This window comes from Oculina patagonica, chromosome 5 (assembly GCF_052425735.1).
Source record: "Oculina patagonica isolate OP01 chromosome 5, crgOcupat, whole genome shotgun sequence".
Classification (NCBI taxonomy): domain Eukaryota; kingdom Metazoa; phylum Cnidaria; class Anthozoa; order Scleractinia; family Oculinidae; genus Oculina; species Oculina patagonica.
In genome coordinates, this window is record NC_135762.1 from 13,522,859 (window position 1) to 13,636,821 (window position 113,963).

At 37.9% G+C, this 113,963-nt stretch overlaps 7 protein-coding genes, 1 long non-coding RNA gene and 1 other non-coding gene across 16 annotated transcripts; 5 read left to right on the plus strand and 4 right to left on the minus strand.

The window, feature by feature from the left end:
* The first annotated feature begins 10,187 nt into the window (after nt 1-10,187).
* On the plus strand, nt 10,188-12,121 carry LOC144655608 (uncharacterized). The gene is made up of 3 exons (XR_013571156.1): nt 10,188-10,382; nt 11,075-11,141; nt 11,930-12,121. It is a non-coding gene; the product is annotated as an uncharacterized LOC144655608 (long non-coding RNA).
* Nucleotides 12,122-19,947: 7,826 nt separating this feature from the next.
* LOC144655582 (uncharacterized) lies at nt 19,948-76,399 on the plus strand. 6 transcript variants are annotated; one of them, XM_078515858.1, is made up of 20 exons: nt 19,948-20,082; nt 21,672-21,750; nt 22,701-22,988; nt 23,946-24,233; nt 24,453-24,740; nt 24,958-25,245; nt 25,470-25,757; nt 25,978-26,265; nt 26,490-26,777; nt 27,263-27,550; nt 63,340-63,540; nt 64,113-64,310; nt 64,677-64,928; nt 65,546-65,797; nt 68,031-68,282; nt 68,731-69,049; nt 69,963-70,144; nt 72,478-72,639; nt 73,470-73,649; nt 76,230-76,399. In XM_078515858.1, exons 2-19 carry the CDS (start codon nt 21,690-21,692, stop codon nt 73,640-73,642), a joined length of 4,356 nt encoding a protein of 1,451 aa, XP_078371984.1. In that variant the 5' UTR covers nt 19,948-20,082; nt 21,672-21,689; the 3' UTR covers nt 73,643-73,649; nt 76,230-76,399. The 6 variants fall into 6 exon arrangements, with proteins under 6 accessions (XP_078371984.1, XP_078371987.1, XP_078371986.1 ...); XM_078515861.1 differs by having other exon boundaries at nt 22,701-22,919; XM_078515860.1 differs by lacking the exon at nt 76,230-76,399 and adding an exon at nt 74,510-74,679.
* LOC144654061 (uncharacterized) lies at nt 28,455-43,153 on the minus strand. The gene is made up of 2 exons (XM_078514171.1): nt 42,945-43,153; nt 28,455-28,648 (listed from the first exon to the last, which is right to left on the minus strand). The coding sequence occupies exons 1-2, from the start codon at nt 43,090-43,092 to the stop codon at nt 28,455-28,457; spliced, it is 342 nt and encodes a 113-aa protein (XP_078370297.1). The 5' UTR covers nt 43,093-43,153.
* LOC144654062 (uncharacterized) lies at nt 38,658-39,497 on the minus strand. Its single transcript, XM_078514172.1, has one exon. It carries the CDS (start codon nt 39,495-39,497, stop codon nt 38,658-38,660), a length of 840 nt encoding a protein of 279 aa, XP_078370298.1.
* LOC144654063 (uncharacterized) lies at nt 39,513-41,046 on the plus strand (the record flags this gene model as incomplete). The annotated part of the gene is made up of 2 exons (XM_078514173.1): nt 39,513-40,898; nt 41,008-41,046. Coding segments are annotated over 2 exons (1,425 nt in total), but the record flags the coding sequence as incomplete, so codon positions are not given.
* Nucleotides 75,396-84,599, plus strand: LOC144655595 (uncharacterized). Of its 3 annotated transcripts, none has more exons than XM_078515884.1 (3): nt 75,396-75,513; nt 81,093-81,280; nt 83,275-84,599. In XM_078515884.1, exons 2-3 carry the CDS (start codon nt 81,126-81,128, stop codon nt 83,534-83,536), a joined length of 417 nt encoding a protein of 138 aa, XP_078372010.1. In that variant the 5' UTR covers nt 75,396-75,513; nt 81,093-81,125; the 3' UTR covers nt 83,537-84,599. The 3 variants fall into 3 exon arrangements, with proteins under 3 accessions (XP_078372010.1, XP_078372009.1, XP_078372011.1); XM_078515883.1 differs by lacking the exon at nt 75,396-75,513 and adding an exon at nt 77,101-77,223 and having other exon boundaries at nt 83,275-84,598; XM_078515885.1 differs by lacking the exon at nt 75,396-75,513 and adding an exon at nt 79,680-79,809.
* On the minus strand, nt 78,385-78,457 carry Trnas-gcu (transfer RNA serine (anticodon GCU)). The gene has a single exon. It is a non-coding gene; the product is annotated as a tRNA-Ser (tRNA).
* A 2,838-nt stretch (nt 84,600-87,437) lies between the features above and the next one.
* Nucleotides 87,438-106,652, plus strand: LOC144655590 (maternal embryonic leucine zipper kinase-like). The gene is made up of 23 exons (XM_078515878.1): nt 87,438-87,752; nt 91,268-91,317; nt 91,783-91,818; nt 92,731-92,847; nt 93,126-93,179; nt 93,303-93,392; nt 93,688-93,714; nt 94,625-94,724; nt 95,194-95,228; nt 95,340-95,438; nt 95,657-95,693; nt 95,887-95,918; nt 96,186-96,284; nt 97,918-98,004; nt 98,735-98,826; nt 99,333-99,372; nt 99,873-100,122; nt 100,217-100,298; nt 100,682-100,817; nt 103,257-103,349; nt 104,016-104,119; nt 104,533-104,627; nt 105,278-106,652. The coding sequence occupies exons 1-23, from the start codon at nt 87,686-87,688 to the stop codon at nt 105,358-105,360; spliced, it is 1,905 nt and encodes a 634-aa protein (XP_078372004.1). The 5' UTR covers nt 87,438-87,685; the 3' UTR covers nt 105,361-106,652.
* Nucleotides 106,653-109,169: 2,517 nt separating this feature from the next.
* Nucleotides 109,170-111,345, minus strand: LOC144655705 (uncharacterized). The gene has a single exon (XM_078516005.1). It carries the CDS (start codon nt 110,971-110,973, stop codon nt 110,452-110,454), a length of 522 nt encoding a protein of 173 aa, XP_078372131.1. The 5' UTR covers nt 110,974-111,345; the 3' UTR covers nt 109,170-110,451.
* Nucleotides 111,346-113,963: the final 2,618 nt, after the last annotated feature.

Sequence of the window (113,963 nt, forward strand, 5' to 3'; positions counted from 1 at the left end):
TCAAGATTTGCTCGTTTCGCAAGCCAAATTAAGCTTCGCGCAGTACATAAGTTATTGTTAGCATCGACAATTTTCAGAAATTTTTCCCTCTTTGTCATAAACAGGTAATCACATATTTCTTCGTAAAATTGTGTTGGCAATTTCTACAACTTCTGAAAACACGCGTGATATTAATCCTTAATTTTACTTGGCCCCATGCGATTACCTATACTAATAGGTAATTCAGGCCACTGTGTAAAAGAACAAAAGAGGATACGAAGGCACCACTTCCACACCCCCCTACCCCCCCCCCCCGAGCCCCCTAAAAAAAACAACACCAAAAAACACCCCAAACTCCCAGCTATTTTAAAATGCAGATTTACCGCTCAAAAATAAACCGGTATTTCTATGCATAAATGCTTCTGAAACAAACTTCCGTGTCTCTCGTGCTTAGAAATGGACTTTAATAACTCTGATAATTTATTGATTTTTATCTGATCGCCAAATGAATAAACTTAATTAACGGAGCTCGAGCGCAATCTATAAATACACGTCAAGCTCAAACGATGTTCATTTCACAGCAGTTAGAATTTTACTCGAGCTTCTGTATTTCTTCGACTTTCATTGCTGATAACGAGCATTCTGCCTGGAGACACAAAACTTCGTTTGGCCAAAAGGTAGGCGGAATCTTTAAGCGTGAAATAGTTAAGATAGGCACTTTAAGAATTCCTTAATTTGCATATTTGTGAAAACAGCCAGATAACACAAACAGTTGAAGTTATGTTTGACAGGTATTTTCACTAGTATAAAACCGTTCTATGACATTCTTGCTTTCCTAGTAATTTTTAAAGAAAAAGTAAGAATGACCCTGTTACGGAATGGGCAATTTCTTAAACAGTGATTTGGGAAATGCGAGCAACGAATATTGAATAACAACAGCGTATAATCTCGACAACAAATAAAATAAAGTTGCCGACATAAAAATTTGGAGAAACGATCGTACGCTCAAAAATCGCCATATCTTTGGCAAAGATCATGTATTTGTTTAAGATAAGCAAAGAATACATGGAAACTGCTTATTATAAACGACTGTAACCCTTTCATGTTTCTCCCGATTATTTGCTGTTAAATGAGCTGATCCGCTGAAATGGCGCTGAAATGGCCAATTTACTAGAGGTTCGATAATTTTTTATTCTTAACGGTTACTTTTCCCCATTTTTTTATTAATGGAATCAATTCACCAATGAACAAGCTTTGTTCATGGTAGATGGCTAGTTCTAAATCGAGATAACAGTGGAGTTATTAGCCTTTCATTTTGTAGTAAATTTGAGACTGTTCAAAACATCGTTAACATACCTTCGAACTTCTTGGCCGTTGATCATCCAAACTCAACATTTGCCGAATCTATTTTGATATATAGAAAGTAGAAAGATAGTTCTTTATAACTATGCCAAGTATGATCGAGAAACTGTGACGGCAGGTTCAGTGTCGAAGTAACAAGAACACCTTCGATCCGCCATGTTGGCGAGCCGTCACGGACGCTTCAAATCGGCCTTCTCGATATTTTCCAAAATAAAAAGAATTGAAACTTTTTAATATACATTTGGTAGTAAGGACCCTAAAACAAGACTGCATGCCAAATTTCAGCGAAATCGGTGAGGTACGGTGTCCGGCCAAAGTTCGAATCTTGTAGACTATGACAATTAAGACATGTTTTCTGGTATAAGGCACGTTTGGTATTATTTTGAAGCAGTTAACTTCACTGAATCAGTGTTTGTCTTATTGTCTATTCGCAATTGTATCAATTTTTTGGAAATGAATGAAATGATCCTCGCGGTATTTAACAATTATTCGCCGAAGGCGAAGTGATTATTGTTGATAATCCCCGAGAAAGCGGGAATAATAAAAAAAAAAGGCGAATAATTTTTTTAGTATAATTTTAAGAGGTGATCATCAAGAACTTAAAAAAAATAACGATAGCAAACAATAAAACAGCAAACACAATTGTTCGCTTGCATACGGTGTAAACCAGTGATTTATCGATTACAATCAGAATTTATTTAGTTAAAGCAACAAAACGGAACAAAACAAACACTATGAGAAAGATAGATGTCCGGTACCTTTGTATGATTGTTGATGACTTCTAAGCGAATGTGGGAATCCTCTCGAAAATGAGTAGCTCGGGTGAGAAGAGAACTAAATAATGTTTGCTCAATCGATCTGACTTTGTTTCTCATCGATCGCAAAACCGCCGTGTTTACGATCATTTCTAATGCCTTGAGAACCATCTCTTGAAAATATTTTTTGGTCCAAAAGCCTTGGTAGTTAAATCGAAAAATTCCCAGTGTTTAAAATATCCAGGACTTGGACTGGTTTCTTTCAAATCAAAGAAATTTTCATTCAGCAAAAGCGCCCATGTTTACTTGCCTGGATGTCAAAGGTGGCGTGGCTAAGTAACCAAGCCTTCAAAGCTATAATCACCTCGCGCGGGGTGACTATAACCTCATAAGCCGAGCTTTTCGACCAATCAGAATGCTTCAATTCTTATAATCACCTCTGAAATTATACTAATGCGAAATACTACCTATACTACCAGAAAATGTACTATAAAGCCTGCAATGTTGCTGAATTTGTGTCGAAATTGGAACAAAAACTATTCATTGTGAGTCGTCTAAAAAGAAAACTTCTTGTGTAAAAATGCTAAGAACTGCCGCTTTAACACGTTTTCCAAGTACTTTCGCTTCTGTAATAACGTACAAAATTTTATATATTATGGTTTGCTGTTCGACTAGTGTACACTATTTTTTGTATGATCTTAATTTTACCTTAATTTAATTCTTTTTTCATTGTGATTTCCTTTTTTCTGACATATTGTTGGGCAATATTTTGGGAAATTTTAAATGTTCTATGGGGAAATTTTAATATTAACTTTCTGTCGAGTTTTTCAATATTTTGGGGATATTTTATTAGCCTTGGGATATTTAAGGTGAAACTTTTGTTAATTCTATATTAGGGTATTTTGGGGACTATTTATCTTGGGTAAACAACGGCAAACCACACGGCTAGCCGACACAAGCTATCAAAGAACTAATACTAAAATTTACGGCCAATGAAGTGACTTAATACACGTCAACTCAAATTCCAAATCACATCTCTAGACTTAACATCGAACGAACTTGTATTTAAAGATATCTTCCTTTCAGAAACGAATATTACAAACAAATGAATTAATTCTTTGATAGCTGTCCAAACATATTTAAACATATCTATTCATATTTATCTAAGACTCGTGCGTGGCTACTAGTTAGTCAATTATATTTATCGCTGTTTATACTTTCGCTTTAACTTTCAATTTTATTCTCGGGTATTCAGTATATTTTTTTCTCGGCAGAATTGCTTTACTGATCTATTTTATTGCGCTCGTTATTTGTGTTCACTGTAATTGTTATGTCAAAAACAACTAGCTCAATCTCAATGTTGATTCATACGACCGGATTTCGTAAACAGGAAATATTACTTTTAGTGCGATCTATTATGAAACTGTAAATCAGGACAAACAACTAGAAACTTGGAAATAACTTCCTAAGCTGTATTTACGTTACTTCCATTCACTAGATTAAGAATATTTCCTAAGAGTAATCTCAGCTGTCATAGTTTCCGATGAGGCAATTTCTTGCAATGATTAGTTTGTTTTTCAGTGTAAAACGCTCGCACGTTTTGGTTCAGATTCGCATAATAATGAGTTTCCTTAGAACTCATTATTATCTAGTTTTCTTACTCACTCCTAACACCTTAAGAATCCTTTGTTCCCTTCTCGAAGAGAAAAGCTTAGAATTCCGATACTTTTGCGAACGGAAACTTAACTTTCTTTACGCGTACACTTAGTTCACTGGAATAACTTTCCTCTTGTTCGATTACTATTCTCTTTTTAGCCGTTCTTGACATAGTTATTCCTTAAAATACAGATTTTTACTTGAGTAAACAAATCGGACTAGGTTTACGATTCGTTTGTTCTTGCCGTCCTGAACAGCTGAGGTAACTCAATTTATCCATAAAAAAGAAGTTTACTTTTGTCCTTTAATTGAATTTATTGACTTTAGGCACAAGGAGGCTCGGTGTAGTTTTTTTAGCCGAAGGGTGGTTCTTTTGAAAATTAAAATTATCTAGGAAGCCAATGTTCGATTTTTGCCAAAATACACCATAATGATCAAATATGACCAAATTTAAATTAAATTTGTGTACAGGTAGTCAATCTACTATACTTGAACATATCAAAAAATAAATACCAAGAGTCAATCTAGATTTTGAGAAAATCAAGCTTGTTTGAAAACAAAAAAAAAAACGTCAGTGGTTGCTATGGTAACATGTGTGATTAAGTGACGGGTAGAAAATTAATATTTGGTCATATTTGATCATTATGGTGTATTTGAGCAAAAATCAAACGTTGGCTTCCTAGATAATTTTAATTTTCAAAGCTACCACCCTTCGGCTAAAAAACTACATCGAGCCTCCTTAAATAGAGCACGCATTACACAGTAGACTTCACTTGTAATTCTACGAGCACTCTAGAATTATTAAACTTATTGCCGAGAAGCTTTGGTCTTCCTTCGTTGCTGTTTTTCCTAAATCTGCTTCGCAACAATATTATCTTGTGTTATTTCCTTTTCAAAATATAAGTTTTTATTGTAATTAGCTAAAGAAATGTAAATGTTTAGAATGTATGTAATGTTGTGTCAATAAAGATTATTAAAAAAAAATTCTCGCGGTGTGAAAGCAATTAATTAAGTACTTTCTTTTTTAGCCTTAAAAAAAGTTAAGGCTTCAACAGGATTTGAACCCATGACCTTTGCGCTACTGGTACGTTGCTTAACCAACTGAGCTTTGAAACCTTGACACGTTGGAGTAGGTCAATATAATATATACTGTTCTAATATAATATGGGAGAGTAAAATGCGGTTTCAAATACTTTTTTGCGATTTATTCAAAATGCAGCACAGATAATTTTCTTATTATTTTCACTTTTCAAGGATAACATAGAATCTTCATGTATAACAGCTGTGTAAATTCATTAAAATATCCATTAACCTCAATTACGTTTCAGCCGTCATTCAAGCCAAAACACAACTGAAAAGAAGTAAGCTAAGGTGGTCATTCGCAAAGACATTGATCCCGAGTTCCTCAAACACCAGAACGCCATTCTCTTGACAACATGACGCTTGCACGTGTCTTAACGGTCCTAGTTCTGGCTAACGCCTTTAACGTCGTGTCATCTTGTGGAGGAGGCGGTGGACCGTGTACTTGGACAACGTGTAGACACGAATGGAGAAACGACTGGAGTCCCGGCATTTCACAGGGTCGGTGCGTTCAGCAGCGACGAAATGCACACCATATAACTACTACTCATGGTGGCTCGGAACCGTGCCCACCACCAACACACTGCAGCCCGCGGACACAGCACAGAACAATGTGTGAGTATGAAAGCATGAACGTTTTATCGTAGCATGGGTTGATATTTGTTGAAACTTTCGAAAGATATAGAAAACCTCTAGGCAAAACTTTTGCGCTCGACATGGTGTTTAATCTTTAGGGTTTCATGTTTATAATTACGATTTCACGGTATCTTGAGTACGTCTATCCATTTGTTGGTTAACTCTTCCTATTACCAATAGAACAATATATTTGCGTGAACAATTTTTTGAACAAGTCGAAATAACGGACTCGTATATAACGAACGAAAGGACTATACGTCTCACAGTGGCTCGGGATCGTGCCCAGTGCCAACTTCTCGCAGTATTTTAAACAGTATAGGATAATGTGTGAGTATGACAGCAGCAACATTTTATCGAAGCACGCGTTGATGTTAACAATTGTAACTTTTAGAAGATCCAGACAAATTTTTTTTGCGCTCAACGTAAAGAAAAAAAGTTTTAGAAAGGATATAATTCTGAAGTTTTATTGAATTGTATGAAAATTGAAATGTGATGATTGTGAAAGAGTGGCGTGGTGGTTAGGGACGGACCATTATTTTCTTGGAGGGGGGGATGGAAAATTTTTCTCTGCAAACGTTTTTTTTTTTTTAGTTTATGCACCTCTGCAAACATTTTTTTCGAAATTCTTACTATTTTTTGTTATACATATCGTGTCTGCAAACAATTTATTTTGTCTTTCCAGGCCCTGCAAACAATTTCTTTTCGATATTTTTCATCCCCCCGCCCCTCCAAAAAAATAATGGTCCGTCCCTTAATCAGTGATTTTCTGCACGATTTTATTTTCTGTGAGAAAGTGAACTGCCTATAAAAGAAAAAAAAACACAGCGAAAAAAGGTAATAGTTCGGCACCACGTAATCAGACCGTTCAGCATAGCAATTTTTGATTTTCACCATTTAATTAAAACGTATAAAAAAAGATTTGATTTAACTGAGGAGTTTTAATGTAATATAATAACTGGCACCAACCTAAACAAAAAATATATTTTGGAGGAAAAAAATTTGCTCATTATGGTGTCATTTTGCTTATGATATTATAACGAAGTAAAGCTGAATTTATTCAGCTGCCTTTTTGTACTTGGTAATGACTTCAGCAAACTTATCGATCAACGAAATCATCCACTTAAACGCGCACGGAAGAAAAGTTATCCCCTTGTAAAATATTTTCATCATAATTTTATCTAATTATTACTACATGTAAACTGACATTCTCTAGAATTTCGATTCCGTTTTAGTCATTATGGCGTGGACCGCCATTTGGAGAAATTGCATCCGTCCAAATGACGTTATCAATGAAAAGACATCGGAAATAAAGTCATGAATAAATGCCGGTTTTGGCAAATCTTTGTCGAAGCATTTGAATAATTTTCGAATTATTTCATCCTTAAAAAAACTAGCGCGAGAGATCACGAGTACTCCGAAAGCAATCGCGCGTACGAATACGTCACGTTGTTTAGCAACTTCTGGGGTATTAGTCGTTCTCAGATAACCGTGCGCGTGTGAGGAAAAATTTCGATGCAAATTTTAGCTCGTTTGTACTTTTATATACCAAAGCAAACACAACTGTTACAGTATAAGAAACTTGTGATATTGATACATACAGGAATACAAATACAATATATACTAGTTATGCAACGCTTTCGAGTGGTATACTGTGGAATATCCCACGAGTCACTTGTATTTTCTCGGTATACACACGAGCCTTTAGGCGAGTGTGCATACGAAGAAAATACAAGTGACAAGTGGGATATTCCATAGTATACCACGAGAAAGTGTTGTGTAACTATTTTATACCATGCCATAGAAAATACGCTCACTAAATTTCATCGAGAATAAGATCGCAGCGCACGATGGGAAGGTTGGGTTGAATACCGTCGAATATATATATCTGATTGGCTGTATTTTCTATGGCATGGTATAAACAATATTCCTGTATTTTCAAAAACGTGCATCATTCATTTCATTTCAGATCCACTATATTTAAAATTGGGTAATTTTCAAATTAGAAAGCGCAAGAAAACAGAATTTTTTCAATGATAGCGACCATTTTCGCATTAATCATTTATTTTTTATGTTGTTCCGAATGAAACTGTAAAATTGTCTTAAAAGCAAAGCGAAATATATTTGTGTTAATTGCGAGTGGTTTAAGTTTTACTTACTTTGAAGTCAAATATAAGGAAATAAACCCAACTAGCAGGAGGCAGGCCAGTTGGCTATAAACAGAGCGTGACCGATCGAGGATTTGACATCGGAAAGACCGAGAATAAGTCCAGTTAGTGGCAGGGTAGAGGGTTTGAATCCGGAATCTCCAGATTACAACACCAGCCTTATACCACTCGGTCACGTTGCCATCTTGCAATCCAAAGCCTCAAATTTTACTTACTTTGAAGACAAAATAAAGAAAAAGTTACCTTTCTTCAGAGCAACGCCTGCGCGATCGTGTCCTATCAGCAATTATAGTTCACCACTAAATTTTCTCCGATCCTGATTGGTTTAAATTGAACACGTGACGCGATAGTGCCCGTCCGCCGGAGGGCACTATCAGCCCATAGTGCCCTCCCGTGAAATATGCCCGGATCGATAGTGCCCGCCCGTGACTGTTTTTTGTAAACAAGCTGCCTGCAGACAAAAAACCAAACCAAATTTCGGCTTTCAATTGAGTTTTTTATCCTCCAAAGTAAAAATAATTCACGATGCTTGTTTTTGCATGTGCGCGCGGAAGAAAATTTAGTGGTGAACAATAAAGACAATAGAGTGTTTTTGTCTCGGAACAATCGGTCTGATGGTTGCCCCTTGGAAATTTGATGTTCTTAAAACTAGCATATTTGCCCTCGAAGCTTCGCTTCTCGGGCTAATAATTTATTTGTTTTAAGAACATCAAATTTCCGCGGGGCAACTATCAGCCGAAAGTTCCTCGACAGAAACACTCTATTGTTAAATTAGTAGAAACTCAGTCGTGTTCTATTGGAAATCCGCGAATCTGATTAGTTCTCCCATTGTTTTCTATTCGCCGTTATAGTTCACCACTAAATTTTCTCCGATTCTGATTGGTTTAAATTGAACACGTGACGCGATAATGCCCGTCCGCCGGAGGGCACTATCAGCCCATGGTGCCCTCCCGTGAAAAATGCCCGGATCGATAGTGCCCGCCCGTGACTGTTTTTTTGTAAACAAGCTGCCTGCAGACAAAAAAACCCAACCAAATTCACTGCATTTAGTGGGTTTCTCGTCTGGTTTTGTTTCGTTTGTTAAATTTTGGCTTTCAATTGAGTTTTTTATCCTCAAAAGTAAAAATAATTCACGATGCTTGTTTTTGTATGTGCGCGCGGAAGAAAGGAATTTGATGTTCTTAAAACTAGCATATTTGCCCTCGAAGCTTCGCTTCGCGGGCTAATATTTGCTTTAAGAACATCAAATTTCCGCGGGGCAACTATCAGCCGATAGTTCCTCAACAGAAACACTCTATTGTTAAAATAGAAAACAATTGCGCGCGCGTTGCCCTTTAAAGGGCGAGTTTTTCTTGATTTTTGGCTTAAAAGTACATAGAAATGTAGGTTTTGGACTGCAATTCTTTAGAGTTTTTACTAAAACAATTAGACTACTCGCCCTCGTTATACTATCGCCCGCGATAGTCAACTCGGCTGCGCCTCGTTGACTATTTTAACAATAGAGTGTTTCTGTCGAGGAACTATCGGCTGATAGTTGCCCCGCGGAAATTTGATGTTCTTAAAACAAATATTAGCCCGAGAAGCGAAGCTTCGAGGGCAAATATGCTAGTTTTAAGAACATCAAATTTCCAAGGGGCAACTATCAGAACGATAGTTCCGAGACAGAAACACTTTATTGTTTTTATTGTTCACCACTAAATTTTCTTCCGCGCGCACATACAAAAACGAGCATCGTGAATTATTTTTTACTTTTCAGGATAAAAAACTCAATTGAAAGCCGAAATTTATCAAGCGAAACAAAACCAGACAAGAAACCCACTAAATGCAGTGAATTTGGTTGGGTTTTTTTGTCTGCAAGCAGCTTGTTTACAAAAAACAGTCACGGGCGGGCACTATCGATCCGGGCATTTTTCACGGGAGGGCACTATGGGCTGTTAGCATAACCACACTGACCTACTATTGGTAATCGTGCAATCTGATTGGCTAAACAGGTGCCTACTATCGATCCGTAGAAGGCTCCCGGAGCGCGCACTTAGTCTTCGCTGAATTTTATCAATAAAAACCTTCAATAAATCAACTCTAGCTATATTTTGTGTTTAATAGATCGGTCAGTGGGTTATGCTAACACAATTAGACGGCTGACGCTCTCGTTTTCTACCGGCTTTTGATAGTTGACTCGGGACTTTGCCCCTCGCCAACTATCAGCCGATAGAAACCTCGAGCTCGCCGTCTAATTGTTAAATAGTGCCCTCCGGCGGGCGGGCACTATCGCGTCACGTGTTCAATTTAAACCAACCGGAATCGGAGAAAATTTAGTGGTGAACTATAATTGCTCATAGAAAACTCGGGCTCGTAGTCTAATTGTTAAATAGAAAGAAAATGAATTCGTGGATTTCCAATAAAACACGATTGAATTTCTATTTAACCAGAATAGCTTAATTTCTGGTTCTGTATAAGAGGCCAAACAGTTTTTGTGACATTGTTAAAACCAAACAATAGTTAAATTGCAGGTACATAACTGGAAAGATTGTTTTTTAATCCAACACAGGCTCGTGCAAGTACGCGTTATGCTACCTCGGGTCGTGGAGTTCGTGGGCGGACATGGCATCACCTGTCAATAACCACTGCGCCTCTCAGCAGCGGACCAGGAGCTATGCACTGTTCTGGTTATATAGGCAAAGGGAGAACAACTGTGACGGCATAGGACCACAGTCATGCCCATCACCTCAAAGCGAAACCAGAGAAAAGGGTAAGAAAAGAGGCTGAAAGACATGGTATAGACTTTAGAACAGGATGATTTCTTATCAGCTTAAAACTGTGCTTAATAAATTCAAAGCATACAGCCTAAAATTTCATCTGTTCGAAACATTTTAATTAAAGGCCCTTATAAATAAGTAAATAAAAGATTCTCCTACCCTTTCATATACCTAAACTTGTGAAATCCCTTCCCTTCTAAGCCTGAAAAAGGTACCCCTTTAGGGATGAGCCTTGCCGTATAGTCCATTACAGGGAGTACCCCTCCCCACCTGGCCCGTTGCGCACCCTTCCCCGTTTTTTTATGGGTTTTTAGCTAAACAAATCCCTTTTTAAAAACCCTTAATACGGACTGTATTCACTGTTCCGACTGTTGTTGTTGTTGTTGCTGCTGCTGTTGCTGAAGGCGCTGCAAATCTCTTTTATTACAGTTGTTGCTGTTGCTTTTGTTGTTGTTCTTCTTCTTCTTTTTCTTCTTTTTCCTCTTCTTCTTCTTCTTCTTCTTCTTCTACTTCCGATGTTACTTTTAAGCTATTAATTTGTATATCGTCAGGACAGCTTTCAAACTAGCCCAACCCTGAACTTTCCTTTCCGAGTCAAGAAAATGCACAAAGAATATGGCGGACAAATGTTTTGTCATTAGTACAGACATCCGATCCTTAGTTTCTCTTTTTATTTTACACGCAGACTGTGAGGGATCTAGATCGGGAAACGGGAAATAAAAGGTCGCGGCAACATGGTGATATGGTTACAGGTAAACATGTAATATATTCGCTTTAATTAAGATTTGATACAGTCAGAAACAGTAAAGCCTCTTTTCAAATTTGAGCTTAAAATGTATCTTCTCTTGTGTCTTCCTTTTATATATCATCTCAGTATAGCTAGTTTATTTCATTTTGTCACAATACAGGAGCTTATGGCCACCTTAATGCTGCATGCTCTGCTCAATTGAACTTGAAAAAAATGTTTACTAAGCCTTAACCCAATTCAGACCGGGCTTTTTTTGGACCTTCTCTGACCCGGGGGGAGCTTCGGAAGCCCCCCCCCCCCCCCTCTATGTAACTTACAGAATATTTAAGCAATCACAATGAAACTTATAGGATGCATTGTATGTCGAAACATCTTTCTTTTGGTATACGTCACGTATGATGATGACGTCACATCACGTGACAATTGCATCAAGATGTCAAAACAGCCGCCATCTTGAATCCGCCATCTTGGATTTCAATTTTTTTCCAAAATGCCAGAAAACCACCCAAAATTACTGCAAAGTACTCAAAATAAAAAAAGGACTTTAACACCGTTAAAATGTAAAAATAATTCCATTAAAGTTAATTTATTATAATAGAAATACGCAAAATTACAAATTTGGGAAAACATGCCTGGCAAAATGCCGTTGCCATGGTGTTGTCGAGTTCATGACAGCAACATCCAATCCCACCGAATTATTGCCAGAAAAAATTTAGGAAAACTCAGGAAGTTTGGCAGTGTTTGGTTTGGTCGTATTCTGAGTGATGTTTATTTACTCTTCTATTTCTCCAGGCCCGATCAGTTGTAGTGAAGAGAGCATTTTCCATTATCCAGTGGATAAGCTGTCATCCAACAGATCCTTTTCATTTATAAAAATCAATCATTAGGGTTCATGTTTTTTGTTTGCGCCAAGTTAATATTAAGTTCACAGTGGCTCATTGTAATTTGCTTTTAACATAACTATACGGTGGGTGTAGATACCAGAAAAATTGGTAATGAGTAAAGTAAAATTGATAACAATAATTGATCACTTGTTGGATTATTGGAATAAATATTGTGTCTTTAGTCACACAGTAGACTGTTGTTTTGATCGTTTATAAATAAAACTTGACAAAATGATCTAAAATTTGTAACGGCACTCATAGTTGCTTCTTTACACATTGACACCTGAACCTCCCCTTCCCACCCTCCACCTCCCATCGGCGCCTCTCGTGACACTCCAGAAGTTATTGCCTTCAAAGAGACAGTGTTGCGAGAAGTCTTCGATTTTTTTTGTGTGTGTTTAAAGTATGCTAAAACAGCGAGGGTGCATTCAGCATTCATCGATGGACAAAATAAGCTTTAAAAATAGAAAAAAGGCGTAAATTCATTCTCCAAAATCTGAATGAACGTTATCAATTATTTTATATGATTTTCTTCCAAAAGTCACTTACACATCAAACGTACTTAAAAACGTCGGCCTGACATTTTCAAGTTTTAGCCACACCACTATTTTACCATTGTCATGCCAAGCTAGGAAAGTACGTTTTGGCAAGACCAGGCTACCAGAACAGACGCGAAGAAAAGAACACATCGGAAGCGTAGAATTTTGCAACAAAGGATCAAACGTCTCAATCCATGCATGGATGAACGACCACCAAAGTGACTTCAAAAATGCAACAGTTATTGACAACGGCGACCATCGGGTGAGAAAAACTCTCGAGTCATCGTACATTGCCATGACAACTATAGCGGACAACAATGTTAAGTCATTACCCAGACAGTTCATTCTTTTAAAATAGCTTCCTTTGGTTAATCTCATTCTTACTCGTAATTTGTCACCTTATTTACGCATTTTTTAATCTGTATTTTTCACATATTTTCACTATATTCATTCATTTGCGCCATTTTTTATCATTCGTTAAAGGCTGTAGTTTGGCAGCCGAAAGCTTATATTTTTAAACAAATTTTTATGCAAGCTCGAGCTAAATGGTGAGAACGATTTCGCAACTTAAAAAAATTCTTCGTTTCAGAAAAATCAGTTATTTTGCAATTTAGCAGCTTAAAACACCCCTAGCGAAAAGCAAAAAGGTTTTATAATAGAGAACAGATTTTGGCGACAATAAACATTCTTTCTGAAGTGTTCGTGTTTTCTAAAGCCGGTGTCCTAGCCGATTTGGACCACCTGGATTTGGACCCCCTGTTCCGGAATTGAACCCCCCTTCGCGAATTTGGACCCCCCGTAAAAAGTGATCATACTTTACTTTCGTTTTCCTGGAGTCGTAAACGAAGAAAGAAAAGATGATTAAATTAGAACGGAGATCGCGATTTTCTAATACTTTAAGTACCGTTAGTTTTTTTTAGCTACCATAAGTTTATAGTTTCTGATTGAAATTGTTTTTATCTAAATTAAGGCGTTAAATAAGAATAGATCGAAGTTCATGGAGTGTTTTTCTAAGTCTTAAAGTTACGTTTAGAATTGTTTCTATCGTCGTTTTCCAAAGAAGGAAACAAAACTTAAATAAGCTAACGGATACCAAATCGGCGGGGGTTCCAAATCCGCAGTGACACCAGCCAAAACGAGTATGAGAGTTGATGAGAGTTCAACTCTTAGTCTCGTTTGGCCTGGAACTCTCATACACTCTCATCGACTCTCGTGCGCTCTCATGCGCTCTCGTCGACTTTGAACGTGTTCAAATCAGTTTTCATGAGAGTCAATGAGAGTTCCTCTCGTTTGGCCCGAGTTGATGAGAATCGGTCGATGAGACTTGACGAAAGCTGTCATGAGAGCCAACCCTCATCAACTTTTATCCTCGTTTGGCCACCAGAGCTTTAAAGGAACCGTGTCACGGATTTTAGCCAACCTTAGGCATGGAAAATAACCACCAAATTCGTTTAAATATACAAAATAACTTCTTATAACAGCAAAGGAATATTTTAATAACACACCAAATGCAAAAGAAGGTACGGATGGCCAAGAGTGCCGAAGATTGAAACGGATTGCGATTTTGGTTTTTGAAATATGGTCCGGCGGAACAGTTTTCAAAGTTAATCTTGTCTGCTTGTAACTTTAAGTTAAAACGCCCGGGAGACACATTTGGCTGCAATGAAGCTATGGTTTTGTCATTTAGAATCATATAATTAAATTCTTTGCAAACATTTAGTTTGGTAGCGAATGTTTGACAAAATTTAATAACATAAAATTAACTTAGCAGTGACACAGTCCCTTTAAGTTACAAAGTTTACAACAGCAGCTAACCGAAAGTATATAAAAGTTAAAAATAAAATAGGGTCGAAACAAGGATTTCTTCGGACAGCTAAATATGAGAACTTGATCAGTCGCTTCGGAAAGAACCGACAGGTTATTTCGGAGTAAATTACAACGCGAGCTTTCACTTAGTTGTAACGCGAAATCACACCTGGCCTATAAACGAAATCCTTGTTTTCCGCAGATGAATAAATAATCTGAACGCTCGAACGCGTACTAAAAAATATATTTTTAAAATTATCCCATAATATGCTTCTACACGACAAAACTTTTAAGTTTACAAAACATTTTTCAACAAAAGCCTCTCACCTTCAAGAGAATAATATACAAAACATCGAAAGTTGAATAACAACTGAAGTAAACATGTAAAATGCTAATTGCAATAAATAGCGACAACTTGACAATACAAAAATTAAAATAATAATTTTAGATTAACATGGTGTTTTGTTCAGACAAGGTTGTTCTCTTTGAATATGAAAAGCCTCCTTTATCCTGAGTTGAAAACTGGTAGAGGCTTGATCTAAAATATGGAAGCAATCTATTGAACACAATTAGCATATTGCTACAAGTCTACTTATTATTCAACTTTCAACGGTTTGCATATATTGTATCCAACTGAAGATGAGTCAGGTTTCTGTTGAAACATGTTTTGTAAACTTAAATGTTATAAAGGAAAAGCCTCCTCCTTCATCTTAAATTGAAAGCTGCTAGAGCTTTGATCTAAAATATGGAAGCAATCTATTGTTTATTCTCACTTCCTTGGCTGGTGAGTTCCTTGTGGAACTCATGTTTTATGAGGGCAGCATATTCTGTCTTTCTTGATTGGTGAGTTCCTCATGGAATTCACTTTATTTGAGTGCACCATACTGACTGCGAGCTGGATTATTCTGTCCTACTGGGGTGCTGTGTTTCTTATGGAACTCATGTTATCTAAGGCCAGGATATTGACCTCGTACTAGATTATTCTGTCTAACTTACTTTAGAGGTGAGTTCCTTATGGAACTCATGTTAACCGAGGACAGGATATTGACCTCCTGCTAGATTATTCTGCCTTACTTGGGTGGTGAGTTCCTTAAGGAACTCATGTTATCTGAGGGAAGAATATTGACCTCCTAATAGATTATTCCGTCTCACTTCGGTGGTGAGTTCATTAATTATATAGAACTCAAGTTAGCTGAGGGAAGCATATTAACCTCATGGTGGATCATAAAGTCCTTCTTGGGTGGTGAGTTCCTTATGGAACTGATGTTATCTGAGATCAGCATAATGAACTCGTGCTAGAATACGAGTTCCTTATGAAACTCGTATAATCTTAGGGCAGCATACTGTCCTCGTGCTAGATTATTAATTCTTACTTGTCTGGTGAGTTCCATATGAAACTCCGTTATCTTAGGGCAGAATATTGACCTTGTGCTAGATTATTCTCCATTCCTTCGCTGGTAAATTTTTTATGAAACTCATCTTATCTCAGGACAACATATTGACCTCGTGCTAGATTATTAATTCTTACTTGTGTTGTGAGTTCCTTATGGAACTCACGTTATCTGAAGGCAGCATATTGACTGAAGGCAGCATGTTGAACTTGTGCTGAACTAGTCGGTCTAACTAGTTTGCCGACTTCCTTATGGAACTCATGTTATCTGAGGGCAGCATATTTCTCCTCCTGCTAGATTGTTACGTCTTACGTGGGTGGTGAGTTCCTTATGGAACTCATATTTTCTGGGGGTAGAATCTTCACCTATTGCTAGCTCATTATGTATTACTTGGGTGGTGAGTCCCTATGGAACTTACGTTATCTGAGGGCAGCATATTGACGTTGTGCAAGATTATTCAGTTTTTCTTGGTTGGTGAGTTCATTATCAAACTCACTTTATTTGAGTGCACCATATTGACTGCGAGCTGGATTATTGTGCTAGATTATGCACTCTTCCTTCGCTGGCGAGTTCCTTATGGAACTCATCTTATCTCAGGACAACATATTGACCTCGTGCTAGATTATTAATTCTTACTTGTGTTGTGATTTCCTTATGGAACTCACGTTATCTGAAGGCAGCATATTGCCCTTGTGCTGTATTATTCTGTCTCACCTGAGTGGTGAGTTCCACACGGAACTCACGTTATCTGAAAACAGCATGTTGAACTTGTGCTGGATTATTCGGTCTTACTAGGGTGGCGAGTTCCTTATGGAACTCATGTTATCTGAGGGCCGCATATTCACCTAGTGCTAGCTCATTATGTCTTATTTGGGTGGTGAGTTCCTTATGGAGCTCATATTTTCTGAGTGCAGCATATTGACGTTGTGCTGGATTATTTCGTCTAACTTGGTTGGTGAGTTCCTTATGGAACTCATGTTATCTGAGAGCAGCAAATTGACGTCGTGCTAGACTGTGAATTCTGAACTGGGTGGAGATTTGAGAGAGACATCAAAATAAACGAATAATAAATAGATAAGTATGGGCTGTATGAGAAATTGTACGCAAATACATTTAGTTGAACACGTAGCTTTAATTTTCACGTGAAAATTAAAGGAATTTTAATTATGTTAATCAAATTGACAGTTGCTGAATATTGTAAAAGTTTGGAGCGTTCTCTGGTTAAAAAAAAATTGTTTAAAAACTATAACTATAAGCTACTGCCCTTAACGAGTAATAAAAAAAATGGGTGCAAATGAATAGATATATAGAGTAAAAATGCGTAAAAAAATACAGATAAAAAAATACAAATTACGAGTAAGAATTAGATTAAGAAAAGGAAGCTACAGTACTTACCCGCTTATAAGAACCTGCAATTTAAGAACCTGTTAGCCTAAAAATATCAATTTAGACCCCATTTACATAAGAACCTATTTAGCCTAAAATTTGAAACAGGTTCTTATAGAAATTAACCTACAAAAATTGTTTTCGGACTCCCAAATTTTTTCGGACTCCAAATTTTCTTGTTTATTAAACAAGTAAGGCGTCTTTTTAAAAAAGACCCTGTTTTGGCCTTAAATTAATATACATGCCACCTTTCTATCATTCGCAGGTGTATAACATATTTCTCATTAAATAAGAACCTATTTAAGAACCTGTGTAGCCTAAAATCCCACTAAGCACCATTTACATAAGAACCTGTTTAGGCTAAATTTGAAAAAATGGGTTCCTATAAGCGGGTAAGTACTGTATTTTAAAAGAACGAAATTTTGTCTGGGAAACGACTAAGCATTGTTGTCCGCTTCAGTTCAGATGGCAGTGTGCCATGACTCGAGAGTTTTTCGCACCCGATCGACACCTTTGTCAATAACTCTTGCATTTTTGAAGTCAACTTGGTGGTGGTTCATCCATGCAAGGTTTGAAACGTTTGACCCTTTTCTTACAATATTTTACGTTTTTGATGTGTTTTTATCTTTGCGTCTGTAGACATCTGCCGGTTTATCCAATGTAGCTCCAATTGCAGTCACTGCAGGGAATCTTGTAGATGACATTTGTATGGAGATGGCTGGGTGGTCTGAATTTTGGCGAAGGGAATTCCTGGTGTAGGGTATGTTGTGACGACTCAAATTCCAGAGGGGTTTAATATAGCTTCGTGGATCGAGGGATTTGGCCTTAAAACGCACCCGGATTGTAGATGTTTTGTGATACATGAAGCGGATTCGCCGACTTAGATAGTACAGCGAATCGCGGATTAAAGGAAAATTTTCGTCGCTTCAGAACAAAGCTCTGATTGTGGATACTGTAACGAAGTTCAGATTACTTTGGTCGGTCTTTGTTGTTTAATTTTTTTTGGCGAAATTGTCGCAAAAACAAGCAATAAAACGAAACTTATAAACTTGGCGTACATAACAGAATCTACCGTCAGTTGCAGTGAAACTACACTACACCATACCATGACCACTCAAAGTTTTCAAGTAATGCAGATTCGGATTTGAACGAAAATAGCGGAGGTTATGGATTTAGCCACAATATGTGCATTGATTGGTGGATTTGTATACCCTTTTAAGGTGGTCTTCTACCCTGAAACATCACGTTTATTATAGAAAGACCATTTTTTGAAACATGGACGGTTACAATCTCTAAATATTTGCGAAACGTATTTGCAAAGAATTTTGCTTTAATTTCGCATTGATGTGTGTTTAAATTAAGAAATCTACTCCGCTGGTAGTGATATTTTAACATAGCAACGTCCATAGCAACCGTTGTTTACAATCAAAAAGGTGCTTACAAATTAGACACTATTCAACATATTTCAATTATACTTTGCAGGAAAGCTTTGAAGTGATGCGCAATAGGAAAACAGCAATCATTGTCCTGAAGATCGTTACAATTTCCATTTTAAGCCCATATTTCCAAGCTGCCACCATTTGCATGACTGGTGTGTAATTAGGTGTTGAAGGCAGCATTTATGTTATTTCTCTTAATACACCCCCTTGCTTTCAACCCCCCCCCCCCCCTTTGCTACCCCTCTACCCCACGGTTAAAAGGGCCTACTTTGGTCTCTTAAACACTTAAGGAAAATTTTCTAAAATTTTCAGCATTGGAAAACACACCATTTTCTATGTAATAAACCTGCTGACTCGATCGCCAGCAGTCTTTCCTATGTTTATTTCTCGTTCTGCTCGGCTACAATATTGGTATATTTGCTCTTGTTTCACAACGAACTATTGTGTTGCAATATCATCAATTACTCCTGTACATGTGCAGCGAGTTTACTTTTTACCTGAAGTGAATGTAATGTCACCATATTGTTGACGGGAATGACTACCACATGGTTGTAAATTGCTAAAAAAAGAAGTGTTATACAGTATACTCGCCAAATTTCTAGTGGCTAATCGACTGGAATGAAAAAACAATTAATTTAGAATATGTTTGCCAAGTTTCATGCCTGTATCACTAATTGACCAATTTTGCCTAAAGAGTGATGTTGGCCGCTACACTATATAAAGACCAATGTGCTCGTCGCCCGAAATGTTTATTTAGCTGTTACCATTATGAGAAACAAAATGAACTTTGATACGCCAACTCAAGCCGTCCTTAGCTGTCAACAGCAAAGCAAATTTATATAAAAGTTTCACTCTTTTATGTTAAGTTAACTGCAGTTATAGATATCTTGATAATAGCAGGCAAGTAAACATGCAAAATGCTAATTGTGTTCAATAGATTTCTTCCAGTTTAATCAAGCCTCTACCAGTTTTCAACTAAGATAAAGGAGGCTTTTCATATTCAGCGAGAACAACCTTATCTTGATCAACAATTGCACCATGTAAATCTAAAATTATCCTTTTAATTCTCACGTTGTCACGTTGTCACTATTTATCGTAATTAGCATTTTGCAGTTCCACTTATTATTCAACTTTCAACGCTTTGTATATTATTCAACAAAAGATGACAGAAGTTTCTGTTGAAACATGTTTTGTAAACTTAAAAGTTATAAATATCTTCTTGTTTCTAAATAATTGTTCACTGCATACTCTGCATACTTCTGATAAAGAGCAGGAAACCATAAATTAATGTGCCATTTATTATTCAAAATCAAAGGCGTAAAATTTGTTCAGCTGATAATTTGAATCACGCAATAATTCACTTTGTTTAAAAAAACGTCACGTAAACACTTCGGACGGATCGGAAGATTGTCATGAGTGTTCTTCACTTTTATCGAGACAGGATACAGTCATCAGTTTTCAGTTAAAAACCAGATTATTCAACCGATTGGAATATCAAAGGTACGCTTTCTTTTCCTTTCTTCCTTCGTGTGTTTTTAAGCTGTGTTCACACTAGGCCGAAACATGATTAGTCTGATCACGATTCAAACATGTTTTGTTATGAAAAGTGTTCACAACAGGCAATCCATGGCGTGAGGCATGATCGAAACATAATTATTCTAATTATGATTGGAACTACCTCACGAGGTAGTTTCAATCACGATCAGACTAAACACGTTAAAAATGGCGGACATCAGAAGAGGAGACGAGTGCCGAAAATCTCGAAACTGAATTGGACCATATATGAGACCAAATGTTTATTTAAAATATAGGCTGATGAAGCGATACACTATGAATTATCGGCGATGGGTAGAAAGCAGAATGTTTAGAAGAACATCGCCACGAAAGTTAACGACGGCGGATGCAAGCACACAGCATCGCGATGCAAAACAAAAATTCACAACTGAATTTTTCTTGAACCCAAGATAGCGCAAATTCTGAAAATACTGTCTCCTTGCTTAACGCTTGACAGCCCTTATCCTAAAAAGGGGTTGAAAATTGACCCAAAACCGAAAAGTTAATGGAAATTTTATAATAATTTCGTGCTGTATTTTTCGGTTAAAGTGTGTACTTGATTTATGCAAGTACCGTTAACCCGCATAAATTATACACCGGTCATGAAACGTGCTTGAAACTGACACCTCATATGAACAATGCAATAACAAGCATGTTTAAGTGAAACATGTTTCTTTGAAAAATTAAATGTTTATTCTAAACATGTTTCGAATTTAGTTTGACACAGCTTTAGGTTAACAAAGATGAGACATTTTAATATCATGTACAATACAGCTTCAGTGGCTTCTCGCGGCATCTTGAATTTAATCTGGGAGTTATGAGAGAATGACGACATTCCTGCCCTCGCGAGCACAGTGTCAAAAGTTTCCAAAACAGTTTAATCCCGGGCAAAACGAAAGCAGATTTTTAACTTCTTTCAAATCAAGGAACAGTTAAAGAGAAGGCCTTTCGCGTTCGTAGCAAGGATTAATGGGACATGAGTGGAGATACTTAGAGATTTCTGAAGTGCAATAAAATTGTGTGAAATGATTTAGTCAATCCTTAAAGCGGAGCTCCCCGGTTATTAACTTTTCTCTTAATGTAAATCTTAATTGACTGACCATAAACAGGTAAAAAAAATTGGACTTGAGCCCACATTCCAATGGCAAAGCCATTACCTTGTCAGCGGTCAATTTCAAAAAACACGCGACCGCGATGAGTTCTACACCTGTGCTCACGATATGTCACGTGATACTGGTCAGTTGATACTTCGTTTGACAGCTGTCAATTGACCATAATAGCGGAGCCGCATAAACATAGAAAAGGGACAATCATGCATGAATAGAAATAGGAAAACCGTGCATTTAATTTTTTAACGCCATCGTGGCTAGCGGCAAGGATCGCGCGCGCAAACGGTCTACGTAAGACGAATAACGAACAACGAACAACGAACATATATCTGCCATACTCCAGAAATAGGTTACCATCCGCTTACATCTTTGATACGTGACATCCATGTTATGATCAACTGACAGCTGTCTAGTTGTCCTATACAGGTTGGCTCTTGTTCAGTCATGAAACTCCTCGTATTCTTCTTGATTGTTGTGCTGATGGAGAAAAAGGTGAAGGGAGCAGGTGAGAAGAGTGGATAATCTAAGGAAACAATTGTGCAAGAGTAAACAGAAATGAAGAATAAGCATTGACATATAGGCGAAAGGAAGTCTTAGCTAATACAACTGAAGTTTTGTAACCCCTAAATAACTACGAGGACCTTTTTTACATTTATTTCTTCATTTCACAGTTCAAATATATAAATTTCGTATTTTCAAAACTTCATCTTCATATTTCCCGGGTAAATTACGAACCAATTTAATGACCAGCTCCCAGTTGGCTTGTTAGCTCAAATGGTTAGAGCACTGCACCGATATCGCAGAGGTCAGGGTTCAAATCCCGGCAAGCCTGATTTTTTCAGGCTTTCTTTCGCAACTGCATTAAAGTTGTTAAAATATTTTCGTCTACTTGCTTTTGTTACTCATTCTGTTTAACTAACAAAGTGAAGAACGCGCAACGCTTTTACCGTCAAGAAAACCCTCCTTGACCCTGTTGGGTTGCCTTGACACTCCTCCCCCCCCCCCCTCCACCCCCTCTCCCAGAGTCCGTACGGACGGTGGCTCGTTCGTACGGTCACCAAGTGCCAACCACGTTCACTCAGCTTCGTGGGTTTACCAAAAGTTCTTACCCGTGGTGCCCGGCGCGCGGTCTTCGCTACAAAGTCAAAAGACCTTAACTCTGTCAGTCATCTTGAGCATTTGCATGGGTTATCCAAAATGAAAATCTCTCACAGTATCTTAAACATGTTAAAACTAAAAAAAATGTAAAAAACAGATCGTGGTTTTAGTTAATTTTTATAACACTGTATGAAGTGTTACGGAATGATGAAAATATAACAGCAAGAATTATAAAAGGAAAACATCTACTCTAAAATGAAAGCCAATCAGCAAGTACACTTTTATGGACCCTATATATCTTGTTTGGTCACATATGTAATGCATTTTAAACTTCAAATGACATGTTTTATTCCACAGCATACGAGACACTCGGTTGCTTTAAAGACACCTCAAACCGTGCAATTCCAACATTAGAAGGAAAGGATAATCTTTTGAATGGACAATACCAATCAAGAAGCGATGCAATTAAAAAATGCTACAATGCAGCCAAAAAAAGAGGATTTAAAATTTTTGCACTCCAGAATGGAGGATGGTGTGCTTCAAGTGACGAGGCTGAAAAGACATTCAACAAATATGGTAAATCTGGAAACTGTCACAAGAATGGCAAGGGTGGTCCATGGGCTAATCAAGTCTATTACATCGAAGGTAATAGCAATAGAGCCCCTTTTTGCCGGCCGGCAAAAGAGAGGCAAGATGCTTCTGTAGTGCCGCCGGGCCTGGCCAGTACTTGCAAGTACTTGAGTTTATTTGTAATAAATTGCTTTCACTTTGGTTGGAATTAAATTTGCACACACGTTTGCACAAATATTTACCATCTGGCCTGATCCAGTGCAAAGCAAGTTGTTTGCGTGCCTTTTGTTACATTTTGTTTGTGCTTAGTCCAGTCCCTGAACTCTCTCTTCCGCGCGCTCTTTATAGGGGCTGAACCCAGGCGCGCGAAGAGAGAGTCCAGAATAACTTGCATGCGCATGCGCCAGTTTTTCCGCCAAAACTGGGGGAAAACCATATTTGGCAGCACTTTTGAAAACGCGCGCGCACAGATGACGAGTTCAACTACGCGACCGTGTACTAAAGCTGGATCACCGGAATAACTTTAAAAAGCCTAGTTTTTCAGTCAGTGTCTTCTAAAAGCTAACGGCCAAAACACAAATCGCTATCCGTCAACTATTCCTAGTTTTGTGGTAGCTGTTTATTGAATCGGTTTTTTAGCACAGTTTTTTCTTGCATTTATTCACGCGCTTGGTCGCGTAGTTGAATTTGTCATTTGAGCGAGCATTTTTAACCAAGCGCGCGCGTCCCAAGCAAGTGACGCCACACTCCTCGCTTCTGATTGGTTTTTTTCTGAGCATGCGCATGCAAGTTATCCTGGACTCTCTCTTCGCGCGCCTGGGTTCAACCCTTATATAGGGCGAGTGGAAGAGAGAGTTCAGGGACTGGACTAGTCTGTGCTGTGTGGGACTCAATTCTTAACTCTTAAATGCCTTTTTTGCAACTTGTGCGCGGGGACATGCAAGTTGACTTGCAAGTCTGTTTCGCATATGTTTATGATGTTTAATAACTTCATATATAAAATTATTAAAGTAACAACCTGGTTTTTTATAGACTACAAAAGCATAGGATGTTATAAAGACACCGGAAATCGTGCGATTCCGACAATTGAAGGGAAAGATTCTATCTTGGATGGATCTTACGGGAGCCGTCAGAACGCAATTGCTAAATGCGCTGTTGCTGCTCGCAAGAGGGGTTTCCAAATGTTTGCAGTTCAGAATGGAGGATGGTGTGCGACCAGTGCCACGGCAGAAAAGACATTCGACAAATATGGCAAGAGCAATGCTTGCAAGGTTGATGGTGAAGGAGGTCCCTGGGCAAATGAAGTTTACATCATTCAAGGTTAGTAGATTGGTTGGTGTTTGTTTTCTCAAAACGTTTTGGTCCATAGCCCTGAAATCAATCGTTTACAAATAGTTCAACAAAGGGGTATGGCGGCTAAACGTGATTTACAAATCTCTAGCTTCATAGCGTTGGCATGAAAGATTTAGGCTAATTTCTTTGAAGCATGCTTACTTATTTCATATTTTAATTTATGGACAACCTGCTCTCCTTAAACAGACTATAAAAGTGTGGGATGCTATAAAGACACCGGAAATCGGGCGATTCCGACAATTGAAGGAAAAGATTCTATCTTGGATGGACCTTACAGAAATCGTCAGAACGCAATTACTAAGTGCGCTGTCGCTGCTCGCAAAATGGGCTTCCACATGTTTGCAGTTCAGCATGGAGGATGGTGTGCAACCAGTGCTACAGCAGAAAAGACATTCGACAAATATGGCAAGAGCAATGATTGCAAGGATGATGGTGAAGGAGGTCCTTGGGCAAATGATGTTTACGTCATTCAAGGCTAGTAGAACGTTTAGGTGTTGTTCTCGCAAAACCATAGGGTCTATCGCCCCGAAATCAATCGTTTACAAATAGTTCAACAAAGGAGTATGGTGGTTTAAAGGGATTTGCAAATCTCTAGCTTGATAGTGTTTTATTAAAGATTTAAACTAATTTCTTTGTAGCATGCTAACTTATTCATATTTTAATTTATGGACAACACGCTTTTCCTAAACAGACTATAAAAGTGTGGGATGCTATAAAGACACCGGAAATCGTGCAATTCCGACAATTGAAGGAAAAGATTCCATTTTGGATGGACCTTACAGAAATCGTCAGAACGCAGTTGCTAAGTGCGCTGTAGCTGCTCGCAAAATGGGTTTCCACATGTTTGCAATTCAGCATGGAGGATGGTGTGCAACCAGTGCAACAGCAGAAAAGACATTCGACAAATATGGCAAGAGCAATGATTGCAAGGATGATGGTGAAGGAGGTCCTTGGGCAAATGATGTTTACGTCATTCAAGGCTAGTAGATCGGTTGGGTGTTTGTTTTCTCAAAACATTTGGTCCCAAGCTCGGAACTCTATCGTTTACAAAATAGTTAAACAAAGGGGTATGGTGGTTAAAAGGCTGTTGTTAGGATTTACAAATCTCTAACTTGTTATAATGTTGGTATAAAGCTAATTTGTTTGCCGCACGCTTACGTATTTCATGTTTTAATTTATGGACAACCTGCTTTCCTTACATAGACTATAAAAGTGTGGGATGCTACAAAGACACCGGAAATCGTGCGATTCCGACAATTGAAGGAAAAGATTCCATCTTGGATGGATCTTACGGAAGCCGTCAGAACGCAATTGCTAAGTGCGCTGTCGCTGCTCGCAAGAGGGGTTTCCACATGTTTGCAGTTCAGAATGGAGGATGGTGTGCAACCAGTGCTACAGCAGAAATGACGTTCGACAAATATGGCAAGAGCAATGATTGCAAGGATGATGGTGAAGGAGGTCCTTGGGCAAATGAAGTTTACGTCATTCAAGGCTAGTAGAACGTTTAGGTGTTTGTTTTCGCAACACGTTTTGGTCCGTAGCCCTGAAATCAACCGTTTACAGATAGTTTAACCTGAAGGAGTTGGGTGGTTTAAAGGGATTTGCAAATCTCTAGCTTGATAGTGTTTTATTAAAGATTTAAACTAATTTCTTTGTAGCATGCTAACTTATTCATATTTTAATTTATGGACAACCCGCTTTTCTAAAACAGACTATAAAAGTGTGGGATGCTATAAAGACACCGGAAATCGTGCAATTCCGACAATTGAAGGAAAAGATTCTATTTTGGATGGACCTTATAGAAATCGTCAGAACGCAGTTGCTAAGTGCGCTGTCGCTGCTCGCAAAATGGGTTTCCACATGTTTGCAATTCAGCATGGAGGATGGTGTGCAACCAGTGCAACAGCAGAAAAGACATTCGACAAATATGGCAAGAGCAATGATTGCAAGGATGATGGTGAAGGAGGTCCTTGGGCAAATGATGTTTACGTCATTCAAGGCTAGTAGATCGGTTGGGTGTTTGTTTTCTCAAAACATTTGGTCCCAAGCTCGGAACTCTATCGTTTACAAAATAGTTAAACAAAGGGGTATGGTGGTTAAAAGGCTGTTGTTAGGATTTACAAATCTCTAACTTGTTATAATGTTGGTATAAAGCTAATTTGTTTGCCGCACGCTTACGTATTTCATGTTTTAATTTATGGACAACCTGCTTTCCTTACATAGACTATAAAAGTGTGGGATGCTACAAAGACACCGGAAATCGTGCGATTCCGACAATTGAAGGAAAAGATTCCATCTTGGATGGATCTTACGGAAGCCGTCAGAACGCAATTGCTAAGTGCGCTGTCGCTGCTCGCGAGAGGGGTTTCCACATGTTTGCAGTTCAGAATGGAGGATGGTGTGCAACCAGTGCAACAGCAGAAAAAACATTCGACAAATATGGCAAGAGCAATAATTGCAAGGATGATGGTGAAGGAGGTCCTTGGGGAAATGACGTTTACGTCATTCAAGGTTAGTTGATTGGTTGGTTGTTTGTTTTCTCAAAACGTTTTGTCCCATAGTTTCTAAGTCAATCGTTTGCAAAGAGATTAAAAAAATGGGTATGTTGGTTAAAAGGCTGTTTTTAGGATTTACAAATCTCTTTCACGATAGTGTTGGTATTAAAGATTTACACCCGCTTTCATTGTACGTGCAGAGCGGCTTTCTATCGACATCAATCCTTCGACGTGCTATGCAAACAAGACAGATCGAAATCCGCCAATCACAGCCCACTGGCATGACCTTCTGGCCTTGTGGGTTCATTTGCATGAAACCAACACTGGTATGAATCTGTTTTGATTGGCTCATTTCAAGCAGCACGTCGAAAGACAATGTCGAAAAATGGATGTACAAAGAAAGCTATGCACGAAACACTGAAAGCAGGTGTTAGTTACTTTCTTTGCAGCGCTTACTTATTTCATGTTTTTATTTATGGACAACCTGCTCTCCTTAAATAGACTATAAAAGTTTGGGATGCTATAAAGACACCGGGAATCGTGCAATTCCGACAATTGAAGGAAAAGATTCCATCCTGGATGGATCTTACGGGAGCCGTCAGAACGCAATTGCTAAGTGCGCTGTCGCTGCTCGCAGGAGGGGTTTCCACACGTTTGCAGTTCAGAATGGAGGATGGTGTGCGACCAGTGCTACAGCAGATAATACATTCGACAAATATGGCAAGAGCAATAATTGCAAGGATGATGGTGAAGGAGGTCCTTGGGCAAATGAAGTTTACACTTTTGAAGGTCGGCAGTAATGTCTCTGCTTGAAAATGTACATGTTCAAAATGTCTTTGATCGTTAAAGGGCTATGTCACGGAGATTTCGCGGATTTTTGGTCTAAACTGTTCTGAAATTAGTGGAAGGCAACTGAACCAATAAAAAAATATCTTTGAACATCTAAAGGAAGATATAACCATAATTTGCGGATAGAAATCAAGCTACGGCTAAAAATATCGCCCGCAACAATTTGAAAATTGTTTTACCTATCATTTTCAAATTGCAATCCGTTTCCATCCGCGCCATTCGCAGCCAATAATTAACAATTATTCTGCAAAATCGCGCGGAATATCGCCTGATACTTAGCCGACGAGGCCGTAGGCCGAGTTGGCTCGCCAGTTAACAGTCTCAGTGTTTTAATATAGCAATTTTTAATAAAAATGGACGATTATTGTCACATTTTTTGCGACACAAATATAAATTGTGGTGGTTCAAAAATCTGGTAAAATTCGTGACATATTCCCTTTAATGCAAGTGCGTATTTAAAAAGGGTAAGTTCTGATTATAAGTAATGGAATATCTGAAAGAAAGTGTGTAGTCGATACGCACGTATTGTCCTTATATGATGAGGGAAGATAGTAAGAAGAATAGAACAAATTCTCATTAATTGTAGAAGGTCAGAAAGACATCAAGTTGCCAACGGTCTGTCACTAGAAAGACAAAAAAGTGACACCAGGTAAGGATTTTGTTTTGTTATATCTCTTCAATTGTAGTAAAAGATATTTTTCAACTTTATTTTAATTCCATCTAAGCTCTTATAGTACGCTTTGGTCACCTGTAGTTCATATAGATGAAAGAGAGAAAAAGCGCGATGAATTGGGAACAGTTCAACCTGGTTTCCTATTAGTTTAAGATACAAAATGAACTTTCGTCAGTCTCTAGAAATGTACTGCCACGCTCCACACGAGCTTGGTATGTCATTACAGTTATGCTTCTGTATATCGTACCAAATGTGTTGATTGTAGTCACGGTAACGACTTTGACGTTCGCATGTCCCCTGGGATACGGCATTTGACCAACCAGTCCACCCTTGGAACGGACAGTAGTATGCATTCGTACAAGAACCTGCAATACGAGGTAAGTTATTAAGAGGAGCTTAAAAAATAGACCTCTTTTACAATTACAGCAGCTATTTTTATTTCTATGGTTTTGAATGACATTATGGGATGCTCAGCGGGACAGAGGGGTTAACGGGGAGTAAATTGATTTGTATTTGCATTCTGGGCATCCCATAATGGTTTAACTTTCAGTTTATTTGGCGAAAGAATGATGAATGTTTCAGGTAAACTTTTTGAGTCAAATTTATTTTTTACCAATTGAATTCAATCATGAAAAAGTAAACACCCCTGTGAATTTACAGAGTTTATTTTTGTTTTAGGCTATTACATTACTTGGACGAATTTTGTACTCTGACAGACTGACGTCACACACCTTAACAAATTAAAATCTGAATGTGACAAGGGCTTGCAATTCAAAATTTTTACTAAAATCAGCGGTCATTGAGGAATAATTGATAAGTCAAATACGAAAATAGTCGGACTGGACGAATGTAAGTTTACATGTATTAATGGTTAACACACTTCTACTGTGCAGCTCCATTTTTTTAGAATGCAAATGAGGCTCGTGTAGTTTGCTGACATAAAACAGACAAGTGGTGAATATTCTTTTAGTATGGCTGCCCGTTAGAAGTGTCAGTTTTTCCAAGTCGATCACAGAGACGTCTTTACTCGTTCACTTGACCTTTTTTCTAAAATAATTTGTTTCACTCGCAACTAACAAGTGCTACAACGTACACGCCACTGGATTATGCATTGCTTTCGTCGACCACGTGACCAACGAGGTGGCTTCAGGCTGCAGCCTGCAGCTTTCATCAAAAAGTTTTGGAACCAAAAGAGCATTTGTATCTAAAAAGTAGCTATGTTTGATATTATAAACAGTATATCTAGAAAATGTGTGTGTCCTATGATAGGACACATAACTATTTTTTTTTTATTTTTTCACGTTTTATATATTCTTGTTTTATTACTATTCTAATAACGGAGGCTTTCGTTATACAATTTAGAATAAAAATTAGCGAAAAGAAATGACGTTTCGATGAATCGCGGTTCATCATTATCAAATTATCAAATTTGATAATGATGAACCGCGATTCATCGAAACGTCATTTCTTTTCGCTAATTTTTATTCTAAATTTTATTACTATTACCTTTTTGACTTGATAATGGCGTGGAGTAGCGCCGAAACGTCGTCTGCTTTTTAAAAGTTTTTAAAATGAGTTTTAAAACTTTTTTAGCGTTTAATTTTAAGATAAAATAATAATAATAATAATTATATTTAAAATTTGTATGGCGAAAAATTCACATATAAATATGATCAAATGCGCCTCACAATAATCATTAATTATAGCCCCAAAATGCGGATTTTATAAAACGTAGCTGTCGAAGTTGGTAGTCACGTGGTCCTTGCTATAAATTTTAAAATAGAGCCGCTAAGTAGGTTGGTTATTGCTTTCACATTTTTTAAGCTACACATCTTTAAATTTGGCGTGGAACTCAACAGCCCCCACCCAGTTTGAGACAGGGTTAACAATTATCAACAATTATGGGGATCCTGTTGTTCGTAATACAAACTAGAACAAATGCCCATTCTTTGGAAAGTTATCAATATTGAAATCTATACTTCTCCACGGTCATTCTTAAACAAACAAAAATGTACTTACACATATTTCTAGTCTGCATATTAAAAGGACATGGGAAAGTTGGAGGACACCTTTAATTCGCTGTGAGCTGTGATACAATATATAAGTACTTTGGGTATTTTACAACGTGCAATGAAATGCAACGCAAGTATGCTTTTCTGTACTGTGTAGTAGGTTAAATGGCGCGAACAGATATGGAAATTTGTAACAATTTGCCCAGCTGTCGTAAAAAACGTTCGCTAAATCACGAAAATGGCTTCTATTCACTATTCATGACCCACAATTGACCTTCTCCCAACGTATCAGTTGGTAGAGCAACTAGAGGCTAGGTGTACCCATACCAAAGAGAGCTTTTTTTCTAAACGAGAGCAGAGCTTTTTTCTAAACGAAAATGGCGCTTCTACAATTGTTAAGCTTCCTCGTTCTCGCCAACGCCACCTTTGGACCAGATTTGTACCCAAGGAGAGCGCCCTGTTTTTGGAGAACATGGGAGAAATGTATCGGATTGGAATGGAGAAACGATTGGGCTCCAGGCATTACACAGGGACAGTGTGTGAATCAAATTCGCAATGCACATCACTTATATGCATCTTTCACCAACAGTTACAACGAGTGTAATGGACCGGTTCCATGTGTCCCCCAAACACAGCAAAGGACAATGTGTAAGTATGATATCTTCTTATTCGGGCTTATTGTTCAATTGAGCATGGGGTGTCGGAAAACGGCGGTTGTTTTAGTATCGCAAACAAAATAGGAAATATTTGCATACCGACTAGAACTTACCTTATAACATGAAATTTTCGCGACACTTCAATTTTGCGTTATAAAAAAACATCGCGAAATTAAAGTGACAAGTGACAATAAGTGTCGCGAACATAACATGACACGAAAATTAAGTGACTTATATATGTCAATAATCAACAAAGAATTAGTTTAATACCACGAAAGGAAGGCTCAAGAACAATTACCCATGCACGTTGAATCATTACCTACTTGTAGACATTGTGAGAACTGCTCTGTTGATGCTATTGCCGAGATTTAGTCCCGCCCTTGCGTATTTGTTGATTTTGATGTTATTGTTCCTTTGATGAAGTCGTTTTATTTAATTCAAAGGTACGTTAAATAACATTGCCAAGGAAATGTAAATCTTGTTTACTAAAAACGCGAAATTAAAGTGATTAAAAATACTAAATTACCGCAAAATCGTGTCGCGAAACATGCGCACCTCAAAACCGCGATAAGGGCGTCGCGAAAATTTCATGTAATAAGGTACGTCGTAAAGGAGAGAAATTGTATTGCTTGGAGACACCAATGAACATAACATCTTAAGAAAACAATCATTTTTATAGTCTAATTCTCACAGCCTCGTCAACAGTAAACATGCCTGTTAATAATTTGTAACAATTACCAGATTTCGTTAATTTTGGGTTTTACAGAGATTTCCCTTTAGAATACTGGTGGACATTCTACTCGTCAATAATCAAATATATTTTCATTTTTTATGCAACTCACTTTCGAGCGTTATTTTTAAACAATTAAATTTTGGGGAACATATTTAGTACATAAGTAACCATACAATCCAACAAAATCAAGGCAGAGTACAATTATAATATCAATTTATAGTTTGCACCAAAGATATCTCGAATTTTCGGAAAACTTTTGATGACTACTGACTCGAAAGTGTTTCACAACAGCTACGAAAATTTCCATATTTGTGCAAAATAATAATCGTGATAAAGAACACGTTTCACATTTTTATGATATTTTTTAACCAATCCGAGCACGCACAAAATCTGTATGTATTCGATGAAAGGACACTAGAATATAATTAGCACAACTCCCAAAGAAATTCGCACTGCGCGAAGATGAAAACAGTGATACAATGATCTCTCTCTAAGACAGACATTGTCGGGACCGGCTCCAACCTACCGCCTTAGAGGGGTGTCGGGCTTATAGAGAGTCGAGGTAACGTGACACCAATAATTCTGAGAAAATAAAGTTGAACATGTGAACAATGAATATATGTCTGGTTTAAGTCTGGTTTACTAAGTTGTTTATCACAATCAATAGTTAACTCCTTTTTAAAAACGACTAGCAGTTCATGTCTGATACGAAAACTTGTCTATACGTATTCGCCTTTTCAGAAAAACATTCACGGCTTCTACTAAAAAAAACTATTTTTTGCAAACTGGAAGAAAAATAAAATAGTTAAAAACGTTTTACCTTGTTCAAGCAAAAGTTGAGTGCTTATACAAACTGCAATACTGTAAGTAGAAAAATGCGGCATCTTTGGTGCCAATGCACGTAAGGAACGAAATGTTGAAGTTTCGAAGCATTATACACTAAAAGAAAACACTTCTCAAGTGCCCGTTGACGGTTTCAAAGTGATCGAGTTTATTTACAGTAAAATGAATGAAAAACTGCAAGAGATTCTAACCGAGTTCGTACAACAACTTAACTGACGCTATCACACGTTTCTTCGAATAGTAATTACCTAGAACCTGCATATATTACATGAAAGCGTGAACTCGCAGGAATTTAACACATTATGACAGGGACCAACACCAAGTATCCGTTAGTCTTATAGAGGTGTCCACCAAGAGGGAGTTGACTGTATTCTAATTTTCTTCCAAAGCATCCAAGAGCGAAACCGTTAAAAATACATTACTTATTCGTTATCTTAGTTTTATGTCGCTGTTACTTATTGTTTAATTCGTTTATTCAGAAATGCAATTGCTTAAATTGCTTAAATTGCTTACACACTGCGAGGATCATTTCATTTACTTCATCATTTATCCGCAGTTCACATATATGTCTTTCATATATTCATTTTGTCATCTAATCCATGTGCTTGACATAAGGACCAGAGTTGACAAGCTCCCAACGTATCAAGACTTCATAGCTCAGTTGGTAGAGCAACGCACCGGTATCGCGGAGGTCATGGCTTCAAATCCCGTTGTAGCCTTGAAATTTTTTAAGGCTAAAATATCGCTGTGTAAAACAGCCAGCCATTGCATGCATGAGTGTGACTGGGAGAGTGTCTGCGTGGATAATTGCTAGCCGTGTAAAGGGGCGGGGTGGCGTGTGCTATAGAGTAACAAACACTTTTAAACTACTTTTCCGGGTTGCTAAAGCTGAATGGCAAGTGTTTGGTCAAGCTCTCTGCAAATCCACACAGAAAGAGTAATTTTGTAATGTTTCTGCAGTGTCAATTATATAATTAAGTCGATTCCAGAGACCATTATTATATTGGACAAGTTGTCAAGAACAAAACACTCTTGTACAACAGCTGCGTAAATTCCTCAAAATCTCCATATCTTACCATTTAACCCAGAACTTAACTGACAACACATTTAAACGTGTCTCTGAACAAAACGTTTGACCCAGCCAGAGGTGTACCGCTAGAGCTTTTTTCTAAACGAAAATGGCGCTTCTGCAGTTGTTAAGTCTCCTCGTTCTCGGCAACGTCGCCTTTGGAACAGTTTTGTACCCAATGTCGAAGCCGTGTTACTGGAGTATATGTCGCGGATCGGAATGGAGAAACGATTGGGCTCCAGACATTTCACAGGGATATTGTGTGAATCAAATCCGCAATGCACATCACTTATATTCATATTTCAGCAGCAAGTATATATTAGAATGCAAAGCACCGGTTCCATGTACTCCCCAAACAGAGCAAAGGACAATGTGTAAGTACGATATCTTCTTATTCAGGCATTTTATTCAAGTGGGCGTCGGCTCACGGCGGTTATTTTGGTGTCCCAAACAATAGGAAATGTTTGTATGCCGAATAGTACTTATCTCGTACGCGTATAGGAGAGAAATCTCATTGTTTGGGAACACCAATATGGGCACCGTGATATCTTGAGGAAACAATTAATTTTAGATTCTTTTTACGGTCCAGTTCTCAGAGCCATGTAAACAGTGTACTTGCCTGTTAAGATTTGGGTTTACAGAGATTTCTTTAGAATAAGGGTGAAAATTTTACTCGAAAATTATCAAATATTATCTGGGTATGCAGCTCGCCATTCGAGCGTTGTATTCCAACTAGTTAAAATTAGGAGTATTATATTTAATGCGTAAGAAAAAATATAACAAACCATGCAATACTATCAATTTATTGTTCGGTAAATGTCTATGATCATCAGCTGCTCGAAAGTCGTTTCGATGTTTCAGATCACCTACTTAAATTTCCATATTTGTGCGAAAACAATAAAAAACACGTTTCGCATTTTTAAAAGACAGCTTTTTAGCCAATCCACGCACGCGCAGAATCCAATTCGTATCATGGTTAAATTAGCATATGTATATCATGGAAGCACAATTGAATACCTCCCTGTATAAATTATAAATTCTGACTGGTTGTTTTTTAGTATAAAAAATAACTTTCAAAATTGACACATTTTTAATTCATCATCATAACATGTCACTGTCAATGGGAGTGCATGGAAGTTGATTATGTAAAGTTGATGCGACATTTTGTGAGAAGTAATCATGCGAATTGAAAACCCACAATACTATCCCAACGGATCTCTTTAAAGAATGCGTCAGTCTCGATTCGTTGTTATCTCTACGATATCGTTCCATTGGCATGTTTTCAGCATTGCTGTAATGTAGTTAGTGAAGGCATGTTCTCAGCGATGTTATAATAAGCGCAACTCCCAAAGAAATTCGCACTGCGCCAAAACGTAAACGTCTTCCTCTATTGTTCCTCTTTCGTTAATCGTTCTTTTCAGTTTTAACCCCACACACCTTCCACAGCGAAGCCAGCTTCCAGTACAATCTTGTGCATCTCGCGTTGTTGCCATGCTGGTTATTCTAACGTCATGTGGAAGAGGCCATGGTTGTCACCACCATGCTTGCGTACAACAAACAGAAAATGGCTTATTACTTTTCTCTCTCACAAACTGCTTTAAAAAAAAGCTCTAAAAACTTCAAACCCACACAGCATGAACAATTTTGTTAGTACAGAGACGAATTCCGTTAAAAAACATTACTTTCTATGCGCCATAATCGCTGTGTAACGCTTCTAAGGTGTTGTGGTAAAATGAGCCACCATCGTTTTCCGTACGATGAATGAAGGCCACGTAGCCTATGGTTAGGCCGCTGGACATGCAAATGGCGGTATTCCCGGGTTCAGCCCCTACTACCAGCCAGAATTTAACTTCTACAAGCTCCGTCAGGTAGACAACTGGTCAGCCTCTACCCAATTGGGATTCTAATCTATTTTCTGATACATCTATTTTATGATCATATACATGATACCACAAGCTTCTCGCTTTAAACACAATAATAATAATAATAATAATAATAATAATAATAATAATAATAATGGTTTATTAACAGTATATCCATACTACATGGCTCTTCACCTGTTAACACAAACCGTATGTATAAAATAAAGTAGCTCTACGAGATGAATTTTGCGTTCCTAGTTCACACAGAATCGAACTCGGTTTTCCGACCTTTTGGCCTTCGCCTAATAACATGCCAATTTACGTTCAATTAAAACATTTTAATAAATACCAACTAAAGTGTTGATGAACAAGCTAACAGCGATCTTTTCTTGAATGTGTAAAACGTTTCGTAGACATCTAGCGCTGTTCGATAACCATCAGCCCTTCCAGCGTGTGCAAAAGAATCAGAAAAGAATAATTGGTAGTACAAATAATTTTGAGATTAGTGTATTTTTAAGTATGTTATATTTTCCGAAAAAATAAAATGTAAAAAAACTTATTTGTTCAACACAAATCATAAGTTGGACACCCAAACACCTACTGCAACAGCTGTATAAAAAATGGCTGAAAATTTCCATAGCTGTGCTCAGAAAGCGACCAAAAATACAAAGCACCTTGCTTACGTTGCATTTCATTCTCCGTGACAAGCATAATGGTTCTTCTACAATTGTTTTGCTTCCTTCTTCTCGGAGGCGCCCTTGTCAACGCGTATATGCCACCAAGGCCGTGCACATGGGCAACTTGCAACGGATACGAATGGAGAAATGACTGGGGTTCAGGTATCCCCCAGGGTCAGTGTGTGAAACAGCATCGTGATGCACACTACTCGTATACGACTCATCATGGCAGTTATTTTTGTCCTCCACCCAGTTTTTGTTGGCCTCAAAAACAGTACAGGACAATGTGTAAGTATTATATCGTTTTACCGTAAAATTCTGCAAATGTCTCCTGGGCATGGGGCTCGTTTTCGATTAGAAATTTGCGTTTCAAAAATCTCTGGGCTTTATTTGGATGGGCTATTGTCTCTGAAAATATTCTGTTCGTACAAAAAACAAATATGGTAAAAATCTCTAAACATAACAATATTAAACATCAAACTGGCATGAAGTGCTACAGTCGCTTTGAGTACTCTCGGAACCTAAAAAATGCAAATCAAGCTCTAAAAAAGAGATTCAAATATAAAGAATTTTTGCGGCTGAGATTTGAGGACTCATTCATTCATTCATTCATTCTTTCATTCATTGAATCATCTGTTTGTTTATCTGACACTTTTATAGTTATAAAGTTATAGTTTTAGGTATAAATGAGTTCAAATAGTTAACATACGAATTACATATTTATCAATGTCTGGTAATTTTATTGAACATGAAATACTGTGACTTTCAGTTTGAACGCGAGCAGAATCCAATCTATAGAAGTTATTTAGTTGCCATAGAAACCGTTATAAGTTAGATAATTAAAGTAACGTTTTATATTGTTGTTCGTTGGTCTGTATACTGCATATTAAAAAATACAGCCATTTGATTGAAAAAAGATGTAGAAGAGATCGCGGCATTCAGAAAACGTTGAATACCGCACTGGGATAAAAGAAATTGCGAGCTCCAATTTGTTATAATTCGTTTCTTAGGATAACATCTTATATTTTGTCAGAAGCACATAAAAGCCGAAAAAAGGCATGTAACTTATTCTTTATCTTAATTTTATGCCGCTGGGCTAATTTTATAAACTGTATGTAACTCTAAAGGAACTTTTCTTCGAGGACCTAATCGTCTCACTGGAATCAAACGAAGACATTTTTTTTTTATGAATGTTATAATTGTTATTATATTAACGTGAATTTGCAAGGACCACCGTGACAAAATAGAAGTACCGGATCCTCTCACTGTAGAGGATCTAATCAGCTATAACTAAATAACGAATAAAGAAAAAATTGCAAGGCCGATTGAACGGTTTGGGACTGTATTAAAATTCCAATATTTCGGAAGGCACGGCCTTCCTTCTTCAGGGTCTTACAAAGAATGACTCTAAAGGTTAAACGTTACAGATATAAAATGTGGGAAATACGATACAACGCGTAAATAACAATGGTAGAAAAACAAAAACGTTAAAATTTGAAATTTGAAAGGATAAAGAGACGTTACAACATGAAATAAAAGAAGATATACATATATAATAAGATGCTATAAATGGCACTAAAGACTTGAACACCGTAAGCTAATACTATAATAACAACATGAGTGTAAATATAAACTACGAAATGTCATGCTTCATCCTTTTTATTTAATCCTAAAGGTTCAAGTGTTTGACCTCTTTCAATGAGGTACGCCTCTCTTGCCTTCCGAACAACGTCACGGTTAGATCGAATGAGTTCAAGAGGAATGAGTTGCATGTCGGTAGCGTTATGATTGTTACAAAGAAAATGTTCTGATACTGTAGTGGGTTTAGAGTGGTTAGTTTTTTTGTCAACAGTTCTGCGGTGTTCGTTGAAACGGTCTTTAAGTCTACGTTTGGTTTCCCCTACGTATTGTTTGTGACAACGGTTGCACTGTACCATGTAAATAACGTTCTTAGAGTTGCAGTCAATGTGTTGATTAATAAGTCTAGTTTCGCCGGTGGTATGAAATGTATAATTAGTTAGTCCGTCAGATACGTAGTTACATGTTAAGCAGTTGTTACCACAACGGAAAGAACCATGGGGTTGGTTAGTGGCAGAGGTTTTGCGAAGTTTAGCACTAACAAATATATTACTTAGGTTGTTAGACCGCCGGAAAGCAACAATGGGTTTATCTTTGAAAACGTTAGTACAACGGAGGGATGAAGACAAAATGTTGAAGTGTTTGTGAATAATGGATGATACGTGGCGAAGAGCTGGATTGTATGTTATGACGAGGGGTACCCGTTGTGGCTGATTAGTAGTGGAAGAGGCTTTAGGAGTAAGTGCTTCAGTTCGTGTGATGTTATGTACGCGGTGTATTTCTTGTTTAAGGAAAGTCAAGTTGTACCCACGTTTGTTAAGATAAGATTGAAGTTCATTAGTACGTTGTTTAAAAGTCTCGTCAGAGGAACAAATGCGACGAAGTCTAAGAGCTAAACTGAATGGGATAGCTCTTTTAGTATGTGTAGGGTGACATGAAGAATGTTATAAGTACTGATGTTTGTCGGTGGGTTTAGTGTAAAGGTCAGTACTAATGTTGCCGTTATTAAGAAAAACGTTGACGTCAAGGAATGGTATAGATGTTAATGAATAATTAGATGTAAACTTGATGGTGGGGTGAATGCTGTTAAGGTAAGATGTAAAGGCATGGAGGTCGTCTATAGAATGTGTCCATATCATGAATATGTCGTCTATGTAACGCCACCATGTGTGAGGCTGGTAAGGTGCACGTGACAAAGCGTCGGTCTCAAATTTTGCGAGAAACAGATTAGCATAAGAAGGTGCCATTCTGGTTCCCATAGCCGTACCGTGTATCTGTAAGTAGTGCTTGTCGTTGAATGTAAAGTTGTTACAATTAAGGATCATACGTATGAGGTCGCAAATTTTCTCTGTACCAACAGTAATGGTGTTGCGGTCACGTGTGTCAAGGAACTGTCGACAGGCGTTAATCCCTTCGTTGTGGGGAATGTTAGTGTATAGAGAGGAAACGTCAAGGGTAACAAGAAGAGCGTTCTGAGGGAGTCGTCCAAGTTGTTTAAGTTTGTTAAGGAAGTGTGTAGTGTCCTTTATGAACGAGTCAGTATTCTGTACTAGAGGTTTGAGATGGTAGTCTACAAACTGTGAGATGCGTTCTGTGGGGTGAGAGTTACTAGACACAATAGGGCGTCCAGGGTTGCCCTGTTTGTGGACTTTGGGCAAAATGTAAAACCGTCCGGGTTTAGGATCGGTCTGTATAAGGTAGCGTTTAGTCTCGTCGCTAATGATTTTGTCACGGTTCATGCGTTTGGTGTATTTGCGTACTTTGGTGTATTCGAGTACTTTCATGACTATCCCCCCCAAACTGATCCAAACCCATTCCGTACAAAAAGCAGTTGGACCCCTCCCCCACAAAGGGAACCTGCACTTGATACTTTTCTTGACGCAGTAGGGCACGACCTCTTTAAACTCAAACCAGCCCCTGTACGTGACAACTTAACTGCACGTGAACGACACGCGTGTAAATCGCTTGGCAGACGCAGTGACATTGTCATCAAGTCTGCGGACAAAGGTTCCGGCACGGTTGTTATGGATCGAGACTGGTATATTAACGAATGTTTACGACAACTCAACGACACCAAATTCTACAAACCCTTAGACAACGACATTACTAAGGAAGTACAAAAACGTGTACGCAAATACACCAAACGCATGAACCGTGACAAAATCATTAGCGACGAGACTAAACGCTACCTTATACAGACCGATCCTAAACCCGGACGGTTTTACATTTTGCCCAAAGTCCACAAACAGGGCAACCCTGGACGCCCTATTGTGTCTAGTAACTCTCACCCCACAGAACGCATCTCACAGTTTGTAGACTACCATCTCAAACCTCTAGTACAGAATACTGACTCGTTCATAAAGGACACTACACACTTCCTTAACAAACTTAAACAACTTGGACGACTCCCTCAGAACGCTCTTCTTGTTACCCTTGACGTTTCCTCTCTATACACTAACATTCCCCACAACGAAGGGATTAACGCCTGTCGACAGTTCCTTGACACACGTGACCGCAACACCATTACTGTTGGTACAGAGAAAATTTGCGACCTCATACGTATGATCCTTAATTGTAACAACTTTACATTCAACGACAAGCACTACTTACAGATACACGGTACGGCTATGGGAACCAGAATGGCACCTTCTTGTGCTAATCTGTTTCTCGCAAAATTTGAGACCGACGCTTTGTCACGTGCACCTTACCAGCCTCACACATGGTGGCGTTACATAGACGACATATTCATGATATGGACACATTCTATAGACGACCTCCATGCCTTTACATCTTACCTTAACAGCATTCACCCCACCATCAAGTTTACATCTAATTATTCATTAACATCTATACCATTCCTTGACGTCAACGTTTTTCTTAATAACGGCAACATTAGTACTGACCTTTACACTAAACCCACCGACAAACATCAGTACTTATTACATTCTTCATGTCACCCTACACATACTAAAAGAGCTATCCCATTCAGTTTAGCTCTTAGACTTCGTCGCATTTGTTCCTCTGACGAGACTTTTAAACAACGTACTAATGAACTTCAATCTTATCTTAACAAACGTGGGTACAACTTGACTTTCCTTAAACAAGAAATACACCGCGTACATAACATCACACGAGCTGAAGCACTTACTCCTAAAGCCTCTTCCACTACTAATCAGCCACAACGGGTACCCCTCGTCATAACATACAATCCAGCTCTTCGCCACGTATCATCCATTATTCACAAACACTTCAACATTTTGTCTTCATCCCTCCGTTGTACTAACGTTTTCAAAGATAAACCCATTGTTGCTTTCCGGCGGTCTAACAACCTAAGTAATATATTTGTTAGTGCTAAACTTCGCAAAACCTCTGCCACTAACCAACCCCATGGTTCTTTCCGTTGTGGTAACAACTGCTTAACATGTAACTACGTATCTGACGGACTAACTAATTATACATTTCATACCACCGGCGAAACTAGACTTATTAATCAACACATTGACTGCAACTCTAAGAACGTTATTTACATGGTACAGTGCAACCGTTGTCACAAACAATACATAGGGGAAACCAAACGTAGACTTAAAGACCGTTTCAACGAACACCGCAGAACTGTTGACAAAAAAACTAACCACTCTAAACCCACTACAGTATCAGAACATTTTCTTTGTAACAATCATAACGCTACCGACATGCAACTCATTCCTCTTGAACTCATTCGATCTAACCGTGACGTTGTTCGGAAGGCAAGAGAGGCGTACCTCATTGAAAGAGGTCAAACACTTGAACCTTTAGGATTAAATAAAAAGGATGAAGCATGACATTTCGTAGTTTATATTTACACTCATGTTGTTATTATAGTATTAGCTTACGGTGTTCAAGTCTTTAGTGCCATTTATAGCATCTTATTATATATGTATATCTTCTTTTATTTCATGTTGTAACGTCTCTTTATCCTTTCAAATTTCAAATTTTAACGTTTTTGTTTTTCTACCATTGTTATTTACGCGTTGTATCGTATTTCCCACATTTTATATCTGTAACGTTTAACCTTTAGAGTCATTCTTTGTAAGACCCTGAAGAAGGAAGGCCGTGCCTTCCGAAATATTGGAATTTCAATACAGTCCCAAACCGTTCAATCGGCCTTGCAATTTTTTCTTTATTCGTTATTATATTAAACCCACTTCGAAGGAGATTTGCTTCATTAGTAAAAAATGATACATAATTAGAATTGGTTTACAAGGACAACCGAAAAGCAAACACCTTCATATCATCTATGTAACAGCTGTGTAATTTCATTCATTTGCATTTTTCGTTTTTTTGATTCTCACTTTAACCATCTTCCAAAGCGAATCTTGTATCGATTGCAAAATTGCCTCTTTTCCTACTTCTAACGATGATTTCGTACATTTCAATTAAAGCAAATCGTGACGTTGATAGGAGGAAGCCCTGTAATAACAGTTTTTTTTTCTTTTGTAATGTGTGCTGAGGAAAAGATTTTTCACGCCAACATGTTAATACTTCTTGACTAAAGAAAAGCACATTTCACTGTACCAATAATGTACAATTCAACGCTAATAATACGCTTTCAACGCTTTCAGGGATCGATCTGTCCCTGCAACAGAACGCATTTTTTTCAACCGTGTTTTTGCTGAAATGCGATTGACAACTGTTGAAGCATGCTCTATTAAAATCAACTGCTTTCTTGTTGGTTAGGTTTAAATTTGTTACTCTTCTGGAAGATAGCCCGTTTTCGATCGATTTGGTTGAAAGAAAATTATTCAATATATTTCATTGATTTTAATAGTTTCAATCGAGAATGGTTCAAAAAGGGTATATTATTGACAAACTTAAATCAAATCACGAACTGTTTCCACCGAGTTTAAGACAGATTTAAAAATATTATGAACCAAACCGATTATAAGCCGTAAACGGTTTCTGCTCAGTAGAATGTCTAAGCCTGTTTTATTTTTAGCAATCAATAGCGTAATAAAGCCACTTAATTGATACAACGTATTTTACGACAGCTGGGCAAATTGACGCAAATTTCCATAACTGCTAGTATCATTAAACCCACAAAGCGGCAAACGATACATCGTACAGTAAAGCTTATCTGATACGATATATGTCATTGCCTGTCGTGAAATCTTTGACTTCGAGTTAGAAAACCTCTTAAAAAAGAAAACAGTATTTTTTTGTCTAAGCGTAATGGTTCTTATACAAGTGCTAACCTTCCTCGTCTTTGGAAACGGCCTTGGCAACGCGTGGCTTAATCTTCCAAAGTGCACGTACAAAACTTGTAGTGGATACGAATGGAGGAACGATTGGAGTCCAAGCATTCCGCAAGGACAGTGCGTGTTGCAGGTCCGCCATGGACATCCCTTATATAAGACGTACACAAACAAGGGAGTGTGTCCTCCAACAATTCCATGTCCACCTAATTTTCAGGCCAGGACGATGTGTAAGTACGGTATTGTTTTTTTTCGGGTATGGTTGTTGAGTACTATTGATTTGAATATTGATGACTTTCCCATGAGTGGGTAAAAAAATTTTGTTCCAGTTGTCTGATGAATAATAAAATATGTATCTGCTCCTTGGGCATTCCTAAATAGCTATTTGAAACAGTAGAATTAAAAATGGCCGCTGCGTCGGTAAAAAAAGGTATACTGGCAAATGATTTTGATTTTTGATTTTTTAATATCTTAACCCCTATTAATCTTCCTTAGTCTTAACAACACTTGCTTCGATTTGAGTGTAACTTTGAACAGCAGGAAAAATTGTAATCATATTTTGTACCAGCAACATTTCGACGTAAATACCATGCGCACCAGTTCATTTACAAAATTCGCCTTTGGGTTTTTTTTTAATTTATAATTTGTGTTATTGCAATAGTATTTTTACACTTAAATTAAAAACATTTTATTACAATAAAAGATGTAATCAAGTTTCTTAAATACTTACTTGAATTAAGTATTAATTTGAAATGCTAAAATCCACAAATTAAATACCGCCGCTTCGTCTACGACGTTTACTGAGCTAGTTTGAAAGTTTTGCCAAGCTAAATGGACAAGCGTTTTCCGGATGAGATAACAAACTATACTGAATGCGAATGGGAAAATCTCGTTTGACTTTTTGAACGAAGATGTCGTTACACTATGTCCGAGAATTTATTTATTTTACGTTTTTTAAACATGAAGGAATTACATCGTCGTTGCTTTCCGTACCAACACAATTTAACGATGCGCACAAAGAACTTGTTGTGTCGAGTCACTAGCGCGAGAGGCGACAAAGGTTATGGTCATTGCCCCGAAAAAGAACTGAACATAGATTTTCAACCAAACTTTGCGTTCTGGTTTAATACCTTAAGGGAACTTAAATTTTGAAATAAAAAAAAGTGGGGTCACCATATTCGTGTAGGAGCAGAAAAGGCCTTGTATACCTTATTATTTCTTAAAAATTCCCGTACGAGTACTAGTACAGTACATTTTTCCAGTGATCATTTGTTTTTCAAGCATAGAAATTGATTTTTTTCATTTTACAGAAAGAATTTGATCGCTGCACTCAAATTATGAGGAAAAAGTGATAGTTTACCATTCTCGTTTACGAGAAAACGATGATTTATTTATCTCGCTTAGATAAAAGCCGACATTTTAATTTGTTTATGTGCGCGCGCTAATTACGCGTAAAATTCTGCGCAGTAAGGATGCGTAATGCATTACAGGGCAATGACCTTAAATAGAGGCAGGGAACAGGGCGCAATTTTGCACTCTAATAACTTTTTCTCTGGAGGTGGTTAAAGTGAGAATAAAAGGAATAAATACAAATGAATGAATCAACACAGCTGTAAAATAGATGATATGAAGGTGTTTGCATTGCGGTTGTCCTTGAAAACTAATTCTATTTTATATTAAAACATACTCACAGTCACACGTCTGGCACTAAGACCCAGACTCCCATGTTTTCAAATGTGGATAGCTCCCTTAATATTTAGACGCTGGATGTCAACTCACTGACCATATCCTATAAATGACGTTGACTGCTCCCGAAGAGCGCAGTAAGCAAAACTCACTTCTGAACATGGTCACGTGACACCACCCTAGACTTTGTGCCAGCGGTATTTTTGGCTTAAGGCTACTTCTTTTTAGTATAAATCTACTAGCGTTCTATGACGAATACTGTTCTCTGATTGGCTACGCTACTCACCTTCTATTCTGTTGTAGAAGGTGAGTAGCGAAACAGCGTGCGGTTGTCAACAGAATTGTCGCCGCTTTTTCGCTTTCAAATTGACCGTAAAGAAGGACTTGGATTATTCACTATTCCGGGCGATGTTGGAGAAGATAAAGACTGTACCGAAATATGTAATGAAGATTTTACACGGTAAGAAAAGCAATTAATATTCATTTACGCTCTTAAAAGCGGGCGAATGTATAATTTTATAACATTCAGAGATGCGTTTCACCGAGACATTTTGTGGAAATAAAGTTTAAAATGTCTTTGCGAACTAACACAGTTTCATCGTCCCATCAAGGAGCAGTAAAAGAAAGGCTAACCTGCAACCTGCAAGTTTTTTTATGCATCAATAAGACTTTAATAAAACAACAAAATTGAATGCGAATTCAAGGTTGCGGGCGAATCGTTCAACTTTTCATAAATTTCTTATCGTTCAAGTTTCCTACATATAAAACAACTTGGCCAAAGGGCCTTTGTAAGTCATTCTATCTTTAAATTGTCATTTCACAATGAAAATCCGGCTTTTAGTTCAATTTCGAGCAAACGACGGTTTAAATAAATCGTGAATGAAATGCAAAGGCGCACACAGAAGCTAAACAGTGCAATGTGGTTTCTTCCTTGCGAACAACTCGCTTAACTTTTTTTTGATCTTTTACGTTTTCGAAATTTAAAAAAAAATTGACTTCCAAGGGCCCTTGTACGCCAGTACATCTTTCAATCGTCATTTTACAATAAAAAACTTGGCTTTTCCTTCAGTTTCGGGCAAATAACGGTTTCAATAAATCGTGAATGAAATGCAAACGCGCACACAGAAGCCAATGCAATGTGGTGAAGTTGTCAATTATCCGCGTGTTGTGTGACTTATTTACATCATTATTTAATAAAAACGAGAACCTGTCTTGTTGTTAAGTTTTGAACGTCTAGTAGATTTATACTAAAACAATTAGATTATTCGCTCTCGATTTCTATGTGTGATAGTTGACCACTAAATTTTCTCCGATTCTGATTGGTTTAAATTGAACACGTGACGCGATAGTGCCCGCGCGCCGGAGGGCACTATCAGCCCATAGTGCCCTGCCGTGCGCACCCGTGCATTTTTTTTGTAAACAAGCGTGCCTGCAAACAAAAAAAAAACAACCAAATTCACTGCATTTAGTGGGTTTCTCGTCTGGTTTTGATTCGTTTGTCAAATTTCGGCTTTCAATTGAGTTTTTATCCCCAAAAGTAAAAATAATTCACGATGCTTATTTTTGTATGTGTGCGCGGAAGAAAATTTAGTGGTGAACAATAAAGACAATAGAGTGTTTCTGTCTCGGAACTATCGCTCTGATAGTTGCCCTTGGAAATTTGATGTTCTTAAAACTAGCATATTTGCCCTCGAAGCTTCGCTTCTCGGGCTAATATTTGTTTTAAGAACATCAAATTTCCGCGGGGCAACTATCAGCCGATAGTTCCTCGACAGAAACACTCTATTGTTAAAATAGAAATCTCGAGCTCATAATCTAATTGTTAATTATTAAATAGTTTTTTCGCGCCGACTTGCTACCACTACTCCTCCTACTACTTTGTTTTGACGATGAAAAAAAAAAGTTTCACTTTACCGATAATTTACAATGTAATGTATTTTAGGTAATTTGCTATAAGGACCAACCATTTTGACTGCAACGCTATACTAGTTGATCAATGAGGTTATATTTTCCCGACAGCAGAACGCATTTTTTTAAACCGTGTTTTTGTAGAAACTTAAATCATGGGGACCGTTCCAACCAAATTTAGGACAGGTTAAAAATATTATCAACCAAACTAAGTGAGCCGTAAACGGATTTTATTTACTCAGTAGAATGTCTCAGCTTGTTTCATTTGTGCCCATGAATAGTGCATTAAAGCCATTTTCGTGATTTAGCGAACGTTTTTTACGACAGCTGGGCAAATTGGCTCAAATTTCCATATTTGTTCGCGCCACTTAACCCACTTCACAGTACAATAAAGCTACTTGCGTTGCATTTCATTGCACGTGGTGAATCTTTGAACTCAAGTTAGGAATCCTCTTTAAAAGAAAACAGGACCTTCCTCTAAGCTAAATGGCTCTTACACAAGTGTTAACACTCCTCGTCCTTGGCAACGGCCTTGTCAACGCATGGATAAGTTACCCAAAGTGCTCATATAGAGTATGTAGTGGATACGATTGGAGGGACGATTGGAGTCAGCCGAGCATTCCGCCAGGAAATTGCGTGACGCAGGTTCGCAAAGGGCATCCCTTATACAAGTGGCTCACAGCAAATTTTAGGTGTCCTTCAACTTTCCCATGTCCTTTTAAAATGCAGACCAGAAATATGTGTAAGTACAGGTTTTTTTGTTTGGGAATGACTGTGGAGTAGTATTGATTTGAATATTGATAGCGTTTCAAAGAGTGGGTAAACAACATTTGTTCTAGTTGGTATTACGAACAACAGGATCCCGAAAATTGTTGGGTTATTTTTAACCCTAGTTCAGACCGGGAGGTGGCTTGTGAGCTCCGCGCCAAATTTGAAGATGCGTAACTTCAAAACGATTCAAGCTATAACCACCAAACTTAGCGACTTATCATTAAATTGTACTAGCAACATTTCGACGCCAGTGCCACGTGACCACCATTTTTGACAGCTATGTTTTAAAAACATTCGTCTTTTGTGGTTTTTAATTAATATTATAACTGTGATTGCAATTGTATTTTTGCAATAAAATGAGCAACATTTTATCACAATAATAGATATAATCAAGTTTATTTAATACTTAATTTTCAAATGCTAAAATCCACAAATTTAATATCGCTGCTTCACCTCCGATGATTTCTAAACTGGGTTAAAAACAATTTTCATGCTGAATGGGCAAGCTTTTTCCAAATATGAAATAAGAAACTTCAATGAATGCGCTAAGCCTAATCAGTAAATCTCGTTTGACCTTCTGCATGAACAAAGATGTGCACTATCTAAAAAAATTACGTTGACTGCTTCTGGAGTGACCAAGTATTTTTGTCGCAGCAAGCGAAAAGGCACTTCTGAGCATAGTCACGTGACTTATCACCCTACGTATTGTACGAGCGCGTTAGGCTAAGGATTACTTCTAACTGGCGTTGTATCCTCCTTGGCTTCAAATTAAGTGATGATGATGATGATGATGATGATGATGATGATGATGATGATGATGATGACGATGATGATGATTACTATTAAATAGTTTTTTCGCGCCGACTTGTTCCCACTACTCTGTCTTGACGATGATAAAAAAATGTTTCTTTGTATCAGTTATTTACAATGTAATTTATTTTAGGCCGATTGTCATAAGAAACAACTATTTCAAGTGCAACGCAATATTAGTTGTTAAATTAGGTTATGCTGTCCCGGCAGTAGAACGCATTTTATTTTCAACCGTTTGACTTTAACCAATTGAACCGTTTCAACCGCCCAACCTTAGTGACCTGTAAACGGTTTCAACTCAGAAGAATGTCTTAGCTTGTTTCAGTTTTGGCCATGAATAGTGCATGGAAGCTCTGTTCGTGATACAGCGAACGTTTTTTTCGACAGCTGGGCAAATTGGCTCAAATTTCCATACCTCTTCTCGCCATTTAACCCACTAAACAGTATAGTAAAGCTTACTTGTGTCGCATCTCATTACACGTTGTAGAACATTTAAACTCGAGTAAGGAAAGATCTTTAAAAGAAAACAGGACCTTCCTCTCAATCTGAGCTGAATGGCTCTTTATATACAAGTGTTAACACTCCTCGTCCTTGGCAACGGCGATGTCAAATCGTGGCTCACTCCCTCGTGCTCATTTAGAATATGTAGTGGTTACGAATGGAGGAACGATTGGAGTCAGCCGAGCATTCCGCCAGGAAATTGCGTGCTGCAGGTTCGCTATGGGCATCCCTTATATAGTAAGACGCTCGAAACCCATTTTAGACCGTGTCCTCCAACTCGTCTATGTTCGAAAAAAATACAGACCAGAAATATGTGTAAGTATGGTATTGTTTTGTTTGGAATAACTGTGGAGTAGTATTGATTTGAATATTGATAACTTTCCAAAGAGTGCGTAAACAACAGTTGTTTGGTATTACGAACAACAGGATCCCGATAACTGTTTGGTTATTTCAACTCTGTTTCAGACCGAAAATTCGCCTTTTGATGCTTCTAATTGATAAATATTTCCATGATTGCAATTTTTATTCTTACACTTAATTAAGTCAGTCAAACAGTATATTACATTGTAAAATTCATAAAATATTCACGCGGGTGCAAACCAATCCCAGTACCATATTCATATCACATGTACACAAAAGAAAACAGGACCTTCCTCTCAATCTGAGCTGAATGGCTCTTTATATACAAGTGTAAATACTCCTCGTCCTTAGCAACGGCCTTGTCAACGCGTGGATAAGTTACCCAAAGTGCTCATATAGAGTGTGTAATGGATACGCATGGAAAAACGATTGGAGTCAGCCAAGCATTCTGCCGGGAAAATGCGTGATGCAGGTTCGCAAAGGGCATCCTTTATACAAGTGGCTAAGAGCCAATTTTAGATGTCCTCCAACTTTCCCATGTCCCTTTAAAATACAGACCAGAAATATGTGTAAGTACGGTATTTTTTTGTTTGGGAATGACTGTGGAGTAGTATTGATTTGAATATTTATAACGTTTCAAAGAGTGGGTAAACAACATTTGTTCCAGTTAGTATTACGAACAACAGGATCCCGCTAATTTATGGATTGTTTTAACCCTAGTTCAGACCGGGAGGTGGCTTGTGAGCTCCGCGCCAAATTTGAAGATGTGCAACTTCAAAATGATTCAAGCTATAACCACCAAACTTAGTAACTTATCCTAAAATTTTACTAGCAACTATTCGACGCTAGTACCACGTGACCACCATCTTTGACAGCTATGTGTTAAAAAATTCGTCTTTTAGGGTTTTTAATTAATATTATTTCTGTGATTGCAATTGTGTTTTTGCAATAAAATGAGCGACATTTAATCACAATAATAGACATAACCAAGTTTACCTTATTATAGGAAATTAACGCTTATGTTAATTAAGGTATTTGAAATTAACGCGACTTAAATTAACGCGAATTGAAGGGAAAATTACTTCCAAATAAAGGAAATTAACGCGAAAGAGAGGGTAACATTTCAAAATGAAGGAAATTAACGCGACGTACACAACAGGAACAAGTTTATTTCAACACTTGTAGGCGTGTAATCTTAAACGAAAACAATGTTCGTGGTACTTTTTCCACTTTGAGCGTTCTTCACAGTATCAATGATAGTGGCAGATAAAATTATGCTTTTTCCTTGGAGTCAAGAACATCTGGACTGTAACGAAAAATTGGGGCCAAAATAATGGAAATTAACGTCATGGAAATTAACGCTCCACTTAATTAACGGCGCGGAAATTAACGTTAACAAAAATTAACGCGACTTAAATTAACGCGAAAGTTTGAAATTCGCGTTAATTTCATGACGCGTTAATTTCCTATAATAAGGTATTTAATACTTAATTTTGAAATGCTAAAATCCACAAATTTAATATCGCTGCTTCACCTCCGATGATTTCTGAGCTGGTTTGAAAGTTTTGTCACGCTGAATGGACAAGCTTTTTTCCAAATATGAAGTAAGAAACTTCATTGAATGCGCAAAGCCTAATCAGAAAATCTCGTTTGACTTTCTGCATGAACAAAGATGCACACTATCTAAATAAGTTACGTTGACTGCTTCTGGAGTGACCAAGTATTTTTGTCGCAGCATGCGAAAAGGCACTTCTGATTATAGTCAAGTGACTTATCACCCTACGTATTGTACGAGCGGTTCGTTAGGCTAAGGATTACTTCTATCTGGCGTAGTTTCCTCCTTGGCTTCAAATTAAGTGATGATGATGATGATGATGACGATGATGATCGTTACTATAAAAAAAATAATAGTTTTTTTGGCGCCGACTTGTTCCCACTACTCTGTCTTGACGATGATAAAAAAATGTTTCTCTGTATTAATTATTTACAATGTAATGTATTTCAGGCCGTTTGCTATAAAGAACAACTTTTTCAAGTGTCACGCAATATTAGTTGTTAAATTAGGTTATGCTCTCCCGGCAGTAGAACGCATTTTATCAATTTAATCAGTTGAACGGTTTCAACTCAGTAGAATATCTTAGCCTGTTTCATTTTTGGCCATGAATAGTGCATAGAAGTTAGTTTCGTGATAGAGCGAACGTTTTTTCGACAGCTGGGCAAATTGGCTCAAATTTCCATATCTGTTCTCGCCATTTTCACTACACAGTACAGTAAAGCTTACTTGTGCCGCATCTCATTGTAAGTTGTAGAACATTTGAGCACGAGTTAGTAAAGATCTTAAAAAGAAAAAAGGGCTTTTTTCTAAGCTAAATGGTTCTTATACAGTTGTTAACACTTCTCGTCCTTGGCAACGGCCTTGTCAACGCGTGGATAGGTTACAGGTGCTCATATAGAGTATGTAGTGGATACGAATGGAGAAACGATTGGAGTCAGCCGAGCATTCCGCAAGGAAATTGCGTGCTGCAGGTTCGCTATGGGCATCCCTTATACAAGAGGCTCACTTCCAGATTTAGGCCGTGTCCTCGAACTCGTCTATGTTGGAAAAAAATACAGACCAGAAATATGTGTAAGTACGGTATTGTTTTGTTTCGGAATGACTGCGGAGAACTATGGGTTTGAACATTGATAACGTTTTAAAGAGTGCGTTAACAACATTTGTTCCAGCTGGTATTACGAACAACAGGATTCTAATCATTGTTGAGTTATTGTAACCCTAGTTCAGATCGGGGGGTGGCTTTTGGGCTCGGCACCAAATTTGAAGATTTGTAACTTTAAAATGATTCAAGCAATAACCATAACAGACTGATGAATACGCTAAACATACCGTGGAAACTTTATGAAAAGAGATTTTTTCCTCCAGTTTCCATGCAATTCTGTTTCCGGCAGCAACGGAAGGTTAAAATCGTGAACCCGTACAAAACAGGCAGGGATTCAATTGTCGTTGAAACACACAAATCCTACCCAGGATGCCCTGCGTAACCGAGCATGTGACATCCACACAGCGGTCAAACGCAACGCGCGTGCGCAGTTCCTGGGTAATTCCCGCCAAAATTTTCCATACAAAGTCTTAAATTTTTCGAAAATTTTCGCTTTAAACCCAAAAGTTAACGCCGTCCCTGAAAAGTTAAGGTTTATACGCCGCTTATGGATTGGGAATTTGATAATTCATCTTCACTGAGTGTCCCAGCTTGAACTGTTCTTACACCGTACTATTTCTTTAACAATTTCTTACAAAAGTTTGCCCATTTTCGAGTCAAAAGTTCGAGGCGGCGAAGACCGGATGTGACGTCAATTTTTGCGTTTGACCGCTGTGAATGTGACATCCAAGTTCAGAGGCCCGTTTCGTTTGACCAGCGGGGATATAAGCTGAATAAAAAATGAGTATTTTTTAGGCAATTAGAACGCTTTAAATGCAACAATCGACGTTTAATAGAATTTACTAGTGTTCTATGCCAATGTGAAGTCTACTGAGAAGTCAGGTTGCAGGTAGACGATCCAAAGTGTCATTCAATTAGATCTCTTTTACAAATAATTCAGCGCTTTCTTTGCTAGTCCTCAGTACGTTTTATCTTTGTGGTTTAAATCCATCAACGCAGGCAAAATCAGGTCGTTCAATCTAATAGTGAATAAATACTTACTTATTTAATCCTCTTCGTGCTTTAAGTAGCACATAAGACCGCCGTATGCCAGTGCTATCTTTCTGATAACCACCGTTAAATCTGGCTCCAGTTCCGTCCAGCCTCTATCATCTCTTTTCCACTGACCTTCTCTACGTCACTTTGGGGCGTCCCCTTTCCTCTTTCTTGCAGTGCCCGTCTCATGGATTCCCTAGGGATGGCATTTGGGGCCCACTTTCAGTTGATGTGTCCTATCCACCGCTACCCCTGTCTATTAATGTCAACTGAAAGTAATGCTGTGTTGCTTCTTTGGTGAAGGTTTTCATTGGAAGTGATTCTTCGCTAGATGATCCTCAATATTCTCTTAGTAACAATGAATGTTTAAGAAGTTATGTTTTAAACATTTTCCTAACTTGACCATAAAGAAATACTGCCGATAATTTTAGGAAGTGCAGGTTCGATGCAGGTAAATTTTTGCATTGCGATTGGGTTTGTGAATTCATCGGCCTAGCTTGCTGTTATCTCGTGCTTGCCAGATAAATGTAAATAAGGACGCTTAACTTACATCGATGATGCTCCACAACAAACGCACGACTTTTAATTTTCAATGTAATGAGAAAAAAAAACAACAACATGTCTTAACTTAAGTTGTCTTAATGCGTTTAGTACGTAAAAAAATACGCAGTCTTACTATGGTGTGAACATACCAGTAACGGCACTATGCCTGCTGCAGCCCTTTACTAAAAGCCGCGTATAATAAAGACTATCAACTCCCTTTTGCTAAAAGGATCACTTACCTCAGGAAGATGTTTTTCAAAGTCACTGTTCATTACATCAGACGTCGCTACTCTTTACGGCGGCTGCAAGTTGCCACCTGAGGCCATCGCGTAGTGGAATTGTTTTGTCATTTTTCTGCGGAAACGTTACTTCGTAATATCGATTCTGCCAAACATTGGTCACTGTTACACTGAAAACAAACAGGTTACCCCGTAACAGCTGTGTACAGAATTCATGCACCTGAGTATCTGCAGCCGTCACTCAAAGCTAACCACAGCTGACAATAAACTTCCAAGTACGTCCAAATCTTACATGTAACTCCTTAAACGCACAACGCCTTACATGTAATAACCGATTTCATGGCGCCTTCGCGAGTTTTAAGCGTTCTCGTTCTCGCTAACGCCCTTGGCTCTGTGTTATCTTGTGGAGGCGGACCGCAGCCGTGTTCATGGACTACGTGTAGCCTCGAATGGAGAAACGATTGGAGTCCCAATGCTCCTTCAGGACAGTGCGTGAATCAGCGCCGTAACGGACATCACATCACATCGAATCATAACGGCAAGGGATCGTGTCCTTCGCCGTCACCGTGCAGCCCTCGATCACAGTCCAGGACATTGTGTAAGTTTAGATTGTTTTACCTTTGGATTGACCTTTCGGAAAACTCTAGAGTGAAAAACCTTTATTCCCTAAATCTGATCTCTTTCTTCTCTGGTTTAAATGAAAAGATCCCACCAGACATTTCCGATCTTTTACGTATCTTTTATTCCAAAATGGAGAAAGCGGTGTACTAGGTCGCTGTTTAGTGGCGATCTAAATGTTTCGACGAACACCTTCATAGATCTGTTGAATCTTTAGAAAATGGCTAAGTAGCGCAGGGACGAGGGAAGTTTTTGAAAACGCATGCACGAAAAAGTTGCACGAGGGCTTTTTGTGATTGCTTGTTTGATCACATGAAAGGAAAACGTTTTTGCTCCATAAGAGAAAACTTTCTACCGTCATCCTCTTTAACTCGTAGTCGTGTAGGCTACCGTGCAGGATTAACATGTAATAGTAAGATAGAGATCAACGGAATTAAATATTCATTACAATCCTTTTTTGTCGCCTTAAATCAGATAAAAAAACAGCACGGTTTTATGCGCCTGAGTTGCAAACCTTTCTGCTTCGTGGAAATTCCGCATCACTGAAGTGCGTGTTTAACCAATTGCAACCGTCGAGTACAAAGTAACTTTCAGAGTAACTTATTCGTTCATTAAATGTGATGTCTTTCACAGGGAAAATTAATGACGCAAAATTAAACAAACTCTACGTTCCTCGCCTTCAGGTTGACTTAATCAAAAGAAAGCTTTTTCTTGTTCTCCCGTTAACAATGGCGACGAAAAGGTTACCAAGCTGCCAGCAACTGCTTCACTTTGAATAGTCCTCTGTTATACATATTTCGACCAAAAAAAGAAACTTAGGTCTTCAAACCTTCAATTTTTCTTTTTCTTTTCATGCTACGCTTCAAATTTCTATCTACTAAATGAATCAAATGCAATTACATCAAAATCAGAAGAGTTAGGGTTAAAGACTACAGGAAACGTATCGTTAGCTTATGAGAGGCAAGTAATCACGCCGTTGACAATTTATCAGACCCTCTCAAACGTCCATTATCTTGTGATAATTTTAGATCTTGTTTTATTCGCTAAATCTTGTAAAACAAACCTACATTTTCTAAAAATACGAAAAAGAAGTTTTATTTCTGCGCAAAGTTATTGCACATGAAATCTTGTCTAATAAATATATTTTTTATTTATAATTGGCTGTTCACGTTTCTGTTATGCTTCCCGCCATACTCCCCTTAGCATCACGTGGCACTATTTCACATTCTTCATCATGTTTCCCTTAGATTTAGGGAAGTGATCTTAACTAGTGCACTCAGGGAGGACCCACCTACTTCTGATTAACATTTTCTGGTCTTAATAATATGAGATGAGCCATAAGTATTTTGTATGCATGAAGCTTTCACAGCTCTAAGAAAAACATAGTGAGGAGTTAGTAATACAGTGGGCCCTGTCCGAGTGGCGCGTATTAAATTGTATTATTATGTTTTATGTCATTCCAAAGTAAAAACGCCGAGCTCGACCGATTTGTCATCCAGGTTAAAGCCCAAAGAAATCGAAAAGTAAGAAATCCTGAGTAAACAGTATGCCGGCCCGGGAACGATTAACAGGAATGGCTAAAATGACTAAACAAAGACCCATTTCGGCTGCTAATGAACCATATGATAAAAACCGCATTGCTGAGCAAATTGCCACTGGCGAATTGCTTCAAGAGGTTGTTTTGTGTTGCTTTTGACAGTCGGGGCATCGAGTTATTGTTAAGATATTTAGTAAATAAACCCCTTCAGGGTGATTTGGAGAATGCGGGTAAATTGAAAAGGGGGGGTTTTTTATGGGTCTCCAACATAATCTCTGGCAGCATAGACTGGTTCTCGAAGCGAATTCTCTTTGGCCTGTTTGTGGACAATTTTTCTCGATTTCCACTGTCTCTGGCTTGCGAAAGTATGATTTTAAATATTTTCTACGTATTTTTTTTAATCTGCAACAGCAGAACACGAAAACAGAACTTCAATTACAAAATGTTTGTCTAGGGATTCACTGTCTTTGACCCAAGACTTCTTTAAAATTCAAAATGTCATATTTTGCGTTATGGTTATTTTGTTGTTTTTTTTTTTAATTTGAGGTATTAACAAACTGTTTTCAGGTTTAACTACTCTTGACGTCAAAAATGGTGGAATTTAAAAGCTTTTAATTAAAGATATGGTATTAGTTCATCATTTGTGACGTCATAAATTGACATACCTCTGTTCTTTGTTTACTTGCCAAGATTGATGACGTCATATGCTTTTTTCGACGTTTTTGCTTGTTTACAAGCTAAAAACATGGAATAGGGGTTATGTGGACAAAATTTGGAACCACATATTTGTAAACTCTCAGGGGACTTTTTAATTTCTCAAGGGACTGTTTTAATTTCTCAAGGGGATTACTTTCCGCTGTGGGTGATCCAGGAAAAAACGTGACTTGTCACATTTACAAACGTTATATAACAATTTTAAAAGTGACATGTCAGCTTTCTTATCTCAACGCACGTGTGTCTGAAAGGCGATCTATAAAAAGCGTCGCACAAACAATGGATTGCGTAACTAAAACACGAATAAATAAACACTAGCACTTACATCGTTTAAAAATTACAAACGTCAAAAATAAACCATACCAAAAAACTCGCTCTTTTCAAAGATATTATTGAAGTTAAAACAATTGCAAGAGATGGGGGCTTCTTTTAGCTTAGGAGCGGTTAAAAATTAGGCAAAATTTGGTCGCTACATCAGCCTAGGTCGTTAGGGACGAGACCTCGCGTTGAAGAAATGTTGCATGAATCGGCTTTACAACATGCGATCGTATCTACGCAGTTCGAGTGGAATCATAAAGACAGCATTCTTCGTATTCACTTCAAATATAATTCGAAAGCATTCACTGTATATATGGCTTTGTTTATCCTGATTTTGATATCCGACCCTCGCAGAGCCTAGACAAAACGCAGCTTGAGTGTAACGATTTGTTTACGCCGCAATTATATGCGCAATTTTTCTCCGACAGTAGTCGGAAATTCCGTATTTTTCGTGCTTTTTCGTGGAGCAACGTAACGATACGACCTGAACACATTGAACAGCGGTCACCTATACATCAAATATGGCGTCGCAAAAATAAAGCGTCGAACACATATTTTGCTATTTCATTTGCTAATTTCGCTGCCGTAATCGACGCCTCGAAAGGTCCTGCAATTTTAAAGTATAGAATTGTCAGATCTCGGTAAATTTGCACTGTTTATTTGTGTAATGTTACGGAATATGTGTATAAATACCCGGCGCGGACGAGCCATTTTGAAATTATATGGCTGCATTTCCTCCGCGAAGATAGGAAATTGTTAAACTAAACTACAAAGAAACTGTAATGATAAGTTCGAAGAACAATGCACAGGATAAACCTTCGACTCATACTTCATGCAAAAACGTCGATATCTCGAAGAGACTTTGATTACATTTGGAGTTCTTATGCTAAAATACATGTTCTGATGTCACTTTTTGGAGGCCTTTGGCCCTGGCTTGATACCATATATTTTGTTCTTTCATTTATACTACGAGTCTTACGCGGTTTAACTATTATTTATTTGTGCATTTACATGTTGATTTACCGCGACATAACGTCGGCTGTCCACGTTCTGCCGCCATCTGGCCTCATAGCTTACTCCGGGTTTTCGTTCCCTTGGCTGTGGGGTTTTCTAATTTTTCCATGTCTTACTGACGTTATCTGTGACTAAAACAAGGAGGTTTTCTTGATCTCTTGTGTGGTTTTATATTTTTTCCTCGTCTTACTGATGTTAAATGTGATGTATTTAGAGGGCGTTTGCTTATTAAGAGAAGTTCATTTAACCGCATCTAATTTCTGCGAATAGTACTCGAACTTATCCCTATTCATTTGATTTTTTTCCTTTTTTGAGAGGGGTACTATTCGTTATCGAGAAAGCTCAAATGCAGATCATGCATAACAAAAGTTTGATATCATTGCGATGTGCATTACAAAACTGATGTAAGTCTTTTGTAGGAAACTGCAAATATCCACTTTTTTGGCGTGTTCATTTTCAAAATGCCATTTGAGTAGCAGAACGACACCAAACCAAAGCATTGTTACATATCAGTGTCATGCATTCGGTGACTTTAATTCCAATTACCCTTGATCCATTCCTTGAAACAATCGCCAGGGTAACACAGAATCTTCCTGTATAACAGCTGTGTAAATTCATTAAAACTTCCATAATATTAGCCGTCATTGAAGCCAAACAACAACTGGAAATAACATTCGAGCTAGTCATTCGCAAAATCATTCATCCCAAGTTCCTGAATACCCGAGCATCCGTCTCTCGACGATATGGCGCTTGCACGAGTCTTAACGGTCCTCGTTCTCGCGAACACCTTTAACGTCGTGTCGTCTTGTGGTGGAGGCGGTGGACCGTCGCCGCCGCCGCCGTGTTCTTGGACAACGTGTAGACACGAATGGAGAAACGACTGGGGTCCCGGTATTTCGCAGGGACGGTGCGTTCAGCAGCACCGAAATGCACACCATATAACCTCGTCTCATAGTGGCTCGGGATCTTGTCCAGCGCCATCATACTGCAGTTCTTCGACACAGTACAGAACAATGTGTGAGTATGACAGCAGCAACGTTTTATCGAAGCACGCTTTGATGTTGGTTGAAACTTTCGAAAGATATAGAAAATATCCAGACAAAACTTTTGCGCTCGAAATGGTGTTTAATCTTTAGGGATTCCTGTTTATGATAACGATTTCACGGTATCTTGAGGACATCTATCCATTTATTGTTTAACTCTTTCTATTACCAATACAACAATAGATTTGCGTAAACAATTTTTTTTTGAACAATTTTTTGAACAAGTTTAAAATCAAACCGATAAAACCTCGAGATCGAAGACGCGAAGATCACCGCGGAAAAACGGAAGATTTCAAGATTGAAGCGAAGATCTGAAATTGACCAAAATCCACGTGATCAAATTGAACACTGAGATATAAAATTGTCAAAACTCCTAATTATAAACACTACAGAAAATATCTGTAATTTCTGAATTTTGGCATTTCACTACGTTTCACTGCGGTTTCAACAACAGTGGTTTACAGTTACTGCCGCGACACCACATGAAGCCGTTACAAGGCTCAATCGTTTAAACCGTTTCAATCCGTTAAGGGAATATCTGCTTTAAAAAAAAACGAAGATTTGCAAAAAAATTGCGAAGAAAACGAAGACCGTGGGTAACGATAGAGAAGCTCAGATAACGGACTCGTATATAACGAACGTATGGACTACTGACCGGTTATAAATGAGAGCAAACCATTTCATCAATAACGATAACGTTACTAGCGAAACGTTTTCACATGCTTTAAACAATTTTTAAAACGGGGTAGATTCCGAACCAGAATTGCACTGTATGGGAGTAAAAATAGCAATGATTGCGGAAGAGTCACGCAGTCGTTAATCAATTAATTTCTGCATTGTATTAATTTTCTGTGAGAAGTTAAATGACTGTAAATTAGAAAGAACAGTGAAAAAGCTCATGTTCTTCTGTCACCATTTAATCAGAACGTTTTGTATAGCTATGTTTGATTATTTGTAACTGAGCAGTTTCAAAACCACAAAAAACCGCCACTTTAATTACCTTATTGTTACTTATTTTCATGGGAATTAATTTTCGCGATTTTCGAATTATCGCGAAATTAAAGACCCGAGAAAATTAATTCTTAACGTTTCTGACGTATTTTTAATAATTTTAACGTATTTTCTGGCCTAATTGCGAAAACGTTCCATGAAATATGTACGTTTCATTTTCGCGAAATAAAGCTCCCGCGAAAGTAAGTAACCATAAGGTATCAAGAAAAATGTTTAATTTAGTGTGTCGGATCGATATTGATATTTCAATGAACTTATTTAGCATTAGTTCATAGGTAAACCTGAATTCACAAGTTCAGTTTACTATTTCGCACTTGGTAATCATGACTTTAGCCAATGATACTGCTTTAAAAGATCACCCACCTACGCACAGAAAAAAGTTATTCCATTGCAAAATAAGCACGTATTTCCTCATCAAAATTGTATTCAGAACACTGCCATTTTCTAGAATTTTCCTTTTCAGTCATATGTCTTTGCGTGGACCGTCATTTGAAAAAATTGCATTCCTCCAAATGACGTCAATGAAACGACGTCGTAGATCAGTGATTTATTCGTCAAACAATGTAGGTTTTTGTAAAAATTATGATTTTCCGCTTTACCTGTCGCTTACATTTTTAACTATCTCTTGTTTTTTGAACACAAGAAAAACGACCAATATTATTAGATATTGGTCGTATAAGATTTCCGCGCGCGTAAAAGGAAAAATTTTCAATGCATATTCAAGTTCGTTTGCACCTGTTTATACAAAAGTAAACACAAATGTCAAGGTCTCGGTAATATGTGATATTGATACGTACAGAAAGAGAAATACGATATTCCTGTTTTAAAAGAAAATGCATCATTCATATTATATCAGATCCATTCCACTATAAATTAAATACTGTAACTTTTAATTTTTGATGCACAAAAACGCAATTTTTCCTTTCGTAAAAGCAACAATTTTTTCTCATTAAATCAACATTTTCTTCCAAATAAAACAATAAACTGTGTTGAAAGCAAACCGCACAGTCTTTCAGGGAACGGCTGTGTTTAAATTAATACAAATGAAATAAATTAGATCAACAAAACGTTTGCGGTGTTTCTACCGTAATTACCAATTGAAAATTTATACTAAATTAGTTGATTTTATGGGTCTAGAATTTCTCCATACTATCGAGCGTGTATCTTTTTCATGCTTTAAAAATTCATTTAATAATTTTAAGATACCTGTGAAGAATAAATATTGCGATTATAAATCTCGTGGAAAGGTATATAGATAATGAAATTGACAATTCATGATTTGGTCGCCCTTTACGTTTGCTTTCTTTTTTTCTTTTTTGTTTTTTTAACTTTGTTTTACGGTAATTTGCAAAGTAAAAGTCGTTTTTTCCGGTTTGATTGCAAAATTGTTTTAAGCCTGCAACCTACAACACACTGGCTCATAAACGTAAAATGCTGTATTGATGCTGCGAAAAATTCTCATTACTCGTACTAAGAGAAATATATAATATATAATAAGAATAACTATATTTATAGCTTTCCAAAATCAAGAAGTTAAGTGTTATCTCATTCCAAACCAATGAGGCTTAGGGCATGAGATTACGCACTTCCAGTTACGCAGCTTTTGGAAAACACAATTCTCAAAAACAGTTTAAGAAGTCAGGTTGATCTGAGTTTTATGATTTTACTTTAATTGTACCTGGGCTTCTCGTACTTAATCAGAAGACAAATTTGTTTAGGCGTGTGACGTCAATCTGTCAGAGACAAAATGCGTCCAAGTAATGAAGTCGCCTGTGATAACAAAATAAACTCTGTAAATACTCAGCGGTAACTTTATAAGAAAATTTCTTTTTTTATTCATTTTACATTCATTTTAAGAATATAAAAATGATTTTAGGCGTTATCAGTTGGATGATATTTTATTTTATTTTGTTTTATCTTATTTATTTATTTATTATTATTATATTTTATTTTTTGCCGTTACTTTCGACATTTTTTTGTTCTGAAAAGAAATGTCAAAATCGTTTAGCTGGAATAATCGCTATTCGTCTTCCAAAGTAAAAACAAAAAAGAGAAAAACAGTTTACATAAATGCTCTACAACTGTCAAATTGCGCAATTCTAACTATTAGTTTACAATTTTCTGATGCACAAAATTACATTAAAATTTCAAAGTTCAAAATTCTCATAGTGGTTTCTTAATGTAAAAATTCATCAAAGAAGTAATAATTAACCGAAATTAAACAATGGTTACCAAGACTGAGGAAGATTAACTCGGGTAAAAATCAACAAAAAAAAATTAGTCAGTAGAACCTTTTTACCGATGCGGCGGCCATTTTGAAATCTATTGTTTAAAATAGCTATTAACCCGGGTATTAAGGAATGCCCAGGGGGTGAATATATAAGACAATTGGCCCCCTGAGCACCCCATCATGTCTTTTAAAACAATAGTAATCAAAATGACTGCCCTATCAGTAAAAAGGTGCTACCTTTTTTCAAGCTTTTTTAAGATTTCTCTGTAGAAACACATCTTGCATTGCAGGCTCTTGTACGAATGCATACTACTGTCCGTTCCACGGGTGGTCTGGTTGGTCAGGATCCGTATCCGCGGGGACATGCGGACGTCAGAGTCGTTACCGTGACTACAATCAACACATTCGTTACGATATACGGGAGCATAACTGTAACGGAATCTCAAGCTCGTGTGGAGCAAGACAGTACAACTATAGGGACTGGTGTAAGTACATTTACATTGACGCTTTGAAGGGACATTGTCCCGAACTGACTATCGAAAGTCCTCTTTCCTCATTTCAGATTATATTGCCAAAATCCACGAAATATAAAAATACATTGGATGAAAAGATTCGACAGAGCAAAATAAAACAATTATTTTGGGGAAAAAGTAAAGGATAATCGAATACTAGGATTGCAATAAGTGGATTATAGTTCGTCAATTTTGATTATGAAACAAGATGTCAAGAAATGAAACGTTCCATTCTAAGGACATTTTGAATCTTTAGTGAAATATGTTTCTTTTTAGTTAATACTTTTTACTTGTGTAAATTTTGGTGTTTTGTCTTTCAATTTCAAGATAATAGCGCAAGTTTAAAGGCAGTTGGCGGCCAAAATTACAAAAACAAGATATATCAACCGGGACCCTTTTATCAAAACGAAACAACTAGGATGAACTTTCCCAAATCATCGTTCCGTTTCTCTCTTCCTCCTATATGAACGTGTTTCTAGACTGAAGTGTTTTGTAACAGACCGAATAATAAATTATTTAACACTGATAATTTAAGAACTTTAAAGTAAAAGTGAATGCAAGAAATGGTTGACTTACTTTATTTTGTGTTCAATTTTATTGCACCTCCACTTGTCCCAAAAAGGTACACACTAACAGGGTAGCCGCGTTATTACTGAGTGTACGGTACTTGTCTCAACATCATTTTCGTACTGTAAACTCGGTTATAAAAAAAAACGTTACAAAGTTTTAATCTGAAAAAGCCTTTATTCTGCTGCTCTAAAAACTAATAACTTCCTGTTGTTGTTCAAGGAACCAAACAGTTCTTATAACATTAGCAAAAACCACCAATAATTCAATCACAGGTTCGTTACTACAAAAATTATTTTGAGTCAAACTCCTTTTCCACAGGCTCGTGCAAGTACGCGTCATGCTCCCTCGGGTCGTGGAGTTCGTGGGCAGATATGGCATCACCTGTCAATAACCACTGCGCCTCTCAGCAGCGGACCAGGAGCTATGCACTGACCTGGTTATATACGCAAAGGGAGAGCAATTGTAACGGCATAGGACCACAGTCCTGCCCAGCTTCTCAAAGCGAAACCAGAGAAAAGGGTAAGGGAAGAAGGCTTTTGATTACGCCGTTCTTATTAAAGCTAAAACTCTATCCCTTCTAAGCATGCAGTCCGTAATGCAGGCTGTATTTACTGTTTCTGTTGTTGTCTTCGGCATCATCGTCGTTGTTGTTGTTGTTTGCTGGCGCTGCTGCCTCCGGTACTTTTGCTGTTGAAGTTGCTGTTCTATTTAAGTCAATGTTATCGTTACTTTTGACTCCTTCTCCTTCCCTTCATACCTAACTGGACAGTCTCCCACCAGTTGAGATTTTTTGGGAATATTTACAAAATTTGTTTGTTTGTAAGCTACTGGAACCTGCATTTATATATACCCTACCTCCTCCTTCTCCTCCTCTTCTTCTTCTTCTTCTTCTTCTTCTTCTTCTTCTTCTTCTTCTTCTTCTTCTGCTCCTTTTCCTTCGTCTTCTTCTTCTTTGTCTTCCTCATCGTCTTCTTGATTTTACCCTATAGCTTTTAATCTGTACATCTTCAGAACAGTTCATGATTCAAATGAGCCGTACAATGCACATCAAATAAAACTAACAAGATTTTATCTCAACTTTTCCACCAAAGTTGTCACATGTCCAGCGCTGTCAAACCCAGCCCATGGGAGCTGGGACCGAGATGACTGTCGAGCAAACGCCCAAGTATGCCGCTCTGTTTGTCTACTTAACTGTGATGTCGTCAATGGTTTTCAGTTGGAAGGTCCAGGTCGGCGCGAGTGCCTAGCGAGTGGTCAGTGGTCAACGCCATGGAGTTCATACTGTAAAGGTACGATGTCACTTACCTTAGCTTCTTTTTGTACAAAAAAGTACTGTAAAATGGTGTTTGTAACCCTGTTCATAGGAATTTTGGGTGGCCTAATATTGGGGTGAATTTATACTCAGTGGCATAAACCTGCACAGCACTACACTTGCAAATGCATTCACTGCCTATTTCAATTCAATATACAATAGTAAAGTCGAGCGGAGGAGAGCCAATATCTGGGGGAAAGGGTGGGGGGCCCATAACGAGAGTACGTTTTCTTTGACAGAAAACAGATCGACCTTAACCAGAGGGGCTTTTAAGCGGGAGGTTTTATTGAATGTAAATAACGGTTTGTTGCCTAAGTGAGCCGCTTTCCTTTACAACTTTCAGACGTTCGTCCTCCGACTATCACTTGTCCCAAAGCCATTTCCGTTCCCACTGATCCTGGAAAACCGACGGCAAAGGTATGCATTCCCAGGGCAACCGCCACGGACAATACTGGCCAGCCGCCGTCGATCACTAATGACGTAGGCGCGGACAGTAAAGATTTTGCAGTCAGTTCTGTTCCACATCAAGTGAAATATACTGCTACTGATGCCGCTGGCCTGACTGCTACGTGCACGCTTCAAATAACTGTTTCAGGTAAGTAGTTATCTCGGTGTGTTTGCATGATAATTTTTGTTGTTTCACTCTTATCAAGTGGGTGGCGGGCCGTGTCGCAATGGTTAGGCAGGACTCGGATTCAGCGGTCTGTGTTTGAGCCCTGTCTAAGCGGCATTTCGTTGTGTTCTTGGGCAAGACGCTTTATTTTCACAGTTGGTCTCTCTCCACTCAGGGGATTAATGCATTAATGCTGGGAGTAACCCTGCGATGGACTAGCAGTAAGAGAGTAAAAATACTCCTAGTCGACTAAATGATTCAGAAACCGTGATAAAACTCATAAGGCATGGGACACTTTGTTATGTTGCACTTTTTTGAACTTGAGATCTTATAAAATTTATATTAAAAAAAGAACAAATCTTTTAAGGCTAAAACTTCCATTGTCATCAATCTTCACTACCCATGTCCAGCTTTGATCTGTAACAAGTTTGACAAAAACAAGATTTCTGTTTGCATATTTCTTTGCATGAAGTTTTCCTCCAAACGAGTTTTCCTACGTTGCCAAGAAGTCGTATTACTTCAGAAACGCGTTTGATTTGAAAAACTTGTGGTTGCTACATGTAACTCTGTTCGTTAATTCTTTTCCTTTTGGCCTGCAGATAAAGAACGTCCTCGTGTGGCCTCGTGTCCAAAGGACATCAAGAAACAAACCAATCAAAATGAGATCCGCGTCACCTGGGACTATCCGGTGTTCGAGGACAACGTCGACAAGCCCCCAGCGCATCAGCTGCGAATTTCGAGTAACAAGAACCCGGGTGTTCTTTTCCCGTGGGGCAGAGTGCAAGTCGTGTACGAGGCCAGCGACAGCGCTGGTAATAAAGCAACTTGCGAATTCATGGTGGAAGTTGGACGTAAGTTGCAATGAAATAAAAATGTTGTCCAATTGGTCTCACTTCAAGCACAGAATATTATTATTAACACTTCAAGCACAGAATGTTATTATTAACACTTCAAGCACAGAATATTATTATTAAGACTTCAAGCACAGAATATTATTATTAAGACTTCAAGCACAGAATATTATTATTAACACTTCAAGCACAGAATGTTATTATTAACACTTCAAGTACAGAATATTATTATTAACACTTCAAGTACAGAATATTATTATTAAGACTTCAAGCACAGAATATTATTATTAACACTTCAAGTACAGAATATTATTATTAAGACTTCAAGCACAGAATATTATTATTAACACTTCAAGTACAGAATATTATTATTAACACTTCAAGCACAGAATATTATTATTAACACTTCAAGTACAGAATATTATTATTAACACTTCAAGCACAGAATATTATTATTAACACTTCAAGCACAGAATATTATTATTAACACTTCAAGCACAGAATAAAGATTTTGCGGTTGTGACAAAACGTTGAGTAGATATTTTATTGACCAAGGAGCAGCTACAGGATCAAATGAATATGGTGAACCTGTTTGCTAAAGAGAGTTTTTGGTTATTCTCAAGCCATTGTAGTCTCTTACTTTTGTAATTAAAAAAGAGGGAAGGCCAATCAAGCCTGCGTGCAGACGTCTCATATTCCCTTTGCTTCTATTCTATTGACCAAGGAGCAGCTACAGGATCAAATGAATATGGTGAACCTGTTTGCTAAAGAGAGTTTTTGGTTATTCTCAAGCCATTGTAGTCTCTTTCTTTTGTAATTAAAAAAGAGGGAAGGCCAATCAAGCCTGCGTGCAGACGTCTCATATTCCCTTTGCTTCTATTCTATTGACCAAGGAGCAGCTACAGGATCAAATGAATTTGGTGAACCTGTTTGCTAAAGAGAGTTTTTGGTTATTCTTAAGCCATTGTAGTCTCTTTCTTTTGTAATTAAAAAAGAGGGAAGGCCAATCAAGCCTGCGTGCAGACGTCTCATATTCCCTTTGCTTCTATTTCCTCTTTCTGCTAGCGTGAACATCAGACATCTTCTCTGGTCGCAAGGAAGTGACCCAGAGAAGACTTCTGAAATTCTGTGTACTATTCCGGGCGACGCAAAGCCGAACAAGAGAAGTCTGTACGCTGGTCAGCCCCAAGTAGAATGTTATCCACAGTGATTTCGACATGAATCGGATCAAAGACTGCAGTCGTTGCCCCCGCAGGGTTTTGGCCCAGAGGCCAAAACCCGAGGAGGCACCCTAGGAGTCCCCGGGTGTATACATACAAGGAAAATGAATATTTGTTGAAAAAGGAAAAAAATGTGTCTGTAGTGGGCGAAGCGTTCTCGATTTGACGAAACTATAGGACTGAAAATACTGGAAGCGGTATTGCGATCGGTATAGGACATTTATAAAATGAAACGGTTTTTTTAAGCCGATCTGTCGTCCTGTTTAAGAAATGCGTCCGGGACAGAGCCAGAGAAAGGCGCACGCAAAAAAAGACCACTGGGGCTCGCAGTCATTCGTACGTAAGAGGCACATCGAGTGGGTCGTGTCCTCCAGAAATCCCACATTCGAACGGCATTCACGCTTGTAAGAACATTGGGCCATGTGTTCAGAAAGCCGAAGGATCGTCCAGCAGCTAACCGATCGCGAATAGCTGGAATCGTTTACAAAGTAAAGTGCCACGACTGCCCCTTAACGTACATCGGGGAAAGCAAGCGCTCATGGTCATCGCGCGGAGCCGAACATGATCCAGGCCGCGCGAACAACAGCGAATCTTCGATAAAATAGCATGCCAAGTCAACGGAACACAACACCCATCCGAAAGACGCCCAGATCCTCGAGCGTGGCATAAGCAACTACAACAAGGAGTCGTTGCACTCCACTTTGGACAGCGAGAGAGGGGGGGGAAATTTAGGTTGCATAAAACAGATCGGCATAAAAAAACCGTTTTATTTTATAAATTGTTTATAGGACATACTAAATATCTTTTTGGCCATGTCATTGGCTGGGTACGTGGCTAAGCAGTTCAGGGTTGGATGAACAACAGTATAAATTTTATGTCCAAATTTTCTGTTCGACATCAATTTGCAGTTCACGTATTGTCCAATGACTGCTCCTTTTCCACTAAAACCAATTAGCTCAATACTCCATCATTCTTCGTGAACACTCCTAACTTTGTTCATTCATTTCTTTCAGCTGTCGCATGTACATATTTTGACCCCCCTGCCTACGGAATAAGGGCGTGCAATAAGAAGACGCTGAATTCTAATAATGTTACTTACGAAATGGTTTGCGTGATACAGTGCAAGGATGGCTATGCTTTCGCCGATCAGGCAGCGCCAAATACCTACATGTGTCAGTCAGATGGTACGTGGAACAAGCTTCTATTCGGAGCAGCTCTTGTCCCAGTCTTTCCCAAGAGTCAGCGACCGTGGCCCGATTGTGCACGTAAGTAAATGTCCTAAAGATGTGCAGGAGTATTGCCAGTTTCCTAGGAGGGCGTAGTGTAAGTTGAAATTTATCTCTTTAATTAGATGCAGTCTCTTTCTCGTTTTAGATATGAAATGGGAAGTGGCAATTAAAGGAACGTGTTGTTGCCGAAGCCAGACCCGCAATCAAGCTTTCTATTAATTATAAATAACGAATCAATCAATCAATGAATCAATCAATTTATTAATGTCATGGCGCGGGATGAGGTTGCCATCTATACCCGAGCCAGAGGCTCATGTAAAAAGCGCATGACAATAATTAAAATACATTATAAAAACAATAGAAACTAGTATAAGTAAAAAATAATAAAACTAACCTGGTCTCAGGTTATCGTTTCTGGGCAAGAAAAACCAAGATTTTTGGAAACATATTATTTTACATTAATGCCCTTGAATTTCTTCAACAGCCGAGCAAAACGTGAACGCCGCCAAGAAGAACTTCACTTTCTACACAGGCTCGTGTTCTGAAAACGAGCAAGAGGCCTTGGCACGAATCCGACAGAACTTCTTGGCTGCTGTGGTAAACAGTCCGCTGGCCAACTACGCCTTGTGTACCGTCAGTCAGGGCCAGGACTGTATCGTGGAAAACGTCAAAGTCTACTGTGGGGCTAACTCCAGACGAAGGAGAAACGTGGATTTCGATGATTCCAGTGAGCGAGTCATCACGTTCGATTTTGTCATCAACGACAAAAATGCCTCGTCTGATCCCAAAGTGGAAGCTGCTAAGTAAGTAAAAGAAGCACATTTGTCGTGTCCGTATATATTTTTGTAGGACGTATTATATACCTGAAGCAGTGCTGTATCAACCCCGAGAACTAGGAGTAATTAGCCAACGACAGGCCTAGCTGGAGAAGTGCTGTTCATACCAGTGTGGCGCACAGTGAGCAACAGAGGCAGGAACACAGTTCGCTTGGAGAGAAAAGAGAGACAACAAGATGCCAGCACAGTTCCATCCTCTACTGAAATCAGATGTCCAGTCTGTCAGAGAGTTTGCTCTTCCCGAATCGGACTGCATAGTCACCGGCGAACTTATGTACACTAATTTAATTAAATTTAATTTAATCACTGCGGCCAAGTGGACATCTTACTCGATATATCATTTCGAGGGATTTCCAAGACATACACCCAGAGGAAAGAAGAAATTCTACTTGTCCCCCGCTTCATGCTACAGAAACCAGGATAAGCTCCGACAGTTAAGATGGGCCACTAGGCTCGACGCAGAGTTTACTATTTATTATATTGGAAGTTAGGTCAAGTCTGCGTTTGAGCCTCGTGACCCAACAAGCAGGTTCTAATCTCCAGTTTCTTTAGCATGAAGTGATAAAGAGTAGTTCTACTTCTCCAAGGAAAGGCTCTAGTACATCGCAGGTTACCGAAGCATTTACTTCGCTGGTGCTCGTTTATACGCCTGGGTGGATGAAAGAGGAACTGTGAGAATAAAGTTTCTCGCCCAAGGACACAACGCAATGACCACGGCCAGGGCTCCAAACTGGGCCGCTCAATCCTGATTGAAGCGCACTGAATTTTAGGCAAACGCGCCCCTTACATTGGCAAGGCTGCAGTAAACAATGACGAAAACGCACGCAATTTTTTTCCCCATAATCAGTCGTACATTGGTTTGATTGGTATTTCCTTGTAGGCTTCTAAAGATGATGCAGGACTTGGACACCTTAGAAAAGTTTATAAAGGAGAACTTTCCCCAAGATGCTAATATGCCTGGACTGACAGTTTCAGCGGCTGGGAGCTCCGCTGCTTGTCCTGTTGGAAAAGTAGTGGTGGTTGTACCTGGTAATAATTCTGAATTGGAAAGGACTATTTGTGGTAAGTAAGGGCCCATTTACATGGAAAGAGGATGATCCTAGCACAAGGATCATCCTCCTTTCATGTAAAATGGAATGATCTTAGTGCTAGGATCATCCTAGTACTAGGATCATCCGACCGCCATATGTTTTCAGCTTTTAGTTTACATGTGAATGGTTGCATTTGGCCCTAACGCTAGGATCATCCTAGCGCTAGGATCATCCCTCATCTCAGATAGGATGGTCCTAGCGTTAGGGCCAAATGCAACCATCCACATGTAAACTAAAAGCTGAAAACATATGGCGGTCGGATGATCCTAGTACTAGGATGATCCTAGCACTAGGATCATTCCACTTTACATGAAAGGAGGATGATCCTTGTGCTAGGATTATCCTCTTTCCATGAAAATGGGCCCTTTTTAAAGCGATGTAGGGTTGGGTGCAAGAACTGATTGGAAGTTTTCATCTGACGTCTTTAAACTTTAAATCCTACAACGCTATTCTTTTCATATATTCTAGACAAAAAGAACATAAACCCCTCTGCAAAATTTTGGTATTGACTGAGTGCTTCAATAAGAAGAAAAAAAAATTTCGAATTTGTGATGTCCCGAATGAAAATTTCTTAACTTTCGCAAAACGGATTATTTTATCACATTTTAAATTTTCAGACATGATAACAATTTAGAAGTGGTATCTGAAATGATTTTATAATTAACTGTTACCGAACCCAAATTCGCAAGTAGCCAATCAGAAGCGCGATCTACTGTCCTGATATCCGACGATATCAAGTCACTGACCTGATATGCCACCATATCATGGTCACTTTGAAGTAAAGTAGTGTTACCGTACGATGAAATTGAAAAGAGGTTTTACCAATAAAACAGAAACTCGTAATTTAAATTTAGCTGGTGTTTACCGGTCGTAAAATGAGAAAAATTTTCCCGCCAAAACTAAACTTAAGCGCGCTCGGCATGTTTGCCGACGAGTACCGAAACATTCAGACTTAAACAATGGAGTCAAAGTTTCCAAATGTTTCGCTAATTTGGATTTTGAAAATTTAGAAAATGAAACTCCTGATTGGCTACAAGTAAAAAAAAATTTAGAAGAGGAACTTGATGAAAGTGTTAAAGACAAAAAAGTATCAATACAAGCAGCTCAACACAATTTACGCTACGATCGTGGCAAGCATGGCTTCAACAGAACGATTAATATTACCGGATTTCTGGCTGAATTTGGGTACGGTAAATACCTAATCGTACCTTTTTGGTACGCTTTGGCGGCATATCAGACTCGTTTGGTCTCGCCATGGGTATTTTGGCTCGACTGCGTCTCGCCAAAATACGAACCATGGCTCGACCAAACTCGCCTGATATGCCGCCGAAGCGTACCAAAAAGGGACGATTAGGTATAAAAAGCGAATAATATTAACGGTATAACCTACTTCACTGATTCTACAATTATATGCATGGCCGTCATATTTGTGTCCCCCAAAAACACACAAACATGGTGGTTGCATAATTAACCCCATTCAGACTGGGGAGGCTTTTGAGGCCCGCCCCAACTTTGAAGATTTGTAACTTCGAAACGACTATAGCTACAACCACCAAACTTGGCTAATTTTCCTAAACTCTTTTTGGCAACATTTTGAAACAAGTAGCACGTGACCGCGAACGATGATGTTGCCATGACAACAATTTTTGACAGCTTTGCAAAATTTGCATTTCGGGTGTTTTAATCAGCATTATTTCTCTGTTTTATGATGACATTTGTAGTTTTATACTAAATTTAGAAACAGTTTAGTTTAGTTTATTTAATACAAATTTGACGTAAATATTAACTTTAAAGTTCTAAATGTCCCCAGACAATTTTTCTCTGTAATTTTATTATTTCCTTATATTTTACCCATCGTGAAGCATAAACTGGGATTACGGTATCACAACGTGTGTAAAATTACGATAATTTTGACATGTGTTTGATATCACCAATCACGTGCTGATAAATTTGCCATGTTTCAAGAGTAAATGAGGCAAAGTTTATCGATATTAAGTCGAAACATCTTCGCTTCTTCCTCGGCAATCTTCGGAAATTTTCGGAAATGTTTGGAAAATGTTCGGAAGCATTCGTTTGAGCTTCGGACGACATTAATAATACATGGTTGCTTGGAGATATGACATTTCTCTTCTCGTCTTCAAATCGATATCGCACGAGTGAGATATCTAGTTAGACACTCGAAAAGAGATTTCACATCTACGCGCGCCCATGTATTATTCTCTATTTAATAAAGGAATTAAGTTTAACAGTCCACATACTTATTTACGTACATACTGATTTTTACGTGTCTCTCTTTTCCTTCAGTCGAATGTCCCGCTGGTACCTACTACAACACGGACAGTCAAACCTGCGAGAACTGTCAGGACGGAACATTCCAGAACCGTACAGGGCAATCATCCTGTGATCCATGCCCCGCGGGCACATGGACTGTGGGCGGTCATGCCAAGAACTTTACTGAGTGTTTTGGTAAGTTCATCTTTGTGAATGAGAGGCGCGATGGCCTAATGGTTAGCGCACTGCACTCCGGATCTAGCAATCAGGGTTCGGGCCCTGGCCGGGGTCATTGTGTGGTGTTCTTGGGCAATACACTTTACTCTTATAGCGCATACCTCTTTTCACCCAGGTGAATAAATGGGTACCGGTAAAATATTGCTGGTGGTAACTTTGGATGGACTAGCATCTCATCCAGGGGGGGGGGGGGTAGTTAATATTCCTAGTTGCTTAATGCTACAGAAATCTGGATAAGCTCCGGCAAGTATGGGCCATTTGGCTCGACGCAAACTATACCTTTTTACCTATTTTTGTGAATGTGCAGATTTAGGTTGGCGTACTATTCCACCTTGATTACGGAACGTTCTGACTGAACCTCGATATTGAGATATTTTGAACACCGATTTCGATATCATTCACCTTTCAAAATCTTCTTAAATAATAAAAAGATCACTAAATGCTATTGAACAATCGCAAGCCCAACAGTTGTTAAATGTTTGCAACGTATTACGTTTGTTTCGCTAGAAAAATAACAATAAATAATGTAAATAATATATAATACACCTTATTATAGGAAATTAACGATACATGTTATAAACGCGAATTTCAAAAATTCGCGTTAAGTTTATTGATGTTAGTTAATATAAACACGTTTACTATAGGCACTTAACCAGAACTTATCTTAAATTCGCGTTAATTTTATTACGTTGCTAAAATGCCTCGTTATATTCCTATAATAAGGTATACTGACATCCATGGTGACAATCAGTCTTCTAGAATTTTCTATGCATTAATTTTTTTTCCAGAAATCTGCGAGCCAGGCGAGTACACAATGCAGGAAGAATCTGGAGTTATTAACTGTTTGATGTGTCCAATTGGAACTTATCAACCGAAATTCCGCGCCACCAAATGTGAGGCTTGCCCTCCTGGCACCACCACGGCACAGAAAGCTTCAACTTCCATCAACAACTGCCAGTAGGCGACTGGTAAGAAACACAGCGCATTTTATTCGCATATTTTTTTGTATTTCTCGAAAAATTAAGAGTGATCAGCCGTGGAATGAGATTAAGCCCGCAAACATTTATCGATTTACATTCCTCCCTTTCTCAGTCAATAGAAGAAGCGACATTTTCGACAAGTCTTTGTTGCAGCACTCGAAAGGCTTTTAGTCATTAGCCTGCTTTTGTGACAAAGAGTTGTCTCTAGTAGGAGGATTGCCCTATCTCTGAAGCCATCTTTTACTGTGCGTTTATAACTAAACATTGGCCCTTCAGGTCTCACGCATGCTCTGAACGACCAGTCGTCCCAGGTAGGTGCGTCAACCTTCAAAGAGCGTGACCATCCACCCAGGATCACCCTGTATGCGTGAACTTTGTACTGTCCAAATTCCTAAATTAAATATTAATACGTTAATATTTTTAGATGCATAGACTGTTCACAGTCCCCTTTTTTTCGGGAAGTCGTAGAGATTGATCGTTGAGTTCAAAGAGCGCCATCTTGGTTCCTGAACACGACCGAAAACTGGGGAGAGTGCAAAATTGTCCGTGAGTAGGGTTGTGGGGGCGCATTCCTACCCACATCCCTACCGACAGGCTTTTTGTACTCTCCCCAGCTTCCGCTCCAATCACGGACCATTATGGCGCCCGCCGAACCTCCACGATTGATCTCTTCGACTTCACGGAAAAATAGGGGACTGTGAACAGTCTATATTAGATGAAAGGCGCCTCTGAATCTCTGGATACCAGCCTACGAGTTGAATGGGCTACCCTAGCCTGCATCAAATAAAGTTTTACTATACTTACTTACTAATTATATAACACTGGTGTATTTTCTCTTTCTTTTTCAGGATCGCGTTTGAAGTCATACAGAACTTCGATCCAAGTTTCTGAATTAGGATGCATGCTTTATTAGATTTTGGGAGCTATTCTTAAAGTAGAAATAGCTGTAAATAGAATGTAGAACGAAACGGTGGAAATTGAACTTGTCAATAAACACAATGACAAGCAAAAAAAGAAAGTGTGTTTTATATGTGCCTAGTAAGAACTTTATTTACTAAGAATCAGCCTTTTGCAACAAACGGTCTTATGGTACAAAATCCGCCACTGATTACTGAATAACAAAAAGAGGCGACGGCCTCCAAACCAAAACGACTTCACTCGACGACTTATGCTTGATGTTTCATCATGTTCTAGTGGGTCTGAGTTTCCATCTAGCCGGCATGGTGGACTTTATAAATGTCACCGTTGCAATAGGCTCAATGAAGAGAACACAAGCAGCTGGGGCGGAAGCAGTTACTTTTAAAAGGTCAACGGACATATTATTACCAGACATAAGCTAGCAAAACTCCTACCCGCTAAAGGCCGGATAAGCTACAAAATGGACAGAACGAAGATACACAAAAACTTTGCCAACTGAGACAAACTGCATGGAAAATATCACGGAGAGCTTTAACGGGAAATTATTTCAGTAGTCCTAGCCTGTGTGCATCCCTTTATTTCTCACGGCGACTTAAACAAAAATAACTATAACCGGTGACTGTCATTAAAAAGCAAAGTAAGCAAAAACCCGATTTTAATAAATTTTACTTCACTTATCTGATTGAATTATATTAATTAATTAAAGAGAAAATACACAGATATCCAGTTCAGTCGTTTTGATTGGCTAGACCATCCTACACGAGTTTCATGAAACACTTATAGCACCCAGCAACCTTAAAAACAAAAAGAAAACATTTGATTACTTCCCACGGTCGATTGGAAAAGCGCTCTAGTCCTGTACTTGGCCCATGATCATAAAATAACGCTTTAGTGCACTTCTTCAGTAGAACTTCGGTTTTCTTCAGAAACTAAGGTAAGTACACTGTTTCTTTTCTATAAGAATATATTTTGGAAAGAAATTATGGCCGAAATTTGCGAAATTTTAAAAATATTTTATGATAAACCCGAGGCTAAGATTTTGAAAAGAATTACTGACTAATTAAAACTGTATAAAATTATTCCTTTCTCCAAGGCAAAACCAGCCAAAAACAACAAAAGTAGCACTAGCTGGTATGTTTGATGCTATTTCTGCAAGCAGTTAAATTCCATACACTTGTCTTTCATACCCCAAATGCATTCTAAAATGCATTCGCAAATGCATTCGCAAATTTTGTGCTATCCCAATTCCCAAATTAAATATTAATACGTTAAATTTTTAGATGTATAGACTGTTCACAGTCCCCGACGACGGGCCGCCATCTTGGTTCCTAAACCGAGTGAAAACTGGGGAGAGTGCAAAATGTCCGTGAGTAAGGTTGTGGGGGCGCATCCCTACCCACATCCCTACCGACAGGCTTTTTGTACTCTCCCCAGCTTCCGCTCCAATCAGGGACCATTATGGCGCCCGTCGAACCTCCACGATTGATCTCTACGACTTCACGGAAAAATAGGGGACTGTGAACAGTCTATTAGATGAAAGGCCCCTCTGGATCTCTGGATACCAGCCTACGAGTTGAATGGGCTACCATGCATCAAAGAAAGGTTTCAATATACTTACTTACACTGGTGTATTTTCTCTTTCTTTTTCAGGATCGCTTTTGAAGTCATATAGAACTTCGATCCAAGTTTCTGAATTAGGATGCATGCTTTATTAGATTTTGGGAGCTATTCTTAAAGTAGAAATAGCTGTAAATAGAATGTAGAACGAAACGGTGGAAATTGAACTTGTCAATAAACACAATGACAAGCAAAAAAAGAAAGTGTGTTTTATATGTGCCTAGTAAGAACTTTATTTACTAAGAATCAGCCTTTTGCAACAAACGGTCTTATGCTACAAAATCCGCCACTGATTACTGAATAACAAAAAGAGGCGACGGCCTCCAAACCAAAACGACTTCACTCGACGACTTATGCTTGATGTTTCATAATGTTCTAGTGGGTCTGAGTTTCCATCTAGCCGGCATGGTGGACTTTATAAATGTCACCGTTGCAATAGGCTCAATGAAGAGAACACAAGCAGCTGGGGCGGAAGCAGTTACTTTTAAATGGTCAACAGACATATTATTACCAGACATGAGCTAGCAAAACTCCTACCCGCTAAAAGCCGGATAAGCTACAAAATGGACAGAACGAAGATACACAGAACCTTTGCCAACTGAGACAAACTGCATGGAAAATATCACGAAGAACTTTAAGGGGAAATTATTTCAGTAGTCCTAGCCTGTGTGCATCCCTTCATTACTCGCGGCGAGTTAAACAAAAATAACTATAACCGGTGACTGTCATTAAAAAGCAAAGTAAGCAAAAACCCGATTTTAATAAATTTTACTTCACTGATCTGATTGAATTAATTGAAGAGAAAATACACAGATATCCAGTTCAGTCGTTTTGATTGGTTAGAACATCCTACACGAGTTTCATGAAACACTTATAGCGCCCAGCAACCATAAAACAAAAAGAAAACATTTGATTACTTCCCACGATCGTTTGGAAAAGCGCTCTAGTCCTGTACTTGGCCCATGATTATAAAATAACGCTTTGGTGCACTTCTTCAGTAGAACTTCGGTTTTCTTCAGAAACTAAGGTAAGTACACTGTTTCTTTTCTATAAGAATATATTTTGGAAGAACATCGAGGCTGAAATTTGCGAAATTTTAAGAATATTTTAAGAATAAACCCGAGGCTGAGATTTTGAAAAGAATATAATTTTGTGTGTTTAAAATTTGAAATACAATACAATTAAATGCTTTCAACAGAACTGTATAAAATTCTTTTTTTTCTCCAAAGCAAAACTAGCCAAAAAACAACAACAAAAGCAGCACTAGGGTATGTTTGATGCTATTTCTGCAAGAAGTTATACATCATACATACATACATACATACTTTATTGACTTTCCCCCTAGAGGCTTTTCAAAGATCATGCACTTGTGTTTCATACCCCAATACATTCTAAAACTGAAATGTCATACGCCCTAATCTAAGGATATTCACAAGAATATTTCCAGCCTAAAATTGGCAGAAAAATGAGAATATTCTGCCTGGACCGAAAAACAATATTCTTATAGATAAAAATGAGTGTAGTTCACTTCGGCTCTCAGAAAGACACCACCCAGCACCTCTGTCACATTTCATGTGAGCTTTTAATTATTTTTTTGAAATGTGACGTTTATGAACGATCTTTTCATTTTCATTAGAGCTTTTGTTAATTTTGATGCATTTTCCTGCCTCAAAATTGAAGTTATTAGGTAGGGATATGCATTTCTTAGGATAAACTTAGAAACTTGATTTGAATAGGCGTTCGCCCTAAATTACAGACATAACAGATAACTCATCCAAGCAGGTAGTTCTTCACCCTAAATTTTTTTTAGTATATTAAATTAATTTTAATTTATATTGCGCTTTTGATGATGATGATGATGATGATGATGATGATGATGATGATGATGATGATGATGATAATCAATTTATATAGCGCATTTTTCATATGAAATGTTCAAATGCGCTGTACATATACTGTATTTTTTTTTACTACACAAAGGCCAGACCACAACACCGGGAACTTCGTGCCCTACTCTTTGCGAAAAGTGTGTGGGTTCTTTAACGTCCCTTGTTATAAGACTGAAGATACAGGAGACGGGACCTACGGTTTATCGTCCTTTTCCGAGAAGACTAGAATGTCTAACCATTTGCAGATGTAATTACAAAGGCAGCACATTCTCCTCAGTTATTTTAAGACCCTGAGTGTTGGTCCGGTCTGGGGTTCGAACCCACGACCTCCCGCACAGCAGTCCGGCGCTCTACCAACTGAGCCAACCAGGCGGCGGTTTTTACTGAGAAGACTAGACATCTAAACACAATTTTTTTATATAGTACTTTACCACTTTTTTTCAAAAGTTGCTAAAGTGTGAAACCCGATTATTTATACGCTAGAGTTTCAGAGTGTGTTTCACGAATCGTAGTACGAACGCTGCTTGCTTTTGTATTAACCCTCGGACTCACAAGGGGAGCGTGTGTGTGGGGGGAGGGGGTTGGAAGTCACCCCCTTTGAGGTTCTTTTAAAAATTTTGCAAAGAGGAATTACTCTATAATGCTGAAACTTTTAGCAACTGTTCATTCTTTCCAAGCAAACATTTTGATATGTAAAACATGTTTCTATGATATTTGACGTTGCCATGAGAACGGCTTAATTACAAGCAGGTCAAGCCCAAAATCGTCATTTTCAACATTTTTCTTTAATTTTTTCAGTTTTTTTTATATTCCATAAGCATTCTGGCTTGATTTTGCATCAATTTTCTAAGGGCTTTCTACTCAGTGCAAAACAATTTCGCTGCATCTTAATAGAACGAAAGCCCTGAGGAGGGGCACCATTGAAACCTCAATCCCCCACCCCCCCCCCCTGTACTACGTTGGTAGTACGAAGCTAAACCCCGTTAGATTTGCACGGATTTTAGCTGCCTTCAGAGTTTTTCCGTGCATTAATCACAAGATCAACTAAATCAAAGATTTTGAAAATATTTCGTTCAAATCGAACATGTCGAACTTTGTTGAACCCTCAAATGTGATAAATGCCCCTAAATGTAATATAGGTCCTAAGTGTAATAACGCGTGATCCTAAATGTAATAAAGGTCCTAAGTGTAATTACTTTTGGTCCTAAATGTAATAAAGATCCTAAGTGTAACAACTTTCGGCCCTCTGTAGTGTAATAAAAGTTCGGCTTAACATGAAATCGTGCACGGTGCTTTTCTATACAAAAGCAAGGAAGTAAAAATGTATCATAGGGATCCAAACTATGATCTTCCTTCAACAAACAGTTCCCATTTGCCTTAAAGCATGTGCCAAAATTTACTTTATTTTGCCGATGTCTTATTAGACATGGACCAACAGCAATAGAAGGTGATAAGTAACAACAGATCCTTCATTACACTACAGACCTTTATTACATTAAGGGCTGAAAGTTGTTACCCATAGGACCTTTATTACATTTAGGGACATTTATTACATTTGAGACGTCAACAACTTTTAACTACGCACAGTTTAACTATAGCGGCGCTTGTCCACTGAGGAAAAGTCACTGACGCAGTTTCCGAAACTCCACTGATTTATCTGTTCGTCGAAAAGAAATAAGGGAAATCTCTGTCAATTAGAACTCTCGGCAAATCCCGTAAATAATGTAAGTTTATTTTACCTGAAATCTTTTGTCTCATTATATTCGTTTTCCTTATTTTGTAAAATGATTTTCACTAGAGTTTCACGTTATATTATGCTACGACAATAAAGAAGGTCTGACCCTGTATTGTCGTGTAACCCGTGTAAATCTCTGTTTCGAACAATACATATATTTAGGCTCATCTAAATCCGAATGCTTTAGTACTTAATTTAGTTAAATTAAAAGGTTAGTCGAGACGTGTGTGGCGTTTTATCCACCTTTCTGCGCCGTTAAGAAGCGTTATTCACTGAATCGCTTTCGACCGTTGGCTTAATATGTAAGAGGAGACGTATAACTAAGCTAAAGGAGATTCAGTCAGTGAAATAACGCTTTTAAAAGGCGCAGAAAGGCGGATAAAACGCCACACACGAGTCGACTAACACTTCATTTACCTTACCTGAAATATTCGGATCGAGATGAGCTTAAATATGTATTGTTCAGTACTTTATTCGTATATTTTTATTAAAAAATTGTATAGTTCGTCGATCTCGTATAGTTCGTCGATCTCGTATATCAACAGATATTTTTAAATGGTGGCCTCCCTGTGGTGACCCTAGTCGACATGATAATGGCGGCATGTTGACTTGCATGCACGAGGGTTTCAAATGACTTTGTAACGTGCGAGGCGGAACACCCTGTGTGACCGAAAAAAGGGTTGTAGACAGTTAGTATGGCAATGTTTATACGTTTTACCAGCAGAGCACATGGACCCATTGGGGCCCTATTTTAAATATAATCCAGGTGAGAAGACAGTTCCATAGTATAGGTGAGGAGAAAGAACATAACTTTAACACAACTTTAACATAACTTTACGGTGGTGGAAAGCTCTGGTAAAGCTGGCGCAAATGTGTAATTTAATCAGCTTTATGCTATCTTTACATCTTTTTAAAGCTCACCTTTATGCCAGCTTTCCAATCAAATAGAAAGGAAGATAAAGAGACACCTTTACACCAACATTAAATCACATTTATACACGGTAGCGTAAAGGTCGATTTAACCACCTTTAACAACATTTAATTGATGGTGTAAAGTTGGATGACCAACTTTACACCAGATTTAACCACCTTAAAGTTCACGTAAATCCCAATTTTCATATTGTGGTTCACCGTATTGTGAAAAAAAAAATCCGCTCTGTGGGGGACAGGGTCAACAGAAAAACATGACAAAAGTCAGCACCGAAAAGTCGTATAAAAAAATTGCATGACATATTCTCTCTTGCATTTTTCATTTGTGTTCGGCATCTTTAGAAGCTACGTAGGAAGTCACAAGACTGCTGATAAATGGGTCGAGTTCATTACTTTGTACTTCTGCTGTTGGTGCTGTATTATCCGTTACGTGTCAACCCTGGGCCCGTAAAGGATGGTGATATTACAAGTGACCTCACGACAGACACAGCTGATCCGTTCAACGCTGTGGATATGATTAACTTACACAGGTAAAAAACAGTTGGCAGACACTTTAATGCAGTGCCGTAGCAAGGGGAGGGGCCGGGGGGCGTGCCCCCCCCCCCCCGTTTTTCCCCAAAAAGTAAAAACAGACCTGTATAAAATGTTGAAAATAAAACTTTATCTCCAGAGAGGTTTAAAACAATAACATTTGTACTTCTTTTCATTTTTTAACGTACGTAGGGTGATGCACAACAATATTAAACAGCCAAAAACTAAAACAAACCAGAAATCATGACTCTGAAAGGTGAAACATTTGCTGGTTTCAAGATACAGAGACAGTGACGTTGCAAGTGTTATACTCTCTTCAATGTGCATTGGTTTGCATTGGAATTCGCGATATGCGTAAATCACAAATAGCCCTTGGAGAACACTGGAAGTAGCATTTCCAAGCCTCTAGATTTCAAAAATTTTTTGGGGGGAATGCCCCCAGACCCCCCTAGCGGCTCGTGCCTCCGGCGCTCGCTTGCCCCCCCCCCCCCCATTTATTTTACTCTTGCTACGGCACTGCAATGTCAGCTCATCTGAGCACCAGGTGTTATTTCAGTAGACAACTAGCCTTCGAGCGAGTTGTTCTACTCTTTAGCTGCTTTACCGTGCTGACAAGTCAAGTTGTTACAGCTGTCCACGGTTGCATTTTGGCTATCGATCAGTTTGAGCTCTTTCATGCCGATGTCACTTTAAGTGTTCTGCGTAGTATCAGCCTTGCCTATTTCATCAGTGTAAGATCTCATTTTCTTTTTTTTTTTTTTTTTTTTTTTTTTTTTATTTCTTTTTTTTTTGTATAATTTTTATTTGCATAACACATAGTTACATACACTATTTACAATACAAGCTACTACTTATACCACTAACAATACTTAACAACATTACGAGTTTTTACATTAAATCTTAAACCTACTTACCCACTCGCTCGCTCACTCATCACACAATCACACAATTACATACAAGAATTCCAATAGCAAAGTTACACCTGTTTGAGCCTTATACAATGTATATCTAAGTTAACAACTTAGCAATTACATTTCCCATTTCTTCTTTAATAAATCTAATGTATTATTTTTAGTACAAATGTATTTCTCTGTTTCATACTTTAATGCTACTTTTAATTTATAACCTCTTATATTCGGAAGTTCATTGTTTCTTCTGCAACCCCATAAGTAAATTTTTCCTACAAGTAATAGATAATTTAGATCTCATTTTCTTAGACTGTCCAGGTTGACTAATACCATCTGCAATTGGCAATTTCCTCTCTCCCTTTACAATGTAGCGTGAGAAAAATGCTTCCTCGTCATGCCTGTTACAGTAGTTACGTTGTGTACACGTGCGTTTGGAGGTCTCTCATAACAGCACTCGAAAAATATGCTGTAAAGACTTTTGGATCTGTCCAAACGTCAGCTGGAAATCTGCATTTATTTTCGCAATACTTTACTTTTTGTCAATTATAATTAATATAAAAGAGAAAGAAGGGAGAAAAATAAAAATGGTATCACACATGTGTGGATAAAAATGATATTCACACATGGGTGATATCATTTTTAACCAATCAGTTCGCAGTTTGCCATGTTTCAATGCTCAATAAGCCAATTAAGTCTAAACATCTTCAGATCGTCCTCGGCAATCTTCCAATCTTCGGAAATTTTTTGGAAAGGTTCGGAACCATTCGTACGACTTTGGACAACATTTTTAAAATCTTCGGAAATCTTTGGAAACTCGTCAAACCCTCGTTATTAGTAGGTTTTATTAAAAGCAAAATAATACATGGTTTCTTCTCGTGTTCAAATCGATATATCGATTTGAACACTCGAAGATAAATTTCATATCTCCGCACAACCATGTATTATCCTTTATGATCAACTTGTTCTTTGTAAAAAAGTAACGCATGTAGTCTCCACTGTCCAATCTTGGTTGTTTCCTTTCTTTTTTGGTTTCTTAGATCCCGCTGCCTGGCTTCCAATTCATGTTACCTTGTGTTTTCTTTTAGATCGTCTAACGTCCCTGCAAAGAGAAAATCACAAAGAATGAAGGCAAAGAAGAAATCGACGAATTTTCCTGAGCGGCTTGATGATAGTAGTTGCTCCAGCGAATCAGAACGCTCAGATCACTCCGACGACGATTTCGAACACTCGGAACTCTCCGATGATGCCCCCGAAAACCACTCGGACTGGGACGATGATTCGTTGATGTATTCCTCGGGTTCTGACCGGTGCTGTAGTCAGGCGCAGTACTCGGACGAGTCAGATTAGATTTCTTTGTGTATATCAGTACTCTAGAGACTTGGGGGATGATAATTATTTCCATTCTATTCTTTATTATGGTTTTTTTTTCACTTACTTACGCCATTTCACTGCTCTTTGCTCGAAATAGTATAAATTTATAGCTAATATTTCTGAAACATAATTCCGATTTGTATGAGGAGGTTAACATATCTGGCAAAATAGTTTACTGGATTTGATGTCATGGACAGTGCTTTTAAGTGTATTTCCGGTTTTTGGACTATTTACTGTCGGAACAACTGGGAAAAGTTATCAGTTGACAAATGTAGGGAAATAACGTGGAACTCGCAACTTTGGTGGGGGTCGGGGGTGGGTGGTTTATAATTCTGGGTAGCGAAACGTCCAACCTTAAAGTATATAGGAAACATCATGTGAAACATGCATACGAATTTTATTTAAAAGCATTTTAGTAGCGCTTTTTCGGTTCAGAATAAAAATTTAACAGAATCAGTCTTTGTCCAGTTTTAAGTTTACAAATGACCAGAAGTTTATATTTATGGTATAAGAAGCAAATACAGTATGTCACACGATCAGTCAACCGTTGTAGGTAGTAATTATTTACAGACAAGCTGTCGCTACTACCAAGATTTCACGGCTAACAATCCTAAATTCAGTTTCGTTTTTTTCAGTCGGAAGGTACTTTCGCTACTTATGGTAGAGGCGGGATAGGGGCTTTACGTTTTTTGGAAATGCTCATAATCTCCTAACCCTGTGTTGCATAGTTTTTACACAGCCTTTTTTTACGTTTTTTTACCTTCTTCCGCCCTGATTTTAGTTATACAGCTGTGTAACCGTGCGTCACCGTGCGAACGAAGCCAGCGCTCGGGTCGGAGCGAGGGAAAAGTGCCACGCACTCAGACGACCTTTTTAGAAAATTAGAAGGTATGATAAGAAACAGTTTTGAACTTCAAAAACATTGCCAGAAAAAATACGAACTGGTTTATTTAGTTGGAGGATTTTTTAGTAATCATTCCGGAGATTGCTGGCACAAGCAAGTAACCTAACTGAACTTGACTATTAAAAAGTTATCTAGTGAAGGCGGTGAGGAGGTGGGGGTGATGAAGGAAGGGGGGAGGGGGGGGGGTGGTTAAGGAATCCTGAAGCTGAACGCATTTTTTGCGGCGCCTTTTTGCTAAGCAGTATTTTGTTTTTAAGGTAAGAGCTCATCTCTTTCCTGTGTCGGTCGCCGTGCGTAAATTTTTTTGCACAATTTTTGCATGCTAGAAAAAAAAAAGAGCGCTCTTTTTTGTATTTCTTTTACCTCCATAACTTGCACGAAGAGAAAATTAATCCATTTATCTGAGAGGGATTATTAATGAAATGAAGCTGATCTGTCAGCTTATAACCTCGTGCCAACAGATTTGTTGAATTAAACGATGAAAGAAAAATAAAAGCAACTGATTTAGTGCGACTCCGACAGCAACTTCCTTGTAGTGCACATTAGTCCATGAAAACAGCTGTGTTTAATTTCTAGTGGTCGTTCCACCATGGATAGTAAATTTTTTACTTATTTTTTTACTATCCATGGTTCCACACAAGTATTATAACAACTGCATTCCCAAATTCATACAAATTCATACAAATCACTTCTCTGCCAGTATTTTCTATTATTTTCATTTTTTTTTTTCAATCGGGTGACCCAGTTCTTTAGCGTCGTCAGGCTTCCATTAGCATTGACTTTCACGCACAGCTTTAATTTGCCAGACTTTCTGGTAAGTTTCCAGAGTTTCGCGAATCGAAATCAACGGTTACCTTATTATAGGAAATTAACGCTTGTGTTAATTAAGGTATTGGAAATTAACGCGACTTAAATTAACGCGAATTGAAGGGAAAATTACTTCCCAATAAAGGAAATTAACGCGAGAGAGGGGGTAACATTTCAAAATAAAGGAAATTAACGCGACGTACACAACAGGAACAAGTTTATTTCAACACTTGTAGGCGTGTAATCTTAAACGAAAACAATGTTCGTGGTACTTTTCCCACTTTGAGCGTTCTTCACAGTATCAATGATAGTGGCAGATAAAATTATGCTTTTTCCTTGGAGTCAAGAACATCTGGACTGTAACGAAATATTGGAGCCAAAACAATGGAAATTACCGTCATGGAAATTAACGCTCCACTTAATTAACGGCGCGGAAATTAACGTTAACAAAAATTAACGCGACTTAAATTAACGCGAAAGTTTGAAATTTCGCTCTTCGTTGCGGGACGCGAATGAGAGGCGGCTGTATTCGCAGGCTAGTTAATTTCCTATAATAAGGTAATCAACGGTTGCGTTTTTGCTTTTATGTCAATCAAAATTCAATTTCAGAGGGGTAAAATGTATAAAAGCCTGCTGTCGATCCTAGTGGCCTATCAAGCCGGAGCTTATCACGGTTTCTGTGGGATGAAGAGGCTAGGGGGGGGGGGGACAGGGAGGTATGAACCTCCCGCCTCCCGTACCTTTTACTCCCGCTTCCCGTATCTTTTACTCCCACCTCCCGCCCCTTTCCGTAGCTGTTATCTCCCGTTTGTTCCATGTTTATTGCGAAATATAATGAAATGTTACGAAATTTCACTCGTTTTCTCCCAGTTCCCGCCACCTTAAGAATCCCGCTTCCCGCCCTCTCTCCTCCCGCTTCCCGCCCCTTTTCTCCCGGGCTCCCGCACCCCTGTCCCCCTCCACAGGCTAGGAGTATTTCTACTCTCACCGGATGAGGCGCTAGTTGGCAGTCACCTTTTCTTGCTGAAACCGATTATAGAGCGAGGGCTCTGATGACAGATTTTTTTTTCAACATATGGTCTAATTTTAATCAGATTTTCGGTTTTTTTTATCGAGCTGTTAAGGTCTAATTTTAACCAGATTTTCGTTTTGTTTTTTATCGAACTGTTATGGTGTAATTTTAACCAGATTTTCGTTGTTGAAATTCCAAGATATAAGAACACTGACAGTGAAAAGACAATGACTGAAGAAAACAAACAAACAAAAAAGACAAAAAAAGAACAAAAAAGGAATAAAAATAGACTAGAGGAGATTTCCAATCGAAAATGAGCGAGGGAATAGGGCAAAGGCTTCACTCTGCCTCCTTGGGGAAGTTGCATGATAGTAGCGGTTTTATCTATATCTGCAAAGTTCGTGTAACGCGATAACTAGGAACTCTGGGGTTACTCCAAGCCGGAACAGCGGCGGAAAACGTTGACCCAACGAGGTTATATGTTCTGTTGCCTAGCTGCAGCTAGTTGTTTTCTTAGTAAGACTAATCGGTTTACTTCAGCGCTAAGTAAGACAGAGTCAAAATGTCTAACTGGATGAAATTTAGCAGAGGGTCCAAAAAATATGCCAGCTTTGTTTCACAGCCTGATCCAATGACAAAAGTGGAAAACTCCCAGCTTGTCGGCGCACCCTAAACAACTACATCGACTGATTAGGGTTTTTTGGGTAAAGTTAAGAAACAGGACGATCAACACAATCAAGTACAGAACATGAGATGTGTATTTGTTTTACGGCTCAAGGAAGCTCTGGGTCATTCTTGAAGAGTCAAACTTGTTTCCGTGACCTCTGAAATCCGTTTACGCTAGACAGTTTCGAAAGAACAGCGAGTCGATTTCAGTCAACAGTTGCGCAAATGCATACCAGAAAAATGGACTGTTTAATTCAAATTTGATCGAATTATAGAAAAAAAATACAGTAGATTATACGGAGAAATACAGTTAAACCTGTCAAAATTCACTCCGTCGCAATCAAGCTTTCGTTTACACTTCGTAAAATAAACAAAGCAAAGTTGATGGCGGACTGGGTCGACTAAACCGTTTTATTTGTGAAGGTGGCCAACTCGCGCTGTGATTGGCTAACTCACTGATGAGCGTCAATCAACCAAATTCAAACTTGTAATGAGATCCTTGTTGTACCAGAGCAGACGGTCCGCAGACAATTCCAGAGCAAGGTTTGGAGCTTTACGGTTACAAATTTCCTAGTAGTTTTATCGCTGGAGCTTCAAGTTTCCGAGTTTCTAGTGGAAGAGTTTATTAGCAGTGCGGTTTAGTTCATAACGTAGCGTGTGGTTTGCGTCTGGATATTGAGTGGACACGCCGTTCAGTCGTTCGATCAGGTTCCTTTCCGTTCGATTTCAATTCAACATGCCTTCGGCTGCTTTTCCTTCACAAATTACCAAGCTTTATGAGCTGAGGCAAACCATTGGAAGCGGTAAGTACATTAGTTATTAGATATTAGATAAAAGATTATTCAGAACTTGCAATTCGATAAATATCACACGGATTGATCGAGTCAAAAGTCCATTCATCAACTGAATTAGTTCTTGCTGCGACGTTTCGCCGTTGATAGAATCAAGTCGAACAGTACTTAACTCTTCTTTTATACACAGTACATGATGCAAAGTGTTTCTTTAAGACTCATATGATTCCTTTTGTAATGCTTAAAGCTGTGTTAAACTAACTACTTAATGCATAGCTTATATTGTTCATTGGCTTCGCTCAAATTTTCCTCCTACAGTGATCACGTTCATAATACTCGTTAAGTTTTGGCTCAGTTAGTTATTAAACTTTTAGCTGAATACTTTACTTGTCCGGCCTTTGCATCTTCCTGTTTTTCGGCGTGAATGAAAAGAGTAATTTCAATCAGCGAGGAAGTTATAGAATATAAGCTTAATACTTGTTGCCGTTTTGTTGGTCATCAACATAGTTTTCTCCCACGTTTGTTGAATAACGAGGCATTTGTTTTTTGGTAAACCAATACCGCAAAACAATATTTTCGCAGTAGGTTAAACGTGGGCGAATCGAAATAACATCGATTTACGGTTGCACTTAAATTTATTTGTCGTTGTAAGTTCTTCGAAAAAGTCGTTTCTCTGAAAATCAATAGGAAACGATTTTTATCTTGAAGATCCACCCGCACATGTTCACGGGTGTCACGAAATACGTGCACTGAAAATACGGCAAATTTGGGCGAACCCAGCGAGGTATATAAATGACATATTTTTGTGAATATCAGGTTTCTCGATGTTATTGCTCTCACGGCGTTATCAGTTTGACTTTCTCTTTCAAAAGCCGATTGTCAGCAACTTGATTGAACGAACTAGTTTGTTTTCAAATTGTACAAATGTTTTGTTTGATAAAGACAAGGCTATCACCAAAATTGACTTCTGTTATTATATGCAAACTGACAGTACTTCCGTAATTTGCAAATATTTCGGAAGTTGAAAGAATTACTAATTTATATTTTGCATTACAACCTCACGTCCGAAACAGTCATCCCTGAAGCAACAAAACGACTAAATGCAGAAATTATTTCCAGAAATAAAAGATCACATTGATTTCTTCTTTAGACAAGAGTACAAATTTCAAAGTTCCAGCATGTATTTATGGTCACGGTTTACAGATTTTTACCCTAACGTTGCACATACATGTGCATCGTGAATTGATAGGGCCTTTTCATCCTCAACATATTACTTACATACAGCCCTGCAATGCAATTTTTAATCTTTAGAACTGCTCCACAAGCGATTTTTTAGTGTGTGTGATGCTTTATACATCCATGTTTATAGTTTAATTTTTTGCTTTAAATTTTCCAAACCGGTCTTTTCAAATTTCCTTTTGTTTCCTGTTCATAAGTCTAATCTAAAACAAAGAAAAATAAAAATTAAACTGGTTTAAAAGGAAATTTGTACCAAAACAAATTTATATGAACAAAAACATACATAACACATGACAGAGACTCCATTAGCACCTAAAATAAGTATGAAGTAAAACAAAGAGGATTTAAAAGATAAAATTTGTCTGGCTTAATTCCAACTTCTGTTGTGTTGAGTTGATTACATTTTTATCTCCAGTCAATACCAGATTCATTTACATTGCAGCCTTTGATTAATTAAATTTCAATTAATTTCAGTGGCTGTACTTGCTTTATTTGTTCAAATGCTCAATTTGTTTACTCATTACTCAGAGATTATTTACGTTTAAGAATTTTGTTTAATGTTGGTCTTATCGGGAGTTGTACTGTGTTTTGTATCATTTACAAAAATGGTATTGTGCCAAGAAAAAAAAAGAACTAAAAAATCAAGCAAATTGTAAAATGGAGTTAAGAAGCTGTGTTTTCGTTTTTTTAAAGTCATTGTTCTGTATGTATGAAATTATTCTCAAATGGAAGGAAATGTCAAAATGGTTGTTGACATTCAGTACATTTAGCTCCTTTAAAACACAGTACAGGAACAGGGCACTCTGACCGAATCCCCATAAGACTAATTGCCAGAAACTGTATTGTGAGAATGAGCAATTTTTTTTCTTTTTGACAAAGTATAATATTTATTTGACTTTTCTCTATTTTTTATTTGTGAATAAATTTTTGTTGGACCACTTGGCAAATATATACTACTTATTAACCGAGAGTGAGGTCATTACAGGGGAATCTCAGACCGAAGCCTTGATGTATTGACCGAGCGATAGCGAGGTCAATACATCAAGGCCGAGGTCTGAGATTGCCCTGTAATGACCGAACGGACGAGGTTAATAAGTTATTTATTATATGGCCTTTTAGCGCTATTCTAAACTGAAATATCTAAAAAAACACCGAGGTGAAACTCGCTCTCGCTCTCAGTGGCTCTCTTCGTCGCTCATACTAAAGAAGTATCGGTATGCTAATATTTTTCTTTCAGTTGTTGAAAAGATAGTTACATTTTGTCGGTATTTATTGTCGTTCTCGCAATTGCGCTAGTAACTTTTACTCACAACTCAAAAAAACATGTAAAAACCGCCGAGCCGAGAAAATTTTTTATAATGCCCGGTCATTACAAGAAAATAATGCCCGCTCAGCAGCCAATCAGAGCGCGCGTACTATTGTAGCCATATAATAATGTATGATAACTGACTTATGATGTATGCAAATTGCAACTTAGTATGATGGAATAAAAATTTAAAAACAAAAATGAAAGGTGACCTTTACATGTTGATTTTACGGGTAATAACGCTTTGCATGCACATTGTACATTTTAAAGCTTGGAGAGTTTTAAGACTATTTTTTGGTATTGATGTGGTGTTTTGTGGTTAGAGTTTTGAATAATTGCATCTGTATTTATCATCATTAAATATATTTTGGTGGGTTCATAATGTAAATCAATACCAACCAAGTTGGAGCTTGGGATCCATGCCCCACTCCCCCTTCCCCCCTCCCCCTAAAGTGAATAAATTAGTATGGGTAATCAAATGGTGACGAGTGAAATTAGGTAATAATTTCACACGCGTTTTGTCAAAATTCTAATAATTTCCCGAGCCTTTAGGTGAGGGAAATTATAAGAATTTTGACAAAATGCAAGTGAAATTATTTTCTAATTTCACGAGTATACCATTTGATTACATTTTAATATCATAGGTGACAAATTACGCTTGCAACTTTAGGTGTTGCCATGGCAATTTTATTATTTCACATGTGAAATTATAAATTAATGTTGAAATTTCTATGATATTAAAATAAAAATATTACCCAGTAAATATCAATAAATAATAAAGTAAATGAACTATTGTGATTGATTTTTCTCAATCTACATTGTACAGAACATGAGTGGCTTAAAATCGATGTTAATAGATGTAGATTTGACACTGCATTTCCAGTTAGTCTGCCTTGCGCGATGTACATGTACAGCTACTGTATTTGTTCCCTTATTGCTACCATTACTTTATTTGTGAACAATTTCATTTTTTCTTACAAAGGTGGTTTTGCTAAGGTCAAGCTTGCTATTCATCAGCTGACGGGCGAAAAGGTACATTCAAATGTTATCTTCATAATTTAATTAATGCATACAGTACATAATGCACATGGTATTGTTTGATTGTATGAACTCACTCACTCATTCTGATTGCACCAACTGGGCAAATGGTGTATGACAGTATGAAAACTCCAGGTTTAAAGTCGGTGGCAACAGTTACTGTTTTTGGTTAACCTACATAAATATAACTAACAGTACATATTACATGTTATTTTGCATGTGTGGTATTTGTAATGTTAGTTGTATTACATAATTTAAATTATGCAGTACTTTTCCTTTTTTGTCATTCAATTTTAAGACCTACAAAGATAAAGCATGATCTCGACTGTTCAGTCTAAGAAAATATCATGGGTACATTTTGGCACTATTGCTCAATATTCAATTGAGTCTGTTTACTTACATGTGATATGTAATTTGTGTTTTTATTTTAATTTATTTTTTTTAAAATTAAATCTGTAGGTTGCAATAAAAGTCATGAACAAGAAAGAACTTGGTGTAAGTACTCTAATTTCTTGTGCTGTAAATTAAGTTGCAATTAATACTCTGGATATATTTAACACTGTACCAAGTGTGTTTCAGCGTGCATGCACTGTATATTTAGTTAAATATTTGTTTGTTAATCAGGACCTTTTTAAAATTCATTCAAACGCAGTGTATATTATAAAACCATTAGATCCATAACAATTAAATATAAAACTGTTTGTCAAGTAAATTTTGTTACATGGCCTTTTTTGTACATCATGGGCCAGTCAGAAATTTGTCCACAGTAGAGTATTAGTTGCGGGCCCAAGAGAGGCCCGTAACCCTAATCTTGACAGTGACCAGCGGATTGCGTTTTACGCGTGCGCGCCACATTTATAAACCAGGACCGAACCGGAAGTTGAAAATTTTTGTTCTTCCACTAAGCACGATCGGAATGCGAAAATGTGTTAATCACGACAGTTTGTCGTAACACCGGAAGAGAAAAATCTGTTCTCCAAGAGCGATAATTTTAAAAACAGCTTGTCACATTAGATAAACCTTCTGTGACATTGAAGGCGTTATGTGTTGCTCTTGAGAACATTGTATCACAGATAAACCACGGTAAAGCAAATGATTTCAACAACGGTTATTGTCGAGAAATTCGTTATAACACTGACAACATAGCGAGTTTACCGACTGAGAAAAATCACATCTAAATTCACACTGCACCGCGTGCTAAAAATCCTTGTGTGACGCGTTACTCAGAATAATTGTCTATTGTCCATTTGATCATTTCAGTCCTCCTTGTTCAGTCGTTTATTTATAATTATCGGCACTGCCTACCAGTACCTTGTCTAAGTGCGTCAAGGCCCGCACTTTCTAACCTGTGGTTACCACTAGTATAGTTAATAAATTAATGTTGTTTCTTTCTACTGACTTTTTCAGTCAGACCTTCCACGTGTGCAGCGTGAAATAGATGCTATGAAAAATCTCACACAACAACATGTGTGTCAACTCTATCACGTGATCGAGACAGATGAATACATTTTCATGGTCATGGAGGTATGGTGTTCTTCTGTTGCATGTCAGTGTTCTCTTCAATGTGTACAAGGGTACTAAATGTATTTGTTTACCTTTCATGTTTCATGTTGTGTTTATTATCCAGAAAAAGTCAAGTAGTTAGATATTGAGAAGAACACATTTTCTTCAGGGTTTTAGTGGCATGTTAATTTCTTGGTCACCAAGACATCTTTATAATAATTTAATAATTTGTAATGATTTAATGATAATGTCAGTGGAAGAAGAAAACGGGAGGTTAATTGTAATTTGTTTTTATGCAGTATGCACCAGGTGGAGAACTGTTTGATTACATTGTTGCTAAGGATAAACTCAAGGTATTTTTATCTCATATGATACTTGAAGATTTGTTCTTTTTCACCCATTTAAAATTAAGTTTAACTGTAATTAATACATGTACATGTATTTGTTTTATTTTTTACTGCCTTCATCGACTGTAGGAGGAGGAAGCCAGAGGTTTCTTTAGACAAATAGTTTCTGCAGTAGCTTATATTCATGACAGAGGTTATGCTCATCGAGACCTTAAACCAGTAAGTCTCTCATTTGATTTTTTGATTTAAAATCATGCAATTTAACTACAGGCAACTCTTTTTATAGTGGACAAGCTCGGGGTGTCGTTTAGTGTCTGTATAGTGAGAGTTCGTAATAGCAGGAGTCATTTCCAGTCAAACCTCTTTCGTCAGGGATCTGGATTTTGTCCGTAATAGCGGGGTGTCCGCAAGTCGAGAGTTGGCTGTAAATGTACAGTAAAATTACATGTAAATTCAGTTTATATATTATTATATATACAACCATTAACTAATTATGTTACTGTTTATGTTTTAGGAGAACCTTCTTCTTGATGAAGATCAAGTAAGAAAAAAATAAACTGTTTTTTTTAAGAGAGTATTATTTTTTAAATTAAAGCTTATTAACATTTATTTTTCTATTCTTTTTTGATACAATGTTTTTTCCTTTTTTCTGCCTGCACATGCATGTGTTTTGAAGGAAAACATTCAAAATGTTTATTTTAACATGCAATTGGTTCATTGCCTTATTCCCAACTAAAAAGATTTTCCTTATCAACAGAAATACATGTAAAGGCCGATTTGTACACGGTACGATTTTGTCGCATGCGACATGCTTACGACAGTCCTACGACATGACTTGGAAGTTGTAGGTTTGATTTACACGACACAATTCGTGTCGTAAGCATGTCGCAAGCATGCTGCATGCGACAAAATCGTACCGTGTAAATCGGCCTTAACACAATTAAGAATTTGTCTTTAGTATGCCTATTTCTGTAGATTTGGTCCTAAGCAGCTGTCCAGATGTGCCCTCGACACTTCCGTTTTTTTTTTTTAGCCTCATTTCCTAGGCCGGTATCCCCTTAAAACAGCAGATTAAACAGGTCTACCTTGGCAGTATTAATTTTGCTTTGAACCTGGGAATGGATCTAATTTGTTAAGGGTTTGTGCGGGTCATGGAAAACCTGGAAAGACATGGAATTTTAGAATTTCATTTTCCAGGCCTGGAAAACAATGGAATTAAAGTGCGGGTCAGGGAAAGTCATGGAAAATGGTATTAAATTAAATTAGGCAGGTTATTTTTTGTGAAGAAAAGGGTAAAAACGTACACGAAACAGGATAATTTTTTAAAATGTCCAAGAAAAATGATCAAATTTTGGTCATGGAAAACTTTGAAAAGTCATGGAAAGTCGTGGAATTTCAAAAGCTCAAAAGGTTACGAACCCTGAGACATATTCTGCCTTAATTGTATACAGAACATCAAGCTGATTGACTTTGGATTAGTAGCTAAACCACGAGGTGGAATGACAGATCATTTGGACACATGCTGTGGGTCTCCCGCATATGCAGCTCCTGGTAAGTTTACACAGCCAGTCTTGTGACAATTGTTTCACTGGAGATCCAGCATACACAAGCGTAGCCGAAATACCTAAGAAAACTGGGTAAACCCATCTAGCTGAAAAATTTTGGTTGTTGTGTGATTGTCTGTCCTTCTGTACAAACAGACTCGGGTAGTAGGCAATGTTTCCAAGGAAAGTGTACAAGACAGAGAAATATTTGTCGCTTAATCTCCCATAAAGTCATCAATATTCCTAGAAATTGTGACAAACAAAAGAGGTTTACAAGGAGATTTGAAATAATCAGTTACAATATGTATTCCATGTGCAAGTTAACTGAAGTCAATTAAAAAGATATAACCTCTAGAGCAATCCCTAGGCCTCCAAACTCCACTTTTTTGTAGCGTTTTTAAATAACTGTACTGTAAGTTACAATTATAGTAACCTGCATGTTATTTTAACATTTTTGAAATAATTGTTTTCTTCAGAACTAATATCTGGCTTTCCATATCATGGAAATGAGGTGAGAGCTCCTATAAGATTAGTATTACTGTGACTCAGGATCTAGTAAACAACATGAACACTTTGGTGTTTTCTAAATCTGATTATTTTTTCATCCATTTCCTGTTCCAAGGTGGATCTGTGGAGTATGGGAGTGTTATTGTATGCTCTTCTCTGTGGATTTCTGCCATTCGATGATGACAACACCTTCAAGTTGTACAAACTGATTCAGGTTTGTGAGAAGCATAGAAATAATTCTTCATTGGAGAACATGGGAGAAATGTATCGGATTGGAATGGAGAAACGATTGGGCTCCAGGCATTACACAGGGACAGTGTGTGAATCAAATCCGCAGTGCACAGTAGCTGTTACTTTTTTAACATACATGTACATTTCATGTAGTTATCTATTAATTTTATATATTTTTTTTAATTACTGTTTTTTTTTTAGAAAGGAGAGTATGAAATACCAGACTGGCTTTCCCCAGGTAAATTACCTTTGCAATCTTGACTTGATTTCCACTTTTCAATGCGTTTTCTTTTTATTCCTTGTTGTTTATCTTGTTTTCTTTTTCCATTGTTATGTTATTCCAATGTTTATTTTTAATGTTTTAAGTATTTATTTATCTGATTGCATTCAAGATGGCATTGCTTACTTTGAAGTACGTTTTTAATTTGCAGGTAGTGCGAAAATTTTGAGCCAGTTGTTGCAGGTAGGCTTGCACTAAGATATTAAAGATCATACTCGATATAACTTTGTCAGACACTTTTAAGAATAGGACTTGCTTAACTAAATGTACATGTATTGTTTTTGAATTCTGACATTTGCATTGCATGGTTCAACTCATACATGTTATGCCATTTTTTCCTGTTGATTATGCATGTACAGTACATTGTATACTGTATGAAGTAACCATAATATTTTGCTTGTTACAAATTTGTATATTAATAATGTTCCTCGACTTATAATTTCCTTATAGGTCAATCCCAAGAAGCGAGTGACCATCAGGCAGCTGTTGAACCATGAATGGATGATGAAGGGTTATGCAGCACCTGTGAGATGGACAAGTCGCGTAAAGGTGCATATACAAAGTCATGTGAATTCCTTTGATTTTACTGATGATGATGTAATTTGACAGTAAAATTTGCAAATAAATTTATGCAAGTTTAAATGTTATAATAATGCCAGTATTCTAGTAAACAAATACATGTACAATGCACAAAAAGTCATGTGTTTTTTGTTTGTAGCTCACATGTACATGTATTTGCAGTGTTCTCCTTATCAGGCGGTAACCGGTAAAATTTACCGCTTGTAACACGACTCTTTACTGCCTAGAATCGCTAAGATATCTTGTAAATTAACAGGTAAATAACAAAGTAACACCACTCGTTTCACCTTCGAAGTAGATCGATTGAAAATATAAAATAACAGATTGAAAATAAACAGCGACAAATGCAACATTCATTTACAAATTTGTGCTAGTATTCAATATTCTTTTTTCCCTTCGCTTTCCGAATCTCTGAGGGCTGATATTGAGGGAAGAGCAAGTTTTGCAGGTGTTTCTCACTTTGCGGCAAGTGCACATCTGTTGTTGCACAGTTTCCATGATCGATTCCACAATGAAGTGGCAGCAATCCTTGCTGTCCTTTCACTTTGTCCATTGAAAATAAAAACAATTACAAAGGCAAAGAAGTAAAAATAATTCCAGAAGTGAGAAATATTACTTACATATAATAGTTCAGTTTTCAAAAACATGCAAAATGCAGAAAATAGTTGATTGCTTAGTTGACCGTAGCCGACGCGTGGTGAAGACAAAGGCAGCTTTCAATGTCAAATTCTTCTCATAAGTTCGTAAGTGTTTAAAACAAAATCAAGATGATAGGTTAAAAGAAGCACTCAGAATACAACTTTGTAACAACGCTGTCGTGAATGCTGAGTATTCGAAGCAAAGAAAAAAAGAGCTGCAGCAATTCGTAGCAAAGAGAAAACAGGACCGCCAATTTTTTAAGTAGTACGTCATGTAAGCGACAGCAAATGTATCTCCTTAAACAGAAGATTTTAGGCAATTTTTCGTAGGCTGTTACCTGTATACCTGCAAGGCCATAATAACTTTGTCATGAAATAAAATTCGACCAGCATTTGGACAACATTCTGTTTCATGTAGGTAGACTAGAAAACGGCTGGGATTTACCGGAATTTCTTTACCGGTTTAAAAAGTTTTATTACCTGCTGTGCTGAAAACTAGGGAGAACCCTGTATTTGTATAAACATGTACAACTGCAGTTAATAGACCTTATCACGGTTTTCAACGCCATCTTGAGGAGTAGGCAAAGCGGGTAGAAATTACAGTGTTTGTATGGGAATCTAATGGCAAATATCTTCTACAAAAATTGAATTCTGGACAACTTATGACTTGTAAAGTTAAGATGCTTGGCAAAAGTTTTTATTCGCCAAGTTTGAAGGTTGGCGCTGGGCTAGAAAGCGTTCAGTTATGTTTTCAATTTTTCCATACATTTCTCTATATTTTTTCCTGCAAACCGAAAAATATAGACAAATGTATGGGAAATTAAAAACGTAACTGAACGCTTTCTAGCCCAGCTACCCACTTTGCCTACTCGTCAAGATGGCGTCAAAAACCTTGATAAGGTCTATTTGTTACTTTTTATTGTAAAATAATTTAATACTGTAATAAATTACTTGTTTACAAACAGAAGGATAAGCCTGACCCAGATGTTCTTCTAGAGCTTGCGTCATATTACAACCTTTCGCTGGATGGCATGATGAAGAAAGTGTTAGAGGTCAGTATCAACTAGTTTATTTATACAGGTTTACAATGTACATTTAGTATATAAATAATATGCTTATACCAGGGCTGCAAATAACAGTCGGTCATCGGACATTGGCCACCCAAAATTTGCTCCTGTCCAACGAAATCCCAAATGTGGTCGGACATTATGTCCGAACAATTTTTTGATCATAAATCATTTTACCAAAGGATAAATAAAAATCTGTCTGACCACAATTTTGTTTTGTCTGACCAAGATGGTTTCTTAGTAGGACGGACATGTATGTCCTTTCAAGTGAAAAAATTTATTTGCAGCCCTGTTATACTTATGGAAAAAGTTGGTGTGCAGTGGTCGAGTGGTTTAATCTATAAAATAATTTTTCGGACTTGGATGCATTATTTAATGATGAATAAAGTACTATTATTCACTGTAATTAGTACTAAGCAGTTTTAAAAGTGTTTTTCTGTGATAAAAGTCACAACTTCAAAGATACAGTTGGCATGACTTATCCTTGAACTTGTATTAAAAATGAGACTATTTTCTCCCCCAAACTATCCCTTTTCTGTTCAGTTTACTTCTACTGTTTGTGTTTCTTTAAAAGAGAAATGTAAGTCTTGTTTGTCAATATTAGTCTCTACTTAAAGGTGCATAATTATTCATATACATGTGAATTGAAACATCCCTTACAAACTTGTACAAAATGGATGCCACTGACAGTATGTGCATTTTTTGTTCATTTCAGTGGAAGTACGATGAGGTGACAGCTTTGTATTTCCTTCTGTGCAAGAAGAAAAGCAAGGGTCAACTGCCAGAGCTTTTGCCAAGATATTCCAAGTAAGTTGTTAGTCATATATTTCCTGCAGTTCTTGTTGAGAATATCTTGCATAAAAAATTATTTCCGTTAAGTTCCATGTATAAGCCACACCCATAGATAAACCACCCCCCCCCCCCCCTCCCCCGATTTGGAAGCTCAAATTTAAAAAAAAAAAAAGTGAAGTTCTGTTGGTAAACAAACAAGGGCAAACATGCATGGTTTCAAAACACTGACACAGCAATTGTTGCAATGTTTACTATGAATTAAGTCTTATGAAAGCAAAATTTCACTTGTCGTACAGTGTACTTCCTTTTTAGTTTGAGTTCACAATATCTTAAATTTGGATGCTCTTTTGATGTGACGTCTTAAGAAGTTTTTTATAAATTTTATTTAACCTAAAGAGATGTTTCTGTAGATTAGCTGCACCTACGAAAAAAGTGCGGCTTATACATGGATCTTTACGGTAACAGTTTTTTTTTAACAAAGTCAAATGGCATTGCATTACATTGTTAACCCTTTTTCACAGGGCAAAGACAAGGAAACGAGTTGAGAGCAAAGAGAATGAGGTATGGCTAATTGTGGAAACAGGTCTTATTAAAGAATGTGCTGGATATTTTAAATTGACTTACTCATGTGTTCTTCAATCCCTGTTCAAACTAACTTACATTGAGTGCGCAAAACGTGTTTAAACCCATCTTGCTAAGGCAAGTGTAAAAATTAAAAAGCAGTCAAAAGAAAACAAAAACAGGAGGCTTTTTTTCACAGGATTGAATTAAGCTTTGCTATTGTACATTTCAAGTGAACAAATGCAGTAGCAGCATTTCTGTTTAGTTTTTTTTATTAGCATACAAAACGAGCATACATTTTTAACTCAAAAGCAAAACAGAAATTTGTAGTGATATATGTGGACATGTAAACTCCAAACCCCAAACACTCTCTGCTCTTTCTCTCGGAGAACAGAACTTGGGTTTGAATCAATTAATTTGTTTTACTTCAAGTAACATTGCCAGACACGATGCAACGATTTTTTTTTTTGTAATGCTGTGATTTTCCCAACTTTTTCCAGCATCCAAATGTTCCCAACTCAGAAAACCAAGAATACATCCTCTGTCCGCCCAAACCCATGCCTTATTCTGAGCATCAAGCCAGAAAGGCCATGCTTAACAAGGAGGAAAATGTGGAACCACCTCTGAGGAAGCCCAGAGCAGGGACCCTTCCTTCCAGTGTGCCCTCCACACCAACGAAAAAAGCACCAACAGAGATGCCGCCACCATTAGCCCCAATCACACCACGTGCCAGGAAAACGCCTGCTAAAGGTACGAGCTTGTACTGAATTACATGTGCAATGCAGATTTCTATCCTCTTTGTTTTGATGTTGTTTAAAATTTTGAAACCCATTTCTTTCCAAAGGCGCTGCTGCTGAAATACCGATGTCTCACTCAGATTATGACTTTGGTAGTAATGACCTTACACCAATTTCTCAAGCTAAAATGTAAGTACTCTATTTGTATATATATATTCAGGCAATTTAGCAGACACGCTTGGTCCACATGTAAGTGTCTGTTTTTGTGTTGTAAATGGGCATAGTATAGGATAATAAAAATATAAAGTATAAGAAAACAATAAAAAAAAATAAAACTGTTTCCCCGCGATAGTCTCTCAGCGAGCAAAATAATGATTTAATGGCGTCAGGGGTAACAGTGATCTGTTACCCGCGAATAGTGACCGACGACCGCCGTTCTCCTAATGTCTTCGTTGTGCTCATCTATATAACAAATAACTTCTAGTATATTTTAAGAGAACCGATTTCAACCTAGCTGTCACCGAAGGACTTGTTCTCTTGAGGAGAAATTCATAGATGCGTTGTCATTGTAGGTGGTCACAGTCGCTGGATACTAACTTAGACAAGGCCACGTGCAAGAAGACGCCGTTTAAATCTCCATTCACGATCGGAAGGAAGAGGTTCGGTTCTGTGGACACGCCTTCTAGTACAAGCAAATGGAGCTCAAGGGTGAGATGTCATTCAGATGAATAAATAAACCAACAATCAAAGCGCTACAGATTCTACCATTTGCGTTCATCCATGAAGCGTGACGAATTTAGCGCGTAGTTTTACTTTAAAAAAAAAGCGGTTTTATATGAGCACGTGTCACTGCGGACAAATAAATCAAGCATTGAAAAACTTGTTCTAAAGCGACTCCTGATTCTTTCCAAACTTATCAATTTTTCTCCTCTCCATTGCTATAATATTTTCTGAGCAGACTTTCATCGAAGAAAGCGCGCAAATATGATCGTATGGCGCCAAAACGTTGTCAATGTCGCGACCTGACCGCAAACGTTTTTTTGGTCAAAAGTGACACGTTAACCATGAGCTATAGGATAAGTGGAGTTTTTCTAAGTTAAAAGCTAATATCTTACCACTAAAGTCTTTTCTTTACTACTGCTGTTTACTTCTGTCGTTGTTCGATCACAATACATGGGTAACCAGGCTTTTTATCCTTTCCAAAAAAGATATAACTCCCTTAATGGACAGCGGCTGTAAGGGATGCATCCTATGCTGCACTTAGTGCCTCTCAAGTCAAAACATTATTATAAGATTTTAACATTTTTTACACCATAGATTATAATAACATTTTTTATATGACTTATATATATTTTTATTGTATTTATATTTAGTATTAGTGTAGCTTTTAGTTTTTAGCAGTGTCCCCTAATTAGTATGGTTTTATTTTCCAGGCTATAAGGCTTTGACACTTAAATAAAGTTTCTTATCTTTTTCTTATCTTAACCGACAAGACCTGGATGCTAAACTAATTTGCATTTGGAGTGCCCCTGGCCACTCCCCGAAAAAAAGCACCATTTCATGCCTTTGGGGGTAGGTATTCCTACATGTGGACCACTAAGCTAATTTGCATTTGGGACTATGTGTATAATACCATGGGTAGGAAGATAATCCCTTCTTTCGTGTGAAGCTCGTAAGATCCAAAGGTGGCCATTTTCCTTATAAGGAATGTAAAGGTGGCCCACCTGGGGGTTATACAAAGGAAACCATTCATTCACACAGGGAGTGGGATGAGGTGAACATGGGTTTACCCGAAGTCGTTGGAGTCTTGCTTAATTAAATGGTTGAATTTTGCGACTATGAATTGGAGTTAAGAACTAAGTGTATTTACATCACCTTTGAAGTAAATTGAAATAATACGGGCTCGCCCGCTCTTACTACTTTTCTTTATTTTACTGTCATAATCTGACGTTCTAATGTTGAGAGAAATATTTAGTTTTATCGGCTACATTCCAGAAACAGTAGTGGATTCTCCGACGACAATAAATTGCACGCCGCATGTAAATAATTGTATTATATATACGAGTCGAAAACATTAAACAAAGAAGCGCTCTTACAAGCTTAAATTCGTCAAAAAACCTGCATAAAAACTAACTCACCCTATGCGGAAGTTTTTCTTATTTATTTTATTTCAAAACCTCAGTCGTAAAAGCCGATTTTTCGAAGCTTAAATATTCACAGCAACAATTAGTGAATAGATTTGAATATTCATATTTGTAAGTTGTGACCACACAAACACACGCGTAGAGTTCAACGCCTGTGTTTTCCCGTTCATGCTGCACCGGTAAAAAGTCACTCGTTGCTTGTTTAGGCAATTTAAGACAACTCCATAGCGAAAACCTTCAAAAATAACGACAACGATCACAAAACTATCCGAAATTTACTTTTTTTTCCACCGTTGAGTTGCGAACATCTCCAAAATAAACCACAATTCATTTCCGGTTGCCAAACCTTTCTTCGTCCATGTGGGGAAAGGCTCAAGTTTGTCGCCTTTTTCATACCTCACTAGGGGATTGAGAGTGCTCGTTGATCTTACGAGCTCAACACGAAATTAAAAAACAATACCCATTGTTTGTTCAGTTTAGTGATTGGCCAAAAACCAAAATCTCCTAGCAACAGTAAAAGTTTTTCCTACCCAGTGTTTTTATTATTCGCCGTAACACCAAATGCAAATTAGTTTAGCATCCAGGTCTTCTCGGTTGAATAAAAGCCTGGCTACCCATGTGTTGCGATCGAACAACCAAAGTTGTAAACAGAGTAGTAAAAAGACTTTAGTGGTAAGATATTGGCTTTTAATTTAGAAAAAACTCCACTTATCCTATAGCTCATGCGTAAACAAACAAAACCGTTGAGGTTATTAAAAGTAAAACTACGCGATAAATTCGTCACGCTTCATGGATGAACGCAAATGGAAGTAAAGCCTACTCTTCTCTGTCAAAGTAATTATCTTTTTCCTGGCCTTTAAACATGAAGTAAAAGAACTGAAAACTGTTTTGTCCAGAACATTTTTACGGAAATATTTAGCTGATATTGGAGTTGATTGTTCATGCGAGTTTGAAGTAAAATGATGATTCAACAATAATATTGAAACGTATATCTATTCTACAGGGAATTATGGGTAGCATTGAAGATGGACTAAACAGAATTGTGGAGGCAATTACACCGAGAGGACTCGGGGGACATGGGCCGAGAAAAGTCAAGGTAAACAAATAATGCCTAAGGGCCAATAATAAGAGCAACATTTTTTTTTCAACTTGTCTCGCATCATTGTTGCATTGCAAGTTGTAAAGTGTTGTTACGCGTATTACTACCCGTATTGCACGATGTGGTAACATGTTACACAAATTTGAACTCATATCTACTTTTAGTTACACGGGAGGTAATACGCGCAAACACTATACAACTTGCAATGCAACAATGTTGCGAGACAAGGTGAAAAAAAATGTTGCTCCTATTACTGTACCTTTAGACCGCTATTGCTTGAAAAAATGTTGCTGTACACATCTTAAGGCTCCTTCGTGTAGAAGCACAGAACACGTCACAATAGAACACTGCCTCGCAAACCTATTGTTTTTATTATAATCCTCGTTCTTTTGTCCTTTTGTTCTCTATTGTTATAGGTAAACTGTGTCTTCTACACGAAGTAAGAGCCCATCTTAACGGTGACGAACGTATTTTAAGGTCAACAACAACAACAACAACAACAAAAAACAGTTAATTTGGACCATGAGTAAAAATTATTTACAGCATTTGTTATTGCAACTATCCAAAATATCTCTGGTTATCAACTACAGTTGAAGGTGGATGACCAAAAAAGTATTCATTTGAAGATATATTTATGCCAACGTTCTCTTTCTATCTATGCAGGCTCTCTATAATGTGTCTTCAACTTCGACGAGAAGCTCAGACGAGGTTCTTGATGAGCTGAAGAGAGTTCTAGATGACAGAGAAATTATGTATAAAGAGAAAGGGTATGTGCTTGTTGGTGCAATAAAACCCACTGATGCCGGTATACTTGACTCCCCCTAGGCCTACTCTGGGACCCAAAGTCGCCGTAACTTTGGGCGACTTTAGGCGATTTAAGCTTATTTTGTCCAAAATTACGGGCGATTTTGAGCGACTTTAGTCAATTTTAGGTGACCTTTTAGGCAATTTTAGGTGACCTTTTAGTCAATTTTAGGTGACCTTTTAGGCAATTTTAGGTGACCGACCTAAGTACAGTTGTGGTATACATGTACATGGGAATCATCATGGTACACCATAAAGCATTGTTACAGAGAATATCTATACTATCCCCATGACTTTGAGCGATTTTGGGTCCCAGAGTAGGCCTCCCCCTGTTGGTTAGGTACCTACTCACTTTACTGGCTTTTTGTCGTTTCAGGTATATTCTTCGATGTAAATCTATAGACGACAGAGGAAAAGTTCTTCTTGAATTCGAAATGGAAGTCTGCCTTATTCCCAAAATGGAAATGATAGGTATGCAATAGTGCTCTCCCTCGCCCGGCTTCTAGTAAAATATTTAGGCACCACTCTTCCATTAGCCGTTTCACCGCACTTTTAAAGTTGACCTCTTCTCGATCTAGAATGGCTGTTTGACTTCCTTATCGGGAGAAAGCGCTGTTTACAATCAAGCTATATTCTGACTGCCACGAAATATAAAAAGTTAAAACGTGAACGGCAAGGATGCTAAAAAGTGTAATTTGACGATTTGCAACAGCGAAGATAATATAAAGAATCTTATGGTGAAGTAACAGAGAGGTGTTTGTTGTCTCGAGTTTCTTCGAAAATGAAAAACGCTCAGTTCCTTCACCGGTTGTTGTGGAACTGGAAAAAGAAACTGGCGTCGTTGTAGGTTAAAAGCAGGTGGCGTTTGGAGCAGTGACCGTTCATTGGAGTAGCTATAGAGAAAACCAATGGTGAAATTGCGAAAACTGCTCTTTAAAAAGTGAACAGTCACCTGAGTTTGGAGAAAAGGAAGCCCCGTTTTGTAACTTCAGTCTTTGAAATGCTATGCAGACAAATGCTTGTTTAGGTAAGCTGCATATTAAAATTGCAGTCTTTTAAAACGATCTTTGTTTTGTGTCGTTTTGTTGAAGAAGCGCTAACTGTGGTTTGTTCATTCACAGGTATACGTCGAAAGCGTATGAAGGGAGATACCTGGGCTTACAAGAAAGTCTGCGAGGAACTCTTATCCGCAGCGAAACTATGAAAATGCACGTGCACTACACGCAATTGTGCTTGTAATGGTCAAGGCTTCCATAAATGAAGAGAAATAAAAATGGATGAAAAAATGGCACTGAACTTGCGTGGAGATCCGCGAGATCGCGTAACCTGGCCAACAGGGCGTACAAATAGTTGTCCAATGTACAAAATTGGTATTTTAGCAGTTTTAGTATAAGACTAGTATTAAAATTAATATTTTCATGATGTAAATTTGACTGTAAATGTGAGTTAAAAAGCAATGATACATTTAACAGTACATAATTCAAGTGTAGGATTGTCATCGTGCCTAGTGTAGATCGTAATTTCTGCGTTTAGAATAGCAGAGTATGGATTAAATACATATTGAAAGAATATACCGTTGAACGCCATAAGATCATTATTACATGAAAGTAATCCAACAGAGCGAAAAGCTTGACTTTTTCGTTGTCGTATTTCGCCACATTCAGATTGGGAACAGGACGAAGTGCGTCGGTTTTCTTACGCAGATATCATATTGGGACGAAATCTTTGAAGCCAGTGTTATTTTTTTATATATGTTGCGGCTGACAAAAATGACTTCCAAGTCGCAGGAAATCGGAATTTCCCGAAAGTAAGAGAGAGTTGATGTTACAAAGTAGGATTGATTGGTTAAGAAACGAATTTTACTACTTACTTTCTTATACTTGAAACGAACTTTGTCCAATGTTAAGTAGTCGTGTTAAGGTCTTGCAGTAAATAAGATCATTGCCTTTTGCTAGGTAGTGAAAAGTTGAGGCACTTGCTTGTTTTCTTAGAAAGTGGCAACTCTGCTTTTATGGCAATGCAGCCAGGCTCGCAGCCGTGTTTTCCTGCCTAACTTCAAAGTTAAATCTTTGGTATACCGCTTCCAATCCTCGCTGAATCTTCTTTGTATACGCGTAGTTGAAAACGTTCAAGAGATATTTCATGATATAACATTCAATAAGTGCGGTATAACATACTGGCCAGTAGCAAATTCCAGTGTTAATGAGAGAGTGGTAGAAGCGTCTCCTCGTAGATGCAACTCATCGGGCGTTAATTGGAAAATGTACATTTTATAAACTGGAAATGAACATCTCTGTACAGTAATCAAAATTCATGGGTTATTAGATACATTACAGGAAGTAGTCTTTAGTTTAAGCTGTTGATATTAGTACAGTTTCTGACGATGTGCAATGTATAGTATTTTCCAAGGGTAATGGGTAATTTAAACAATAGAAGCAAAAAAATGAGTTATATTCCACGCTCGAGAATGCAAATAAATGTACTGAAATAAGGGTTTCTGCGTTTCCTTGTTTTGTTTTTCGAAACTACTTGCTTCTCATTTATCTAACGACAGTTTTCGTGTAGCTTGCGCCCCTAGACGGGTATACCGAAAAAATTCAGGTTATAAGCCCCTCGCTTTATATTTATAGGCCCATTACCTGAAGACAAAAAATACATCTGATTATATGCCCCACTCTGCTGGATGACAGTACTGAACAGGGCAAAATGTTGCTTTATTATGACTTAACCTAAAAACGTATTTCAATCAACACTGCCTTAGCTCGTTTCGAAACTTTTTTTTTATTCCGCTTATAAGCCCTCCAAGTAGGGAGGGAGGGCATGATCTCAGGTTACTATAAGCCTATCCAAAAACCCCTTACGAAGTTGTGTAAGCCCAGGGCTTATAACCGGAATTTTAAGGGGAAGCCTCGAGCCAAGTGGTGCATACTCGACGGAGCATATCCCTGTTTCTGTAGAATAAAGCGGCTAGCATATTTTTTTACTCCCCCCCCTGAATGGGGATGCTAGTCCATCGCAGGATATCCCCCTCCCCAACATTATGTTGCCGGTACCCATTTATAAGCCTTGGTGGAGAGGGGCACTCTGAGATAGGCTCTTACCGACAGTGCTAGCACTTTTTTTTTGGCATTATTTGGCTTCGCGAGCATTTTTTTTACATTTTATCCAAAATAGCACTGCTAGCATTATTTTGGATTTTCGACTGATTATTTGTATAATTTTGTGTTAAAAAGCACAATCTGACTTCATTTATGGCATCCAAAGATGCATTATGCCCTCATTTTAGTGAAAGGAGCCGAGGAGGCCTGGGGAATAGGTTTGATCGGTTTGATACGTCAGTGATTGCCTTCTAGAAACCCAGTCCATCACACTCCTTCCAAGATGACGTCATCCACGTTGTCATCAAGGAACAATGGAAGTCAGCCAAGGCAGAGATAGCTCGAGAGCGTACTCTGACATCAAACATTGATCGTTATATTTTATTGTTGAAAAATCTAACTGAAAATCTGAAAAATGTAATATTCTATGTTTAAAAAAACGGGAAAAAGTGAGCATTATTATGTAACCCACGAGCACTTTTTAAAAAAATTAGCATTATTTTAGCACTTTTTTGGCAAAAAACGAGCACTTCTTTTAGCATTTAATGCTTTTTTACGAGCACTTTCGGTACAAGCCTACTCTGAAAGTGAAGTGTTTTGCCCAAGAATAACGCAGTGACCGCGGCCAGGGCTCGAACCCGGACCGTTCTAGTCCGGTGCACTAACCATTAGGCCACCGCGCCTCCCATTCCCAAACCCGAACGAAATGGTAAGCTTTCACTGCGAATTGCTTGCGATTCGCTTTTATTTGTTGGTTAGGTTAAGTTTCGTTTCGTTTCGGGTTTAAGTAGATGTCATATAGACGCAGTTGATTTTTCCCCGCTCGAAAGCCGTCTGTCGGCCAAACAAAATCCATGTTGATGACGTATTTCTACAAAGTCTTGTTTTGGTAGTTGCAAGCAAGCGAAAGTTCAAAACCAAGCAAAGATCGGCAGAAATAGAGCAAAACAGCGCCAAATAGACCAATTTCGATATAACATTCCAACTTGGCTTCGAGGGTTTGGCAAATGAAACAAAAGATATTATTTATTTGTCCATTCGTCCTTCAACCTCAATGTGATTGATATCTTTTGTCTGTTTTTTTTTTCTTTTCAAGCCTCGAAACCAAACTAGCTCGTCCCCAGGCTCGCAATATTAGTTTGACGTCAAAATGGCGGCGTCACAAACTTTTTGGCATCCTCGTTCCAGGTTCTTTCTATCGAGGGAAGCCGGAAAGGAACTTGGGGTCGAAATTGTCCCTAATTTTTCTGTCGCACTATATAATTTCACTGCTGTCATTTTCGATTTCCTAAATTGATGAAAATAAATGACTAGTACCTTGAAATGCGTGGGGCGATACAGCCTATATTTTCCTCATTACTAATTTAAAAATTCTCGGGGGGTAATACCCTTATGCGCTATAAATTGTTTGCCTGACTGGACGCCAAATGGCACGTCGGGATCGCTGTTCCAAAGGTGGTAGCTGTACTCTCGTAAATAAAAAACCACAGATCGCTGATGTGGAAGTCGATGGAAGACTTGCACTCTTTGCAGCAAATAGGCCATTTCCGAGTTACCCTTTGCCTCTGTTTCAAAACGAGTCTGCCTGCGAAACCATTGAGTTTGATTTGCTTGAAAATGGACCTGTAGGTCAAACCCATTTCCATTTAAATGGTTTTGCACGTGGTTTTGCACGTTTTGAAACAGGCAAAGGGTAACTCTGAAATGGCCTATTCATTTCAAGGTTTGCTGAGAGACGAACAAGAGTCTGATAAAAATAAAATTACGCTGCATTCGCTTTGTAACGCTCTGTCTCAGGCAAAAGGCGAGTTGAACGGCGAAATCTCGTACCCGCAAGAGCTGTTGATAAATCTCTAAAAAAATGCCATCAAGCTTTGAACAAAAAGGTATAGAAAGAAACTCCAATATCGAAACTTCCCTTGATCTTGGTATTCCATTCGTTGTTCCAGTATCAAAAAGGAGAAACGCCTTTACCTTTTGTCGCGATTTTTATGTTAAATATAAACAAGACCTTGATCGGTCGATTTGTCTGTAAATTTAAAACAACATCGGAAATTAACCTTGCAAGTAATCAAATAATAGCTAATTGAATGATTATTTTTTAAGAAAACCACTCCCTTAGCTTTCGGTAAAATACAGGCTGGTGCTTTGATCTAAATTATTATTAGTAGCTAAGAGTTTTTATTATTTTTAAATGAGTGCACGTTTTCTAGAAGTTTTTTTTGGAGGAAGGAAAAAAACCGTTTACACTTGAGAGCTTTTGGCGAAATTTTAGTTAGCGCACGTAGACGGAATATATGTGGAAATCCTTTATATTGTAAATCAGACTTCTTTATTGTGGCCCACGATTTAATTAAACGTAAAGTTTTCATATTCTTTTATACTTTTGTCGCAGTTGGGGTATTCATGTTGTATCAAGGCTGCATTGCTAGGTGAAGTCCATTAACAATCGTTCTAATCAATTCCTCGGGGCTGTTCGGTGAACGTTTTTTCAGCTGCTCTTTGAGGCTGTCAAGAATTGAAGGCCATTAACATGTCTTCTGTGTTTACAATAAGTATCTTTGCTTGTTATGGATAACTTCCGAGAAATCATCGTTTGTGACATCTCGCACGCTCCAACTTTGAATCAAAAGAAACGTCTGTAGAAGCGTATTCGCTACCGGTACAAAAGAAGCGCTTGTCGTTCCGTTTTAATTTGATCAAAACCCTCTTGTGGGTTTTTAGCGGTTGCTCAGTCTTATTTTTGCTTGTTGAACGCTTTGCTAGTATGAGGTTTATATTTTTGTCCTAAAGTTCTAGCTCTTTTAGAGAATTCTCCGTTGGGATGTTATCATTTTTTAAATGCAAATTTATTACCTTTCTATGAGTTGAACTAAAACGAGGTCCAATATGCTATCAGATACCACTATTTTTTAATTCGTTTCCACAAATGTTTTCGTTGCTTTTAAATTTCCAAATCTTCCGCTTTTCCATCTGGGACGTATTGTCCAAAATGTTTTTAAAAACGAACATTCGATCTCGTTTCCTGACATTTCTCTTGGAATTGTCCGCAGACTAATTTAGCTACTTAGCAAGATTAATCTGTTCATCAGTGGCTCATAGCCTCGTTGTTCGTATTTAAATTTATCACTATTCTGTCCGCTTTCGGTCTCAAGAGCGTTCACAAGCACAGTTTCTCCTGATGCATTTGAGCTATTTCAGAGCATTTTTAGATCGTACAAGATGTAAGTTGTTGCCAGGAATTTTCGATACTGCCGCAAACTCACTCCCCTGGTCTCAATTTCTCTTTCCATTTGCTCGCATATTGCATGTCTTCTTTTCTCTGGCTTCACCCAGTTAATTAACCTCTGAAAAGCCGAAGAACGTCTTCGCGTTTGCGTTGGCAAAGGCTTCATTTGTGTAATTTCTTCCAGTTCCTCTGTAGTCTCTGATTTCCCGCTATCGTTGGAATCCTCGAGTTCGGTTTCCTCGACAGAAAGAAGCCCTCTTTGAAAACACGGACTATCTGAATTATTGTTGCTATTGTTGTGGTCTGCCTTGAGACAGTTATAGGCGATGGTTTTCTTGGGTGTTGCTTCGCAGTGGGTTTGTCCGCAATCACTGCTGCTAATCATAGATTCATCGAGCCCATCTCTGTTCTTGTGAACTTTCTTGTAGTGGAAAGGTCGGCGAAGTTTTGACAAGAATCGATCCTTAAGACGCCCCATTCTGGTCGCCATTTGCGCGCCCTCAGAATACACACTTCAGTTCGTTTGCTTTGGATTTGTAACCTTGGTTATTCAAAACACAGTCAGTGTTATGAAAATTGTAGACAATACCAGAATGCTATTTTGGATCGGTAAGCACTGCACGAGAGAACTACCACAGCGTTTCTGATATGAAAGCCAGATGACTTCCCTCTTGTTCAAGAGAGTTATTGTTACGTAAATCCGGGCGCTTAAGAATGAATTAAAAAGTTCCTTAAAAGTAATCAAAGGAGGTCTTTCTGGATGAGTGGCTCCGGGCGAAATCTCGCTTGACAGAAACGGTAACTGAAGCAACAATACCAAAAACCTTTTAGTTTTATCTAATTCGCAAACTTTCTAACTTTCGCGACGTGACCGAGAACGCTAATTTGACAAGCCCATGTCGCACGACCGGGAGATAAGTTCAGAGACCTAAGTAAATGTTGACTCAAATGTGCGTCAACTCTCGTATTTACTTACGTATGTTGTCGAGTAAATAAAAAGCCGAGTTCTGTTCAGGTAGTTGTGATCGAGCAAAGAAATGACAGCAAAAGATATCAAACAACTCTTAGTTGTGTTAGGTGGTCCTTCATGTGAAAGACTGCCTTTGTCACCCAAGAACACCAAATTGTCAGTATTTTAAATTTGAAAGAAATTTAAAGTACACATCCTTTATAAAAAGTGATCGGCATTTTTTTCTTGCTATATCAATTTTAATCAAATCTGACGGCTTATCACTAATCTAAGAGTACTTTCTCTGACACTATATATCACATATCTCTCACCCTGACAAAATATCCTTCATATCTCGCAATTTATCTGTCACCTAGCACTTCAAATCAACGACATACTTTCAGCACTGTCACTTTAACCGGGCTTTTTCGAATACCCAATCATGACACCCAATCATAATAAACCCAGACATATAGTGAGATGGCTCGATTAAAATTATCTTAAAATATTTAAAAGTAGGTGTGCGGTGTTTTGTAATTGTAATAACATTTCGCCCACAGACTTGTTTTTACGCGGGCCATAATCCAGATAAACATTTTTGTTATTATTTCTCGTGACACTATATTTGAAAACAGAATAGTTTAGTTTTTTCTAACCACGCAGTTTCTGTTATCGAAAACTAGAGCAAAAATAGTACATTACCTTTAAATGAAGGCTACATTTTTTTTTCAAAATCGCCTTTGTTTTATTGAAGATTTCTTGTTTCTTCATGGCGTAATATTCAAAGTTATTTTAAAAGGCGATGAATCTAGTTACGTAGTTTTAGAATTAACTGCCCACTTTATTTGTTTGATACTTGGAATTAATAAGGGCTAATTATTTTTTTTTGCCCTGAATCGTGGCAATAAAAGTGACAAGTGAACATCGGTTTTCCCGACAGACAATCGTTTAAGCCGAGAACTCGCCGAAGATCTGCTTCGACCTCTGTTAGGTGCAGCGAACACAAGCAATGAAAATACGTTCAATAAAATTACCTTGTTATAGGAAATTAAAGATACATTTTATTAACGCGAATTTCAAAAATTCGCGTTATTTTTTTTTTTTTTATTTTTTTTTTTTTTAGTTTTTGTCCAAATTTTTTTTTATTTTTTTTTTTTTTTTTTTCGTTTTTTTTTTTTTCGTTTTTTTAATTTTTCTTTTTTTTTTTCTATAAAGGTAAATTTATTTGTGTATTTGTTCGCAGTGTACAATCATTGTGGCATGTTGTTTATTTTGTCGATTTATCGTCACTGTTAAAATTCCACGTAAGCATGTACATCAATTCTCAATAAAAATGTTAGGCGATTACTCTTTTTTGCAATCGAAGTCTCGAGAATATCATTGTTAAATTTCTGTTTTAAAACTGTCTCTAACTAGTGGGTAATCGCAACTTCGACTGGCGTTCTCTGTCAACAGCAAAGGACAAACTTTTGTTGTTTTTCTATAAACACGATAAACAAAAAGAACAACTAGTAATAAAAAAAATATTGTTTTTATTACTTGTTCTGGAATGCTCTGGAATGTGATCACATGCGTTCACCTTTTTTGGTTTGATAAACAAAGCCACGTGTCCAAAACCGTTAACGTTCCAGTTGCGCTAAAATCAGTCAAAATTTTTGGTCAAATCGGGCTTAACGTTCTTATGTAAGAAAGAGCGCATTGTGAAACGTCGTCGTCATTTGAAGGTAAATGTGGCTACAGTTTTTCCTTCTACATGAAACCTTTTTCGCTAGAAACCGCGTTGATCAAAAACAACGGACAAGAAGCTGTGAGTTAAAAATAATTGCGGTTTGATATCGGAATGGAGTGAGTGAGTGAGCCAGAGTGAAATAAATCGTCATTTTTAATACCTCATTACCATGAGGAACTAGTAGTTCTGGCGTTCTCTTATCTATTAAATTAGCTTCATAAAATCAATTCCTGAAAAACAAAAGACCAGCAACTACAAACTCTCTCGTTATTTGTTCTATTTCGGTTTCTGTCAGTTCTATACCGATATACCCACGCAATCCGACATGATTTTCAGTCGTTTCACTTCAGAGCGATTTTATTATTAAAGTGACGACAAGAAAAGCAGATAAGCAAAATCTTTTTTGTTTGGAGCGTGTTTTGTCGCATGGACTAACTGATCAATGTCTGATTTGAGAGCCCTTTGTAGTGGTTACAAACACTAGGATATTCTAGATCCTTGCGCTCGACGATTACATCTCAATTAACAAACTTGTTCCTGTACGGCTTTTTTTCCAGGCCTTCACGGTACTGTTGACGTCACTACTCGTTTCGGTGTGGTATCCGGGGGCGAACGGACCATATGACCCGAAACGGGTTGACCGCGACGAAAATAAAGGCCTAGAAACTAGAAGATTTAACTATACAGCGGGGGTTTTATTGCACAAGTTAATTAGTAAAACGGAAAAAAATTGAATTATTCTTTCTTCAGTCAATGAAAAAAAGTAAAACAGAACGAAGTTTCCCGAAGGAATTTCTCGCCG

What these genes read in the sequence shown, in the direction of transcription:
- LOC144655582 (XM_078515858.1), top strand. Translation starts at nt 21,690, where the DNA reads ATGAAACTCCTCGTATTCTTCTTGATTGTTGTGCTGATGGAGAAAAAG. An exon ending in TGACGTTTACGTCATTCAAG is followed by an intron (nt 26,778 to 27,262) that starts GTTAGTTGATTG and finishes CTCCTTAAATAG; the next exon opens with ACTATAAAAGTTTGGGATGC. An exon ending in GAACTTTACTGAGTGTTTTG is followed by an intron (nt 72,640 to 73,469) that starts GTAAGTTCATCT and finishes TTTTTTTTCCAG; the next exon opens with AAATCTGCGAGCCAGGCGAG.
- LOC144654062 (XM_078514172.1), bottom strand. Translation starts at nt 39,497, where the DNA reads ATGAAAGTACTCGAATACACCAAAGTACGCAAATACACCAAACGCATG.
- LOC144654061 (XM_078514171.1), bottom strand. Translation starts at nt 43,092, where the DNA reads ATGTCCATGGCGGACCTGCAACACGCACTGTCCTTGCGGAATGCTTGG. An exon ending in CGTTTCCAAAGACGAGGAAG is followed by an intron (nt 28,649 to 42,944) that starts GTTAGCACTTGT and finishes CTCGTATTGCAG; the next exon opens with GTTCTTGTACGAATGCATAC.
- LOC144655595 (XM_078515884.1), top strand. Translation starts at nt 81,126, where the DNA reads ATGGGTCGAGTTCATTACTTTGTACTTCTGCTGTTGGTGCTGTATTAT. An exon ending in GATATGATTAACTTACACAG is followed by an intron (nt 81,281 to 83,274) that starts GTAAAAAACAGT and finishes GTTTTCTTTTAG; the next exon opens with ATCGTCTAACGTCCCTGCAA.
- LOC144655590 (XM_078515878.1), top strand. Translation starts at nt 87,686, where the DNA reads ATGCCTTCGGCTGCTTTTCCTTCACAAATTACCAAGCTTTATGAGCTG. An exon ending in TTGCTAAGGATAAACTCAAG is followed by an intron (nt 93,180 to 93,302) that starts GTATTTTTATCT and finishes CATCGACTGTAG; the next exon opens with GAGGAGGAAGCCAGAGGTTT. An exon ending in TCCCAAAATGGAAATGATAG is followed by an intron (nt 104,628 to 105,277) that starts GTATGCAATAGT and finishes GTTCATTCACAG; the next exon opens with GTATACGTCGAAAGCGTATG.
- LOC144655705 (XM_078516005.1), bottom strand. Translation starts at nt 110,973, where the DNA reads ATGGCGACCAGAATGGGGCGTCTTAAGGATCGATTCTTGTCAAAACTT.